The sequence below is a fragment of the Passer montanus genome, unplaced genomic scaffold, assembly GCF_014805655.1.
Source record: "Passer montanus isolate IOZ18808 unplaced genomic scaffold, ASM1480565v1 scaffold23, whole genome shotgun sequence".
In the NCBI taxonomy this organism is placed as follows: Eukaryota; Metazoa; Chordata; class Aves; order Passeriformes; family Passeridae; genus Passer; species Passer montanus.
Genome location: NW_024366926.1, coordinates 10381805 through 10503700, shown reverse-complemented (window position 1 = coordinate 10503700; position 121896 = coordinate 10381805). Strand labels below are relative to the sequence as shown.

General features: G+C 42.6%; 5 protein-coding genes across 18 annotated transcripts; 4 read left to right on the top strand and 1 right to left on the bottom strand.

The window, feature by feature from the left end:
* Positions 1-4300: 4300 nt before the first annotated feature.
* INTS10 (integrator complex subunit 10) lies at positions 4301-25283 on the top strand. Of its 3 annotated transcripts, XM_039710334.1 has the most exons (18): positions 4301-4475; positions 5351-5418; positions 6114-6217; positions 7204-7343; positions 7848-7929; positions 8225-8365; positions 8771-8942; positions 9387-9556; positions 13058-13191; positions 13936-14089; positions 14729-14811; positions 15518-15670; positions 16784-16892; positions 17215-17294; positions 17752-17914; positions 18957-19050; positions 22932-23009; positions 24926-25283. In XM_039710334.1, exons 1-18 carry the CDS (start codon positions 4347-4349, stop codon positions 25080-25082), a joined length of 2211 nt encoding a protein of 736 aa, XP_039566268.1. In that variant the 5' UTR covers positions 4301-4346; the 3' UTR covers positions 25083-25283. The 3 variants fall into 3 exon arrangements, with proteins under 3 accessions (XP_039566268.1, XP_039566270.1, XP_039566269.1); XM_039710335.1 differs by lacking the exon at positions 22932-23009 and having other exon boundaries at positions 4302-4475; positions 24926-25272; XM_039710336.1 differs by lacking the exons at positions 17752-17914; positions 18957-19050; positions 22932-23009 and having other exon boundaries at positions 24926-25272.
* Positions 25284-25372: 89 nt separating this feature from the next.
* HGSNAT (heparan-alpha-glucosaminide N-acetyltransferase) lies at positions 25373-37452 on the bottom strand. The gene is made up of 17 exons (XM_039710337.1): positions 37316-37452; positions 36918-37057; positions 36272-36393; positions 35280-35349; positions 34610-34679; positions 33572-33678; positions 33031-33107; positions 32231-32261; positions 31211-31371; positions 30758-30867; positions 29933-30054; positions 29353-29479; positions 29147-29233; positions 27968-28045; positions 27788-27858; positions 27544-27656; positions 25373-26541 (listed from the first exon to the last, which is right to left on the bottom strand). The coding sequence occupies exons 1-17, from the start codon at positions 37397-37399 to the stop codon at positions 26360-26362; spliced, it is 1752 nt and encodes a 583-aa protein (XP_039566271.1). The 5' UTR covers positions 37400-37452; the 3' UTR covers positions 25373-26359.
* Positions 37453-37706: 254 nt separating this feature from the next.
* POMK (protein O-mannose kinase) lies at positions 37707-45589 on the top strand. Its single transcript, XM_039710338.1, has 2 exons — positions 37707-38030; positions 38520-45589. Exons 1-2 carry the CDS (start codon positions 37743-37745, stop codon positions 39291-39293), a joined length of 1062 nt encoding a protein of 353 aa, XP_039566272.1. The 5' UTR covers positions 37707-37742; the 3' UTR covers positions 39294-45589.
* Positions 45590-47863: 2274 nt separating this feature from the next.
* Positions 47864-62458, top strand: SMIM19 (small integral membrane protein 19). Of its 3 annotated transcripts, none has more exons than XM_039710332.1 (3): positions 47864-48057; positions 48161-48285; positions 60886-62458. In XM_039710332.1, exons 1-3 carry the CDS (start codon positions 47900-47902, stop codon positions 60936-60938), a joined length of 336 nt encoding a protein of 111 aa, XP_039566266.1. In that variant the 5' UTR covers positions 47864-47899; the 3' UTR covers positions 60939-62458. The 3 variants fall into 3 exon arrangements, with proteins under 3 accessions (XP_039566266.1, XP_039566267.1, XP_039566265.1); XM_039710333.1 differs by lacking the exon at positions 60886-62458 and adding an exon at positions 49094-49368; XM_039710331.1 differs by lacking the exon at positions 60886-62458 and adding an exon at positions 49403-50300 and having other exon boundaries at positions 47867-48057.
* On the top strand, positions 50491-107585 carry SLC20A2 (solute carrier family 20 member 2). Of its 10 annotated transcripts, XM_039710326.1 has the most exons (13): positions 68555-69224; positions 69331-69391; positions 70262-70407; positions 74999-75549; positions 80228-80368; positions 81576-81661; positions 83664-83760; positions 85729-85845; positions 86499-86702; positions 88136-88724; positions 99372-99557; positions 100265-100349; positions 105912-107585. In XM_039710326.1, exons 4-13 carry the CDS (start codon positions 75261-75263, stop codon positions 106074-106076), a joined length of 1959 nt encoding a protein of 652 aa, XP_039566260.1. In that variant the 5' UTR covers positions 68555-69224; positions 69331-69391; positions 70262-70407; positions 74999-75260; the 3' UTR covers positions 106077-107585. The 10 variants fall into 10 exon arrangements, 9 of the variants coding, with proteins under 9 accessions (XP_039566256.1, XP_039566261.1, XP_039566262.1 ...); XM_039710322.1 differs by lacking the exons at positions 69331-69391; positions 70262-70407 and adding an exon at positions 50491-51025 and having other exon boundaries at positions 69081-69224; XR_005627569.1 differs by lacking the exons at positions 69331-69391; positions 70262-70407 and adding an exon at positions 100830-100914 and having other exon boundaries at positions 68550-69224; positions 105912-106046.
* The last annotated feature ends 14311 nt before the right edge of the window (positions 107586-121896 follow it).

The window sequence follows — 121896 nt, the reverse complement described above, 5'->3', positions numbered from 1 at the left end:
AGAATTAAAAGTGAGGACAAACATATGCAGCTGGTTAATTTAGAATTTCTCTTCTATTTATATATCTTTCGGAGTTGCCACAGGGACATAATGAGCCTGAATATGTGGGAAGGCAGCAGAAGGAAACGAAGTATATGCAGGAGTTAAATTCTCTCTATTTGTGTTCTTTCTCTACTTAGTGAACTTCTATATGGAAAAATGACTGGTTTAACAGCTTCTCTTGAAATCCTTCCAGGTGAAAATGAATGTCTCTCCTAAAAAGTGTTTCCATAAATGACAGACTAAGTTTCTGAAAAAAGTACCTTCAATTTATAAGTGAAATACAGCATTTTCTAAGCTTTTAGCCCCATAAATTTAATGCAAGGTCCTATTTGTGCACCAAGCAGTGTGCTGCTTTATTGTGTTCTCATAACACCAGACAACTCACTGTGTCCAAAGCCCTAGCTGTAGTGTCACTGGAGTCATATGGGTGTAGATTTGGCCTCACGAGAGTAGAGTGATTAATAATTCTATCTCTGATGTGTGGAGGAAAATTACAATCTGGTTCAGTTCCCCAGATCTAAAAGCTAGGCAGGTATTTTAACACATTCCACAATAATAGTAACTGCTCGTAAAATTACCTAAATGTTTCCCAGTATAAATCCAGACTCCCCACCACTCACCAATGTCAAAATGCAGGCTGAAGGAAACTGGTAATATTTGCTCTTTTCTTGAAATTGATTTTTTGTTTATCTTAGTATAATAAAGGTAGATTAATTTGCATGTTGAGCAAGTGGCTGGAGCAGATGATGTCCTGATGTCCCTTTCAACCTAAACTATTTTGATTCTGTGAAAATGAGGTCAATTATTAAAAGCTGCCTTAGGCTATTACAGAAATTAAGTGGACTGTGGCCAACTTCAGTGTTTTGAAGCCATAATTTGGATTCAACTGTCAACTGCAGTTTCAGAGTCAAAGATCTGCATTATGTCACTTCGGGAGAAGCCAACAGATCTGCTGAAACACAAAACATAAGCATTTGTAATGATATTGCCATCTATGAGGTCATTAATGGATATCACTTTATGGAGAGGGCTGTATTGGTTCCCACACATCCCTTGCTGTTCCACTCCTGGGTTCCCAATCTCCTTTTTTTGTATTCCTTCTTATCTGTCACCCAGTCATCCAATCTCAATTTAGTGTCCTTCAGCTGCAAGAGACAAAGAAGACACTGAGAATTCTGAGTGACTGAAAGCCCAGACAATCCATGTCAGCTGTAGAAATGCCTCTGCACAAAGCAAAGGACACAGAACTGACAAAAAAATCTACAAAATAACAAAACCCTAGTTTTGTTATGCAGGATCCCTAGTTTTTGTGTAGACTCCACCACGCTGCTAGCTCAACACAGACTGTCTTCTCCAATGCCTCACTCAGAAGATGTTAAGAAGATGACCCCTTTCAAATCTTTTCAGTATTATACAAAGCTTTAGCTTCCTTGCTACCCATGCCAGACATCAACTCCTGCTCCCCAGCCTAAGGAGTGGCTATCAATTCAAGCCCTCACCACTCAGCACAGCAGTTATCCCAACCTTTGCACTGCCACATCATAGACCACTTTATCCCATACCTAAAACCCAACCTACATACCCTTAGGGCTTGCTGTAAATTCTCCTGTCCTGTGTAAGTGACAGCAGCCTACGGCAGCAAGCCAGGAAATCCAACACAGAATGAATGCTATCTGCTGGGATTATACTGATCCAGAAATGTGGAAGGTGGAGAATGACATTCAGAGCCTTCTGCTGCTGCCAACCTAACACCTTTCAAACACTCTCCTGGCTCATGAAGACTTGCTTTTGTGGTGCAGAAGGAATTTGAAGCACTACCACCAAGGTCTACAATACAGCCTTTGCACACATCATGTATCTGTCCCTGTGCTGCATCAGCTACACTGCCTGAATTATCTCTGTTACGCACAGGCCTTCCTCCAGAAATGGGACAATCTTCCCAGGGAAAAATCATCCTTCGCCACTGCCTTGAGGTCAGTGCTGCCTCCTTCCTGCTATAGAAGGTCACAAAGCCTCTTCCTGAAAAACAAGGCTCATGTAGGCATTTCAGCTGAGTCCTGTATTCCTGCAGGAAGGAGGCTGAGTGCACTCCCAATTGTCTGGCTAAAACTGTGAGATTCAGCATGTGCTGCACAGTGGAAATCCAAACAGCACAATCTGGGCAAGAACTCAGGAATGCCACTGTAAGTGCAGAGGAAGCTTCAGACCCTGCAGGCGTAGCCCAAGCCCACCACCACCGACACGCTTGGCTCCTGGAATGGGAGAGGAGCACGCAGTGCCATTGGCAACTCAGTAGTTCAAGTTTAGAACAGCAGTGGCTCTAAAGTGTTGACCCGACTAAAAACCAAGTTTATGTTCTAAGTACCTTCAAATACTAGTCCTGTGTCACCTGTTGCAGACACAGTGCCCATATTCTGAAGAACCACAGTGCTCCTCTTCTTCCCATCCACAAATGAAACATCAGTGGTGTTTCCTGCTTGCTCAGTGGAATCGCTTACCCCAGTCCCCTGCAAGTCTGATCCTGCTGCCTGTCTTGTATCTATATGAGGATCACAGAGCAAACAGTTTTACCTCCTAAGTCCAGGGGTCAGGCAGCCTTAATGTAAGTCCTTTATTAGGTTTAAACTCTTTCCAAGCCCCAAGCACCTTTGCCTATGTGCTGTTCAGACTCCTTCTCTTCTGTCAAGTTATGCTGTTTGTACCATACAAAAGTGGATTCTCAACTTTTCCTTGCCTGGAAGGGCTGAGTGGACTGGCAAACACATGAAGCATTAGGAATGCAGAAGCAAGGATTCAACAAATCTTGGCAAGAGACATCAGTACTCAATTTGAAAAAAAAACCCCAAAAAACAAACCAGATTATTTACAGTTTTAAAAGAAAAAAAAATTCCAGTGTCCAGAGGACACACAGGCACACACACAAGGGAAAAAAAATAGAATATAAAAGGGTGTTTCTAATTTATTGAAGTATTCCCCCTTGCCTAGTGGATTAAATACAGCAGCACCTTGCTTTCAGGACACCTTGTGAAACTGGTTCAAAAACTGCCATGTCCCTGTGTAGCTGATGTCTTAGGGGTGATTCTGCACCAGCAATTTTTCAGGGCTCTCCTCACACACCCATTCATTTTCAGAAGTAATTTCTAGTAATCCCCTGCCACCCATTTCACTCTAGCAGCATCCTGATTCTGGCCTCACAAGCAGCATAGGGGGAACCCCAACTAGCCCATCAGCTCTTGCTGAGCAGTTTCTGAAGAGACAGACTGCACAACTTTATTACCATGTTCAGTCCCACAATGCAAAGCTATTAAATTAATATTATTATTATTCTTAATAATAATAATAATAATAATAATAATTATTATTATTATTATTACTATTATTATATCAAATTTGTCTGTATACATCTGCACAGGAATATGGGAAGAGCTCTGGGTAGACCTACACACTGGCCAGTGACTAACATTGCTGCACTTGCAGGGGGCTGCAGGGCTGTGAAGCCTTTTTTAGGAACCTGTGCCATCCTACAGCAGTTTGCAGTGTGATAGCAAGAGCAGGCACCTGTTTTATGAGGGGCTGACTTTCTACTGTGCCTTTGTCACCTCTCTGTGGTGACAAATAGCCACAGTCTCTGTGTGAACGGCCACAGTCACCTCAGCAGGAAAGCAAGGACCTTGCCTTTTACCTGTAAGAGAGGTTCCAAGTCTCTTAAAACTGTTTGCTGAAAGGATTATTGCACTAGCTCTTAGATATGTAATTTATGGATTTGATCAGTGGAAGTCCCCAAGTGCAAAGTCTGTAAGGTCTGCCGCAACAACAGAAAGGAAGGGACCGCTTGAAAGAGGCGAAGAAGAAAGTGACAAGGAAAGAAACAGAGAATTCATGCTAAGTAGCATTAGGTGTTATACTTGTAATCAAGCGTCCTAACATTAAAATCTAATTATGAGAAACAAGACTCTTCCAAGCTGCTGAAAGGTGAATGCACTTCTGTGGTGAAAGGTCCTGCTTTTCCTCCGCATTTGCCTCCGGTGGCCTTAGTAGCGGACTGTAAGAAGTTTAGACAAGCACCAGCCCAGTCAGCAGTGCCCTGGGCTTTCAGAGCGGGCTTGGGCCTGCAGCACCAGCAGCTCCATGACGGCAGCGCTCCGCGGCCGCTCCCATCGGGGCCGCGGCCCGGCCCGGCCCACGGGCGCTCCCCGCCCCGCCCCGCGGCTGCGCCAGGGCGGGCCGAGCCCGGCTCGGGGCGCGCTGCCGCGCATGCGCGCCGCCCGGCGGCCGGGGCGGAGCCAGGCCGCGCCGGGTGCAAGATGTCGGCGCAGGGGGACTGCGAGTTCCTGGTGAAGCGGGCCCGGGAGCTGGTGCCGGGGGACCTGTGGGCGGCCAAGGCCTGGCTCATCACGGCGCGGAGCCTCTACCCTGCCGACTTCAACATACAAGTGAGCGCCGCCGCTGTCGCACACGCTCGGTACCGGGGCCCCGCGCCCCTCCCGCGCGCTGTCGCTGCTGCCCTGGCTGATTGACAGGCGGCTCGGCCAATGGGAGCGGGGGGGCGGGGCCGCCGGGTGCCGCTGTGCCTTCGCGTTAAAAAACAACAGCAAAACCTTTTACTGCTGCTGTTGGTTAAAGTGCCTCTGCTCGTGAGGGCCTCTGTGGCACCTTGGGTGCTTTGCATTGCGTTTGACTGGTTGCAAACCCCGGTCAAAGAACTCATTGAATTCCAAGTTTTCAGTTGGTGTAAAAATTAAGCTGGCGTGTTCGCAGAGCCATGGAATGTTAATGGTTGGTTTAAAGATCGTCTGGTCCAACCCCGCTTCCATGGGCAGGGCCACCTCCCACCGGACTGGGTTGCTCCAAGCTCCATTCCAGCCTGGGCTTGAGCACTTCCAGAGATGGGGCACGCACGGCTTCTCCGGGCAGCCTGTTCCTGTGTCTCACCACTCACGCTAGAGAATTTCGTCATTTTGTATAATCTAAAGCTCCCCTTTTACAGTTTGTACCCATTACAACTTGTCCTAGCACTTCCTGATGAAGAGTCCTTCTCTGACTTCTGTGTTGGCCTCCTTTAGATACTAGAAGGTTGTTAGTGTTAATAACATTAAGTGTATTGTCAAGCAGAATGTTGTGCCTAAATTAATGTGTGGTTAAATAGTCTAAATGCACCTTCTAATTTCTCCAGCAAATATTGCAGTCCTTTAACTTTCTGTTATGCAGACTGCTGTGGCAAATGGAGGGCAGTTTTGTAGAGTGGAGGGACTCTTGTGATTGATAAATGTATTTGGGAAAGCTGATGTTCTGTTCTTGCGTGCTGCAGTATGAGATGTACACTATTGAGAGGAATGCTGAGAGGACAGCGTCTGCAGGCAGGCTGCTCTACGACATGTAAGTAGTCAGAGCTGGAACTCTGCCTTTATCCCAGGTGCTCCATTCATGGAATCAGTTTGGGAAAGAAAGAGATGATTGAGTGCAGCCTGTGATCAAACACCACCTTGTCAACCAGACCGTGGCAGCAGGTGCCACATGCAGTCTTTCCTTGAACACCTCGGGGAGGGTCACTCCACCGCCTCCCTGGGCAGCCCAGTCCAGTTCTGATTACCCTTTCTGTGAAGAAATTCCTCCTAATGTCCAACCTAAACCTCCCTTGGTGCATCATAAGACCATGTCCTCTTGTCCTGTCACTGGTTGCCTGGGAGAAGAGACTGACCCCCACCTGGCTACAGCCTCCTTTCAGGGAGCTGTAGATAGTGATAATGTCACTCTTGAGACTCCTTTTCTCTAGGCTAAACAACCCCAGCTCCCTCAGCTGCTCCTGACAGAACTTGTGTCCAGACCCTTCACCAGCTGCACTGCCCTTCTGTGGGCAGATAAATGTCAGAACTTCCAAAAATGTAAACTCAGAGTTTTTGAAAATCCGTGTGGATAAATTAAGCACAAAAGGTCTAATTAATTAAGAATAAACTGTAAAAAGGAAGGTTTTCTTTTCTGTTTTGCCCAAACACATACTTTTATGGGAAGGTTTTGTCTTGAAGACAGATTTTGAGATCACTGTACATTCCTTGCCTTAAACTTTGTTACAGGTTTGTGAATTTTCCAGACCAACCTGCTGTATGGAGGGAGATCAGTGTTATTACAGCAGCATTAAGGAATGACTCCCAGGACAAGCAGACACAGTTTTTAAGAGGTGAGGATTCTGTCCTGAAGTAATCTAAAGATAAGCCCTCTGATAATTTGTCTAGTTTAACAAGTAAATGTCAGCTTTTCTAACTCTGCCTGTGGACTGCAGGGTTTGTTTTTTTCCCTCAATTCAGTCATACAGACTTCATTTGGTGTGTTAGGCTCAGGAAAACAAAGGGACATGACAAGCTGATTCCCATTGCTTTGTCTCTGATATGGGTAGGCTTACTCTGCCAGAACAAGAAATACATAGAAGAGCAATTGAATATGAAATAAGTGGAATGGGACCTAAAAATCATTGTCCCACAGAGTGCAGAGAACAGTGTATGATTGTAAAAATGGGGTGAATTGTTGTTGATGTGAGGGATATAAAAATGAATGGTGTCCAGAAGGGCTTGGCATTCACTGCTGGCAACCACAGGCAGTTTTGAAAGCAGGATTTACACCTGAGAAACTATAATTTGCTGTTTGAATATGTGCTTCAGAAGCTCTAAGAATATTCCAGTTATGAAAACATTTGATTTGTCATGGGGTGTATTTATTTTTTAGAGTGAATATATAAAACATACAGGGAGAACATGTGAGTTTCTAGTTTCTCACTGGATTTTTAAATTAAAAATCCTTACATTTTAGTAATGAAAGTATTAATTGTAGAAGTAGAATGTAAGTAAAAAACCTAAATTAACAGTTTTGAGAAAGCATCTTGAAATGTCAAATACTGAAGTATTGGGATTTTGAGTATTCCAATTACTAGCAGTCTTACTTGTCAATTCAAGTTCCTTGCACCCAAATAAACACTATTACAGATAAATATTTATTTGGTCTTCTCTGAAAGAAACAGACTTTTTTCAGGTATCTGTGTTAAAAGCAGAAAAAGCATAAGGAAATCCCTTTTTGTTCAGCAAAGCAAGGTGATGTCAATGGTGTTTATGCTTTGTCAGTCATCTTTACAATTCTGACACAATGAGTCAAATGTTTTCTTTTTTTTTTAAGGATTATTTGAGACCCTTCCTGGTCGGGTCCAGTGTGAAATGCTCCTGAAGGCAACAGAACAGTGCTTCAACACATTAGAAAGGGCAGAAATGCTCCTTCTGCTTCTGCGGCGCTTCCCAGAGACCGTGGTGCAACACGGGGTAAGAGGAGAGAGAGGAACTCATAGTAATTATTAAGCATGTTGGCACTTGGTTTTTTGAGGTTCTGTTGAAATGTGTTTTCCTTTGCCTTAATGAGAGGATGGGTCTTTTTATTCATGTTTAATTGTGGCTAATAGTTCAGACTGCTGAATCTTGAGCTTACCACCAGGAAGGGATTGGGCAGGATACAAATGGAAGCAAATAAAACAATAATTTGTTTTTTAAATGAAAGAATATCAGTCATATATTGCTTTCACCTGTCTGTGTATGTCTTTGCTGAAACAGTTTCATGTACAGTTTTTTTTCTTGGTCTTGTTCTGCTATCTTCTGATATTGCTTTTCACCTGCTGTTAAGTGTGGTTAGTTTAACTATATATTTGAAGACTCGCACATGCTGTTGCCATAGAATTGTTACTGAATTACTGTTCAACCCTACTGAACTGCAGTTCAGAAAGTTTCTGAAACCACTGGTCCAGTGTTTGATTGTCACCTCTGCTCACACAGGTAGGCCTTGGAGAAACATTATTAGATGCTGAAAGTATTGAAGAACAAGAATCTCCAGTGAATTGCTTTAGAAAATTATTTGGTAAGAAAATACTAATGCTCTTGTTTTACAACACAACTCTTTAGCATGGCAGTGTTCTGAGGTCAGTAAACTTCTTTCATGATACTATGGTTAGAAAACTGCTGTAGTCAGAAGAGACTCAGGCCATGTTAATCCAGGCTGGCCATATGGTACAGACTGGTCCTGGAGCCATTCATGTAGGTTCTTTCTGGTGTATGGTCATCCCACTGCTGATTGAGAAACCTTACCCAGGAGAAATAGGACAAAAAAACCCACAAACTGAAAGGATTTTTTTTTTGTTTGTTTTCTGTTTTAGTTTGTGATGTTCTTCCCCTGATAATTAACAACCCTGATGTACGACTTCCTGCCAGCTTGTTATATAAGTACCTGAATAAAGCAGCAGAATTTTATATTAATTACATAACTAGATCAACACAGACAGAAAGTCAATATCAAGGTAAGAATATTTTTACAAAATCAAGCTTTCTTAGAATGTGTCTTAGTATCACTGATGTCCATAAATGAAAAATCCATTGTTTTTATGTTAATGTATCCCACAGACAAGGATACCACTAATAGTAGTATTTAGTGTTTCTTAGTTCTTTAATTCCAAAATACCAAGATGGTGCTTCATCTACTTAGTCATGATGCTCGTGATGCTTCAGCATATGCGAGGTGGGACAAAATGTCCAAGATGTCCTTATCTGGCCTATCAGCTCTCTTGTACAGAGGCAGAAATGCCTGCTGCTCCTTGTTAGCCTCCTGTGTAAAGAATGGTTACCCTGAAAGCTCCAGCATAACTTTTACATGTCATCTTCTTGCAAATGAATCAGTTTGTTTCATTTCTTTATGGTTTTCCTAGGTTCACAAGATTCCTCTGATATTATGTCTCCAAGCAAGCGCAGCTCTCAGAAATATGTAATAGATGGTCTCACAGAGAAATCATCCCAGATTACAGATCCTTGGGAGAGGCTGTTTAAAATATTGTCCATAGTGGGAATGAGGTGTGAGTGGCAAATGGATAAGGGAAGAAGGTAAGAAAGCTCTACTTTGCTGGGTATTTCCCCTCATGGAGAATTTGGCTTTTTGATTCTTTGTAAGAACAATTATCATTGTAGAACAATTTTAGCATGAGAATGTTTTTGGTAAGTTCACAGCAGCTTTTCTTTCAAGACTGTACAATGTAAAGCAAAAATGGGACTCTAGAGAGCACTTTCAAATTAGTCTTTAAAATCAACTTTTGATGATGAAAGTCTTGCATAAGCACTATAGTGCTGTGGGGTAACCTTCCCTATGCATTAAAGAGAAGCATGGTAAATGTTTTGTGAAATTTCACTAGCATGTATTGCCAGCCTCCACTGACTTGATGTAGGGGGATATCCTCAGCAGAAACATTGAGATTTTCATATTCATTTTGCATTCTTTAGTTGCTGAGTCTGTGTAACGTCCTGAATTCTTGTTATCCCTCTTCCCCTCAGGAGTTACGGTGACATTCTGCATCGAATGAAAGATCTCTGCAGATACATCAGTAACTTTGATAGTGAAGCCCACATTAAATACAAGAATCAAGTAGTGTATTCCACGATGTTGGTCTTCTTTAAAAATGCTTTTCAGTATGTCAGCAACATCCAGCCATCACTGTTTCAAGGTTAGTTTCTAATGTTTCAGCTTCTGTAATGAGCCCTTTGTGGGTTCATTGCTAATATCTTAAAGATACTTCGTCCTTAGTATTTTGAAACTGTTGTCTCATAAAGCAACATTTACATGTTGTTATGACTTGTTAAAATTCTCCCAAGTCATTAATCTTACCAACAGTAGTTCATAACAAATGAACTAGTAGTGGATCAGATCAAAGATCAGTCTAGCTCAGCATTGTGGTTTCAACCTTGGCCAGCAGCAGCTGATTGTCTAGCAAGGAGAAAAGTAACAGACCAGATGTTATGGGAAACATCCCTAGGGTTGATGCCTACTCTTCCATGAGCATTGTGTTTGTTTCATTTTCTCCTCTGATTTTATTTCTTTGAAGCTGACATTTTCCTGCTTTCCTTCAGTCAAAATAAGTGAAGACATTTTTGCGATGGGAACGCACAAATTTGTAATTAAGCAAATAAAACTGAATAGGAAAAGATTTCCTGACATTCACAAGCTTCCAACTAGTCTTTCTTTATGTAGCTTAAGCACAATCTTTGAGGTGTGTTTTGCACATTACTCCTAATTAGCAATTAATTGGTAAATTAAATGTTTAACATATGTGTGTTACCTGTGCATTTTCCTACCCACTCACATCTGCATTTTGGACATACAAGATTGCTTGGAGCACCTTGAATTGCTTTTTGTTGGGATTGATCAGACTTTTCAGGGGTGGCGCAGAAGCTGAGGGGATTTTTTTAAGCTCCATTTTGTTTTAGAATTTACTGAAATAAACAGCATCACAAAGAGGAAATTTCAGCTCTTAATCATGTGATAGGAAATTCCTTGCAACAATAACAGTTGTCACCATAGGTAATTAGTACTTATTAATACTACAATTATTGATTCATGTTAAAATTACAGTTTTAATTCTGTGTTATGATCGTAAGTTTCATCACATTTTTCTGTATGGAGCAAATGATCATTTGAGTAAGGAAGTAAGGAACAAACGATGGGTTTTAAACAGCTCTACAGTGTGTTGGGTGAGCAGTTGAACAGTGTCAGTAGATACCTAAGCTCAGAGGACAAATGACATGGCAGCTGGTATGCAAACAATATGGAGTCACTTTAACAAATACAGGGGCTAATTAACTAATGAATCAAGTTTTTTGTTCTGTCCAGAAGAAAGAAGGGTTATGGTGGGCAGGAGGATAGTTCAGGTGTGCATGTTGTTTAGTTGCTTGATTCCAAGTTAAAGAAGAAAGGAAGTAAAGCACTAGTGAAAATGTTCCTTTCAAAGTTGTACAATTGAGTATTTCAAAGCTCACATTTTCTGACTGAACCAGCAGAAAAAGAGTGCACAGTGCAGTTCCTTTGGTGCAACTTTTCTGGTACCCTCCGTCATTTTCTGATATCAGGAGCATATTTCCAAGACATTTTTACTCATTTCTGCTTTAGCACTGAAGTCCAGTGGTATTCAGTGCCTTTCATATATTTTCTGTTCCTAGAATTTTTCCTCCTACTCTCTGGAGGTCTTACTGTAGAAATGTAGAATCCTACATATTTTGGAAGCATGGTCACAGGGAAAAACACTGTCTCCTCATCTGTGGGGATTAGATCTGTGACTCTCCTCATGTGTGTGGATTTGCAAGAGGCCTCTCCAGGGAAAACTTTTCAGTGCATTTCTCTTACATAATTTGGATCTGCTTTGCTGGAGACTTGAAAAATGAATGAGGCAATTCACACCTCTCATAATTTTGAGGCTGCCTCCAGGCTTAGCAGGAGTTGCTATTTGGGCTGATGCTTTTGGGGGTTTGTTTATAACACTCTCTGCTAGAAAACAGTTAAAAACTCTGTAAGCTTTGATTCTAGAGCTCAGACAGAAAAACACAATGCTTCTCTTTGTATGCCTGTGTAACTTTCAGTACTGTAAGAGAAGGTCTACAGCCCCAGTCAAATGTGACAGTGGATTTTCTTTTATTTTAGGACTGGAGGTTTTGGAATAAAGACTGCAGTGCACTTCTGGTGCTGGGAGGAGAACACTTTTTTGGGAAGCAAAGAACTTAGCTGTCAATAATTTAAGTCAGTATGAATAAAAGGAAAACCCAATATTTTTCTTCTCAGGTGTTAAAACTAGGCAGCTCTTGAGGTTCTAATGGTGAAAGTCTTCCAGCATCCCAGTTGTGGTACTTCACATTAGTGAGAAACAGATATGAATTTTCCGTGTTATGTCTTAGCTCTATTTTCAGTTTTCACACGTGAGATTCTGACGTAGTGGAATACATGATGGTGCAGGAGAGGTGAATGCAATGTGCTGTATGGTGGTATTTACTGACCTGGTTATTGTGACCTGTATTTCTTAGGTAGAGTAGATTGGCTGTTTCTTCTGACAGGAGCTTCTATTGTAGAGAACTCCTTACACGTCACTTTTGAGTAGATGGGAAAAGCTTAATAGAAGTTTGTTTTATGTCAAGAGATGAAATTAATCATCTACTAAACTCTCAAATTAGTTCTTTACAGTTACAAATGAGACCTTAGCCTCTTATCTTTCTGCAAATAGAAGAAATGCACAAACTGAAAATACTTGTTTGCACTACTGTTATACCTGACAGAGATTTCAGAAAGAGAAAACAGATTAAAGGATTCCTCTTTCCTTTACATTTCTCTTAGACTGAGCTTTGCACATCTATATGCAGCTTGATTGTGCAGAAGGAGAAAATGGTTTTGGAAGGAAAGCTGTCTCACTAGTGATCACATATCAATGTTGTTTGAGAGTAAGAAGTATTGTTCGTATTTTATGTCTAATGAAACTTAAGCACTGGGGTGTGAAATAATAGGTACCAGATCCTGCTGGATGTTCTGTGACAATAGTGAAAGTAGAAATTGTTTTCTGTGTTTCAAAATGAGGCTTTTCTATTTTTTGGGAGTGAAGATGAGCTCTGGCAGTCAACTAAAGGTTTAATTCTGTTTACTAAAATTGTTGGGGGCAGAGCTGATGCTGAATGATCCTTCTGGGGCAATCTTGTCATAAAATACACAAACTTCTTTGTGGGGTTGTTGCCTGTCAGCATATTGCTTTGGTTTCTTATGAGAAATATTTTGAGAATATTGTTGTGCTTTGCCATATTTGTGGCTGCTAACTTCAGAGCCATTTGTGCTTCAGAGTTCATATGTTGAATAATTGTACTTATTTAAAGCAAATAATGCTTGATCAGAGGACACCTGCTGCCTGAGTATATCTTGTGACTGCTCCAGAATAAAGGGATTCAGAAATACTCTGAAGCTACTGATCAGGCTCTGGTGATGTCTGGTAAATGCACTCTGACCTTCACTGTATGGCTCATTGAGAAAACCACAGCTTTACCAGCATAGTTTAAGCAATTTAAGTGACTTAATATAAGACTGTTTTCTGTAGCATTATAGTCATTGCTTGTGAAGGAAAAAAACCAAGCTTGCTGTAGCCATAAGACCTTTCAGATCAGTTTAGGGCAATTGTGAATTAATTTATCTTTACATCCAGGTCCAAATGCTCCAAACCAAACTCCACTGGTTCTTCTCGAGGATGTTCCCAACATCTATGGTGATACAGATATTGATCGTAACAAACACATACACAAAAAAAGGAAACTTGCTGAAGGAAGAGAAAAAACAATGGTAACTTTTGTAGACTTTTTAATTCATAACAAGAATGGCATTGCTACTGGAATTTAGACAACAGTGGTTTTGACAAAGAAGTAAAAGACATATTTTTAGAGCTACTCTGAATTATGTTTATGACCACAATTTTCAAACTTTTTTTTCTAAAGCCAGCAAGAATGAAACTATTTTTGCAGCAATTGCTGCAGATACATGTACTGCTGTGAATGCTTTAACTTGAAGGAGTTCAGCAGAGACACTTAAAAAAGTAGATATAGCAGTCATATATAAGGTAAACTTCTGAAATAATTGGCTTTTCATGATTGGAACTGTCAATGTATCTATTGCTTTAATGGTAGAAAATCACTATTTTATAGAATTTCTCTACTATAAAGAGAATAGAAAGATTTCCTTTGCATTATGCCACTGTAGGCTTAAATTGAGTCATAAAGTGTGAAGTGTGTATGTATGTATTTCAGCAGATAATCTGGCTGAAGCTCAGTGGTGGTGCACCACATTTAACAGGATAAATTTGTTTGGGATACCGCTCATCACGCTGTGCCACTGAGTTCTTGGTATAAAACCAAATGGATCTAACCTTAGAACAAGCTGAGTGAAAAATCACTTAAAGCCACTTGAACTAGGACCATGGCACCTCTATATGTATTTGTTTTCTTGTGTTCAGTGGAACTTCTGTGACTTTAGAGTCCTCTGAAGAAAGTATAAATTAAGAAGTTAATAGTTGTGTTTTATTCTGAGCAGAGCTCAGATGATGAGGATCCTTCTGGGAAGGCAAGAAGTCGCCATATTACAGTAAATAAGGCTGATCTTGCAAACTCCATTGAAGTATTAGAGAGTTTCAAACTGGCACGAGAGAGCTGGGAGCTGCTTTATTCTCTGGAATCACTTGACAAAGGTAAGGTAACTGCATTTAAAAGTGCATTTAGACTTCATTGCTCTGCGTAGAAATCACTTTTTTTATTGTTAAAATGGAATTCCTACCATTATGAATCCTTAAAAAATTGAAATTGCTTTGTGTCCTGAGTACTTCTGACAGAAGTTCCAGAAACTTTATCAGTTGTTGCATTTCTGAATATTTTGTTGCTGTATTGCATTTCATTCTTGATGCATCTTTGCTTATTCACCCCTACTTCTCTTGGAGCAGTTGGTCAGTAGCAGTGCTGATAGTGCTCAGTGAGGATGTGCTGCTTTAGTTCATAATTAAGAACATGTGTTTTTACTGTGTCTCCCTTTCTGATAGTAACTGGTGTGATAATCTTGAAAAAAATGTCTCTCCTAAAAAGCAGGCAAACAGTACCACCTAGCTGCTTTTAGGTTTGTTGGACACTGTGAAGACAAGTGGAATAAAAAATGAGTGTATAGGAAGAGAGCATCCTGTATGTGAAGGATTTCATCCTCTTACTGTTTTGGTGCCATTTTTTTCCATTTTTAAATTCAGCTTTTATATATATATATATAAAATTGATGTTTAACCCAAACCTGTGAAATGTTTCATGTTCTCTTTTGCTTTTTTTTCTCTAATCACTTAACACAGAGTTCACCAGAATTTGTTTGTCATGGAAGACAGAAACCTGGCTTTGGTTAAGAATCTTTCTTACAGACATGATCATCTACCAGGTAAAAAAAATATTGTATAAACTAGGAAAAATACCATCATTGTGTTGCTCTTCCTTTCCAGTAAAATTTACTTCTTTATTGTAAATAGTAACTCTGATTAGCCGGTTTGATTGCTTATAGTGTCTGCTGGTTTTATGCCTTAAAGTATGACTCTTCTGGGGATAGAGCTACACTGTTTGCACCACGAGCTTGGTACCCTGCTTTGGATGTTCCTGTCCCAATAGCTGTTGCTTGAGTCCAGCTAATTTTGGCATGTAGCAAAACATCTATGTTGTCCACAAAAATTAGGCTGACTGTGCTCATTCCAATACCAGCTACAGAAGAAAGCTTGTTCTTCATTTTTCCTTTGTGAGTCTTTTATTTTTGCCTCTACTTTTGCCTAAACAAGAGGTCTTTCAAACTTTTAGTCTAAATAAAGTAATGATTAATTCAAGAATATAATTATTTGATCCAGTTTCAAATATAATTTTGTAAACTGGCTTTTTAAAGCTGAATTTTGTCTTCTGACTGCCATGGTTGACCCACACATGGTCTTGTACACAACGCATTACTGGAGATTATTAGTTTAGATTGAAATTTTGAAGCCTTGTTACTTGGACACACTCCATTTTGAAAGTTTCTTGTAAGAGAATTTTTTCTCTATCTCTCTACCTATTGTATAGAAAAGACCCTAACAGTTTTTTTTTTTTTAATATTCTTTTTAAAGGGGCAGTACAAAAAAGCAATTAGCAGCCTACACCACTTGGCAGCTCTTCAGGGCTCTCATTCTCCTCAGCAAATTACAGGACAAGGATCTTTAGAGAATCAGAGAGCACTAATCCAGTTAGCATCGTGCCACTTTGCCCTTGGAGAATATCGGGTATGTACAGCATTCCACAGCCTGGGCCTTCATCAGCTGGCCCTGTGGTTCCCATTTCTCTTTGCCCTTAGAATTTTCCTGTGAGCCTGCTTTCAGCAGGATATCAAACATAGGCCAGGGTCTACTGAAAGATCTATGCTTTACTGGGAGAACTGTACTTAGTGCCACATTAACTGATTGTCCATTAGCAACTCTATGTATATGTGTATAATCTTTTTCATAGTAAAGATTTGGGAGGTTAGTTATGATTTTTCATGGCTACATGTGTTTGAGTTGTCTGTAAATGTACCCTTAATTTGAATTCCTTAACTTTCCTGAATTAGTTCCTTAAATTGAGGAGGAATTCTTTTAGGTACAGGCTTCATGTGGCAGGCAAAAGAAGAAGTAAAGGAACTTCTGTGATCATCTTAAAAGAGAGTTATTTATTGACTGACAATATAAGAGACACCAGAACAATATTGTCTGGCCTGAGCTCTGAACTTGCTCTAGTTTTGCAATAGATGTTTTGTGATTTTAATATTGCAGGAGTGCATGGTGGTCTGAGGTCACTCAGATCAGCACTGACAATGAAGGCTCTGTCTCTAAGGTTCTAACGTCATCCTAGTACTGCTGGACAAGTGCTTTTGTCCCTTCCACTTTAATACGTTTTCACTGGAAACATGATCATATATTCCCACAGGCTCCTTGCTAGGAAATAGCATTAAAAATTCATTGAATTTCTATCATGCTGTCAGATTGCCATTTTCCTTTCTATTTTTACCATGAACAAAATAAATTTTACAAAACTATTTTAATAATTCATTTAAAAACTTAATCCTTCAAAACAAAATAATTTTTGATTGCAGTTATATTGATCTTACCCTCTTGAAATGAAGAATGCCAATACAATTTTTTCACAGTTAAAATGATGTAAGTAGGGTCTCAGAGGTTGTTTAGTAACAGCTAAATCTTTTTGCTTAGCCAGACTGTACTGTGTATTAAGTCAACTCAAGTTCTAGCAAAGAATTTTGTGATTGTTTTGTCCTTTTGTGGTGTCTGAAATTTTTATCGTTATTAGCATATCTGCATATTTAAGAATCTAAATTTAGCATTATCATGTCCCTTTTTTTACAGCAAACATGCGAAAAAGTGCTTGACCTAATGTGCTGTATTTTACTTCCAATACAAGAAGGAGGTAAAGTACAAGAGGAGCAACCTAAAGTCAAGTCAAAATTCAGGAAAGGTATGGAGTTGCTATTACCCAAAACTCAGTGTCAGCTGAATTTTTGTATTATGAAAAGGGAGGAAGTTTATTTCCTCTTGGTATTGATTGAGGTTTTCTTGCTTGTACCTTTTAAAGTATATTGGTGGCAAAGTCTACCACAGGAAAAGAGAAGTGAAGAAGAAAAATTTAAATGTTTCACTTTACATTTTGAATCAGTCATAATTTACATTCAAAGCTTTCCTCCCTACCTGAGATGTGGTAATTTTGGATTTGTTTTGCTCCATTTCAATTTGTTTCAGCCTGCCTGTTGTGAGACCCCTAAAGAGCTGTTCTGTTGCAGGGTCTGATTTGAAGCTGTGGCCATGTACCAGTAGAGCCATCATGCCTTACTGCCTTCATCTGTTGTTAGCTTGTTTCAAGGTAAGATGGCTCCAAGGTAACTGGAGCTTTCCTGTCCTGAAGGCCTAGTTTATGTATCCTGAAACTGCATGGCCGTGTCCCAGGGCTGTGCCTCAATCCTTCTTACTTAAGGGGGTTAGGGGAGGGTCTCCTTTTGGAGAGGGGAGTGGAGTTTTGATGCAAGAGGTTTTGTTTTCTATTTTTTTCTGTATTTGTTTTAGTTTTGAGCAGAGACGACAGAAGAGATCTCAAAATTTTTGTCTCTGTTCAGACTTCTCTTATAGGTCAGTGGGAGAGGATTTGATACTTTAGCTGGAAATTTCCAACCTACTTTAGAAGTGTATTTCATTCTGCCTTAATATATACTTTTAAAGAACTTCTGTATTTGCACAGATGTAGGTGAGATAAATCCTCTATGTATGTTTTTGAAAGCAACATGTATTTCCTGATTGTCTGAATGTAATTTTTTTCCCTGAAGCTCAGAGCTTTCACAGACAGCAGAGATGATATGGCCCTGGGCCATGTAGTTGTTCTGCTTCAGCATGAGTGGCCGAGGGGTGAGAACTTGTTCCTGAAAGCCATCAACAAAATCTGCCAGCAAGGAAACTTCCAGTATGAGAATTTTTTCAACTATGTCACAAGTATCCTTTCTCTAGCCAAGAATGTCTTTCACATCCTGTGCTGTAGTGTTGAAAAAGCTGTTAGTTTCCACAGCAGCTCTCTCTTTGAAACATATTCTGTATTTATTTTCATACCAAGAAAACCTCTTGTAGTAGGCTCAGTACACAATGGACTGTAAATATGCCTCCTGTGCCCTGGCACTTGAGAGTACCCTTAAGTACACTGCCATGGCATTTCCATTCAGGAAAACAGCAGGAGCTCAGGCTGCTCATGCAAGTGACAGCAATCTCTTCGTTAAGAAATACAGGGCATTATGTACAAGGCTGTTAACAAAAAAGACAAAGTGGTACCTGTGCTGCAGAGCTGAATGATTTTGGCTCTTGTTTGTGAAATGCTTTCTGTGGATAACATGTTTGGGTTGAGTAAGATAATGAGCTATGTCAAAGATCATGCAAAGCATGTTTGATTTATCTATTCAGATATCTGACATAAATTTTGATCATACACACAAATGGACAGTTTCATGTTTAACCAAAGTAGACATCCAGCCATGGGCCTCAGGAAGCAGGGGGGGTCTAACTCCTATCTGAGACAACTAATTAAGCTCTGGTGTGGAAGGAAAGGAAAAAAAAAAACCCACACAAAACAAGCAGCTAAATAAGGGATCAAAACAGAAAACTAAAAAGGGTGATAATGTGCCACTGTGGTGGCACTTGCTTAGGATGCAGCCTCAGTTTGCACTGCTTTCATAACCTGGAATTCAAGAAAAGGAAGTGAAACCCACAGAATGTTGAGAACAACGTTCTTTACCTCTGACTACATATGAAGAAACAAAGAAAGAAAACTAAGGGATATGTTCTTCTATTTGAAAAGCCATTTCTCATCAGTTTGTGGAGGATTAGGAATACATGCTGTGATCTTCTCTATCACTTTTAATAATGAGGTACTTCAATAGCTTTTCAGTTTGACTCTCCTTTCAGCAATGTGGCTTCCGATGTGAGGCATAAGAAAAAATGTTCTCAATCATTGTTTCCCTACTCAAATCTTTAACGTTTTCTTCAGATATTGATATGTTGGAGGAATTTGCTTATTTAAGAACACAGGAAGGAGGGAAAATTCATCTGGAACTGCTGCCAAATCAAGCAATGTTGATCAAGTAAGGATAAAAAAGCATTTACTGTTTTCTTTGGCAAGAAAAAAAAGGGAGTATGTTCTGGTTGTCTTTGCTTTCATGTTATCTTCTGGATAGTTTGTCATGTCTTTGAGCTTAAATTTAATGAGTTCAAACAAGGCCATGAGTTTCTTTTTCTGACTCCTGCTGATCTGTGTATTCTTTTGGGGGGTTCTTCAGCTTTAATTCCTGCTTTTACAGGACTTTATATCTGAGTATGGCATTTGCTTTGGAGTGGTTGATATTAAACTGATTACAGTTGTGCTCTTTCAAGTAGACACTTGCACTTTGCAGGAATTCTTCACATAATTAGGCATGAGTGCAAGGTGTTGTTACTGATTTTGCTGAAGAGTAATGCTGAGCAAAAAGCACTATTTTGCTTTATTTTTGTAAACAAAATTCATGAAAGACCACTGAATGATGAAAAATTTCAGTAAAAATATAAATCAAATTACATTCCATCTACATTCCAGTAATCTTTCTGTTAGAATTAGCAGGTCATCTTATTCTGCTTAGCTTATTACAAGATCCTGAAGTAAATTAATAATTTGGATTAACTTCCTGGGTGTTTTTACTTGTTCAGTTTTGACTCAAAACTATCTGCTGCAGGGTTTTAGTGGCATAATGTTTTGAAGTATCCTGGTTGTTTATGAGAACTAGTAGTATTTTGCTTCCTAAAAGGGGGGACTGCTTAAAGTTTGTTGAAATTCCACTTAGGGTCAGTGTATTCTGGCTATTCACTAACCAGAAATAGGCTGAAGTTTTCAAAATGGGAGCCTAACAGCAGACAATGGGATCCAAATTTTAACTAGTAAATAGATTTTTCAGATATCTAGGTAACCAACACAAAAATGAGATACTAGGTGTAATGAAAGGAAAAGTAGAAATTCAAATGCTTAATTATGTGACGGAGAATTTTCTCTTTTAAGCTCTAGATTTTCAAACTCTTACCCCTGCCATATCTCACTACTTGTAACCAGCTGTATGAAAACAAGCTTCAAGGCATGCTGCACCACATAGGGTGTTAAGTAATAAGCTTTGCCAGCAAGAGGGCTTAGCACTGAAGACTCCATCTGGTAACTTTTACCTGCTGTCTCCATTTCATTGCAGTAGTTCAGCACTGTTTCTCTTGGCTCTGTTTGATTGGTGTGGCCACAGTTACTTTCTGTTCTGACCCCCTCAGTCAGGAAGGAGGTAGGGAGAAGTGTTTCTAGCAGGACAGAACCTCTCTTTGACCTCCTTTTGATCAGTGATGTTTCCTCAATGACGGAAAGGCTTGTAGAAGAGAAGTCCATTTCTTTGTGCTCACTGAGCCAAAACAGTCAAATATCCTATCCAGCTGGAAAAGCTGTGGACAATGTCTTTCCTGTGGCTGTGGAGGGCTGGAAGCACTTCACCAGAGAGCTGATGGAGGGATAGTTGAGGGCCACTGGTCGGAGATGATGTCTGCTCCCCTGGTACCGCAGGTGTTTTTAGCTGGACTGGCTGTGAGGCCCGGGGCTGGTGTCACCCACCAGTGCTGACCTGGTTAGCTCACAGCCTCCCCCAGCTGGGGTTTTTGGTAAAGTGTGCTAGTGTAGCCCTGTTTCCTGGGACAGTGCTTGGTAGGCTCAGCATCTGCAGGCTGCTTACATCTTTCAAAACTATCACCAGTTCTGGTTGGATGAGCTGCTGCACCATCCTCCCATGAATTAGCAGGGACAGCTCAGATGCTGTTCATTCTTGCTCAGAAAGACTCTGAGTTTGACACAACAGGCCAAAGATAAAGCAGTTATTCCTTTGTCTGATCTTTTCTTAGCATAAATGTAGTAATCCTGCATCTTAATGGATGGGAAATGTATTGCATATATTGTAATATAATATGTCTTTTATAAGAACTGCTTTTTTGTTTGATGACTTACAGGGCATTTTCTCCCCAGGTGAATTCCTCATTCTTCTTCCAGTACTTTTTTAAAATTACTTCATACTTCATAGGAAATTATATTCATTTTTCTGAAGTCAATAAAGCAAACTGCATTGTGCTTTTAAAAAAGATGAAGTAAGGTCTTGGTAGTCTGCAGACTTATAATTAGGTTCTGCAAAATATTTCCCACTGCTTGCATCCACTGTGGGAATGAGAAGGTCCATGGTTTTGGTTTTAACTGGTGACACAGCCAGCTCATTCTGTTTGTGGTGTTAACAAGATTTGTTTTATGAGCTTTGAATCCAGCACCATTAAGTGCTTTTGAATTCCCTCTTCTAGAAAAGCCAAGTTTCACAGTTTATCTGATATTCATGTCAGTAGGGGCAGTGTTAGCTGGTGAGGCTAAAGAGGAAAAGAGCAATATGCAGCAAATTGCTGCTTAATATCTTGCTCATCTTTTTGATAAATCTTTCTCTAATTAATCTAATCATAGCCTACATAATGGCATAAAGTTGATCGGAAAGCTGTGTACTTCCTTTTACTCATATTCCCATCACATCTCTCCTTGGGGACAGAGAAGGTTGCTTTGAAGTGAAACAAAGTATCTTGAAAGTGTAATTTTTACTCTGTGCACATGGGTATGCTTAGTTCTAACTGCAGATCTTGCAAACAGTAGTGAAGACACAATTGCACAGAATTCCTTTTGCAAACATCTGCCCCTCTGGGATCAATAACATCTTGCTGGTCCTTTGTATTTTATGTTTCCCATGTCCATTTTTGCAAGTACTGGACTATCTCATGCCAAGAACTCGTGAAAAATTATCTCATTATATGGAATAATTTTTGTGGCTATTTTATTTCAGGTTATTGTAGCTGTATTAGAGTGTTAAATGTCCCATCTTTATTTGACTTCTATAAGCTCTGTATCTATCAATAAACCATAGATGCTAACCCAAATGCCCACCTATGAGATCTGAAGGCAGGCACCTGACTCAGAATTACAGGAATCTAAGTGTGAGTTTTGCTTCTCTGCTCCCTTCATAGCATCTCCAGGGGTGAATGGTGCACTCACTACTCGGGTGCCTATTAAGGTTCAGGTGACATAAGAGACTTAGGTTAAGAATCTAAACCTCCCTCCTATATACCAAGTTCCTCTTTTCTCTTTTCCTTAAGTGGGGTATTGCTCTAGACTGAACCTGTTAGGTTATTATCTTGTTCTAGATAGCACACAGAGATAAAAATTTAATTTCCTAGAGAAGGCAAATTGTCTTTCAGCTGAGACAGCTTTTGGTAGTTAGTTCCTGTGGCCCTGGTCATAAATAGGAGGTTGCTCCGAGCAGGCATTTGTGCTCTGGCATTGTACCATGCTCTAAGAGCTGTTTTTTTATACAGTTAGAATTTGTAAAGGTGGAAAAGTCTGTCTGTGGGCTAATGAAAAGATACTTGGGCAACCTTTAACAAATCCCACCATGTACTCAACCTGGCCGATACCCGCTGTGCATGCACTCGGCTTGGGCTCAGCAGCCAGTCCCTTGGCTCCAAGCTGTGGGCTCTCCCAGTTTGCTGACATGCTCTTGCCAGTACTGGAGGCAAGCTGTGGTATCTGGAGTACTCCTCTGATTAAATCTTTTCTGACATGCTTCCTTGGAAGAGCTGTGACAGTTCATCGTAGTACAACTGTGTATTGGTTTTGCAGCTGCTGCTGTCCTTTCTCCTGGTGTAACTGTCCAAAAATATGTGTGTATATTTAGACCACAGCTGTAGAACAGCCTTGCAATGAAATCTGGGGATATTTGCATGTTTGATGCTGTTAAGAATCCTGCACCCCTTTGGCTGCTCAGTGGTCATACTGCTGTATGAGCTCACCCTAGTTTTCTGTTACTCCTGTTTTGGAGAGTTGTTTTGCACCAGAGGGGAGTTGGTGTGTGGGTGTTTGAATGCTGCTATTTGCTGTTTTTTAAAGGACCTCTAGCCCTCCCATGGGGTTACTGCAGCAGGAATTCATACCTGTGCTACAGCCCAGCATACAGACTGCTGACAGGTACCAAGTGGAAAAACCCTGCTCATAGTGTGCTGTGTTTTGTCAACATGTTTTACTGCCCATGGTTTTCAGCAATTTGTTACTCAATATTTATCTTTTTTTTTATTTTTTTATTTCTTCATTTGTGCCTACATTGCCTGGCAAACCATGTTGTTCTATAATAACATTTATTTTTCTTTTTCCCATAAGTTGCCAGTATCTGTGTCCTTTCAATTTAGTAATCACTATTGAATTTAAACAATAATATAGAAATTCTCAAAAGTTTTACTGATGTTCCATCATATATTAGCAAGAGCATAACCCTTTATTTTCAAGATACTGGTTCCTGGATCCATTTGTAGCAACTTTTCTTCATTTAGGTTGTTCTGAATTCTGTTTTGTATTTTCCAGCTGTAACACAACTCTCATCTTCCAAAGTGCTGCTGGCTTGCTCAGTAGCTGTAGGTTGCATATTCTCCTTTAGGCTGTAACTGACCATAGCACTCAGCTGCCAGCAATGTTTAAGACAATAAAGACTGAAAACAGGACTTATGCCATGGACTCTGAATATATTGGAGTGTTTTCAATGTAGGTTTGCTTCACTTAGCATAGCTCACCGAGGAATTGCCCAGTAGGCTTTGCCTTTTCCATGTGTTGCAAAGGTCTCTACTGTTTTGGCAGAGAAGTCTCTTCTCAAATGCCAGACTTCTTTATTTACGTGAAAGTTGTGTGGTACTGATGGTGAGGGTAATTCTGAAATGTTTCCCTTCCTTGTTCCCAGCATCTCTGGATGGGCACAGATGCCCTCACCCTTTATTTTTTATTTTCTTTCTGTCTTTCAGTAGGCTTGCTGGGTTCAGACCAGCTCTTCCCTTCTTACCGATGACTCAGGACTCATCTCAGCATTAGCATTATGCTTTTCTCTCTAAATTAATTTATGCTGGTTCCTTCAGTAGTGTTAAGGTTCTCATTTCACAGTAGTGTTAAGGTTCTCATTTCAGGGCATGTCTTTTTCTCCCCTTCCCAAGTAGGACTTGCAGGTAGATGTTACAAAGTCTTGATCTTACTTACCCAGTTCTGGACTAGTGCAAGTAAAGTGCTTTGGTGCTGCAGAACATTGTTTTAAGGACAAGATTTAGGTGTTGAGACCAGCATGAGGACAAAGAACTGTTCATAAAAATGGCCTTTAACAGGGCAATATCCTATAAGTTTCCCCAGCCAGCACTGCTTTAGCTTGCTCAGTAGCCGGACCTTTGTTCTGTTTCAAAATAAGTCCTGAACTTGTGGTCAGAACAGATGTAACCCCTTGCCTGGTGTTTAGTATCTTCTGAGCTGGCTTCTACTGCTGCAGCCTGGCTTGACTTGGGTTTTGTGAAGTGCTCACTGGCCTTCACTAATCACAGCATTATCAGTGCCCACAGGGTTATAAAGCTCCTTCCTGCACTTTGATATTGGTAGAAGATGCCCTCTGCTCTTTATGAGGGCACCTGTGCTCCAGAGAAAGCAAGTTCATCTTTTCAGTCTTCTTTCAACCCCAACCACTTGTAGAGGTGATTACGGGGAAGAAGTGGCCTGGGCAGCAAAGGTAGAGAGGAAAAAAAATTCCTTTCCCCAAGCAAGGAGAACTCTCTACTTGCTGGGTTAAGAGAACAGATTTTCCTATTATCCAGAAGATTGACATTATTTCCCCCTTCAGCAGTCATAGTCAAAGCAGTGAGAACATAGATTTTTTTGCAACTTCTTACTGTTGAAAGGCTTGTAACCTACTAAACATGATTTTTAAGAAATAGCATAGCACAGACTCTTTGACTCTCATTAAATAAACTCAGATATGGACCGTAAATATTCCAGTGACACACAGTTCCTTTTAAATGACTGTATTTCACTAGATAACCATGATTTGATTTTGTCTGTCTCTCTCTCCTTCGCGGCTTAAGGCACCACACAGTTACCCGGGGTATAACCAAAGGAGTGAAGGAAGATTTCCGCCTGGCCATGGAGCGCCAGGTCTCGCGCTGCGGGGAAAATCTCATGGTGGTCTTGCATAGGTTCTGCATTAATGAGAAAATACTGCTGCTGCAGACTCTTGCTTGAATGGACTGGATCCTGATGCAGTGTCTTTTATGGAGAGAGGGGAAGGCTCTTTGTATGAACAAAGCAGCATAGCAGTGGAAAATGTCTTGTTCAGAGGGCCAAGAAGTTCCCTGTAAGTTACAGGTTCTGCACTGCTTGATTTCTTATGTGAGTAGATCAAACTTTATAAATAAAACATTGTTTAAGAAGTCTTTGTAATATCCTATTTGTTTTGGGGTTTTTTTTCCATAGCATTATACTAAGGTGTGTGTCATAGTTCTTCCTATCTTTGCACATACACAGAGAACATAGCAAGGTATTTCAGGTTTTTTATTAGCATTAGTGTGGAAATCACAGCATGAGTGAATTTCCTGAATTTCCCAAAACTGTAATGTTACATTGAATTGATCTGTTAGGTTTTCCTTGTCAGCAGAATTCTACCTGTATTGCTGGTTTTCAGATTCAGAGTCCTTAAGTAAATTCATGTAGAAAGAGGATTGTTTTGATTGAAATTTGGTAATATCCAAGTGATTATGCAAAGTCAGTAGGAAATAGCCTTTCTGCACTCCTAGAGTGTAGCACATGAAACCTGGACCTCGTCCATGCAAGAGGTGTGTTACACAAAGGCCCAGAACATGCACAGATGGGCTGCTAAACCTGTAGGAGCAGCCTGCTGGTTAATAAGCCAATAGAAGAGATTTTAGGCTTCAGCAGGATCCTAAACCTAAGGGTTTGGTCGAATAAATGGGAAAAATACAATGAATCATGATCAGCTGAGAGCACCATCAGGCTGTGACACAGAGGTGCCCCCAAGCTTTCCCAGACAGTCACTAGCCAAGTGAAATGAGTGCCAGTAGCCAGAGGGGACAGGCATGCAAGAGGTGCCAAGGATATGTACAAACCCCAGAGCACCTGAGTTAGGGGGTGCTGTGTCACATGCAGGGACTGTTACCACAGGCCCTTCCTGGTAACCCCTTGCAGTCACCACCCCCATCGCTCGCAGGGTGCCTTAGACTGCCCAAGTGTTGGGGTATATGAAAAGAGGGAAATCAGTAAAATATTTACAAAAGATGGAAAGCAGCTGTAATAGACTAGTAAGTTTTTGTTAAATAGGAAAATACTGTCCCATAAGTCACATAAAAGTATTGATGATGACTTCCATGGCACTGTAAACTTGAAGTAGTATCCCTTTTTAGTAATACAGCCTGAGTGGCAATATTTCAGTCTAATCCACCATATTTCAGGCTAATCCACTTGCCTCATCAGAATCTAGGCCTGCTAGACCTTGACCACCTCTATCAGATTTTCCAGAATATCCTTCTCCTGTAAAGTATATATGATATTATGACCCAAAGAGTTGTTGCAATGAGGTTTTGAGTCAGATGCTCTGCATGGGATTGACTATCTTGCATCTTCCACTTAAAAGGGAAGTAGTTTGCAAACACTTGGTGTCCAATGTATACCAGGATTGAGTTCATTCCTGAAAGGAAGCACAGGTTATACCATCTGAAAGAGCAGGTATGGGCTTGCTTCAGAGCAAGCAGGCAGAGGTGTGCCAGGCTTATAAAAGAGAGTGGCACAACAACAGCTAATGTCATTTGCTCCAAAGATGCTACACACTGTTTTCAAACACAGTGTCAGGGTTCTCTCCCCCAAAACATTTATTAAAAGAAATGCAAATAACCTCTGTGCTAAACTGAAAATACAACCACATCAGTATGCTGCAATTATATTAATAAGGAGAATAATAACAGTTACTGTTTTCAGGGTGGACGAGTGCCAACCAATCTGGTCAAATCTGCTGCCTTTCCAAACAAATGCTGACTGCCCATCAAAGCTCTGGGGTTTCTGGTAGGAGGTATGATATCCTGCTGTCACCCTGCCTATTTTCCTACCCAGACAACAGGGACCAAAGCTGCTGAAAGGTCCCCTCTGCTGTGGCTTTGCATTCTCCACTCATGTTTGCTGTGTGCCCCATGTGGTTAAAACCACAGTGGGATATTTGGGAAACATGCTTATCTAAAATCACAGAGACACAACCTACACAGCTGCCCAGGGGATTTAGTCTTCCACATCTTCAGAAGTGGTATTACTCTGTTGACAGGCCTTTGAGTTTCCCATTAGGTTACAAAGTCTCAGCAGTCCCTTCCAAAACCAACTTTGAACAACTGTGGTATTTTGCTTGGTACTAGCAGCTGTTCACTGAGACCTTGACTTGATACCAGACTCAGAACAGTTATTAGGCAATAGCAGCTTTTAGCCCTCATTTAAAGAATTTATTGTCCCTCTCTCCTAAATATCTGGTCTCAAGTGTCCCAGTTCTATGCAAAGGTTCCACTCAACTTAATAATTCTGGAATCCTTCAGGCTACCTCAGTCTAAATCCCTACTTTCTTACAGACAATGGAAGCAAAGAAAACAAAAGGATAGTATCAGTGCAGAAAGAATCATAAGGAATCTGTTTCCTGATGTGTTTTACTGACCTGGGTATAAAAATGGAGCACCTGACCACCATTTCTTGACATCCACAAGGTAATATATCAGCAATAAGAGGATGAAGGCAAAGCAGCTCATGGTTGTCACATATGATATTGACCTACAAACATTTTCAGTAGAAAAATATTTAGAGAACTATGTGATACAGATCTCAATATAGAAAAGGTAAAACATTCTCTGAGCTAAAGTAATTTGACAAAATCACACGAAATGTTCCATCTCTTTGCTTACCATAAGTTCTTGTTTATGGGAATAAACCCTTCTTCTTTAGAACATTTTGTCAAGATAGCAGAAATAACTCCCTGAAATAGAAAGTCAGTAAAGTTTATATGACCACTGCAGCATTTCAGAAATATTTGCATTGCATTAAAATACATGTGTTTGAAAGAGCTACATAAGTATCAGACTTACCAGTACTATGCCCCATATGATGAACCGACTCATAATTTGTTTGGGCTGATCTTTGTAGAACAAAGTAATTTTTCCTGCCTTATTAAAAAATACAAAAAAATAATTAATGCCCATTAGTGTAACCACATTTCAAGAGCCAGATATATTTTCCACCAGCTATATTTTTACTTGTGCTAAGACAGAGACCATAAATGGGATTTCTATCAGCCAAGTGGCTGAAAGGCTCAAAATGAGGACTTTGTAAAGAATGGACACACAAGGAGAAAATATGTAAATGCCACCCAATCAGCAGTAGAGGTGCATCTTTTCTTGCTTTCTTACTATGTTAACTGAGGAAGGGGACAAGTATCTTTATTAAGTCAACTCAACATAAGTTGAGCTCCCTCTCCCTTGGTAAAGAACAACACCAGAGCCAGCCCCAAGATCTTCTCCACAGCATCCCTGTCGTGCCCAGAGCACAAGCTTCTTTTCATACAGCACTAAGCAACATGTCCTGAAAATTCACTCCTCAGTGTCACACTTCTGTTCCAAGCTCTGCCTCATGGATATTCCAAATCAATTTTTACCCCGTGCTACATGTGGTAACATTCCTTTCCCAGCACAAGAGTTCCAGTTTAGTTCACAGCTGCTGCACCATCAGAGAAGCTAGCAGTGCATCAAAACTGCATCAAAACGCGCAGCACTTTAAACAGCTGTGAGCTTTTGGTGTTGGTAACACCAGTGTGAAGGTGAGCACACAGCATCTGTGCAAGATAGCTATCACTGCAGGACAAGCAGAAAATCAGCCAGGGGGAGCAAGTACACCTGCAACTTTTGAAAAACTTACAATGAAGCTGTGAAGTTGGTGTGTCTCAGCCTTATTTTCCAACATACAGAGCCAGCCTACTCCCAGCATAAGCCCAGCCTTGAAACACCAGGTGGCTATTTTGCAAGCTTCTTGTGTCCATCCCTTACAAAAACTGAGAAGAAGTCTCAGTGTATCTAATGCAAGCTACTGCCATGTTAGCTTCCATTCTCTGGCACTCACCTCCGGCTAAGTCATCATGAAAGCACTGCTCTGAAAAAGGTTTTGTTAGAACCAGTCTCTGCCTTAAGTAAAGAAACCCAGTTGCCTCCCCACTTCCAAGTTTCCTTCAAATCTTCCCATTATAGCATGCAGCCAGAAAGAAAACGAGGTACCTGCAGTCCCAGAAATGCCATAACAATGCTATTTATGGTCCCCAGGATCCCTTCAGGATCATATGGCATCGTTGATTGGTAAATCACCTTAGAGAGAAAATAGCTGTTACAGAGCACCCAAGCAACCAAACTCCTTTCTTTTAAATCCCCCTGCACGTATCATTCCCAAGCCACTCCTGACATACTGCAAACCAAAAACTACTTACACCTGAGGAGGGATGCTGATACATATGCTTTTCTCCAAGAAGCAAACGGTCAATGTAACCAGCTGCTCCTCCAGTGCAGTTGGGATACTTTCCGAAGTCCCCAATGCCCCCAGGCCCAAGATAGCCCCTAGGACAGAGGCAGAGAGCACAAAGTGTTGTTACAGTCCAGCTGCACAGCAACTGGCCCACTGACCCAGCACACTGAATGTTTTCCCAGGCTAGAGGCACACGTTGATGGCAATGCAGCAATCAAATATTGCTACACACAGACCTCAGGGAGATTTTAATCCTCTTCTTTAAACAGAAAGGAAGAGTGACATCACCTGTATAACACCTGGTACTTTAGTACCAAAGTAAAGAATGTTTTTTCATATGATGGGATGCTTCTTTTAACACTGCTGGTCTGAAAGCTAAAGTACTTTGAATGTTTTTTCATATGATGGATGCTTCTTTTAACACTGCTGGTCTGAAAGGTCTTCCCTTCATTCTTTCTCTGGGGCTAATAAAATGTACCTTCTACTCAGTAGAAGAGAACCAACCTGATACCCCACATATAAGTTGTCTGAGTGCACAGTCTTACCTGGGACAATCTGGCACTGGTAACAAGAAGGTCAGGCAGAGCCAAATAGTTTCTAATACCAGAATAAAAATCCACTGTGGCCAGTAGGGGAGAATATCCTGCAGAGCGGGGAATCGTCCTTCCTGCATGAGATGGAGGGAGGGGGTGTTAGCTGGCAAGTAAAGACCATGCCCTTGGGGACAACCTGTACTTCCTGGCAGGCAGTCTTGTACCCCAGATACAAGAGGGAGATGTCATTACAAAACTGGGTTCTACCAACAGACCTTTCATTTTCACAAGCAATTCCAGACAGTTACTTGGGGCAGGGGGGAGAAACAAACCGAAACAAAAGCCCTTAATGTTTTTTAACTTGGAAAATGTCAAAAGGAATTTTGATTCATGCGTAGAACAAAAGCCTTTTGGGAAAACAGACCCTAGAAAGGCCAAAACCCAGTATTACTTTCCCCTGCTGTGAAAATCCGTGCCAAAACTAACTGGACAAAATGCAGACTACAGGATTCAGCTGAGAGATGCCTGTCCCTGGGCTTCCTTGGCAGCAGAAAAGTCATCAAAAGTGTCTTGGAGTGCCTGTTTTTAAGCACTATCTGAATGATTGTTGAAATCCTCAAATATAGTAAAGCTAGTTGTGACAAAATGCAGACTGTGACACTGAAGGATGCACAAACCCAACAGGGACCCCTGCCAGGTCACACTGAACTACACATCCAGTAAGATGTTACTTGTTTCCTTGTTGTTTCTCATGTGTTCTTTTTGCCTAAACAAGAGCACAGGCTCTCAAACCCTGCTCCAGTATCAGTTCAGTTGTCATCTCCCCACATAACTCACCCAGGTCCCACTATCAGCTCTTGTAAACAGGAGTTCAAGAGCAGCAACCACCAGGTATGTGAATCCCAGCCTCTGGAGCACCCCTGGAATACGCAGATTATCCCAGGACACTGGAAGACATGCAAGCAATGTGGAAGAGGAGGAGACACAGGCTCTGTTGTAAATACAAAAGTGATCCTTCTTCAGGGAGAGCTGAGATCCACTGCACCTGCAGGTAAAAGGGACACCTCCACTCTGCCATCCCAATTTTCTGTACATCAAAGTCCTGGGAAAGTCACTAAGACAATCAACAGTGGTTGGCACAAGAGTCTAACAGAGAGAATTGCATCAGTGCAGAACTGAACAACACTCCACAAGATACCATCCAGCTGTTGACAAAGTTTTTGCAACAGCCCAGCCAAGGAGGCAGGAACAAGTTACAGAAATGCAAGGAAGAAAGCAAGTTCCACTCACAAGGTCCAAGGCAGTAATTGGGATTCACAACTATGATTCCCAGCAGGATTAGCACAAAACTCCTCCAGATGACTTTTCTAAGCACCTTCCACTTGGAACTTCCCCATCTCAGCATGGAGCCCAGTGCCAATGCTATTGATGTCCCCATGATGAACACAAACCTGGAGAACAGAGCAGATAGGAAATAGAGCTGACAGATGTCTCATAACATGTATAAGTAACAGCAAACACTAAAGCTGGCAGAGCGGCCTGCATTGGTCCAACAGAGATGCAAGCACTGAGTGAAACTGGGTGATTTTATTTCCTCTGAATTTCCAGGCTACTGAGCTTGCACTATGGGACACTTCTACCTTTTTCAGTGGTCAGTTGAGGTAGGGTTGTAATTGCAGTCTGCTCTTTTTCCAGCAATTCATATGCTACCAAAAAATTCCATTACCCAAAATAAAATTAGCATCTTCAGAACAGTCAAACACCAGCTTCAAATCTATGATTCAAATTCAGAACTGACCCACTCCTCTCCTCTAGCTTAGGTTCACAGTCCAAGTCCAGCTCCTTACTCCAACAGAAAGCACAGCTGGTGTAGAGAAGCATGTTAGGGGCAGATGGGGTAATTGTTTCCCCATAAGAAGAACTATTAGCTTAATCCAAAATTTATAGGGCTCCTTTATCTACGGATACAGATACACACCAGTCCAGCTTTGAATCTTGCCAGACTGGCAGCTTTTAACACAGTGGCATGGCATTGAGCTTCTCAGGGATACTGCACTTCCACTGCCAGGGTAGCCCTGGGCCTTGTGTGTGGGAAGAAGGAGGATGTGGGCTCCAAAACCACTTAGCTCTTCTACTGGTTCATAAGGGTTATGTTGTTATTTGTATGGGCAGATTTCTATTAACTGTTTAACACAAATTCATCCCTCCAAATACATTTCCGCATGGAGGTAAGGTGCACACAAAGTTCCACTTGCAATGTTTAATATAAAGAATCACTTGATACAAAAACTATTCTTCAGGAAAACTTACCACGGAAACACCAGATCTGCCACTGTTAATCCTACAAAGAAATGCAAAGGAGCATGTTATTTACCTTGAACCCTCCTCAAATTTAACACTATTACTGCCGATTTTATAGAGGAGTTTCAGGCTGCTAGCAATTATTATGTCTCAAAATCTAAAACATGTTATAAACAAAACCTACAAAGAGCTAATCATCTTGCTTCACTGCATTTGCCACTCTTCAAGAATAGAGTCAGAACTGATTGCTGTGCCTTGGGAAAGATTTCAGGAATGGGATCCTACTATTCTCCACTAGGGCATTACAATGCTTCACTTCATCCCCCTCAGCTTACCAATCAAGGCACTATGCTTTTACAGCACTGAGCAACTGTCTCACTCATATGAATTGCACTGCTAATATCTAGATCTTTTTCCCACTGCTAAATCATCTTCAGTTAATATATGTCGTCTCAGTGTGCAAGAGTTGTTTCGGTAATGTACTCTTTTAAGTGAGAATATTTGTCATCAGCTTGACTGTGGTCATTAAGCAACACAGGAAAGTTAAAGATAGGACCCTGTATCACAAAAGAAATGGTTACACACAGACTGTGATGTGAAACCATCCTGTCACTGCATGGTGAGGAGGACCATACTCTGCTTTGCCCATTTAACCAACAGGCAGATTCCCTGCTGAGGCAAACCAGGCAAACCAGAACAGCATCCAAGCCTTTGGCTGAGTAACAGCTCACTGCAGCAGCTGCAACACCAACCATTTCTAGATACTGCTGCAGTTAAAATGCAGAGCAACTGTCTCAATTGTACTTTACCATTCCAGCTCTCATGTTTGAAGAACCAGTATTTTCCTCCTCCATAGTTAACAAACACCATAATTACAAGAGAGAGCCTAAAATGACAACAAAACCACAAAGTATCACATGTCGATGAAATGCATATTTATGAACACAAAGTTAATGATCACTACTCCCACTAATGCATTTCTAACTCTTGAGATTTGATTTATTTTATTTTCAAAGCAAGATTTCCAAGGTTTCCAGCTTTACCAACCAGTAAGCCATGTTTCAAAAATCATAGGTGGTGGTGAACCAAAGCAAGCCCCTTTGCATTGCATTTCCACACTGAACACATGGCTCTTCTGCACCCTCTGCCACAACTTTGACATTTCCTCAAATTAGATCAATTACAAAGTATTTTGGAAAATCTGAGAATGAAAATCTTCATGAACTTCCAAGTGAAACAGACCACCTTGAACTGTCCATCTGCTACATATTGCCATGCACAGTCAAATCCCCGCTGGAAAAGTCTCATTCCCCTTGGAAGAGCTGCTTTTGAGCACGCTCTTACGCTCACCCTCGGAAGGTGTCGAGGGAGCGCAGGCGCTGCCGAGAGCCCGCGCTCCACGACTGCGGGGCAGGATCACAGTTCATGGACTCTGCTGTGCTCGGCGATCCAAGCTCCTTCAGGAACAAACCAGACACATGAAGACAAAGTCAGCAGCTGCACCAGCTGACTAGGGAACAAAGGATAGTAAACTGCAAACTTTTACACACACTCTGTCTTTATTCTCCCTGTCTTTCTTCTGTCTGCTTCTAACCTCTTCCTGGCTTCACCACATTGCAATAATGCTTGCACATGCTCCAGACTCTACCTCTGACCAGGCAGAAAGAAGAATGCAGTGAAATGAGCCTGTGCTTGAGACTCATCAGAGCTGGGTCCCCCCCAAATCAGCCAAAGACCTGCCAACACTCTGAGTACTGCTTTACAAAAGAGCTGAGCAGATCAAGTTGCTAACTCTCAAACGGGACCCCCCCCTGCCCATCAGCACTTGTCTGACATCACAGAGAGACTGTTTCAAGATTGCAGTAGAGCTCTGCTTCCAAGTATTTTAATTCCAGACAGGTTTGGACCTCTTAGATATGAAGCCCAGACTGTGATGAACTATCTACATTCTACTACAAAATGAGGATCCCACAGAAATGCTGGTTCTAGGGGTGCCAGAGAAATTCTGACTTCTTTTTTTTTGGCTAAAATTCCTGCTGTGCTGGAAGAGCAATGAAGGCTGTGATTTCCCTTACACAGACTATGTTAGAAGGGGACAGTATTTTCACCAACACATTTTTTTCAAGGAATTAAAGAGGGCACGAAGCTGTATGTTCAAAACTTGCAAGAGCTTTACAGGGAATCCACTGCACTTGCATGGAAACCCAGTCTAGCACTCTCCATTGACATAAAATTGTCTATCTGACATCAATACAAGATTTGCTAAGGGGAACACACACAAGGGGAAGATGATTAGTAATAAACAAGTCCCCAGATGTCCAGGTATTGTGTGTTTCTCAGAGATGCAAACACTACAGAATGCAAACTAAAGATACTGTGGTCACTCACGGAGTTAATCATACGATCAGTTGCTCTGGGATTCAGTTTCTTGTAAACCCAGTTTCTGACTGGATCAATTCTGAAAATGAGTAACAGTTAAAGCACAAAACAAAGCCAAAAGTACTTTGTAGTTAATTTCACCTCAATAGCAGCTATTTAGCAGAATAAAACAGAAGTTTTGACAGTTCCTATTTCTGTTTTTACAGCTCACATAGGTAGCACTGAGATTCAGCCAGCTCCTAGGATCTCAGTTTAGTCCAGCTGTGGAAATACACTGACACAAGCTCATGTTTGGGGGTTTTATTCTTGGGTTGCTTACGGGCAAGGACAACTTACAGTAAAGGGTAGAAGGCTGCATTTGTTATGTGCACTTTGTTCCCACTGCCTTGGATTACTGATCCAGAGCTAGACAAGGAACAAGGGACATCAGGGTGCAGCAGGGTGTTTGTGAGCTTACAGTGAACATCAGCTGCTCTGCACGCAAACTACCAAGGCTGCAAGATACCCCTCGAGTGAAATCGCATTACTCTGCATTTCTTGCCACATGTGCCACAATGTGCACATGGCACATGATAACAGGATCTGATCTGCAAGCAGGGCTACAAGTGGGACTCCAAAGTATTACCACACTGAGATGTGTGGTCTTAAACTGGCACATGCAAGGAGGAAGTTCACTTACTTCATTAGAAGGCGCCCAGCAATCAGGAGAGCAAGGATCCCCATGTAAACCAGGAAAGCAAAGAGAATAGCTACATGAAAAGAGAACACAACTCTATAAATGATCTAACAAAACCATTCAGCAACCTGGCCTTGGCCAACTGTGACACAAACACGACACAAAGCCCAACTCACTGATCATCATCCCACATTCTCCATGCAATATACATCCCAGAGAACAATAAAAACCCACAGCAAAACCTCCAAACTACCCAACACAAAAGCAGGTTAGTTTCAAAGTGCAGCTCAGTGACTCCACATTTTGGCATAAAAAAGCAAAATAAAACTGCATTGCATCACAAGACACTAGTGAGAGAAGAGCTGATGTGCTGTGATATGTTCTGAAGAAGGAAGTGGAGATTTAGAAATATCCTCAACATGAAGAAGATAGGGGAAAGGGCAATACACCTAGTTAGCAAGCATGGAGAATTTTTCTTTACAGTTAGGAAACTGGAAGAACTGAAGAATAATATAATAGAAAAGAACAGACATAGACAAGAGTTTGAAAACGTCCTGGATAAGAGATGAACAAAAATCAAGAAAGTCAGGTTCTAAATTAAAAGTGCAACAACAAACAAAAATCCAAACAAACACCGTGTGAGTTGTTCCCTATTTTGTGAAGAGAAGACAGATGGAAGAAGAGGGAGGATTCTGTGTATATAGAAAAACATGCAGGGAAACAGGAAGTAATATTTTCCTCCAGACACATACCCACCGATTATTCTGTACTAATGCCTGCTGCAAAAATGTTGTGGGCAGACAGGATATCATGTGAAGAGGCCTGATCCTGGTCAGGGCCTCAAGACAGGTGTATAAAACATAAAGAGGCAAAGATGTCGAGAAGGAAGAGAAGCAAGCCAATGACAACTCTCCAGCACAGGCTTCTCAGGAAGCTGGTTCTGCTGGGAGACATGTGGGTTGTAGAATGAAAGGGAAAAAGACAGTTCTACATACGGAGGTAGCTGTTGATAGGGCCTTCATTGATGACTAGGTCACAAGAAACAGTTTGGGTGCTTGTACTTAGGGTCTTTACCACAAGGGAATAATTGCCAAACTCTCCAAAATGATACTGAACCCTGCAAATGATAAAGGAAACAAAACTTGGTGAGCCACCCCCAGTACATGCAGGTACCACTGCAGCACTCAGGGGGGGCTGTCAGCCTGAATGCTTTAGGAAAAGCAAGCCAAAAACTTGGACCAACACTGTGTTCTAACACAGAACTTGCCTCTTCCAAACATTACCCTCCCCTAGCCCAGCACCAATTTTTTTACCACACATGCACTGCCATCATTTTTCTTCTTGAACTAGAGACTCCCTGCAAGAGAAAGCAGGTGCTTGCACATGCTGCCTTAATGAACACCGTTTGTGCTCCTGCTTGCACCTAGATCCTGTCAGCACAATTCCAAAGTACACCACTGTTACAGCAGTGGGGGGAAGACTGAGCTCCAGGTCTAAACCATTGGGAGCAAGGAGGCGATGAGCAGTCAGTGAAGAGGCACATGGCTCCAAGGCGAAAAAAACCAAAACCCAGCAACAACCCAAACCAACACAAACAGAGGATAGAGCTATCCATGTACTCCCTGGGGCTGGGCCACCTACTTGCAGAGCTCTCTGTCACCCACAGAGCTGTTGAGCAGCAGGGTGAGTGGATGCTGCGTATCAACCATTACCGACGCCGTGCCTGGTTTGCTCAGGCTCTCGTTGCTTGGTGGGACAAACGCCAGGAGCTGATACAAGCACTGTGGAAGAAGAGGGTGAAGGGAGCTCATTAGTGCCAAAGGAGAGTGAAAGGGGGTTCTGCCTTGCATGGTGGCAAAGACAAGGAAAGATGCCACGGGGCTGGAGCATCTCCTGCTGCGGGAATTCCCTGCGTGCTGCTCGAAGCCGAAGCGAAGCGACCTGACGAAGCCACGGGGAGACGCCGAGCAGCCCCGCCGCTGGCCGGGCTGTCAGAAGCGGAGGCCGGGGGGTGACCCCCGCCCGGCACAGCCCCTCACCTGGTGGCAGGAGCCGGAGCGGGCGGCGAGGTTCAGGCCCGGGGCGGGCAGCTCGTTGCGGACGAGCAGCAGCGCCTGGTCCATCCGCCCCGACCGCCGCCGCTCCGCCGCCGCCGCCGCCGCGCCACGGCCGCGCTTCCCGGTGCTTTCCGGGGTCGGGCGTCCCTGCCCGCGCCGCCCGCGGCTCGGGCCCGCCTGCGCGGAACCGCGGGAGGATGCGCAGCGCGGCGAGCGTCGAGCTTGCGGCCGCCTTTGACACGTCCCGCTGCCACGCGTGGCCTCTCGTCGGAGGCTGCGGGCTCCGGACCGCGGTGCCTGCGGGAAGGCTGGGCAGCCGGCGCTGAAAAAACCGTACAGGCGTTCGTCCACCGGGGAAGAGGGTTCTGCTTAGCCTCCGTCTTTCACGGAGGATGCGGAAGGCACGGCCATGGAAAAGAAACCGCATTTCGTTAGGAGGGAGTTTCTTCCCAGAGAGGTGCCATCCGTCTCGCTGGCGTTACTGCTTGCGGCCGTCCTGCTCCTTAATGCCCTTCTCTACCTGTACCTCAACAAGTTTTCCAGCTCTCTGGGACGAGTCGAAACGGACTCTGGCCTCTGTCCTTTTGGGCATTTCAAATTCGGAGCGGTGAAGAACTGTTCCCCGTGGCTTTCCTGCGAGGCCATAAATAGGGAAGTCAGGAAACTCAAGTGTGTTGGTGAAGGTGCTGTGAAAAAGGTGAGTTTGGATTTTCTTTCTTCTCTCCTCTGGATAAAGAGCTTTCACAGTTTGCTGGCTCATTAATGCCAGCACTGCTGTTATGATTCTCCTCTCAGCAGCTCAGCACTGTAGGCATCCGGGACCATATGGCTACTGATAAGGCGAACACAACAGGTATGAGAGCACAACCTGGGCCAGCTCTCTGACACCAAACGACATCCAGCTACACAAGCAAAATCACAGATTGGTACAATCATGGCAGAGTAAGACTGGCTATTTGGGTGATAGAAAATAACTTAATGTCCATTCCAAAGAAAACTTAGGAAATCGTGATATAACTGTGGCATCGGAAAGGGCTTGCTGTGACAGGTACACTGCTCTACCTAAAGCTGATTCTGCCTGGTGACTGTAGTTTGCAGATGTCACAGGAAGAGGTCAGCAGCAGCTGACAGCCGTTCATCGAAGAAGGCTCTCCACGTGTCTTATGTGTTTCTTGTGTGTTCTCAGGTCTTCCTTTCTGAGTGGAAGGAAAAGAAAGTGGTCCTTTCACAGCTCACCAACTCAGAGCTGAAGGAGGACTTTCTCCATGGACTGAAGATGCTGAAAGCCCTCCAGAGCAAGCATGTTGTCCGGCTGCTTGGCTACTGTGAGCAGCAGTTCACAATCCTCACCGAGTACCATCCTCTTGGTTCACTGAGAGGCCTGAATGAAACTCTCCACCTTCCCAAGTACAAGGGCATGAACACCTGGCATCGCAGGCTGATGCTTGCTATAGACTACGTGAGTGTCATTCGGTACCTGCACAGCAGCCCCCTGGGCACCTTAGTGATGTGTGACTCCAATGACCTGGACAAGGTTCTCTCCCAGTACCTCCTGACAAGTGACTTTCATGTTCTGGTGAATGATTTGGACGCTTTGCCTCTCGTAAACAGGAGTGCTGGCAGGCTGGTGAAGTGTGGTCACAGGGAGCTCCGGGGTGAGTTTGTAGCTCCTGAGCAGCGTTGGCCCTATGGAGAAGATGTGCCATTCGAAGATGACCTCATGCCTCCCTATGATGAGAAAACAGACATTTGGAAAATCCCAGATGTCTCTAATTTTTTCTTGGGCCATGTAGAAGGAAGTGACATTGTACGACTGCATCTGTTTGACATCCATGCAGCGTGTAAGAAGAAGGACCCGGCAGAACGGCCCTCTGCCCAAGAGGTCTTAGACACCTACAGGAAAGTTTTAACTCTGCTTATTCGGGAGGCAGCCATGCCTGGTACTAGAGAAATGTTATAGTGAATCACGAGGCAAACAACATATTGATGTTTTAAGTTGATGTCCTTCCTATTTATGTACTTGCCTGATGGGCAAAATCTCTGTCCCCAAAACTGAGAACAAAAGAACAGCTGAACTTGTACCTCTTGATTAAAAGAAAAAAAATCCCCCCAATCCAAGAGCTGTGCAAGCTTTCCATTGGCATGTTAAATCTACCATTGGAAGACGAGAAGGGAGAGAAAGGAAGTTGTGTGGGTGCAGGGGAAATTTGTTCCTTAAGAAATGATCAATTTTCTTTTGCAACATTTACACAAAAAAAATCTTAAAAAATAGAGAAAAACAGCTAAAAAAATATTGGTCTACCTTAACTTGTTGGTGGAGACTGGAGAGCAGAGACTATGGCATGCCCCCCATAAGCTTTGTGCTGATTGCTATGGCTTTGGCCTATATTGTATCCACAAAGCCCTCACCTACTTTCCCACGTAGTAAAAGCAGTGGTCACTCAGAAAGGAGTACCCCATTTCACTTCAGCTTTTGGTGAGCCCCAGTGCCAGAGCTGCGGGGGCAATCTCTCTCTCCCTGCTGGCTGGGGCACAAGTTGTTTTTGGAGCCAAATGTCCATTGCTCTGTGGGCCCTGTACCCTACACCAGCGAGGGTGTGGCCGCTTTTGGGAAGCAAGAAGATGATGCAGATTCTGAAGAGTCTGCTTACAGACACAGGTTCTTGGTTTTCAAGCCTTTGTCCTGTGGTATTCCCAGATGGGCTCTTTAGAGCCATTCTTTAGAAATGAAGCTGTCGAATGCAAGTCTCTCACGCCTCTGTAATCCACAGAAATACTGAACACTTTGGAAGAGAGCTGAAGCGTGTTCTCTTTTTTTTCATTAACTTAGCCTGGCTTAGTGTCTTTATGATTTGATGGAAAGGAGAATAATAAGGAACTGAAAGAGAATATGACTTCCACAGCAGTGAGCATTAAACACAAGCTTTGGAAAAGAAAATTCCTATATTCAGAGCATACAACTCTATTCGGCCTGAATTCAAAGTCCACTAAGCATAGAGGAAGGCCACTAAAAAGTAGCCATGTTTGGTGTGTTAGGAAAAAGCTTGAGGTAACCTACATGGATGTACCAACAGCTAGAGAGGAAGAACAATGATGCCTTAATCCAGCAATAGGCTGTGTCTGGTGGGACTGGGATCCAGGATGTAGTTCTCTTGGTGAAAAAACAGGAATAATATGAATGAGAAACATGGACTCCACCACTGTCCACCTGAAGACTTTCTGTGCTGTGGACTGTATCTTTGAAAGGCCTAAGAGACAACTTCCATGTTGTGACCTGAGATGTGATTTGTAAGCAGAGAAGTACACTGTCCTTTTTGCTCCTTTTTGAAGAGTTTGGTTCTGTTCTTGTCTGTGCTGCTATTCCTCTTCACATAAACCAGCCATGTTCTGACTGCATTGAGATCAGGAAGTCATTTCATAATGTATAATGTTCAAATCGTGGTATCAGAATTTTATTATAAATGGGAAAAATTTTCTGCAAATTAGTAAATTCATTCCTGATATCATACAATGCCACCAGGAGCACTTTAAAAGCTGCTGATTATACCTTTCCTTTCCCCCTGGGCAGTCTGTTCTCTTAAATTAGACTTTTGCTATTTTTCACTTATCCGTTCCTTCCTTGTAGCTTTCCTACACAGATTGTCAGGAGACAAAGCTCAGAAATCAAGTTCTCCAAAAGACAGCAATGATTGTGGATGCTTTGGGTTTGTGTTGGACTTTGACTCAAAACACCTAAAAGAAGCACGGGGAAGAGAAATGCTCTGTTGCAAATGCATCATCCAGCCCATGAACTCTTGACTTATTATTATTAGGGTGAGAGTTCTACAGTTCCAGTATGGATACAGGATGTGCAGCAGTTGGAAAAGTCTGTTGTTACAGCTCCTTGAAGCCAGGGATAAGGCTTTAAAGGGCCAAGAGTCAAATCTTCTGCATGTTTCCCCTATGATAATTTATTACCTTTTGTTAGCCATCATGTACACTTGAAAGGGAAATCATCATCTGATGGCTGTAAATAACCATTCCATGAAGGGTTTTTAGGAGTGTAGCAAGGACAGACAAGAACCTGACAAGCATCTTGTGCTGGTCTCTCTTGGTTAAGACAAGCTTCTGCTGGGATTCTTGCCCTCTTGTGTACTGTTGCACCTTGCAAACAGCCATATTAATTTCACAGAGTGAAAAAAATGTGGGAAAATTATGGTTCAGAATAATTATTTTGCCATGGAGATGATTCCCTGTTCCTGGATGAAATAGTTACAATTTTTTTTAAGAAAAGGTGTCTCCCTAAACATGCACCTTGAGCAGTGGCTTTTACATGTCTCTTTCCCATTACCTCTCCTTCAGCTTGTGTGTTGTCCAGCATTGTATTTCAGCAGGAATAAATCAGATTTGTTCTGAATACAACATTATGGAGCTGCAATTTCTTTTTTGGGATGTTGTTTCTGTCTGTGAGGAAACACTAGATGGCAGCATGAAGGTCAGTTTAGAGTTAGTTATTAGCAGCTGCCTCTGAAGCCCAGACATAGGCAGAATCTGGCCTTGCAGCCAGTATTTTCCTGGCAAACTTCCCTTAAAGATAAATCCCTTAAAGATCTCATTTTGTTTGTCTTAGTAAGTCTGAAGGAACAAGACAGATATAGGGGCTGACCTATTAACCACACATGCTACTTCCCCTTTAACTTGCTTGTGGTCTTTGTGTACTTTACTGTCCATTTCTATCTCAGCCTGGTGAGACCAAAACCAAGTTTGCGTGTCACCTCCTTCCAGTCTTTCTGTAAAATCAGACACTTGTACCCTATGCATCTTTCTATTCTTCCCTGCTAGCTCCTTCTGCACTCTCAAGATTGCATGAATCCACTCCTTCCCACATTTCCAGCTTCTTTTCCCTTAAAGGGAAAAGGCAAGGCATCACAGAGAGGGGGAAAAAGAGGCAGGACAGCCCTACATGCAGTAGTCTTCTCTCTTTCCAATCCTACTTTCTGGGCATTTCAGTCTTTACCACCAGTCACAGCCTTTGATAAACATTCAGGGACTTTGCTGCCTCAGTACAAGCAGCTCTTTTCTGTCTAGTGGAAAACATCAAAAGATGAAGAGCAGGAAGAGGCCTGTTCACAGCTGGGAGCCCCCATCCAGCTCTAGACCAGTGGCCATGACCTCCCCTGCTAAGACCACGGCCACAGTTCTGCCCTAACCTCAACAACAGCTGCTGGTTCTTATCTCAAGCTCAGATCAAGTGTCCCACATTCCCTGTCCTTTCCCACAAAGGATGCTTCTCTGGGGATGGTCATTGCCATGTTTCTTATTGTATTACTGTTCTTCCATCCCGAAAAGCCAGTCAAAAAAACTGTACAAAGATGCAGGCCACACAAGAAGGACAGCGGGTGATGCTTATCTCCTTCAGAAAACTTCAGAGGAGGTTCCCCAAACCACCCCAGGTCGGCAGATATGATCCCAGCCATTCCAGGGCTTTTGTTTGCCGTCATTATCAAGATGAAGACTCTGGCTCTGGCCCCTTTCCAAGGGTCAGGGCAACCCCTTTGCTGAGGTTAGTGTAGCCACCTTACCCTTCTCTTTTGGGCAATGCCTCCTCTGCCATCCCTGCAGCAGACCCACAGCACATTTCACCCACCCAGCTGCTAGACAAAGAATCAAAGCAGAAGCCCTCTCCCAGACTCAAGAAATAGCACCTGGCTCCCAGTGTGCACTCTGCTGGGACACTGCTGTGTCAGTGGAGTGGAGTGGACACTGCAGTGGAGGAGAGCAGGACATGAGGCATGCTAGCTGAGCCTGCTGACAGTCTGCCTGCAGGTGTCAGGGCCCACTGCTGGTATGGTGCACTCTATCCTTGGCCCACTGCTGTTGCCATAACAAATTCCCAGTGGATTTCCCACTAAAGTTTAGTTTTTACCTGGCAGGTTTGCACCACAGGTTACAGAATGGAAACCACCTCAGAGGTCTCTGTCTCAGAGCAGAGTCCCAGATTCAGTTCAAACCCACTGCTCCTTTCATTCTCTCCTCAGAGCCATCCAAAGAATAGCACTGTCAAAGTTATGCTGTTTTCCTTTCCAAACTGGCTGCTGGCTGCATGCTTCTGGGGGGTCAAGTCAGATGGAGCATTTCCCACTCTGTGCTATGGATTTCAGAATCCATCCTGAAAGCATTCCTATAACACTAAATCCTCTAGGGGTGAGCAGCCTACATGGCAACTCCTTTGTATGTTTGACACTATCAGGTGTAAAAAGTAGTGTATGAATATCTGCACCAGCTGTTGTGTAGGTCTGGGTAAATATGGAGGAAATAAAATGGACACAATGTATTTAATTGAACATTTGTTTGATTTTTTTTTATTTCTTTTTCAAGGATTGGTTGAAAATCTGTGTTACTCTGTATTTAATAGAGTGGTAACTTTTAAATGTATCAGATGTTGAGAACACCGCACAAAGTTTTTGAAATTCTGTCACAAGCTCTAAAATAATATTTTCCTTTCCACATAAACAAAACATCAGATCATTATCTTTGTGAAACAGAGGCAGTGTTGTTTGCCAAATATAATTTGTGAGCTATTTGGCAGAATTTGCAACTGTAAACCAATTCTATCATTATGACTGTAACGTCTTACCAACAGTCAAGAGACCCTGGGAACAAAAAAAAAGTGGTTCTCAAGTTCTTCTAGCGTGATATAATGTGTATATTTGTAGATTCCAACCAAATAAATTATATGCTAGATGGTACTTTTAAAAAAGGAAAAGGATTTTGTGGTTTTATTTTAATTGAGGCACTGTATACTTGAGATGACCACATGATTTCCAATAATTGTCAGTCTCTGTTCAGAAGTCTATAATCCAGTATTTATCAGGATTTAAATGGTGAATATATTTACATTACAATGATATTTGTGTATCAGCATTTTTTGATTCTGTTTAGCTCTGGGTAACTCAAAATGCATTAGAAAATACGTATTTATATATAGACACATACACACACATTCTTTGGCCATAATTTTTAAAAGTCCGAGCTTATTGTTTCAGCATTCACAATCTGGATATGCAGTAACTAGATTTTAAAAATGGATAACATTCAGTACCTCTCAGTCAAATTTCTAGTAGCTGCTGGATGCTAATGACTTTTGGAAAGTGAATTCTTTCCCTGTAGAGCTGGAAGACCCATTTCAGCAATTCTCTTGATAAATCTATGAGACTGAAGTGAGTACTTTTCTCAAGTACACTCTGGATTTCTTTGTGGAATGAACAAAGTCTCCGTAAAAGTTGGGATTTTTAAGTGTTTTTCCCCCTAAAAGCTCATTCTTGGTATGGAGGGAGAGTGGGGTGCCTGTGATGTTGAAAATCTAGCCACTAAGTTTGGGTCTCCATGAACTATGTTTAGCTTATGCCAGTGCCATATATTATTATTACATATTATTAGTTTGGTGCCTACAGGCTTTGGTCATGGGCCTGGATGTTGTAGGTTAGATGCTATAGAGGCACAGCACAAAATGACAGTCCTTTCCCTACATGCAGCTTTTGTACAAGAAAATATAAAACAACTTCTGTCCTCATGCATGAACAGCATGCACAAGTGTTGGTCATCCCATCCTACCTCAACCAAGCCACAAATAAATATGCTACCTAACCTACATGGACAGGTAACACAATTTCTCACACAAAATTGCAACTGCAAGGACTGGCTGTGCTCTGACTGAATTCAAGAGCAGCTTGCATTCCCACTTCTGAATGTCCTCTAGGACCCCAAGATTGAAACAAAAGCCCAGGCTCTAAAAGGAAATTACAGTGTACCAGACAAGCTAACCTGTAGGCCTAAGAGTCAGCCATCTGTTTGGGCCAGTTTCTTCAAGGAAGTCATGCAGAAGACCTGCACCCCCAGAACTCCTAATTCTTGAGTCAAATAGGGGGAAGATCATCTTTTTCCTTGGGTTTGCAAGGCTGTCACACTCAGGGCAGCACCAGCTGCTGTGCTCCTCAGTCTAACCCTGTCCTATCCACTGATTCACATTTATAAATTCAGAGGAAGCAGAAAATCTGTCTCTGCCTGTCTTGTAGGTTGGGGGCAGGTGGATAATCAAAGTCTGAAACCAAGCATTTAATTAAATCAAATGAACAGAGCAATGCTGAGTGAGGCAGTCTGTTTCTGTGTGCTGGAGGCTGCAGAGAAAATGCCAGGACCTGAGCTCATGCTTTGTGGATGCAGGCCATGCAGGGTTTCTCTGCATGGGAGGCTGCAGGCAGAGTCCTGGAGTGTCCCAGTTCCTTCCTGGCTTGTCCAGAGCAAGCTGCAGGGTTAATACAAAAAGTGCCTTTAGTTACAACTTAAATACAGCTTCTCTCCTCCCCATCCAAGGGAGCCTGATCTCAGCTGAGGTCTAGAGACAGTAATGCAGTATAAAGAGCACCAAAGTTACTTACGTTTGTTCTTTCCACTTCTCTTCAAAGATGTGCGATGCTTTCTTGTCAGGCTTGTTAGCAGGAAAGTTCAACATACTAAAAAAGCAAACAAAAAGCCTTAACTTCACAAGAAACTGCTTAAAATCCCTCTGAAACCATGCTTAATTAAATGTCTTTTGTCGTGTTGCATAAGTGACTTTTTTAAAAATCTCTCTTAGTGGTTTCCACAGTTCTGTGCATGGGTGCCATCCCAATTTAATGACCTAGAATTAAGTCTAATTGTTATTCTATCCTCTTTTCCCACACCATGTGGGGCAAGGAACTTTTCTCATGACACCAGTGCCTTAGGTTGTTGGGGTTTTTTTAATACTGTCATTTTCACTCATATTCTTTTATGTCCTGATCTAAGGCCTCTTAAAATGAATCTGTTCCATACCATGGAAAGAGAAAGACTTGGAACATCTCACAGTAAGAACACAGCTCCCCAAAGGACAGAGTTTCCTCAGGCTGATTAGACATCTGCAAAGCAAGTGCCATCCAAATGAGGTGTCTGGACTCCTTGCACTCAGTAAGGGATCAGAGCATTTCCCGGGCACAGGAGGCATGGTTCTGAATGTTTGACACAGGTTAGACAAATCACACCCTGAAAATACTTATGTATTGGGGTGTCTTATAAAGGGTGAAGATGGATAACCATAACACAAGCACATACCCCAAATACATGCTGAGCAGAGGGACACGGACCATATAATTGGTGTCTAAATTGTAACAGTTCTAGTATCTGAAGGAAGCTATGGCAAAAGGAAATATCAGGGACAGAGGGGGACAGAAAGAAGCAGAAGGCCCTAGGGAAAAGCACACCTAATCTCTCATGTAGCTCAAACACTCCACATCAGGCATTAGGGGAAAATTTTGTGTGTCTGTGAGTGTTAGAACAGTCTAGTTTGCCCACATCTCATTAAGCAGTTCAGAAAGCTTTGCAAGTTTCTGAGCTGAAACACTTGTTCTGCCAAAGCATAATCCTAGCATTGTGGTTTTTGGCAACAGCAGCATATGGACCATCAATTAAGCTATGTTATTTCAGCACCTGAATATCCAGAAACTTCAATTTTGGTACCAAAAAAAAAAAAAAAAAAAAAAAAAAAAAAAAAGCACTAAGTCTTTCAGAAAGCGCTCTTCCTATTTTGACAAATTTAAACTGTCACATTTAGTTCCTATGTGAAAAGCGAGACCTCATGACAATTTGAACCTCTTTTTTGTTTTTTTTTTTTTTGACACCACGCACTGCAGAGCTGCATTCCACATAATTTCCACATAATTCCACTGCTGCTGCACAAGCACCAGCCCAGCCCGATGACTCCTCGCCTGCCAGGCTCCTAGAGCTGCTGAATCCACGCTTCTCCTGGCCCCACACCCGGCTGTGCCCTTCCCTTGGACGCTGGCACTGCAAAACCAAAGGATTTGTTGTATCTCCCGTGCCCCTGGGAGAGAAGTGGTCCCCTCTGCATGTCCTCTCCCCAAGGGTCTGATAGCTGGAGATGGGAGATGAAAGAAAATAATAAAAGTGTGGAAAGGCACCCCAGGGCCTCAGGGACAGTCCAGAAAAATTGGATTTGTTACCCAGTGTGCAACAAGCCAGTAATTACACACCTGAAAGAGACATTGCTCATTCTCTACAGCTCCCTGAAAGGAGCTTGTAGCCGGGTGAGGCTCGGCCTCTTCTCCATGGTGACAAGTGACAGGACGTGGTTTTAAGTTGGGCCAGCATAGGGGTTTAGGTTGGACACTAGGAGGAATTTATTCACAGACAGGGTGATTTGACCCTGGGCTGCCCAGGGAGGCGGTGGAGTCCCCCTCCCCGAGGGTTTAAGGAGAGGCTGGATGTGGCACTCGGTGCCACGCTCTGGTTGACGAGGTGGCGCTCGGTCGCAGGCTGCACCCGACGGTCTCAGAGCTCTTTTCCAACCTCACTGATTGTGACTCTGTGATTTATTTCAGAGTCGCACAAGCCCAGGTGCTGCCTGGCAGCAGCACTAATGCTCCCCTGCGCAGTTTATTATCAGCGCTAGTTACGGCTCCCGGCGCCCCTCAGACCCCCCCGCCATGGCGCGCGGCACCGCCCTGACGTCACTTCCCGGGCCGCGGGCCGCCCCTGCCGGCCGCGCTCCCCATGGCGGCGGTGGCGGGGGCCGGCGGCGGCGGCGCCTCGGCGGCGCTGGGCGACGGCGGCGCCATCGACTACTCGGTGCACGAGGCGTGGAACGAGGCCACCAACGTGTACCTGCTGGTGGTGCTGGCCAGCCTCGCCCTGCTCGTCTACGCGCGGCGGTGAGAGGGGGGCGGGGCGGGCGGGGGCTCCCGCGGGGCCCTCACGCCGGGGGGCGAGCGCTCTCACCGGCGTGCCCTCACCGGCGTGCCCCCTCCCCCGCAGGAACAAGAGGAAGATCCTGCGCATCTTCACCCTGCCCCCCGCCGCCGAGACGCCGCCCGAGCCCAACTTCTACGACAGCATGAAGAAGATCCGCCTGCGGCAGCAGCTGGAGATGTACTCCATCGGTAAGTCGGGGGGAACGGGATGGCCCGGGCTGCTGGGGCCGTTCCGAAAGGGGAACGCCCCCGGTGCTGTGGCACCCCGTGAGGAGCGGGGCTCGGCAGCAGCGGGAGGAGGCACGGAGCGAGGGAGCGGCCGTGCAATTATCCTAAAGCAAATGTCAGAATGAACCCCGTGCTACGCGTTGAAAGAGCTAGGAAGGTCTGGATGTTGTGAAAACCCGGACGGATTTGTAAAAGTTGAGAGGACTGTGGTATCACGATAAGACAACCACATAAACTGAAAATAGATTAGAATTTTACTGTACCAACAAGTGTTGCTGCTCCAATCTCAATGCTGAGGGTCAGGATGGAGGCAAGAAAGGGCCCCATGCCCGTGATATTCCAGTGGTCCAATTCAGAGAAACACAGCCTTGCTTCACATCTGCCCTACATGCATGCCTAGAGGAAATTCAGCAAGAAAAACCTTAGTGATCTGAAACCACCTTTTAAATGCAAAGACTTGATGTAAGGATTCTTAGACTAGGCCATTGCATTCTGTAGGAACAAAATTGGATGTTCTTCCTACAGTGGATTGCCTGCTGGCATTTGCTGATGGTGTTTGTACCACTGCACACAACTCTTTGATCTCCCTTTGCCTTGCTAACCAGATTAGTTTTGAAGTCAATGTAATTGTTAGCTTGTGGCTTGTATATTGTGGAGGAGATGAGAAATGTGGACATCAGCCTTGTGCCTGTTGAGCCATTCAGGTCATCGGTAATAAAACTTCTGAAGCCATAACCTTTAATCTTAATTATTTTTATTTTAATAAAAGGACCTGAATGGAATCATAGTTCTCTGCCATTGATTCACTGACATTTTGCTATGACTCTGCTGTTCAGCATTTATAAGGCCATACACTAAAGGTGAAGTTCTACACGGTGACTGAAGCTTCCCCTTGTGTGGCTGAAATTAGTTTCTCTGATGCTTCATCTGTTTCTTGATTGTTGTCATGGTTACATTAATATATATATATAAACATAAATGTGTGCATATATACATGTATGTAATAAATAATATAATAATAGCAGCAATAATAATATAAATTGTATAATCAGTGTTGATTGGTGTTTCTTTCTTTCAGCAAGGAAGTATGAACAGCAGCAGCAGCAGCCACCAAAACAGACTGAAAGCGTACAGCTCTCAGTGGAATGAAGCCCACAGTTCTGTAGGAACTCAGGACATATATCCAGTGCTGATTTTAAGAGTCAATGTGGAGCTATTTTCAGTGCTTTTTAATTGACACATAGCTGAAGGCAAGGGGGAAACGGAGGGGACTGTCCCTAAAAGTTTGTTCTTAGTAGCTTTTCTCTGAGCCCTCGTGAGGTAAAGCGAGTGTCCGCTGGAACATTCAGCATGAAAGTACCCAGCACAGGGCAGACCTGCTCAGAGGAACCTGGGGGTATGGAAGTGCAGTCTTAGCAATATCTGAAATTATTTCTCTCTGCTTGGAAATCAGCTCCTACCTTGTCTGGCAACAGCACTCTGGAGAAAGCGAGGCAGTACCTGTCTGCCTGGAAAGCCTTGTGTTCCTTGATGATGAGTTGTTGAATTTGCTGAATGCAGTCAGTGTGAACGGAGGCACTGTGGCCGTACTGCCTGGTGAAGGTGAAGCTTTGAGAGCCCACAGTGTCACTGGTGGTAGTGCAGAAAATTCTGCTCTCTGTTTATCTGGGAGTTGTGTATGCAATACTGTGAACCTTTCCTGGAGAAACTTTGAGAAGGACACAGTGAGCTGCATGTCTGGAAGACACTTAAAGCCACTACTCTAATGTTAATAGCAAAGGTGGTTAGCTCAGTTTAGCCAAATTGCTGTAAAGAATGGGTCTGTCTGTAAAAATCGGTATAAGCAGATCATAGCTTGTCCAGAAGAGACTTCACAATGCAGTTACTTTTTCTTTCTAGGTAAATCTCAAAATCAGTTAATTGAAAGGATTCTGCAGAAATTACTTTTTAATAAAAGCATCTAATCATGAAAACTATTTGAAGATGTATCATGCTGTAATTCCTAACGTTACACAACTTCAGTTGGCCAAGTGAAGAACCAGCACAGTGCTGGGAGTTTTTGTCCACAGGAGGTTTTCACCTATTCTGCACTGGAATCTATTAATTCTTGGAGCAGTGGTGAGCACCACCACGGTTACATTTGGATGTTAAGAAACTTGGCTTTGAGCACCAAATTTTACTATATTGAAATGATCTGTATTTCAGTGTCTGTAGGGACTGTAAAACGTGACCTAGGCCGAACTCACAGTGGCAGAAGGCTCCGTGGGTTTGCCCCATGGAAAGGCTCCTTTGGGTGAGGGTGGCCCCTGTGACAGCTTCACGCTGTAAGGAACCGCGGAAAACAGCGGGCTCACTCCGCGGGGCCGAGGGCTGGCGGCCACGGGAGCGGCGAGGGCGCGGGGCCCCGGTGCGGCCAGTGCCGGGTCCTTCCCACGTTACCGTGCCCGCGTGCTGACGCCGCTCCGCAGCGCGTCCCCGTCACTCGCGGGGTTTACGAGGCACAGAGATCCACGCCCGGCAGAGCTCCCCGGGCGCGGGGGAACCCCCGCACCGCATCCCCCTCCACCTCCCGGAAACGGCGCCGCTTCCCCTTCGCCCGACCTCACTTCCTCCCGCGCTTCCGTCTCCGGGACGCGCCGGCTCCCGCTGCTGCCGCCGCCGCCGCTGCTGCTGCTCGGAGGCCGGAGGCGCCCGCCGGGCGGTGAGTGGGGCCGCGCCGCCCGAGCCCCGCCGCCCCCCGCGCCCCGTCCGCGCCGAGGGCAGGGGATGGGGCACCTCGCCGGGGGCCGTGGCGAGGCGGGAAGGGGCCGCCCTAGGAGAAAGCACGGTCGGGGCGGGGAGGGGGTGTCCGGGTCCGGCTCCATTCCCGCGGGAGGGCTTGGTGCCGCCGCCGGGCCGGCACGGCCGTCCTCCGCGGGAGCGCTCCGCTCCGTCCTCCGCGGGAGCGCTCCCCGCGTGTCCCGTGCCCGGGTTCGCGCCGCGGGCGCCGCAGCGATGTCCCGGCACGGGGGCTCGTGGCTGTCCGGACAGCTGAGCCCTCCCTCCTTCCCACCGGCCCTGCCCACCCGGGCGGGCGGGCAGGGAAAGGAGCCTTTCCAATGGCGCATCTCCGCCGGCGCCGCTGCCGCCCGGTGCGGCTCCGCTCGCTTCGCTGCAGCAGCGCGGCGGAGAATGAGCCCGCGCCCTGCCGCTCACCCGGCACGCTCACAGTCCGCGCTGCAGACAATCACTTCACGGTTTGCCTCTCAGCTCAGCTGAAAGCACCGTGAAGGGCTTAGAAATCTGGAGCAGCGTGCGGCTTCGTTTGTATTCATGGACCTGGGGCGGTGGCAGGAGCATCTCAAACTTACTTGTCCAGAACAAAAAGCTTGTAAGGAGAAGTAGCAAAAGCAAAAGGTATTCTAGGGCCCGTGCCTTTTGTATGTGCTAGGGTGTTCGAAATATGCTGCTTGAGCCATGAGCGAAGGGGAGGTCGTGGTTTGTTTTCCTGGCAAGTGCAGCCACGGGAGTTCTGTCCCAGTGAAACTGTGCCCTCTTCTGCAGGGGGGTTTATGTTTTCAGCTGTACAGTACAAGCATGTGTTAGGACAGAACGTGGAGTCAGCTTTTGAAATTTTACCTCAAATATCTGCACTGGTTTTTACCTGTTAATTCGTTATTCCAAAGCAAAGGCAGATAGGGTAGAGAGACAATAGATTTTCTTTTTTCATCCGTTTTTAGTAGTCGGGCTTATAGGCATGCACGGGAGCAGATTCTCAAACTCTCATGGAACTTAGTTGATGCAGAACTTTGGATGTGTCGGATGGGGAAAGTTATGACCTAACAAAAATTGGGCCAAAGTTATCTTCAGTTACATTTATTTTTGAGAATGCTGTACAGAGGGAACAGTTTCTAGCTTACCCAATACTGTTTAAAAAGCTATTATGATGTGTAGATTTAGTGGTGTCTGATCAGATGAAGCATGTGATGGAAGGCTTTCTAAGCAGTTAAAACTTTACATCTGTAAGATACTGCAGAAAGTCATTAACAAGTTGCTCTCAATTACAACTCCAAAGTTTTTGAGAATCTGACCACTCTGTTGTTTCCATGTGAGCTGCTGAATGTCAGATCTTTGTAAATGCAGTCTTCAGATGGCATTACAACCATGCCTCTATAATCTTATGTGAAAATTATAATCTTCTGTTAAGTGGTGGAAAAGTCACTTCTCATTGTAACCCAAAATGTAGGTTTTTTACTCAGCACTGCGCAGAAGATCGAAGGTTTTTTGATAGAGCTGTATAAATTCTGTGACAAGGCTCAAGAGGGTCTTAAATATTAAAGCTATGAGTATGTCTGTGTTTAAAGAAGACGTTGTAAACTCTGAGGGCCTTGTAGTGAAGAAGGCTCCCCTGTGCCACGAGCAATTTGACTTTCAGTCCAGTGTTACATGCCCGGATAGTATGAACTGGTATGTGCAAGCCGAGCCCAGATGAGAATGTGTCCTGTAGCAGCTGCCATGATGCCTTATAGCCAGCCACAGGATTTAGGAATTTCAGCAGAGTGATGCTCAAGTGGTCCTAAGCTTGCTCTCAAACTTCCCTTCCAAAACTGCCTGACCTATTGAGAGGACCCACCCACAGAGGAAGCCTCTGCTGTACACTCGCACTGATGATGCTCTGAGAATGGGTAGAAGCTCTGAGAATGGGGAGAAGATCCCAGTGCTTTTGTCTGAGGACACTGCAGGGCAGCTTCTTCAGTGCAATGCACAATTATTAATTGTGAATATTCTAACCAGTGATGAATCTTTCTGTAATTTATGTTTTGCATATATGATTAAGCAGCATTGGCCAAAAGCCTGGTGACAGCACAGGGCTTTGGAATGTTTCCCTGTTGCCTGGGCAGTTTATTCATGTTAGCTTACTTCCGTGAGCTTTAATCGCTCCTTTTAAAGTCCTCCTGAACTCAGGAGTGCCAATGCTATTGAGCAAGCTGAAATTATACACGCTGCAGGAAGAAAGGTGGGGATGTGGCAACTTAACATGTCTTTTGGAGGCATTGAAAAGATTTTGTCCCAGCCCTAATTTCTGGACTAAAGAAATTGAAAATTGTCATTGCGTGCCTTCTTCAATAGGGAAGCAGCACGCTGTTAGAAAATGTGTTATTAAATCCATGATGTCTTTGGCCTGCTATGCCTAAAGAGAAACAGCAATTGGAGGAGGCTTGCTGACAAAGTGGAGCCTTCAGTCATGGTTGCTTATGCTTCAGATCAGTAGTGATCAAAAGGCGTTCCCTTTCCCCTCCAAACCCTTAAACTGTGTTTTAGTCATGGTAAGGAACCTGGGTGTTGTTTATTAACGTAGTCACACAAACAGAAGGCAGCACTCGGTCTTGTCCTTGAGACAGAGGTGCCGCTGAAGAGCAGAAGGTTTCAGTGCCTCAGGCCCTCGAGAACAGAGGTAAGATCCTTCACTTTGCAGCCCCATGTCCGTTGTGGCATAAGAGTTAAGGGCTCTGATCCAGTTTTTCGTAGTCTAACAAGCTCCACCAGAAGCTGGCATTGCCTGGGTGGAGGGGCCTCCCTGCTGGCTGGGGGAGAGATACAGAGGATGACCAGAGGCGCTGACTGCTGCCAGAACAGCCCAGAGCCAGCACAAATGTCTCATGAGAAATCTGACATCAGGGAGTGGAAACCGGTGCTGCTTCTTCTGTAAGAGAAGGCAAGAAGAGGGGAAAAAAAAAAGATACACGTATTGTTAGGAGCAAAAGGCTCATGATTTTTTTAGGCAGAAAAATCCTGCCTTAATTATTTTTTTCCTCAAGTTTCTGATAAAAAAATGGCTGATAAAACTTCGCAATGCTCAGCTGTCTTTGTGAAATCTGTGTTTGCATTGAAAAGTTTAAAAACCTTTTTAAGAATGAAGGTGCTTTGCCTTATTTTTGAAAGGCATGTCTAAGCTTTGGGTGTTACTTTAATAAAAATAATTCCTGATCTTTTTATGGAATATCTAAACTCTGGGCGTTACTTTAACAAAAATAACTTCAAACTCCAAGATTAACAGAGTTGCTAAAAGGAATTAGTTCTCAATATGAAAAACAATAAACTAACTTTGGAATTTCTGAACCAAGCCCTCAAAGGCAATTTGTGGCAAAACTCCAGGAAAAAAAAAATCTCATTTTTATAAAATAGCTGTATATCTTCTTTCTCAATTATATCTAGGCACTGCTTTGAAAAGTGATTCTCTCCTTGCAGATGCTTAGGAATGAGGTGTTTTAAGAGAATTTGGTTTAATTTTAATCTAGCAGTAAAATTAATTAATCTTGAAAAGGGGCTGTTCAAATTTGGTGTTTACTGAAACTGCAGTCCGAGAAAATATTTTACATTTGCATGTCTGAAGAACTTAGATCCCGAGTCTGTGAAGGAGTAGTCCCCTTCAGTTTCTGCCAGGTTGTCAGACTTGCTGGAACTGGTTTTGGACATCCATGATGTATAAAATGCACATGTGGATCTACAGCTGGGAAAGACCATGGTTTTGATAATAGCAACATTTGTCATTTTCGTAATGGAGTAGAACGGGTATTTTGAAAAGACTCAGCCAACAGGAGGGCTGTATTACTTTCCAAAATATCCTCTGGATCATCTTGGAAACATGGTTTGTAATGTGCTCTTGACTGACAACGAAGGGTGCGAGGCGTGAATTCCTGAGCAGGGAAGATGTATGTGGGTTGTGCAATGGAGACTCCATGTGATGTCGTTATTTATGGCGCTTCTCTCAGATGTCTTTCTGGGTCTCAAACAGCTGCTGTGAACTTTACCCAGCACTGAGCACTAGGTATGTTTGAGTGACTATTTTGCTGTTGCTTGGATCATGGTGATAAGCAGTACAGAGCCAGGTTCTGTGACACTGGTTGAAAGAACAAAGCAGAACTTGTATTGGTTGATGAAAACCTTGCAGAGGGGGAAAAAATAAGATTATCATCTTCCATAGCTTTGGTTGGGGGACATCAGGGAGTGGTTGTTGGAGGCAGCCCATTTCTTTCTGCTGTGATCGGGAAGGAAGGGTGGACTGACAGAAGAGGAAGAGTTGCTTTTTCTTTTCAAGGAAAGGTCAGAAGGATAGAGGCAAAGGTGCAGTTTTTTCACTCTTACCTCTTTTCTTCATGACTGTTTTGTTAAATGCAGCAACCATTGTTTGCAAGAACTTTTCCTTGCTTTAGTAAAGAGCTGTGGGTTGTCATGGGTTTTGATATGTGGCAGTGCTGTTGTTAAACAGATCCAAATCTACAGTCAGATAAGGCTCGGAATAATTGATGTTTTTAGCTCAGCTAAATAACTGAGTTCACATGATCTGTAAGTGGCCAGCAGGTTTTTTCTTAGGCAGAGTATGTACTGCTTGTATTGTACATTTATCTAAAGCTAATTTTATCACAACAGATTGAGAATTCTAGCAACGAAAAATACCTGAGTTGGGTCTGTTAAAAACGCCTCCTTACCCAAAGTCTGCTTCTGTGTGTGACCACCAGAAAATACCACTTCTTTTTGACTTCATAGTCAGTAATGACCCCAAAGTGGTGAAAGCATTGCTCTCTGTGCCTCTGAGATTACTTTTGCCACTGCTGATGGGAGAATTGTTCTGTATCATTATTGTCTTCCCTTTCAACCTCAGCACATTCTGGAACGCCAAAGGCAAACCACTTGCTGGCTGATCCGAGGTCCTGGCGGTGCTGGTGTGGCAGTGCTCAGAACCTTGTGGCTTGGACCACTCTTTCAGCATTGCCTAAGAGCTTTGTACATGTACCCAGCTCAGTATATTGTCTTTACACATGTGAGACAGAGGAACAGGAAAGCGTTTATGGCCTCTTGGAAAGAAAGTGTCAAGATCCTTGCTCTGAAAGAGTTTCTAAGCTCTGTAACTATTAAACAACACAGAGAGGTTCTTGAGAAATACGAGAAAGGGCAATTTTACTGCTAGTATGAGACCTGTCACTTTATTGACTAATCAGTCTCTGATACTCAAATAGAGAAAAAAAATTGCATGTGTTTGGATTATTTAATGAGGTAACTGTTGACAAAGTGGGGCCTTTTACCGGTTCTGTTAGTGCTATTTTGATCATTAAAGAACTTCAGTTGTTTCTGAACCAGAAGCTGGAACAGGCTTTTTCTCTCACCCTCTTGCTTGCCTGAAGGTTGTTCCAAAGAGAGATGAAATGGTATAATTTTCATTTTGGTTGAGGCAAAGAAGTATTCTCTTACCATAACTCACCAGTTCCAAGCCCATAATCACAACATTTGTGGTAAAACAATGATGACTGTGTGGTATTTCTCACAAATGCTGTAAAAACTCTGTCATCTCATTGGGAGGCCATCTTCCCATGAGATACCAGCCTTTCTCTCTTTCTTTCCTGAAGACTTTCAGACTGAGAACCTGTGGCCTGGAGTCCAAAGTTTTAGCTCCAAAGGCTTGGAGAAAAAAATGCAGCCCAAGTAATCACAGAAAGCAGGTCTCTGTTTCAGAGAGACAAAAGGATCCAGAACATCAAGTGTGCTTTAAGAGTCTCCCTTTCTTGTCTGCTGCTTGCATATGTATTTTTTTTTTCCCCACTAAGCTTTTGTTGAATGAAGGTGTGGCTTTATACCTTGATGCGTAAGTTGTGTGAGCAGAAACAGCAGAGAGCACTGGAGCTTTAATAAGTACTTGGCAAAATAATCATGATGAATGTGCCATGAGTTCATCCATAAGGAACAAAAGTAGCAACATAGGCTAAAGTTATTGCACCGGGGAACCTGCAGCTCACAAGAACATCAGCCAAGAGCAAAATGGGATTGGCGTTGCATGGTGGACCCTGTTGTTCTTTATTTGGGTATGGAGATGAGAGGGCAGTTCTTTGCTCAGAGAGGTTCATGTACAGCCCTCTGTTCTAATTAATTTATCAGAATCTTGAAGTGGGGGTTCAAAGTGCACAGCTTAGAACAAAACATCTTGCTTATAAGGGTGGTGTCCCTGGAGTGGAAAAAATCATGAAAGTGAGCTTGCAAGATCCAGGAGAAGGTAGGGCCTTCTGAAATCTTGGTGCAACTGCCAAGTTTCCTGCAGATCCCAGAAGTGTAGCTTAAATGTTGCTAGATATCTGATAGAAGTTGCTCAATAGTTTTCTTAAAGATCCTTAGGTTGTGTCCTGTCACAGGGCATAGTGTGGCATGGAAATTTATGGTGCAAGGCAGACTGGAGCTCTTGGAAGGGGAACAGAGGTGGTTAATGGTTATGCTAGTTCCCACAGTGGGAGAACAAAGGGATATTTAAATGACATTAGACATAAATACACCACACAATATTACCGAGAGTAAAAGTTTAGTCGGATTCCAAGCAGACTTGGGCATTTATATGTATAATGACAATGTCCAGAGTTGCTGTAAATAGGATTAAAAATAAATTAAGCACATAAACCTTCATGCTTATTAATGAGCTCAGGAAGGAATTTCCCTTTTGGGGGAATTACATCATTGTTCACTACCTGAGCTGTTCTACCTTCTGAAGCATCTGGTCCTGATCACAGGAGGCAGGATTCTCAAACAAATGTACCAGCAGTCTGACCTGTCGTGCCAATGCTCAGCTTACCCTGCCTGGGTAGGATCTTGTTGAAAGGGTTTGAAAAGCTTGTATTTGTTTTTTGGATTTTCTGAGGCCACCTGTGCTGCAGTGTATGTCTGCTTTTCCAGATTCCCATTGGTGAAACAGGACAGCTGTTGTCCAAGTGCCTTTACTGAATCCTGAGAATTGCCTGTTGACATGTCAGCAGCAGCCCACAAAGAGATGGAAAATGTGATGGGCTCATAAGGTAATGCTGTATTGCTCCATAGATTCAAAGGTAGCTCTCTGAGCACCTGAACTCGTGAAGGTAAGGCTTTCCTGCAGCTGTCTTGGTTTTGGTGGCACTGCAGTACCTTACACATTTTTCCTTCTTTCTCTCTTTCCATTACACAGCAGTGCTGTTAGCATCCCTGATTTTCCCCACGGCACAGTGCTGAGCAGCTTCTCACTGCCTTGTAGTTAGTTCTTGGGTATATTTAATCAAAACATGCTGTCTCCCTGATGTTTGAGAACCAGACCTGTTGCTCAGGGTGCTGCCTTGGTTGCTTACTTTTGCAAGTCTGCTGTAGGAATTAAGCACCTCTGCTTTTGCATGAGATTAGGTTGAAATTTGCCTTATAGTTTATATTTCTGTACATGGAGCAACTGGTGTGGTTGTATAACCATTGTATCTTTGGCAAACAAGGAACACTTTCAGTCTTTCAAGCAAGTTACTGAAGAATATTTTTTTCTCTCAAAGCAATTAGGTGAGTGAAGAGTTACACCAAATAATTGAGGCGTGTGTACTTTTAAAACATGCACTGTTTAATCTTTTAAGATTTTCCCCAAGGTACAAGGGGAAGGCTTCCTTGCCAAAATACTGTAATTGAGTTAACATTCTGGGAGGTTTCTGTGTTTTGTTACTGAGCTACAAAGCTTCAGAACTTCTGTTACTGAGCTTCTGCTGGTGTTGGAAGGAAGGAAGATCAAAGTTAGAAGTACCAGCCTGCCAGTAAATTGTCTCTTCAAAAGAAAACTGAAAATTCCTTGGTTGTTTCAGGTGGCAGCCAGCATCAGATCTTTTTGACAACTATTAACCTTTTCCTGCAGTTCTTTTTCTGCATGCAGCAGTGAGCAGTCTGGATGTCTTGTAGTCTGTATGATGTGTAAGCTGATTGTAGACATCTGATTAATGAGTTAAGATGTCAATAATAGATTGAATTATATGTCCTCAGTTAGTTTCTGCTGCTCAGAGAGAATATGAAGTTATGATGGCTATGGAACAGTAAAATTATGGTTTCTGTTTCTTGTATACAGTGATCATCATGATAAAAGATTAAGAATCACTGTGGTGTAAAATAATTGGATGGTATATATAAAATAATTCTGGATGTCCTGACAGCGGGACATTTGTGGCTGCCTCAGCTTTAGTGCTTTTGAAAGCTTTTAAGCTCTTGAAATCTGTGATAGTTACCTTTCCTGAGTAGGCAGTAGGATGGCTCAGTAGCACAAGCTTTCAGGACTGTTTGCCTTCTGAGCACTTTTGAGGGTAAGGACTTAATCAAGAGTTCAGAATTGCGGGAAGATGTATTTTTCTTAGACATGTAATCCCAGCACAGCACATACATTTCTGTCCAGTTACTTAAAAGATGTTTTTTCTGCAATACCAAGACCACTGTCAGAGGGCTTCTTGCTTTGACTGTCCAAGGCTGTATTATCTTCTTGACTGTGATGTGCAAGAAGCAAAGCCAAAGCGTTGTGCTCTGGTGGGACTCTGTCCCTACAGTTGTCCCTCATTTCTGCTGTAAGAAAGCCAAAATGAGCCCTGTTTCACAGGGTGGAGTTGGGGAAGGACTACGCTGTCTTTGTGATTCATGCATATGGAGCATGCTGCTGTCAACTGTTTTTGCAGAATAAAGAAGGATTTTAGATGGGACATGGAATTCTGAGAAGTTTAGGTGGTAGCTGATAAGATGTAGGGTCTGCTCTGCTTCTGGTACAAAGAGGTTTTGATGCTAATGTTTATTTAAATGTGGCCTTAACCCTAAAAGGGAGAGATAAAATGGCTTTCATGCTTCTGTTTCACTGAGAGCTGACTGGCAGAATGGTTTCAGTGCCTGCTTATCTGCTCTGAAGGCTTCATGGCTGGGGAGGCTGCAGAAACAATTCTCCTGTACCCCCTTATTCAGCATTCAGGCAAAACTGTAAGGCAGGCAGATGGTTTTAGCTGCATCTTTGGACACAAGAGGGTTGTGTCTCCGTTTTGCAGATGAGTCATCCCTTTGCTGTTTTGTTGTTGGACTCTAAACAGTGCTCTTGGCTTTGGGCCTGTGTGACCCCAGGTTTTGGATGGCAGAAACAGATAGGGGAGTGCCCTCCACCCCAATGCCAGATTTTATGACAGGTTGAAAATACCTTAGGCCTTTGTCACCTTGTACTTAAGCTGCTGTAATGCAGAGAAAGCTTTGTCTCTCTTGTACCTGATAAGTGTATAAAAACACAAACTGTGTGCTGTGGAAGTTGTGTATTTTAGGGAGCAATGGGAAAAGTAGAAGAGAGGCTTACTCACATCATTGTTTTTCATCTAACTTGTGGGCTAGAGCTCTACTTGGACAAGTGAGTCCTGGGTAAAGATGACTGGCATTGTTTTCAGTAGCGGGTAAGTCAGCAGATGGGTCAGCAGTTTCTTTTAGTTGAGCTGGCTGCCGCAGACTAGTTCTGCAAGCTTGGCACCCGGTCATATTTTCCACAGTATGTGAGGCTAGCTGGTACAGGATTTTTCCTGCTCATCGTGTCAGGATCAGAGGTGCAGATTGGGAAATTGGTTACCCCATTTTTGGCACACGATGTTTTGCCAAACTAGGTTTGTAAGCTTTGCACTTGTGAAAGGAACTCTGATTTCCTAAAAGGAACTTGAATGAAAGTTGGGATTTTATTAAAGACACAGAGGCATATTATTATTCATCTTTCATTGCTTCATCCCTGTGATGTTTCCTGTTTTGCTTCTTGAGATACAGGTGTCATGATGAGGAGCTTCTCAGAAACAGAAGTGGATGATGAGTGGAGATGAAGAAATCATACATTTAAGAAGTTGGCTCAAGTTTCCGTTACAGGCATGGAAAGTTTCTGAGACCAAGCCATGCGAGAAGAACATGAGTAAAGAAGAGGGAGATGTAGACCCAGACTTTCTAGAAGGGATTGCAGGATTTGAGAGGACGCTGCACAAACGTCACGTAGTTTTCTTGCTTATTCATTTACCTGCACCCCTGAACTGTAATACTTTGTTTGCATGTCTGTTTGGAAGTTGAAAAATCCCCTCACATCTGTGTCTTTAATATAATCGTGGCTTCAAGCTTGTTTTAGGAAGAGCAGAACATCGCTGTAGTTTTTATTTGTGGATGAGATAGCTGCTGCTTTGTACTTTAAATCAATTTGGGGGGTTTTTTTGTTGAAACAAACACTGAATATGGAAAAGCTCAGACCATTACAAAATAGGAAGTTAGGCTTTGCTTACGTTTAATAAACAGCCTTTGCATAGAAAGTATGACGACAGGTGCATAGGTAAAAGAAAAAAAAGTAGTGCTAGCCCTGTAATTTGAGTAACCTTACAATGTATTGTTCTTATGGTGTCCTTAGACAGATGCCAGAATCAAATATCAATCAATTTTATCTTTTCTATCTGACTGTTGGTCAGAAAAATGTTCTAGGTAAGATTTCTTGCCAGAGTTGTGGGGTTATAAGTGCAGATTACTTAGCATTGAATTAGGAGAGAGCTTTTTGGAGAGATAGTTTTTTGAACATCTTGGCTGTGCCGTGAAGTATCTCAAAGGAAATACTGGCCATGCAGTCCAACAACTTAATGATGCTGTGAACAGATTTGATTGTAGTAAGTCTCTGATACAAAGTTATTAAGACTTTGATGTATATGTATTTAAAATTTTAAGAGTATATATGTTTTTCTGTTTGAAAGTATTGCTGGTAGTGGCAGGCAAAGAACATCTTTATTTTTCTTATGAACTCCTATCTGGTGTCTTATCCTTAATAAAAGGCTATGGTTATTTTTGTATACTGACTGAATATTTGGCCTTTAAGAGTATGTAATTAGATAGAAGAGTAAAAGCAGTTGTTAAAGGACTATTTTTTTAATGAAAATAGTTTGAAATCATATAATTTTAGTTTCTTCCGAATAGATGTGATTAGTGTGTTGGAAATAGTTTTACAGTGGATATAAAGGGAACAGTTCAGAGACAGTGGCTGAGAATGTGTCCAGCTATTTTTGTAGTTACATTTTTCCAGTTTTATTTTTTTGGTCTCTTCACTTAGATATTTCCATATAATTGAGGCGCTACATCACAATGGGATACAAAAACTATTTGCACTTTATAATATTTAACTTTTAAAATAGGTTTTATTGTATTATTTGATAAGTAAATTGCAATGACTGTGAGAAAATCCTAGCCTATTTTATTACTTTGATAGAAATTTGAATATGGGATAGTATTGTCTGTATCATATAAGAATGTTTTCTTGGATTTTTAGCTGCTGAAACTGAAATCAATAAACTTTAGCTACTGTTGTTGAATGGAACAAGTAAATCTGCACATTTGTTTTCTTCGTGTTACCTGTACCCCTGTGTTCACCTAGTGTTCCTCCCAGCTTTGCTCCTTTCATGGTGTTTGCCCATGAGGCACACTCAGTGTGGGTTCCTGCATGTTCTTGTGGAAGACTTTATTGATGGAGAACTGTGCATTCGAGTTTGTGCAATTAATCTGTTTTCTGAATAAACCTTAGAGAATCTCAGTCAAAACAGAGTCCCAGGATTAGAGTAGCCAATGGATCAGTTTGGAATTTTAAATAGATTTTTCAGTAATTGATGACAGTGTTTTCAGGTAGATGATGGTCTTCTGCACCCCTGAATTTCACATATGATTAGTCCACCAGCGTATCCCAGATGGAAAGTGCATTCGTGAATAATACAGTCCAGGTTCTGGATTACTTTAGAGGATGGAAAATACTTTTTGCTTAACTGAGAAATTTTTAAAACGGAAAAGGGTTATTTTTCTTGTAAAACCATAGTACTTTGGATTTGAAAGAAACAAACTTGTAATGTAGCCCACATTTATTGTAGTCTATTTAGCTATTAGTATTAAATTAAGTGGTTAGATATCTTCATGTCTGCTGAAGTTTTAAAGAAAAAATCAATTTGTGAAAGATATCTGGTTAAAGGCTTGGAGACAGTGTTGATTGAAATATTAAGCCCATTTTAGGAGAAATGTATTCCACTGTTTCAGAGCAACTCTTTTCCTCACATAATTTTATTAATTTGATTTAATTAAATATCTGCTTAATTCAAAGTGGAGAAACTGATTGATAGTTCAAGAAATGGCATAATTAATTTTCCCCATTTTAATTTATGTGTAGAAGAGATGGAAGAGGAAATTATTTATGTGACTTCTGAAGGTCTTGGTGACAAGAGACCATTTTTTTATTAATTATAGATTCCTTGATTACTCCCTTAAAGGAAAAAATACTTTATATTCTTTTTGCCTGTGTATTCAGTGTTCTTTGTTTATATGATTATCTACTTGCTCATTTGTTTTATGGATAACAGTGGGTAAATTTTCCTTATCGGTATGACAGAGATAGACCTTGATCCCCTCCAGATCTTGCAAGAAATGTGCTCTGCATGTTCTTCCATATTTCAGAGGACTCTTGGCATGGTGTGATTGTCATGCGTGGCTGCCATAGACTTAATTTTATTTATTTTTGGGGGTTATTTTCTCCTTTTCTGCTTAATTTTTTCAGCTAATTCTGGAATTTTCACCCTTCCTTGTGGCTCTTCTCACAGTGCTCGTGTCGAGCAGAGAGGTCTGTGTCAGTGCTGGGCCACTCCCATTGTTGGGTTGGTCATTTTCTGCATGGGAGATGCCTAGTCTAGAGAAGTCCCAGCCTGAGCCATGGTGGCCACAGCAGGATCCTGGCATGACGAGCTCTGGTTCTCACACCAGAAGGCAGGGAACAGGGGAGGGCTCCTCATGGAATCCCCTTTGCCACTCCTGACCTCTCAGCAGCATCCATTCTATCTTTTCTCCTCTGGGGCTTCTGAGATGTGTCACTGCCATCATGGTGGCTTAGCTAGGAATGCCTCATCCTGAGGCACACTAGCCACCGGCCCTGTTTGCTGGTGCCAAGTACTCAAATACATTCTGCTGCCTAATAACTTCCTCTTCCCTGCAGCCTGTGTGTCAAGCAGAGAAATTTAAGTTGTTCAAGCTCTTTGGGAGGTTTGGGCAAGATAACAGTCCACGTGTCCTGTTATCTTGCCCAAACCTTTAGGAAGACTCTTTGTGCTCCACTTGGACATTGGCACTGGACCAGTGGGTTTGCTCCCCAGCCTTCCATGAGAGATAAAGCCCAACTTTTCTCAACCTGCTTCATATGACCACACACCCTTAGTAAGTCCTCTTGAGGTGTTTGCTGAACCAAGAGCGCAGCTGTGGGACACTCTTTGGCATGTTGCATTGACAGTGATTTAGTCTGTAGCCCATGTCACGAGTCTGTTGGGCACTTCTTTGCTTCAGTAGTATTGTCAACCTGCGGTGAAGATACCAGAAGGTTAATGCTGCCTGGTAGGTGGAACTCAGGGTATTTGCTTCACCATCATGCTCCTCATGCCTCTAGCAGCAAAGGCTGCAGGAGACAGACGTGGATATTCCATGGACTCAAGAGCAGAGATCGGCAGGCCTTGGCCTTTGGCGGGGCAACGGGCCTGTTAATTGGCAGATGCCATGCTTTGCATGGTCACCAGGCAGCATAAGCACGATCACCAGCCTCCTGTGAAATGAAGCCAAGGTCACAGCTTTCATTGCTGTTTCTCCCTTTATATCTCTATTACTGCAATGCTCATAGGGGAAAAAAAAAAAAAAACCAGCAAAATTTCCATTGCTAGAGTATACTGGCCTCATCTGCTTCCATTTACCTCCATAACCCTGGTTGACACCTCTGTGAGTTGTCCCTCCTCTGTTTGGTGATACCCCTGGTCCTTTCCTCCTTTTGCCATTCACCTAAATCATTTCAGGAGTGCTTAGTCTTCTGTCCTGTGGGCCACACTGATTTTGGAGGTTGGCAGTGAGAGCCAGCCGGTGTGGTTTGGCATATTGATAGCTACTCACTCACTCCAATTCTGTTTGAAGAGGGGGGGGATTGCTGGACTCAAGGGAGCTCCAGCCATCTCTTCTGGCTCAAACAGAAGGCTCCACAGTGGTTGTTCTCTGAAAACCCAAACTGAAATGGAAATGGCAGGCAATCTGAGGCTGGACGTGTCAGGTTTCCTTTATCTGAAAAATTTGCATTGTTGACTTTTGGCAACCACACTCTGGCTTTTCACCAAGGGCATCTTTACATATGCCTCTGAATTTGCAAAATGCATATTTTTGGATTGCCACAGGAGTGTTTCGTGGGCAGTTTTTATGTTCTGTGTAAGGTTGGTACAGGTCCGGTAATATTTCAGGATAACGCTCCTTGAGTTGTCAGCAGTATCCAGGGCTTTTACATGCTCCATGCTCATTGATTCTTTTGGATATGGGTCTGGGGAGGGGAAGATTAAATTCAGGGTGGCTCTGAACAGCGTCTCACCCTTTTCCTTGGTTTTAGTATGAACATGGGTGTGCCCTAGTCTCTGGTCAGTCAGCTGGAATCATGGGCCATCCAAGTCCAGTTCCCAGCATTAACTGGGGCAGTGCTTGAATCAGTGCTGGCCAAAGCCTTGCTCCTTCAGGGTTGCTTTGCTGCCTTTGAACTCCTCCTGGCCTGACATGGGCTTGTGCTGTGGTAGGGGCTGGAGTCAGCGTGGCTCTCCCAGGCCACACAGCACCAGGAGCCTGTGTCATCCTCTGCGCCAGCCTTGGCCTCCAGCAATTCCACTTGTGGGTTCCTCCCTTTCATTTCCCAGGGCTGGCTCACTCAGTAGACAAGTGTGATCTCAAGCAGAGTCACATGCTGTAGCATGGCAGCTCTCCATGCTTGCCTGTGCAAGCCCAGCTCATTCACCTCGACCACTGGGAGTGGAAGTCCCTTGACTAGGGTGGGATGTGCTCTTTGAGAGCCCACAAGCTTGCTGGAAAAAAAATGTTTGGATGACAGGGTGACAGAGTTCAGAGCCATCAAGAAAGCCCATCCAAGGGGTTTGATACTTTAGAGTAGAAGAGTTGCTCCATCCCTGAATGCTAAATGACTTCTTAATTTTAATGTCTACTGCATTAAACTTTCCAGAGTCCCTGAGATGGTTTTCTTTCAGTGAAATATGGATGCATCTCTTTTGGAGATTATCCTGATAGCTAACAGAATGTTTCAGAACTTGCTATCGAATATGCAAAGGCAGATGTGCTTTTATTGGCTCCTTTTAACTTAAACTGCATTTGCAGCTCTCTGCAGAGCAGATGCTCAGGGTTTTGTTGGTATTCATTGAGCTTAACAGAACTACCAGAGCTCCAAGAAGAGGTGCTGTGTTTGGTAGAGCAGGTTTGGTTAAATCTCTGTTAGTCTGAAGGACCTCAGGGCTGATTTCCAGGTAATGATTGGCCTGTGGTGTCCTTCAAGGCTCCCATGCTGGAGATTTTTAGTACATTTTACAGACATTCAGGTTCCAATTCTTATGGGTTTTTATGTTAGAAAATTATACTCATCCCCCATTATTTTCTACTCAAAATGTATGTGTTTTAAAATGTGAATAATCATTTACATGTGTAGCCTTCCAACCTGAATGGCAAAAAAAGCCAGTTACATTCGACATAAAAGTTACCCTTAGTTGCAAAATTAACTTTATTTCAGTGGTCACTGGGAAATGAGAACCTGGGTGTCTTTCAGAAAATAGCTAATGCAGAAATGCAGAACAAAGGGGATTTAAAATTAAATATTTAAATTGACTTGTACTATTACATTATTTAAGCCTGAATATAAGTCTGCCTAGCATGAGTTTGTTGAATCAAACAAGGATCTATCAATTGTGGATTTAACAAAATAAATTACAATTAAAACCAAATTATGATATCTGATCGAGATTGTAATTTATCATTTCTACAAATATTTGATTTGATGGGAACCAAACTGGTGCTGCCATTTCCAAAAACCAAACCTCGTAATTTATTCTGTGGTCTTACAAATTTTCCTTTGCTTGCTTCTTTAGTGGTGTCCCAAATTATAACTCTTGCTAATGGTCAACCTATCTTGGCTTGAATTTTCCCATGCCTGAAGTCCACAATGCTGATGTAGCAAAACAAAGACTTTGAAGATATTTCCTTTTCTCTGTGCTGTTTATTATATCCTTTGCTTTGCGTGTAGACCGAGCTCTGAAGCTTAGGTCAACAAGAAGCCACCGTTGTGGCCAGGCTGGCTCGTGGGAAGCAGCACTCGAATGGTTCCAGTTTGCAGCTCTCCTGGGTCTGAGATGCTTCCCACAGGTCAGGCTGGCAGCCTCTGGGGTTTGAAATTGAGATAGATACCTCTCAAATGACATGTGCCCTGGGCAGTGTTTTTACCTGCACGCTGGTGGTGGTTGCTCTAGGCTGGGGGAACGGTCCTTAGCTTCTCTAAAGGAGAATTAGGATGGATTTAACGTTTGCTGGGAGCGTTCGGGTTGGAGCCAGACATCAGCTATAAAGAGAACATGGAATAATATTTTGCAATTTTTTTTCTTTTTACTTTATAAAGTTAAACAAGTGTGACAAGAAGTTTCTGTACTTATTTATTTGCTTTCTTAAATTGTTGGAATCCAGATCTATAAATACAAGCTGACTTAATGTTTACAATTATGGTCGCTCTCACTTGAATTGATTGATGCTACTTCTTAGGAAAAAAAAAGTTTAAAAAGGTATTAAGATATATAATCTGCAGGAAAAGATTAACATGCTTGTTTTTAAAACATGTTGCTTTGGTCCATAAGGGAAAACCACTGTGAAAGTCTTAGCCTCTCCGTTTTCTAAAAACTGGAAGCTTGTTGGCTAGCTATTACAGGAGGAAAAGGAAAGACATCACAACCAGACTAAAGAGATATAGATTTCCATAAAGGTAGCAGCTGTATCACAGACTTAATTGTAGTGTGGTATAGACCTTAAATAAAGAATCACCATTTCTTAAAAATAATCATGGCCCAATAGGTATAATTTTTAAAATTTTTTTTGTGGGGGCATTTTAATGTAATTTTTTCATTTCAGATTTCTAGTTGGAGTTTTCCCCTAATTCTTTTTAGAAGGTGATGTAGGCTTGCTAATCCATGTGAGTTTTCTTAAGAAATGTAAAACACTTCTCAGTTTTACCAAATAACACCTGCAGCTATGCAGCTGAATTTAACAAATTCAGAAAACTTTTGACTTCTTGTTAAGAAATATCCTTTATTCAAACTTGAAAAAATAGATCAGGAAAGGATTATGTTTCCAAGTCTGTGTTTACAAATCTGAATTGATTCGTTTTTTCTCAAATGTACCGATTTAATTATATTAAATTGTAATATTATTACACACATTTTAGTGACTCTGAATGGAGTAAAACGTAGCAGATAAATTTATAAACCATAAATGTGTCCAAATAAATTTTTGTCGGTCAGATTTTTGACTGTGACGAAGCAGTTTTGATTTTAATTTCTTTTTGCTGAATATGATAACTTAATTGCATTATATAGTCTTAAATTATTTTCTATGAAGCTTTACTTTTAGGCAAGCATTAGTTTTGCCTTGATTTATGTGCAAAAATGTTTCCCACTTAAAGGAAAGTGGTTGAAGGAATCTGGATTGGGTAATTTAGGCTGAACTGTTGAAAGTTGTTGAAGTTGTTTGCTTAGGCATCGATCCAGTCAAAACTTGTGCACTTCTTTGACTTTCTGCAGTCTGTGTAGCCTGTGGGACCTCTACTGACATGGATAAAGTAGCAAGCGTGCAACATCATTCCCAAATTGGATGCACATACCCTACTGTCACATGCACTTGCATTAAAAGTGCATTTAAGTGTGCTTGCAAATAGAAGATCTGGGACTCCTCAGAGATTACCTGAACTCACCAAAACGCCCAAATGACAGTCAAAAATGAGATTTCCTTTCTTGTCTATGCCTATGCCTGGGGGTGGGGAGGGGGAAGGGAACGTTTTGTTGCTTTTAATACGAGCTTCATTGGATTGGTTTGTCTCTCTGGTGCAGTCGTGACGCAGTGTTGTGTTTTATCAGTGCCCACCCCCAGCAGAATTCTTTGCTTAAGAGGAGGCAGATTTTCACCTACTGAATAAGAATCTGGACTCGCATTGATGCTTCTCAGTGTTGTCTTGTGTGCTCTCCTGTGCCGGAGTGAATTTTATCCCCGGACTGCCTGGTGTAAGTTACAGCCCTCTTTCTACCCTCTGAAAGTTTGCATGTTCAGATGTGACTGTGCTGAATGACAGGATGTCTATTTTAGACTTCAACTTGTATTTCTGATCAGGAGGGAAGGTTGCTAGAAGAACTTAGCTGATTTTTCTCTTGAAACAACTTTTAAATACTGGGTGAGTTTTAAAGACTTCTCTGCATGGTTTTCTTTTATAAAACATGTTTTCTGTAACCATGAACGCTTGTTTTCTCTGACTGGATCTTGAAAATGTCTAGTACTGAGTCATAAAAACTACTTGCCTGTTAGAAAGACTGTTCAGTCACTGAAGGATTAAATTGTCCTTTAGTTAGAGAAAAATATATTTATCAGCAAATGCATGAGAGTTTGTTGATACTTCACTTTTCTTACTTATTTGTAGAATTGCTTAAAGTGACTGCTGTCTGTGTTTTTGGTGAATGTTTTCAGCAACAAAATCTCATGCTAGATATTTTATATCCATTTTTGACCTTTCAGTGGTGGGAACTGGAGGTTGATAGAGACTAGGAAAAGGAAGCATCCTCTGGAAGTTTTGGGAGCTGACAGTGACAGTCTCTCTCTGCAATGTTAAACTGGACAGGAATCCTTGGAAAGCTATCAACTTCAGTCTTGTTTCCATATCAAGTAGTAGCATGTAGTATGCTTAAACACATTGTGAATATCTTAAAATAGGAACTGATTGATAAAAAACCTGCTTCTGCTGATGTGGTAATTGATTTTTTTTTTAATAGTAAGTTCGGAGTGCTTTTTGTGTACTGGAGCATTAAACTTGCATAATGTTTGGCCTTGTGACAAGCCCTGTGCATGTAATTTAGAGCCATATAGGGATGTTCTCAGTCCTGAACCACTTGATTCAATCCCACCTTTCATATCATGAATGTAGCATTAGTAATTTAAAGTAAATAATTTGTGAGCCTTGTGGCCTGAGCATGAACTGGAAATGATAAGGACTATTGATAAGAATGATGTTAGTAGCTCTGGTAATAAACCAGGCTTGGTTTCTATGCAGTGCTGCGTTCAGTACCCGTGGACTGGAATGCCAGATCTGGCCTGAGTTTATACACATAGGTGGGAACCTGACAGATTGGTTTTATGTAAAAAGCAATAGACAGAAGTAGAGAGGATATGGACTAACCTCCCAGGAGCTGCTGTCTGGTAAGCATTTCAGACAGACTTTTCCCCCACTGGTAACTAGAAGTGAACCTGGCTGTCAGTACAAATCCAGTGCTGCTGTCAATCATTAAACATCTACTGTTTTCAACACGGCAGAGGAAAAAAAAAATGTCCTCCCTTGTCTGCCTTGCCATAATGCAAAGTGGAGTAGTCATAAAAATTATTTTGGGAAATGCTACACTGGCTGCCGTCCTTTGATTTTTGTTCATACTTGGGCAACAACAAATCAGTTAAAACTGGGACGTTGCAGAATCTCTGTCCCATCCAGAGGAGAAGAAAATTTTCAGCTGCAGCATGGGGCAATTTCTGAGAGTAGGAGAGCTGCATGCAGCATGGTTTATATATGGTATGAGCTGCATACCTTTCAGTGCTTCACAAGTGCTGTAGGTTCTTCCCTAATTTTCGGTGAAGAGAAGATTAAAGGACATTTATGGGATCTCTGTTTGCTCCTCTATGTCACACAGTTGGATTGCTGGAGGGTAATACACTGATTACTTCCTTAGAATTTGAACTTAGTACTGAGCTTTTATTCCTGCTGTTAGATACTTCTCCATTCTCTTTAGCAGCAATTTGTGTAGCAAAAACAAAAACCCCCAAACCCTGACATCTCTGATTTTAAATTTAGTATTATTTTTTTCACTAAAACTTGTCTAGGCTTAGTAGTGTACCATGAATAGCTTCCAGGAGACCTGTCTTAGTAAATGTCCATATATAAACATGTCCTAAAATGATCTCATGCTTAACACGAGATTCTAACTTTTCCCTGAGGATTCACTTGTCATTGTGCATGAATCAAGGTGCTTTTTTACCTAGGTTTTGTTCTTGTCTCTCCCTTAGGGAAGAAATAGCACTCTGTCTTGACAGAGTTATAAAAAGCTGTTTAGTGAACAACAAAATACAGTCTGAGGAGGGTGTCTGGATCATCTGCCAGTGAGGCAGAGGGACGTTGTTAGCATTTCCAAAAATCAAATTTTTCTCGCTGAGGTGCAAGTTTCTAAGTCCACTTAAAAGGCTTCAACTCAAACCTTGTAAGTATGGTACACTGACTGTGGACCATAAGAAAACTCTGTTAACTTGCCTTAATGCAGAACTAGCTTCTTGCAGCTTGAAATGCCATCTCTGTGCATTTCTCTCCAGCCATCAGAGATGCACTCTCCAGCTTCAGGCCCTGCAGCTCCTGGTCCTAACACAATTCCTCTGCCCTGCTAAAGCCCAGGTGTGTGTTTGCAGCATGGTTGGGTTGGTTCAGGAAGAGTTATCCAAAGCCTAAAAACAGGAAAATATACTTTTCCATCCAGAGTCTGCAGTGTGTGGTAGCACAGCACACCTGACTGCAGAGGAGGTGTCAGTCCCAGAGGTGAATGGGAGGCTCTCCCAGCACCCAGCAGGTCAGGCTGAATTGCATTTGAGTTGCATCAAGGCATGTTGATGAAATATAAGTGAGAACAGGGGAGACACAGGCTGGTGACTTCCAAGTATCACACATGGAGCAGATCACCTGCCATTCCCTCCTGCACGGTGTTTTTTCCAGTTTCTTTTTCATCCCAGTAACAACATGAAATCCCACAGACTCGGGTTCATTAGGTGATGAGGGGCATAGTTCAGCATGTCTGAGCATGCCAAATATATTTTGGGCTCTAGAAAGAAGCATGCTACAAGATTTAGTCTGTATTTAGTCACTGGCCTGCTTTGCAGGATATTTTGCATTTCTGAAAACTTTCTCAGCAGAGATGTGCCTTTTTTTCTTTTTTTTTTAATATAAGCATTTAAAATCTCTTACTATTTTTTAAGGTTGAAAGTAGTAACACCTAGCTATTCACAGGCAGCCTACATGTTAATTTTTAAACATGTGTTTATTCCCATTTTCCTTTTGATTTCCATCTTGTTAAAGACACAGCTTGGCTGCTGCTGTGCTGTTGCTTGTGCCAACACAGTGGACATCAAGTTGAACCTCTCAAGTTTTGGAGGAAGCTTGTTTTGAACCATCACCTTGCATAAAATGACAGGAGGGGTGACTTCTTACTTAAGACATCCTTTTCTCCTGAGGCCATGTATCCTATTTCACAGGGAGGCAGTTTATGTAGCTGCCTCTCTGAGCCCTTTGCCAAAAGCCCTGCTGACAGTCTCCTGGAGACTCTTTGGCCTTCACGGGGCGATTTAGGAGCACACATACACACTCTTGAAGTCTTAATTTCTTTGGGACCATCTGGAGGAGTTCACCCCACCCTCTCCCAAGGAAGCTAATAAAGGCAACCTTGTGACTTAGTGGTTTATTTTGGAAACTGCAAGAACTCGCTGTGGCTGGAGGAGCCAGATTTGGCAAACATTGTCCCATGAATTCTGTTGTGGTGGGGGAATGTCACAATCACCCTGCTCTTTCTCTCAGTCCCAAGAATTGGGTCACCACAATAAATTGGTAGGTTGGTTGATAAGTGGAGAGAAGACAGATCTCTATTGGGAATAAGGGTGTGCTTTTATCCAGCTGGTCCAAAGAAATGGGTCTTGTATAATCACAGTCTGTGGATGCATGCATGGACCTCAGTCAGCTTTGCCCATTTTCAGGAGAAGAAACTGGGGCACTGAGGCTAACTTGGCAAAGGTACTGTGGAAATGCATGCAGGATGAAGAATTTAATCATTAATCTCCAGGATCAAGGAAGGACCCTAGTCCAGTACTTCATCTCCTAGCAAAAATCTGACATGCATAATAGAAATTTTTTAACAAATGCTTTTAGTGGGGTTTTGTCTTCATTCACAGGCAAACAAGTCCCAACTGTAATTGTTTCTTCCAAATATCATTAGCCTTTTCTGTTTCTGTCAAGTCCTTTTTCACTACAATGGGCTGAGTGCTCATGAATTATGAAAAAGCAACAAGTCTTCAAACAGAAAACATGCTTTGGTGCTTCATTTTCTCATGTTATCTCATAGTATAAAAATCCTTATACAAATGTTTTTAGCGATTAAGACCTTCTGAAATGTTATTTTAGAGTGTAAGGCATTCAAGGATTGATGTCTGCTCCATGTCTGGAAAAGACTGGAGCAACAGTTGCTCAGCCAGTTTGGAGCCTGCAGAAAAAAAGAGGGACATCTTTTTTTTTGCTAAATATGTGTCTGTAGGGAAAGCATCAATCCTTGACATCAATTTTAGAGTTTTCTAGGAAACACTTTTGGGTAAATGTTTTATTTTCCTCTTCGTTGTTCTCAAGGATCCAGCACCTCAGGAGTATGCAAAATCTCTTTTAATTTTTTAACTTTGCTATTATTTCAGGGCTTTCAGAGACCTTTCCTCCCTGCCACTGCAGGACCCAAATTGCATTTGGGTCACTGGAAGAAATGAAGCATGATCTTGAAACTGTCCATGTGGGAACATTGTATGAAATTGAAGTGACCGTGGGGAAATAGAGAGTGAGCAGGAGGTGGGCTCAGGGCTTTAATCTGACATCCCCTGCTCTTTAAAAGTGCTTCTTCAAAGAGATGGAGTTGGCTGATGCATATTTGCTGCTAAATGTTCATTTAACCCCTTGCCACAGGAGCACAGGATGTCTTCGTGGTGGCCAATAACAAAGAGAATTGGCCCTTGGAGGAGGCAGGTGGCTTGGGACAATTGCTTCTAGCTTTTGGCCATCTCCCTGTCACTGTGCCCCTTATCACACTGTTCATCATCTTTTGGATGATGAAGGTTTTATTTTTTAAACTCCCTTTCTCTGTGTCCATTTTTTGCTCTTTTATTGGACTAAGAAAGATGTAATTCAAAAGGCAGTCATAAAACCGAAACGTCAAAATAAATATTCAAAGATATCTATGACAATAGTTTGAATATAATAACTGTTAGTAATTGGTAACTATCTATAGGAAAAAGCAGAGAGTTCAATGATTTTTTGTTGCACCTTTTTGATAGACTTCTCTAAAGTAGTAGAGATACATGGAAATATTGAAATGATTGTGCTGTTTCACACAAAGTGTGACTGAAAAGCTCTAAGGAAATTGTATTCTTACTGCATGGGATGTGATAACAACAACTGATGAATATTAATGTTCTTTAGAGTATTTTCAGTGGTATTTTCTAGACAGACATGCATATAGAATAATTTTTCAAAGGAGAATATTCATGGATGCAGCTGATAAAATGTTGAGAGCTCTCCTGAGGTCAGTGGAGCTGGATGTTCTGTATCAGCTGGGAGTCAGGCTGTGTGGTATGGTTTAGGTACGCTGTATATTCATTATATTCACCGGGTGCAAAGAGGAATGCTCCTGCTAGAAGGAGGGCTTATTGCTCTGCTTGGTAAATTCAACACAAACAAAATTCTCAAACTTTCTAAATCCTTTTAAATTGCTCAAAAAGTTTCCTTGGTCAGTGATATTGCAAGAAACATACTGCTTTGGAGGTGACCTAATTTGAATCTTTTCTGAATTGCTTTATGATTAGAGCAGTCACATGCTGAGGTAGGACCCCATTAGTGGGTTTAAATCATCTGTTTACTTCTGAAAACACGCACTGTTATGAGCTCTGCTGAGTATTCCCCCTTTTTTTACATTTTATTTTCTTTATTATTTTTTTTTTTTCTCTGTTGCAGGACAGAACATCGCAGTCCTACCGGTTTGGAAGCAAAATATGGAATGTGTTTCACTGCTGACCGAAGGCAGCCAAATGAACAGTATTTATAGTAGTTCGAAAATCAGCAGTTAGCAGTTTCTTCACATTCTAACACTACCCAGCACTTTCCAGAGAGAACTCATTGTTTACAAGAAATCTGCTTTCCAAATCCGTTGCGGTGCCCTCCAGCCTTGACTATTAACTATTTGCAAAGGGGAAGCTAATCTACAGTTTGGGGAAAGATGGCAATGGATGAGTACCTGTGGATGGTCATTGTGGGTTTTATCATTGCTTTTATTTTAGCTTTTTCGGTCGGTGCGAATGATGTTGCAAATTCTTTCGGAACGGCTGTGGGCTCTGGTGTTGTTACTTTACGCCAGGCTTGCATTTTGGCATCAGTTTTTGAAACCACTGGCTCAGTGTTACTGGGAGCAAAAGTAGGAGAAACGATTCGGAAAGGTATCATTGATGTTAACCTGTACAACAACACTGTCCCACTGCTGATGGCGGGAGAAGTGAGTGCAATGGTCGGTAAGTAACACTTTCCTGTTCCTAGTAATGCTTGTTCTGTGTTTGTCACCCCGTTAATTGTGAGCATTGTTAATTAAATCTTCCCATCTTCTGGACCTGCACATCTGTTTTTCTGTGAGTGCAGGGGCCTGTATTCCTTTTTAAGTCTCCTATGGTTTTTTAAAATGCTTCTAATAATTTACATTTTTCAGTGGTTCGGCCACTTAACTGACAGATGAAAAGAAATGTTTAACACAATGGATCCTATATGTGTATAAGACACTGAAAAAAATTATTTTGGAGATTTTTGTGGTGGTAAATGGAAAATATAAAAGTCTTGCATTTGTGTCTGTACAGCAGATCCTAGAGAATCAGCAGTTTTCAATGAGTGTGTATGAGAAGGAATCCTTTTTTTAAAAGTTTCAGAAAATCCAAATACTTTTGTGTAAACTGATTGCCTGGCTGAGTGACTGCAATTAGTCCTACACTTCACCCTTGCCCACGGCAAAACTAAGGGAGCAGTAAAGATAATCACACACTTAAGGTTTTTTTTTTTAGTTTTTCTGACTCAAACGACAGCAGGTCAGCCCTTAGAGTCTGCCCCCTTGCTTGTGTTTGTAGTTAACTAAATCTCTGTTCAGAACAAACAGCATATTCTGAGGTAAGTAACATTAAGCCGCGGTATTTACCCTTTGTTTATGTGCAAGAGGCTTTGGGAGCTTTTAGCGAGCTCTCTCAAGGAGCAAACCTGCTCTTAAAGGGAGGAAACCCTTTATCTGTGGGAAGGCAGCCCCGGCAAGGGGCCAGCCCTCCCACCTCAGTCTGGCAGCTTGCTGATTTACACAAACATCGCAGCATCCTCTGCTTGAGAGGGATGCGCCACTTAAAGATTTTCTTCCTTAAACCTACTTAAACCTGACCTAAATATTGTTTCCACCTACCCCTTCTAACCTCCTCACACTTTTTACGCAAGACCTGCACAGGAATTAGGTGAGTCTGTGCAGAGATTTACTACATGTGGGGTTTTTTTTCTGTTTCCTTTGGGAAAAGGGAAAATTGAGTGCCTTTAAAAAATATTTATTTTTATGGCTCTAAATGGACGTTGAGTGGCAGTTTCTGGAGTTGTCAGAGGTGGCTTTGTGTGCCTGAGAGTGTGAAGGTAGTTCCCTTGGTTCTTTGGCTGCTCCTGAAGATTCAGGAGGGCCTGAATCTTGGGCCACCTTTCTTTGCCCAAGGGGAAGAGGGGTTGCTTACCAAGAAATCACTGGGACAGCAGCCACTTCTACAGATGGTCCCAGCTTAACTCACCTCAGGTGCTCCTGCATCCCCACCCCACCAGTTCCTCTTTCCTGATACCTTGCAGGGTCAGCTGTAGGTGTTTGGTCTTTCCCTCTGGGTGTAGGGTGGCTTTTTAGCACCGTCCCACTTGCATCTGTTGTCCTTGTGCTTGCTGGGATGGCTCAGTCTCTCCCCAGGGGTGAGCCGGGAGCACTGCACACCGTCTGAATGTGAGTGACCCGCGTGCTCTTGATTCCCTTTGAAGAAAGGGTCCGTTTTCTTTTCTGGATCTATTTCTGGTATCCTGATCCTGGCAGGGCAAAGTTTTAAGTCTGAGATACCCCCTGCAGAGGCAACTGGCCAGAAACTCAAAGAAAACAACTTATTTGCATGCCTATTTACATAAGCCTGTGTGAACTTCATGACCAGTTGCATTCCCTTCTTCCAGTAGGGGCATTAGGAAGAAATTCCACATTATAAGTCTCAGAATTAATCACAAGTTACAAAATGCAGATTTCAGTATTTTTTTTTCTCAAATCCATCTCCAGATTTTCTCTGGATGTATGATATTTTTTCCATGTTTTCTCTTAGCCTTTTTGGATATTTACTTTTCATCTTTCTGTTTTTGCTCTACATTTTCCCCCACCCTCTTCTCTCATGCCTCATGATCATGTTTTTGCAAATGAATTTAGCTTCTGAATTTCAATGAGGCTTAAATGAGTCAACAGTCTGGGAGAGACCAAAAGTCACTGTATCCTCTTTCCAGATGTTGGTGGAAGATCCTTTGATGCTTGCAGTAAACAGCAGATGTAATTTTCAGGTCAACCTTTTCTCCTAAGAGAAAAGGAAGCGGGAAGTAATGGGATTAAAATTTTAATATGTAGCATTTTGTAGTAATTTGGAGCACATTAAAGTGTTGTTTATTAGGCAGATGAGAAGTTAAGGACTGTTGCTCTTGGGGGTAGATTGTAGTACTTGCCCAGCATCAACTAATTGTCAGGTTATTGTCAGGACTTGCCCGTGTGCTGTACTAGGGGTGCTGGTGCGAGCTGAAGTCAGCAGCTGATACGACTGAGGAGATGCCACCAACAGAGGGGACATCCCAGCCAGGATTAGCAGAGCCAAGTACTAATCTAGTCCTGCAGGTGACGTGGTGTTTGGTGCAGGCTCACAGCTGGCACGGGGCACCAGAGCCTGAGGAGGATGGATGAGGTGCCCTCAGCAGCAGAAACACACCATGGCCAAACGCTGGTGCAGGCAGCTCCTGGCCTGGGCAGTCTGCAGGCAGCCCCCTGTCTTCAGGGGATATTAACCCAGGGAAAAGGGTGGGTCATGGTGTCTGCAGGCATGGGGTCTGAATTTGGGACTCTGTGGCCCAGCCTAGTGAGGCTCCAGCTTCCTAAGGTAGTTTTGCGAAGGTAGAAGTTGGGAACTTATATTTTTTGTTAGAGAGGATTTAAAGCTTTGACGTAGCTAGTTAAAGCACTGCAAGTCCAGGAGTAAAGTTCTGCTCTGGCTTCCTTTGTATTTTCTTCTCTCCTTAACACTTCCTTAAACTTCATTAGATTATGCATTGTCCTTCTCAGACCATCCATTGGTCCTTCACCACCTGTTTCTTTCTCTACTGTTTGTTTTCAGTTGAGCAATCTGCTCTAGTGGAACGTGTCCCTGTCCATGGCACGGGGTTTGGCATTAGATGATTTTTAAGGTCCCTTTCAACACAAAGCATTCTGTGATTCTATGAAGTTAAATAAACAAGAAATAGTTCTGTACTCCCTCTATTTCCCCTGACAATAAACCCAGTCCTCACTAGACATTTGCAGTGCAGCTGTGGCTTGGTTGCATTTCCCTTGTTTTTTATACTGAGTATTTTGTAATTACATATCTATAGGTAGCTTATCTTTTTATTTGGCTTCTTTCAGATGTAACCATCTGATTTCTCCTTCTCCTCACTTCCAGTTGCTGGTCTCTAAGTTCATGTCAAAGGTTTCAAAGTGTTTTTATTTTTATTTTAGTCCAGGGGAAAAGAAGCCAAAAAATTAAAGAGCAGGTGTTCCTTGATTGATCTGGAATTTCCACTAGCAAGAGAAGAAGTTGTTTTGGGATAGTATGCCAGGAGAGATCAGTTTTACAAACTGGTTGATTTCCAAATGCAGCCACATATGATACCAGCAAATCACTGTTTGCAGATGGCTCTGTTTCAAGACCTTCAAACCATCTTCTTGTGTTGGAATTGAGGATGGAGGTTGAAACTTTGGGTAGTCTGCCAACATATGTTCAGTGGCCTTGCTTTATCACCCATATCTGCTGCAGATCTGTTAAGAGAGGTGGCATGAGCCAGAAAATTCAGGATCTCTTATGGCAGTCTGATTGCTGCCACTGGTGGTGACTCAATACATGAAGATTTAGTCTTAAGGCCATGAAATATTACAATGAAGAAGAGATCTTTGTAAGATTTCTCTAATATTAGAGGTCCACAGAAAGCTTGTGTCACTCTCAAAACTATTTTGGTTTTCTGAGGCTAGTGCCACTGTAAGAGGAGTAGGGATCTTGTGTCTTTGCAAAGTGAAAAGGAGTCAGAGCAAGGAGCTGCATGCTCGAGAGCTTGGTGGGACCTGTGTCTGATCTAACTCCTGAAAGAGGTGCTTCGGGTGGTTTTTATTCCCCCTGCATTCTTGGCCAGCATCCTTCCTGGATGTCTTGCTAGAATGCCAGATGTTGCATATACTTTATAGACCATTACCCACTGTCCATTAGTTATTTGGGGAGCTTATTTCCTTATGCCAGGGTATTTTTGGCTTCTCCATGACTAACATAAGCCTTTTCAACAGTCTTGAATTTCTCCTTGAATCCTTTTTGAATTTCTCTGTAACAATGAGCTGCAGATGAAGGCAATGAGAGAGTCTGTATTCTTTCCTCAGTCCATTTTTCCTATAGAGGACTGGATGGCTGTGTATCACTGAGATGAAGCATAAAATCTCTGTCCCACAATTTGAACCTTTCTCTGGTAGTATCCAAGTTTAGGAGCATGGGTAGATCACTAGTGAAACAGTGAATGCCTCCTCACGCTGATCACCTGGAGGCTTCCAGGGTCAGCTCTCAAGAGTGAGGTTGTCTAAGCTTGATGTACACTGGGAGCAGTCTGTGTACTAAATACTGAAAGCAGAACTGTCATGGATTGTAGGGAGCTGTTAGTCATAAACAGTCATAAGTAAGATGTAGCATTCAAAGCTGCTATTAAACTGTCTTAGTATCTGCTTTTAGAGACAGAACAGGAACAAAACCCTCTTTAGAAGATCTCTCTTATGCATGAGGAGTGTAGGCAGCACTTGTAAAAGAATGTGGGCACGTGGCAAAGAATTTTCTGTGTTACATTTTTGTTGTTGTTTTTGTTTATACCATATGGTTCATTTGTTTCTAGGTTCTGCTGTTTGGCAGCTAATTGCATCGTTCTTGAAACTCCCAATATCAGGGACCCATTGCATTGTAGGTGCTACAATTGGATTTTCTCTGGTGGCAATTGGCACGCAGGGTGTCCAGTGGATGCAGCTTGTCAAGATTGGTAAGTGCTGTCTCCTTTTATGTGTGAGGGTGTGTGAAATAGTGTGTGCTGCCTGCGAAAAACATTCCCAGAAATCTGGGATAGCACTCCCTTATTAATTTATTTTCCATCCCAGTCTTGTCATTCAGAAAATGCACTGGTGCTGTATTCATTAAGGGCTGCAGTGTGTCTCCAGTGGAGAAAGGGGTAAGACAAAAGTTGTTCTTCCCCAGTAGTAAGCTGGGGACACGTTGTCCCTCAAGAAACATGCTTCAAGGTGACATTCCTCCTCTTCTAATTCTCTCTGAGGCAGCTCATACTGCCCTGTTCTCGCTCTCAACAATGTGAATGCTATCATATGAATGCCCACAGTCATGTTTCTCCACCCACCACCTTCAGGGCATACAGCACGTTTAACTCGCAGCCTCCCATTGCCAAGAACAGTGGCACATCCAAGCAGGGATGTGATGGAGTGTTTTCTTATGGTTTTGGAAGCATTTGGAACTCGAGGTGCAGCCTAAAATCTCTATTAAAAGGATTTTATGCTGAAGGCATGGTAATATATTAGAACTTAAGCAATGCATGTGGTTTTTTAAAATTCTGTCAATAGTAAAAGAGTTTTCAGTGACAGCAGAATCAATCTGTTAACCATGCTGCAAACAATAAATCAGTGTGGATGAGATTTCCAGAGTGCTGCCCTAATCCGGTTTTATTGAAATCAGTGGGAGCTTTGCCACCTACTTCAGTTAAATCATCCTGGACACTTGCAGTGCTGGCCTGCAAAAAATGTACACACATCATACATTACAGTTGATGCTTCTGTGGCATTTTGGAACTCGAGACTGTTACCCTGGGAGCAGCATGTCATCCTGCTAGATGCAGTTGCTTTCCACTTGCTTGCAACATTCATGGTCATGGTGATTAGGAAATTACAGCGCTTTCTTGGTCTACTCTGATTCAAACTACAAGAAACTTTCCTGAGGAGTTTGATTGCTAAACTTGCAAAATTAGCAGGAAATGCTTTGGCTGTTGTTTCTAATGGTGCTTAGCATTACTTTGGCTTTCCTGAGTGTCGGTGGACATCAAGTTGCACCAGTTGTAAGTAAACATACAGAACATTCATTCCAGTTGTACAAGAACCGTTTTGAATTTATTGCTCATTAACAATGTACTTAACTATTATCCAAGAATACTGTTTATTTCAAGTTTAATTCTTTTTTCAACACAGTTGCCTCTTGGTTTATTTCCCCACTGTTATCTGGCTTGATGTCTGGAATCCTATTTGTGCTGATCAGATTCTTCATTTTAAACAAGGTAAAGAAATCTCACTATTGTAATGAGTGCTTAGTATGAAGGTTGGGTTTTTGCCTCCCATTTGAGCGCTGCCATTTCCATAGTTGAAAGTTTATGGCTTCTTTTTGGGCAGGAGATCAGTTATTTTTTTAATAGCCATTTGAGTTATACTTGCTTTTAGCAGTTCTGAAAGCTCACAGTAAGTAATTTGACAAGTATTTGAGGCTTAGAAGGTGCTATGTGATAATTAATACTATATATTCTGTCAGGTCAGAGAATGGTACATTGAGTGTGGTTCTATATTATCACAAGCTTGCTGGCATTGACTTAGCCTCACAATTGCTGATCTGTCTGTAATTTAAACAGAACAGTCCTCCCTTGGAGATACTCTAATTGGTATTTTAAAGTTGTAAAATTTTAAGCCTTGGCTTTCCAGCACATCAGACATTAGAAGATGGGCATGTGCCTATTTTGTAGATTCTCAAGAAACCTGCATCAATGGGTTTTAGTGACCTGAGGCAACATCGGTCCATGAATCTCCAGTGCAAAAAATTACTTGCCTGCCACCCAGCATGTTCTGGAAACCTGAACTGCCTCTTCCATTTCTTTCACACCATTCAACTTGCTAAAATGGGGAGGTGAAGAGCTTGACAGTGACCTAAAATAAGGGGCACTATATTAGCAGTTATACAGGGAACTTAAATAGAAGAGGGATTAATTCTTTTGCTATAAATAGCACCACCTGTAACCTCAGCTTCATCGTTCTTTATTTCTGCTCTAAATAAACGTCAGTGATAAAAGCAGGTGATAGATTTGATCAGATTCAGCTTTGAATAAAAAATAACTCAAGTTGCATGAAAGATAAGGAAAGGTTCCACTATTGTATTTAAAGCCTAGCAACTTAAGAAATTAGCCATCAAAATCACGTGAACTCTGGTATTAAAGCCGTATATGTAAGCATTCAAGAGGCAGAAAAATTCAAGTTAAGGAAATTGCCTCCCAACTGCTGTCTGTGCCATTCACAAAGCAGTAAGATCTGTAGACCTTCTGACATAAGCAGGTAGTGACTTGTGTACAGGCATAAAAAAAGAGCAGTTTTCTAGCTTGTGAGTCTGTGGCTGTTACAGGGCTCCATGCCCTTGTTGGGGATGTCAGTGAATAGCAGCTGGCCCTGCAAATACAGCCCATCTGCATCCTGCTTGGGACCGGGCATAGCCCAGGGTGACCACAGCCTTTTCTCAGCTTCCTTGTATAGCTCATGGCAGCAAGAAATGAAACCACATTAGCCAGCCCTCAGCTTTGCCAGGCTCTTTGCAAACACATGGAGCCCCTTGAAAGGCCAGAGCAGTCCCTCACAAAGGCTTTGTCCGTGCCTCACACGCTGCGTTTCCGCTGCGCCGTTGGCTGAGTCTTTCCTTGTGAGTGTCAAGAGTGCAGTGGGCAGCAGACATTGCCCTGCTAAACATTACCTGCTCACTTTGTGTGTGTCACCTGCTTAATGCAGCCACACACTTGGGATTTCAGGGATTTCTGTTAGCTGCTAGGAAGTGCCAGGCTGTCTTGGTCGAAGAAGAGAGCTTAGGAATATGGTTTTGAGATGGATGCGTTGCACAGCTGCCTGTAGTGCTAGTCCAAAACATCAAAGCCCTCTCCTGCTTGGCAACCTTCAGTCATGCTAAGTGAAAGGGACTCCTCATCTTGGACACAAAATAAATAAGAACACACCTGCAGAAAGAAACCTGCCCCTAGGTCACTCAGCAGCTGACTGGGAAGTAAAATATGAGATCCTGGTTCCTATTGACAGTATCAGGCTCCCCCAGAGTGCTGGTACTTGCCAGGACCAGCATTGTGGTGTCCTGCTTGGGTGTAATTAAGCAGGTCACCATTCTTTCCTCGATGTCCAAAAGCTCCATCTGCCTGGCACTGACTCAGGAACACATGTTTTCCACGTGGAAGTTCATGCTGACATGAATCTGGTGTGAAATGAGCTAATGTTTTCTATTTTTGCATGGTTTCTCTGCAGGAAGACCCTGTGCCCAATGGTCTCCGTGCACTCCCGGTGTTTTATGCTGCTACCATCGCTATTAACGTGTTTTCCATCATGTACACGGGGGCACCAGGTGAGTGAGCTGGGGAGGCACGGGAGGGAAGCTTCCCAGTGTGTGTAGGGATGCTCTGCCAGTGTCACCCAGACACCACAGGGTTGTCTCCTGTGTTAGGAGTTAACAAGGACAGGAGTAAATCACTCACCTCCCCTGATGCTTCTATTTGTGACACCCTCCTGATCATTCTGGTTAGTGGGGAAGAGCACAGCTACAAAAAAAATTCCTCTTTAGAGGAAGGAAAGTTACTGAGAGGCAGCTTTGGCTTTGTAAATCTGAGCACATGTTGGGCTCTCAAAAGTATTCTAGGTTTGTGCATTGGGGAGTGAAGGTTCAGAGCAGGGTGGGAGAGCAGGTGCTGTTTGCTCTCAGTGTAATACCTTCACTCCACTGACATCAGCAGAGTTGCTGTTCTGGCATGTCTGGCTCCAAGACTGTTATTTAAATTTACTTTTTTATTTCCCTTTAATGATAAGATTCCCCATAACTGTTTCTTCATTGAATGCATCTCCTTTCTTTGGTGTTATGTTTTGATTGCAACTCAGTAGAAGGAAATGAATTTGAAGGACTTTATTTATATTTTTGTATATTTGTATATTTTATGTGCACTTACATGTTTGTGTTTATTCTTATATCTGATTTTTTATATTAGTTGAATTTTTATATTGTTGTATTTATGTTTGTATATTTATATTCTCACATATTATGTTTATGTATTTGCATTTATATTTTTATCGTTTACTGAAGTGGTGTATGTTTAAACACACACTTCTAGCAAAAGGGTTCAGAACAAAAATGTTCAGTGATCTCAGCTACTTTGTTGAAGACTCTGGTCATTAATTGTTGTCTTTAGGTTAGATTATTGTCCAAGAACTATGAATGAAGAGGCAATTGAAGAGATACTCATACTCCTGAACATGGTCCTGAATTAAGAAAGCAGGCTTAGAAAGTGACCTTTTTTGAATGGAAATATTTCTCTAAAATCCAACACACCAGATGTACTTGATAAATGCAGTTGGTAGACCCTACTCCATAGTATAACATTACTGGAATTAATAAAAACTTGAGATATTCCCAATTTGAAGGTAACACTACTATTCTTCTTAAGTCTAATTGGCCATGTATCCAAGATGTTTAACAGTAAATCAGCTGTATAACTCACATTTCCTCATTAGTTGTTCTGCAGAAGTAGGTCAGGCACTCTGCAGTGACTCATTAGGCAAAATAAATGAAATAAGAATCTTAATGTTCCCTCTGTTTCAGCTTAGCAGTCTCTAAAGTGTGTGAATAAAAAGGTGGGACTCCATTTTTGATACCGGGGAAATAGATGTTTACTCTCCAAGGCCTCTGTTCTGGCAACTTTTACTCACAAGAGTGAATTAATGATGTAGGTTTCAAGATAGGCAATGTATATATAGATTTGAATGATCAGAGTCCGGGCTCTTTCTTCATTCAGAGTCAGATTGTTTCATTGAACAAGTGCAAGGATCTCTGTTGGGGGAATAATTACAGAAACACGAGTTGTTGATGTCGCTGTGCATTGCAGGACGAAGCCTCAGCTGCATTAAGCTGATATTGCAAGCAAATAAGGGCTTAGAGCAAGCTAAGCATCAGGCTTTATGGAGCAGAGGAAAGGTCAGGTAAACACTTAACCCTAATGGGCAACATGGTTTAATGTGCATTCATTTACAAAAGCACTGCAAACTTGTTTTAGCAGCCCTGATGTGGGGCTTGTACCCTCGGCTCTTTGGGACATAACATCACAATGGGGCAACAGGAAACTGGAGGACTAAACCTGCAAATGTTTGCATGTCAACTATACCTTTAAATACTGCAGTAACTGGTAATGTGTTAAAAGTCATCAGCTCCTTCATGTTGGCTTTGAATACACTGTGCTTTTCTGCAACAGACTGCTCTTCCACTGCCTGAATAATTAAGTCATGTCAATTAATGGTTTGCTTTGGTTTTATTGCTTTGTCTTTACAGTACTGGGACTGATACTGCCAATGTGGGCCATTGCTCTAATATCAATTGGTGTGTCCTTAGTATTTGCTGTCTTAGTCTGGATTTTTGTGTGTCCCTGGATGAAGAGAAAAATAGAAAGTAAGTAGTTATTTGATGAAATGTGAGTGAAATAAAATCATGGAATATTACATTTTAGAGGTGGAAGTGCCCTTGAGTGGTCACCTAATCTTGTCCCCACTCACAGGCAGGGTGTGCCTAAACTATTCCTCATGTATTTGTGTAATTCACTCTGAAAAATCTGCAATGGTAGAAATTCAAAAACTTGTTAGCTAAGCCATTTCAGTGCTAAGTTGTGAAGTCTAGCAGAAACAGCAAAATAAAACCTGGAATATAATCTGATTTCTATTTTATTAAGAAAAAAAATAGAGAAAAAGATAATCATCAGAATGATTATCTTTAAGTGTCTGTTTTAGCTTTGCAGTAAGTTGAGCTGATGACAGCCATAGTTGCTTTGCTACTCTCAAGAAATGCAGAGGAAAGTTTCAGGTTTCATTAACAGATGAACAGCACAGTGTTTTACTTCAGTTACCTACTCTGGTGAATTTTATTGGAAGAAGTTGTAGAATTTTCACACATGAACATAGTAAAGTGTTAGAAATAAATAGTGTGTGTATGAAATGAAGCCTGGTTATTGTAGCCAAGTTAAAGCATGCTGTTGATGCAAACAGTGGAAACTTAAGGAACAAGAGGTATAGGTTGGGTTTAAAATTACAGTGCTATTCTTTCCTTAGGCCGGTTAAAGAAAGATGCTGCACTGTCAAGGATATCAGATGAAAGTCTTGATAAAATTCAGGATGAAGAAACACCAGTCTTTAAAGAGCTTCCTGGTGCCAAAGCATCTGATGAGAGCACGATTCCCCTTACTGGCTCAGTAACAGAAGCTGCTGGGGCATCAGATAATATTGCAAATGGAAACCATCCACGTGTACCCTATGGTAAGGAGCTAAGACAATTTGGACGGGTTGTTCTCTTCCTGCTTCAATGAGGTTTCTTAACTTCTCAAGTAGGTCTCTGCTGTAAATAGTAAATTGGGGTTTGGAATTTCCATCTCTAATCCCTTTTCAGTGCTTGTTTGGAAAGATGCTCATTTACAAGTGACATTTTCTGGAGAGGACGTAAAATCAATTACATTTGGTTTGGCTGTATTTCAGTTTTAGAAACAGCTGAAGAAAAATGAGTTGCCTTTTTGCGTTGCTTTACTTTGTATTCTTAATGGTGTTTCCATCCTATCAAGCAGTGGAAAAACACAGAGCACACAGATTGCTGATGTATGAAGGTTAAATACAGCATAAAGATGATTAGCATACTACAAAAGGAGATGAAAAGATTTGGACTTTAGTTGATAAATGTATGACCATTTGGAGCGTGTCCACTGGAAAAATGTCACACATTGTTTTCTGAACATATATTTGTAAGAAGTAGACTTGTGCATAAATCTCTTCCTGTTCTGCCACATGGTGGGAACACCCCCCTCCCCTTAGCGATCTGCTGACTTTGATATCGCTTTGCTAACATCTACAAAGCCCTGTAATTTGGTTAATAAATGCCCAATATATTCAACTGATTCTTACAAAATCAAATAAGTCATGACATGGAGCCCTTAGAGTGTGTGCTTCTAGTTTAAAAATAGCTAAACCCAGTTCTGAATGTTGCACAGTGAAAATCCAGGAAGTCAGGAAGTGAAAAAGACAGTTTCTTCAGAAATATTACCTGTGATACATTTTGATGTATGTCCTGCAGTGTATGCTAACATTAAATGTATACAGTGGGAGAATACATCATCACATTAATAGAACTAGTACATAGAAAATATCGCAATAGCTAAGGAAATGCTTCTGCAAAACATTAATTTTAAAAAAAAAATTAGTTATTTTTAAAAGCTATGTAAATGTCTCCTAAACAAATGAGTATGAATGAAATGTCTCTTAAACAGATAAGTCCCAGTATGAAAATGCAGTAAACCACATTTCAGAAATCCTAATTATTCCTATTCACTGTAGACAAAAGCTCAGAAAAAGCAGAGCTTGCTTTACAAGGAAGGAATTTAATGGAAATTTATATTTTAAAAGAACCAGAGGATTTAACCATCAAGTATCACATTCAAATATCTGATCCCAAGTGACTTGCTGCAGGTCTTACAGCATGTCTGGGGAGACACAGCCCTGGAGCAAAGCTCTTTTTGCACAGGAGATGAGAGGCTTTATTTTGAAGTGAATTGAATCATGGCTTATTCACTGCACGTAGTGCAAATTGATCTTCTTTGTCCTGTATTCTCAGATGTTGGCCACATTATTGTCTTGTGTTGAAGGAAGGGGGCTTTTGTATTGCATTTTGTGTAAACAGAACCTCTGAATCTGTGCCTTTTCAGGAAGGGCATTTTCAGTGACGCACACCTCGGTGAAATCGCCTGTTTCCAATGGCACCTTCAGCTTCGATGGCCACGTGAGGAGCGATGGCCACGTTTACCACACTGTGCACAAGGACTCAGGTTTATACAAAGACTTGCTCCACAAAATACACCTGGACAGGGCCAACGATGAGAGGCCCACTGCAGAAAACAACTACAAACTCTTACGGCGCAACAACAGCTACACCTGTTACACTGCTGCTATTTGTGGCATGCCCGTGCATTCCTCCTTTAAGGCAGCGGATACATCTACTCCAGAAGACAGTGAGAAGTTGGTGGGAGACACAGTTTCCTACTCCAAGAAGCGAGTCCGCTACGACAGCTACTCCAGCTATTGCAACGCAGTGGCGGAGGCAGAGATTGAGGCGGAGGAAGGTGGCGTGGAAATGAAGCTGGCCTCTGAACTCGCAGATCCTAACCGGCCCCCCGTTGATCCTGTGGAAGAGGATAAGGAGGAGAAAGACACCTCTCAGGTCCATCTACTTTTCCACTTCCTCCAGATCTTAACAGCCTGCTTTGGATCCTTTGCCCATGGAGGCAATGATGTCAGGTAAGAGGATGAGATCTCACAAACCAGCAATTTTACAGCTCAAGTACATGGAGCAAGGTTTGCCAGCTTTGCTGGTTGGAAAGCACATTCATTTCTGCAGGTGGATGATCATCAGGGCTGTGTATCATCAATGTCCTCGGTGCTTTCCAGGAATTGCGCTGCTTAGTCTATGGTTTCTTTTCTTCTCAAGGGTATAATCTTTTTTATTCACTGCTAAATAACTGTGAAGTAATTAGTTTAATTTACCTTTAATTTTGGCAACTGGAGGCATTGAGATTACACCCAACATGCCAGCCACTGTAAAGGCAAACAGGACAATCCCAGCCCTGCAGAATTTGAAGCCTATTTTAACTGCAAAATCAGAAACTTTCAACAGGTGAGAGGTTTTAGACTATTTTTGCTGTTAGATGAATTTCATCTCTTGTCACACAGCACCTCACCATCTCAGTGCCACGTGGCTGAAGAGCAGTTTGGGTGGGTTTGCTGTGCCACTGGGAACACTATGTATTTTTCCTTTAGGATTTGGCTGGGTTGCCTCTTCCCTAGACCTGAAGCAATCCATTTGGTATTTAATAGGCACTTTTTCCAGTATCATGATAAAGTCCCCTGAGAAATTCTCTCAAGTGGCTTGTTGGAGCAGCTATCCTTATTTGGGTTGTGGCTGGGGCTGTACTGAGTCCTCTTCCTGCTGGACCCTCGCTGTGTTAGCCATGCCCTGATGGTGTTGGTGTCAGTGTTTTCAGCAGGACTTTACAGCATTCGTAATTTACGTAGTCCTCCTTAGCCTTCTGGGCAAACCCTGTCCCACTCTACAAGGACAACACTTAATGCTTCTTGCTCTTGTCAGCCTCCTAATTTAACTTGTAACTCATAGTGAAATCACTTACAAACATGTTTCTTTGCTCCCCATCCATCCTGCATCCTGGGAATTCAGAGCAGGGCTTTCTGAAGAGCCTTTTGTACTTCCTTGGTATCCGCAGGGATCTGGCTCTGGGAAGGAATCCAGAGACCCCTCATCCTCTGGATCAGAGGGCAGTGGTGTAGCGTTCTTTCTTCTCAGATGGTCTCTGTTGTGAAAGACCTTTGCTCTGAGCATACTGGCCAAGAGCAAAGACCCATGGGAGTCAATATCGAAGCTCTGCAAGTGGCCAGCAGCGAGTGCTGAAGGGAACACAGGGATAAGGACAAAGACTGCTGATATTTCTTGTAATGTATCCTGGGAATACCAGGGTATTATGCAGAAAGTTCACAGCCTACCTCAGCAGGTGTCACAGCTCCTTTATTCCCTGCAGATGTTGCTTATATTTACTCCTCAAGGACTCACATGTTTATGCATGCATCACTTGCATGTTATGTATGAGGAAAGGGTAGCTGATTTTGTTAGAACTGATCTGTAAGGATGCAGTTAGTTCAGAAATCAGATTTGATGTTGATAGGAGCTGGTCAGGATGAAATACAAAGTTCAGACTCTGTGCTGTATGCGCTGATGCATCTTACAGCCTTATTCCCTTAGAATTTTGCATTTTGACTATCTTGTTACTGTAGCAATATCCTTTCCTGAAAATTCATATGTTATTAGTGTTTTTCAGATCCCTGGTTCTGTTGGTGATCCTATCAAATTTGCCAGGAAATGTGTTTTTATTAAATGCTGTTTATTCCAAAACCTCTTCTTAAGCTGAATTCATGTAATTGCAAAAGTAAAGAACAAGTCAGCTTCATTTTGTCAAAGCTGTTAGAAAAGCAGAGGTGCTCATGTGTCTAGGATTGGATAGGAACAATTGCAATTGTACTGAGTTCCAGCTAAAGAATAAAATTCAAGACCCCTTCATATGCCTAGAATATTTATTAGATAAAATTCTCTGGGAATGCCAATATCTATCCTGTAAATCATACAGCAGAGATGTTTTATCAGTCTTTGTCTAGTGGAGCAGAAGATGTCTGGGCTCTGCCACATGTTGCACGAAGATCTGCAGAGCTTGAAAGGCAGTGCATTGTTTAAAAAATAATGCAGTAGAACCTAGTGAGTAGCACAGCTTTCTGTTCACATTTGTGTTAGAAAGTAAGTCCTGGCAGTCCATCCTCCACTGATAACTGCTATCTTTTCATCTTCCTCCTTTGTACACATTCCTTCGGCTCATTTCAGGTGCTGCTGTCAAGCTGTTTCTCTCATGTTTTTCCTCAGACTTGAATCCTGTTGTTAAAATCCTGCTTTCCCCTGCATTTGGTTTTAAGCTCCTCACTTATGTATTTAGGATAGACCTCCATTGTCCACATCTTTTTCTTTGGACTTGACTGCAACATTTTCTTTCCATATCCTGGAACTTACTCTTGTGCCATGTTTTCTATTTATTTTCCATCAGCCTGTTTGTTGGTATTCCTTGAAGGGACAGGAGCAGATAAGAGGAGCAAAGAGAGAAAAAGAAAAAGTCAATATGAAACTTAAAAACTGCAGGTGATTGCAAGGTAAATGATTGACCTGTTTTGGAGCATATTTAAGCATGGGACATACAGTACAGACAGAACCATGATGCAGCTCAGAAAAACTTAATGGATAAGAAACTTCTTATCCATATAGTTTGGACAGCACTTCGGTAGACAGAAGATCATATGGAAATCTCTTTTGTTTCATTGTCCAGGATTTACCCAGTGACCTGGAAGAATTAAATCAGTATTTTTCCCTCACTGCAGAACTAATTCTTAACTAATTCATGGGGTAGTTAGACCCCAGTTTCTTCTGAGATGATGTTTTTTAGATTCATAACAAAATCAGCCATGTTGGCTGTGGCAGCTGATGTTTGTAGCACTCAGAGCTCATGCTCAGGCTGACATCAGCAAGGATGCTGGCTGGGGCAGCTGTGTGTTAAAAGGAGAAGGGAGTGATGGTAGCTCCTTATTTGGGTGACTGTTTTGTTCAGACCATCCTCTCCTGCCCCTGCCTCCAAGCTTATGTGCACTGTGTCAAGGGTGCTGGAGCCCTTCCAGGGCTGGGACCAGCTGAGCCAGGCTGAGAGCCTTGTGACACCACCATGCACATGGACTGAATGAAATCTAAAGAATTTAAAATCCCAAATAAATGTGTTGGGACAGAACCGCTGAAAAAAATGCTGTTGTTGAAGTTAATTAGCGGCGCCAAGTGAGCAGGTCCCACTGGCTCAGCAGCCGAGCACAAAGGAGTGCGTCAGGTCAGTGCAAGGGCAATGGCAGAATAAAAAGGGCAGGATGGAAAAAAGACCTGGGCCAGGAGCGTGACACAAGAAGAACTGCCAGCTTCTAAATGCTTGTTCAGAGCCAGCTTTCCAGAGAGGCCGGGAGGCTGGGCTTTGTTGGCCAGCAGGGATTATATGCACCTATGGTTGAGTTGGACTGAGCTTATATTTCTGTAGATATAGGCTGATTCAGCAGGAATTGTCATCTGGAGCTTCCGTGCTGCAGCCTCAGCAGTCTACCTGTGTAACAGCAAAATAGCAGAGCAGTTGCTGAAGCTGTAGGGTTTGTGCTGTGTTTTAAAGTCTGGAAGCATGTCTGAATTAACTAGTTCTCAAAAACAAAGGCAGATGGGCAGGCTGTTTTGGACACGGCTAGAAAGGATTGCTAACCCCAAAAAGCTAATATGAAACTTAAAAACTGTAGGTCATTGCAAGGTAAATGATGGACCTGTTTTGGAGCATGAGGTATACAGTACAGACAGAACCATGATGCAGCTCAGAAAAACTTGATTGATCAGAAGTGCCCCATATAGTTTGGAGAGTGTTTTGGTGGGCAGAAGAACATAAGGAGATCTCTCTTGTTTCTTTGTTCAGGATTTACCCAGACACCTGGAAGAGTTAAATCAGTATTTTGCCCTCACTGCAGAACTAATACTTAACTAACTCATGGGGTAGGTTAGACCCCAGTTTCTTCTGAAATGATGCCTTTAGCATCATAATGAAATCAGCCGTCTTTGCTGTAGGAGGTGATGTTTGTAACCATCAGGGCTCCCTGTTCAGCAGGGATGCTGGCTGGGGCAGCTATGTGTTAAAAGGAACAGGGAGTCTGTTTTCTCTGGTGCTCAGCACAGCAGTGGCTGTGGCTGCTCTGCTACTGGGCTGGGAATGAGAAAGCTATGAGCAAAGAGTGTGTTTGCCCCACAGACCTATCCTAGCAAGTGGGGAGATGCTTTTGATGATTGCTCAAGCAGTCTCTGGAGCTTATTATTCCTTGAATTCTTGCAATCAAAGCAGGATGACCCACAGAGAGAAATGCTGTAGATCAGTGTGAGTTTTGCTGATTAAAATATGCTGTTTATGCTGTGAGGAAAGCCTGAGCCTCCTACTCCTACACACCTGTCCATGCATGTGTTCAGTCATTTCTCACACAGATTCCTTCTCCTATATATGAACAGCCTCTTCTGTCCCTTACTACCCTCCTTCTCTGCCTCAGGCCATCACTCCTGCTGTCACAGGAGAATCTGGGGTGTCAGAATGACCTGTGTGCCTTGGCTGGTGTGAGCAGGCAGCTACCTGTGCCCATGGACTCAGGCCATGCAGGAAGGTTGATTTAGTGCCCTGATGCTGGCAGGAGGCGTGATGCTGCAGCTGAGCAGGGTGACCAGGGACCCTGCCACCTCCCGTGTGTGCCTGTGCATGCAGGGTGACCAGGGACCAGGTGACCAGGTGCCACCTGAGCAGGGTGACCAGGGACCCTGCCACCTCCCGTGTGTGCCTGTGCATGCCAAGGGACAGGCAGTGCTGAGGTTTGGCTGGTAGATGCTGTAGGGAGGAGAAACCTGCCTGCAGTCATTTCACAGGATCTCAGTTTTCCTGAGTTCCTGCTGCATAAACTGTTGGAGTGTGTGTCTGCTCTAATTGGATTTCCTGTGGAGGACTTCAGGACTCCCCTTGCGTATTCATGCTTGGATATTAGGAAAAAGGGGTCATTGGAGTTAAGAGTCTGCAGGTAACGTCATATAGATTTATGGCACAAGTTTGAGAAAGAATGCCTCTCATTATCCAAACAATTTCAGAACTATAGTAAAAATAGTTGATTTTAAAAAAATATTTCTGTACATTCTTTCAGTGGTTTTAGGGAAGCTGACGGCTACTAGATAGAGAATTCATTTTTAAGCAAAACAGTTTGAGAAACTAGGAGATCTGTGCTTGCCCAAAATACATGGAGAAGAGCTTTCTCCTCTCACCTTCATACAGATTTCACTGTAGTTTTAGGTCAGAGTGCACAAACAGGAGTAGGATTTATCTTTTCCCCCTCTTCTTAAAGTAAAGGCAAGGGGATTAAAGGAGGGAAGGGCCAGAACTTTGCCAGTATCTCACTGCACACAGAGAGCTTAGTGAGATTCAGCCTCTTGGCTAAATAAGGAGTCTAAAGGAGCTATAGTAAGGCTGGATTACAAAACAGGTATTTCTTATTTCCTCCCTGAGACCTGCAGTCAAGGTCTCTTAGAATATTTAGGAAGCTAATCTGTCTGTTATATTTAGTGAGGGAAGCCTGATTTCTGATTTCTTCCCTTTTTAATAATAGGCCATCCTGTAAGTCCAGCCTGTGCCCCGAGTAGATGTGAATCTTCATTTCTGTCCTTAATTGTGCACATACAGGACATTTTTGCACTGCCAGGCAGGCAAGTCAGAGAAGAGCAGCAAGAAACGGGGTCTCCAGTGGGCACGGGAATCCCTCCCCATCCCTCTGGGAGCAGGGCTCGTGGCTGGGCTTGCCAGGGAACAAGCTGATGCTGGTGGGCACGGACCCAACCCTCCAGGATCCAGGGCAGTGGAGTTTCAGGGCCAGTGTTTGCAGGACACAGAGATGAGCTGCAGGAATAAAAGCATGTCCACCCTGACTCATTAACACACCCAAAGCTTGCACTTCACAGGGCACAGCTCTGACATACTTTTTTGTGCTATAGTAGATGCACTATTTCAAGGCTATCCAGTTATTTGAAGTAGGATAAAACTCTCCTGATAATCTGATATCCTTGGAGATTAGAGCATGTTTTTTTCCTGTTGCTACGTACAGGCGTATCTTTCTTTCACTCTTGCTCAGCTGGGTGATGTCTCAAGGCATAACTGCAGCCTATTTAGAAATATCATCCCACTGATTTTCCCAGTGGAAGGTTTGTTTGTGAAATCCTGGTTTGGGAAATAGTCAAATGGCTGGATATTTTGTAATTATACTTGTAATATTGGACATATTACAGATTACATTATAATACAGATTTCTCAGATGGCTGTTTTCCTTGTCATTCAGCTTTAGTTTGTGATAATGTATGTTTCAAGTTTCTTTCACTCAACTAGAAAAAGTGGCTAAAAAGTAATTTCCTTTTTCAGGTGCCACAGAATCTAAGCATGGTCATCAAGGAGTCTATACATTATCCACAAAGCATATTCAGAGTGTAGTTTTCAAGTACAGTTAGATTTTCTTTTTGAGCAGCTCACTACTCCCCTGAAACAGCAGCAAGGAAATAGCAATGCTGCTGCTTCATAACATGTTACGACAAGTTTGATGGGGTTTGGCCACAGAGCATTCAGCTGATGGCTAAGTGACTGGGAAAAGGCCCCTTGTTTTTTTACTAAAAAAAGTGTTAGTCCTTGTTCCTCCAGAGAAGGTCTTAAACTTGTGACCCAAAGGTACCTAAAAATTTCTGCTTGCATGTGTGTGTGTGTGTGTGCGTATGGGAAACTGTCACTTCTAAGCCTGTCTCGTGATAGCTGGATGTGGGGTGGTTATTTTTGTTGGTAATACTATCTGTCTCACAGGGGAGAGGAGAAGCCAGCTCTATTTATAGTTCAGATTCTCTGTCAAATGCTATCTTTCACAACAGTTTTATAAATGCTGTGTGACAGATTCTAAACTGGCACAAGCAAGCAGAACAAGAGAATTGTGCCAATTCATGTTAGACGAGAGCACCAGCAAAACCATCACGAGGATCAGGCAGCCCTTCAGTGAGCCACCATGGAACACATCTGCCAGTGCAAGTGCTGCTGTGGGTGGCATTAAATCCTGCACTGCCCTTCCAGGGAAGGCAAACCCTGGAGGGGCAGTGCCCCAGCTGCAAAGCCCTGTGCCCTGCGAGTGATCGGGCTGGGGGAGCCCAGCAGAGGTGGGGGAAAGTGGAGAATACACTTTGCAGCAGGCAGACTCAGGAGATGGGCTTCTTATGCCATAACATTTTATAAACTCATCCTAAAATTAACTCCTATTGGTCACTCCCTAGTGCTCAGTGGGAAAGTGTGTATTAGGCATGCAGAATTAAAGTAATACCATAACGGGAGCAGCTTGTTTTCCATTTTAAACCCAATAATAATAAATAATACAGAAAATTCTTTAAAGCACTTCAGTTTCATAGGAACCTGAGGGCAGTTTGACATATAGATGGATGTGGATGGGGGTTCAGAGCCCCTGTCTGACCATCTCAGGCCTTTTTATTCTCTAAACTACCATGAATAAGATGTGGAGCTCCAGCACAAAGGAGAGTTAGTTAAGGTAAGTGGAAACCTGTGTGGGAGAGTAAGAGAAAATAAATTATTGAAAATAGACTTGTGAAATGAGTCTTAGCCAAATGCATGGAAGATTTGAGGTCAGCTCTCCTGCTAGTCATGTATTGAATCAAATGAGCTAAAGCCAGTGGGAAATACTGTGAAAGCCACATCCCAGTCTAGCCAGTATCCTTGTGGTTCATCTGGTTAGTCACTCAGCTGTAGGAGACATCTGTTAAGCAAACTGTCTTATCTAACAATGCCTTCTTTGTTGTTGGGGGTTTTTAATGTGTTGTTTCTCTGTTTTCTTCTCTTACTCTCCTGTTGGGAGTGGCTTTTTGTCTTCTACCTCTGTGCAGAACCAAGATCATATTCTTTGCAGTTCCTGAGTCAGACCCATTTGCTGCAAGCTTTTCGCAGTCTCTTGGTGGGACAGGCCTAGCAGCTTCTTCTAGAGCTGTTTTCCATTGGCATAGGGAGCATTGATACCACAAAACCCTTGGACTGCACCTCCTGAACAAGTCTAGAAGCTGAAGGAGCCCCTTGGAGAGCTGTTATGGTGCTAGATTCAAGCCACTGTTGTTGCTGTTTGTAGCCACTTGCAGATATTCAGGCTGGGAGATGCCACTGTCCCTAAGAGCTGAACATTTAAGTCACATTGATTGTGATGTACTGGGAGAAGAAAAATGTCCCTCTGGTATAGATAACCAGTGATGCAGACACCTACAAAGGAACATGAAGTTAGTTTTTATCTTTTTACCTTTCCAAGCCTATTATCAGCAAATCCAGTTTGGCTTGCTTTTCTTATACAGGAGGTATCAGAAATGCTGCCTCTGTGGGCAGCAGTGTTATCTCTTCTGATCTATTGGACAGAATCAGCCACTCAGATTCTCTGAGGCTGAGCATAAGTCAGCAGTTTTGCCTTGTCTTCCCCTGCCAGAAATAAGAACCTTTTCCTCAAGGATTAAGCTTTGTTGATTCACAGAGGTGTAGCATTTGCAAATAATTAAAACTGTGTTTTGATATGGAAGAGCATAGTTTGCTGCTGCAGTTTTGGAAGCCTTTTCTGCCTTTTCATTTATGTTGGGACTGAGAAATACATATGCATAATGTCTTCAGAACAGTCAGGAATCAGTGCCTGCTCTCACTCCAAATGTAGCTGTTATTTTCAACGGGGAAGGTTTTTTCCATGTCATGCAGCACTACAGAAAGGGATGATCAGTTTTGCCTTTATTCACCTGATCAGTGTATTATTTGCCTTTATCCATCCTTCAGCGTCCATCAGTTTATTCATGTACCTTCGTACATTGAATTACCTTTATTTTCCTGTGTCCAAGAAGGCATTTAAATGTGCAAGTAATTTAATCCACACCTGAAAACACTGGAAAAGCAGTTTCAGGTTGATTTCAAAATATTACAAATGCCTCAGTCAATAATCTCTTCTTCCATGGAAGTAAAATAATTCTTGCATTTATGCCCTAAGGATTTTCACATACAGTCCTTTCAGAATGGAACAAATTGAATGCTTACTTGGGCACAGTATCAGACCAAAATTTTAAAGTGTTTTAGCTAGTGGAAATCACTCTTTTTTAGAGTCTTTACTTCTTCATTGTACTACCATTGTCTTCCAACCTGCTGGATTTTATTATTCATGTTAGCTCACTAATTTATTTTCAGGGTCTTTCTCAAAATCTGTAAGAATTAGTAATTCTCTTTTATAGCAAAGAGCATTTTTAACTATTTTCATATCCCTCGCAACTTGAATGTTGCTGTGTGTGTTTATGAGGGAAAAGCTTTTCCTTATTACTTTGCTTCAGGATGACTTCTCAGGGTACAGAGCCCAGTTTCTCAAGGGTCAGATGCAGGCAGGATGGTCCCGTGCTGCTGAGGTGTGCCAGCTTTGTGCTGCTGGTGACCCTTGTCTTGGCAATCGCCACTCGGCCCCTGGCACCTCATATCTGGTAAAGACAGGATTCAAGGAAATTATTAACTGGCATATACAGTGGCCTGGTTTGCACAACATTTGACATTAAAACTGGCCCTTACTCCATCTGTGTGCTTTGGAGTGGAGCCAGGAACTAAATTTAGCAGGTCCTGGCTCCAGGGTGAGCATGGCTGTCGGTCCTGCCTGCGGTGCTCACTGTGACCTGCTTTCCTATTGGTTTACAAAGAGAGGAGCTTCCCTGACAGTTTTCACATTTTTGGAATGACATAGGTCAGTTTTGTTCTGCTCTTCTGCTGATTATTTAGACATAAATATAGCACTGCTTCACTAATTATGCTTTCTGTGTGGTGAATAAATACTGCTCAGCAAGACAAGCAGCTACTTGGTTTAGTAGAAGAGCTGAAAACAAAAGGGATGTTGACATTCTTATCTGCTTTTTAGTATTTAAACCTTCAAAGTAATTGGATACCGGCTTTCAAGTTTTTCTTCTAGCTAGAAGTTTCTGTCTTAGAAACTTGATGCTTTTTTAGAATAAACAGAGCCAGAAGTCTGACTCCAGACACCAGTATCAGATGACCTGCATTAAGAGTGGGGACCTCAGTGTTGCTGACTGCCAATGTTTTTCCAGATAGTAGCAGCAAAAAGGGCTTATGACAGCTCTGTGTCACCAAAGCTCCTCTCTGATCAGTCCAACTCACTCTACAACACCTTTGAAGATAACTAAGTCACCTTCCCAGCTGCACTCAGATCATATCCTGAATGGTACAGGCTGTCAAACTAGATAATATTTCTATATTCTTGTCTGTGATGGTAATTTTGTTCATTATTTTTCCCTCTTGACAAAAAGAACTAATTTGATACTTGAATTTTAAAGATACAGCTCCTGAATTGGTAAATTTTGAGATAGTTTCAGTGCGGTACTGAAAATACTGATTTTTGTCACAGAACAGGCATAACAAGGTACTACTGACTCTGGCATTTCAGGGAACTGTAAAAGAGAAATTCCTTTCAGGCCCTCCTCTCGTTATCAGCGAAGTAGTGACAACTGAAAAAGCAACACAATAAGAGTCACCTGCTGCACCCTTTTGAAGTGAGAAAGGTAGGGTCTGACTGTAGGGTCAAGTCAGAGTAGTGCTGCGCCCATGATGAAGAAAAATTGTGCAGAAAGTAACAGACTTCTTTCAAAGCAAGTGTCTGCGTTTTTGTGACTGAGGTGACACATTTCTGTTTCTCCAGCAATGCCATCGGTCCCCTCGTCGCACTCTGGCTTATCTACGAGCAAGGTGCTGTAATGCAGGAAGCATCAACTCCCATCTGGCTGCTGTTCTATGGAGGTGTTGGGATCTGTGTGGGCCTCTGGGTCTGGGGAAGAAGAGTTATCCAGACTATGGGTAAAGACCTCACTCCAATCACGCCATCAAGGTAGGTCCACAGGTGTCATTGTGGTTGTGTGAACTTTGTGTGTGAGCCAGTCTGAGAAATTGCTGTTCCAGTATTTTGTTTGTAATGCAGTTTGCTGGATTTGCTGTGCTTTGATTTTAATGATAACCTGGCTTTGACTTCTCCGTCTTTCTAAAAAAAAAAAAAGAAAGAAGCGGAAAAGGAGAAAAAGCATGAGAAAAAGAGAGAAAGGAAAAAGGATAACCCTGTAATACTGGATGTGTTTAAGGCATAGAGGTCTGCATGAACAGACAGCAGAGTCTTCTGCTGATGACCTAATTAGCGTGGTAGAAGGTACATTTGAAAATGGCAAGATTACAGTGGCTTTCCCAGTGTGCTTGAGACCGTTAAACCCATATGTATTCATTACAGTAATTTTTGTCTTTAATGCATACTCGACCTCTGCTGGTGCATAACTGAATTACTAATTAGGCACGATTCACCAGAGCATAGAGTAGCGAAGGTCTCTGACGCAATGAGCCGCGCAGACGGGGTACTGCAGATGACTAGCCCGTGCTGTTCCCATTGTTCAGCCCTTTCTTGTTCTCTTAACTTACTCACATGACCAAAAATCGGTTGGAGATAAAACAGTCAAAAGAAGAAACGGGTAAGACTTTGGCACGCTGCATGGTATCAGTCCGAGCTGATGCAAAGAGTGATTGTGAAGTGTTTTCTTATGCTTCCCGCAGTGGATTCACTATTGAGTTGGCTTCGGCGTTCACAGTTGTGGTAGCTTCCAATGTTGGACTTCCTGTCAGTACTACACACTGCAAGGTATGCCTTTGCCCAGCGACTGCAGTCAAGGCAGTCTGGACTATTCATCTTAAAATTGTGCTGCTCGAGCCAGGGATAATGGCACGGTGAGGGGAAAGCAGCTGCTGACAGAGGATGGTTAGGTAGGGGTGCATCAGCACATCTCAGTAATCAGACTTCCAGAAAATGCGTTGGAGTTGTCACATTAAAGTCACTGGAACTGGCCACAGCATGAACTCTGTAGCTGCTGGTGAAGAAAAATAGCACTTACAAAACCTGACCTCAATTTTAAAGCAAATGATTGCAAGGAAGAGCCTGGTTTCCTCTGACGGTGCCATTTGAACCTGGTCGGGTACCATTTCTCCCTTGTTCAGAGGCTGCGCACCATTCATCATTTATACTTGACTTTCTTGATAAGTGCATGGCATGGGATTTCCTGCATATAACTCTTTTACTACAGGTTTTCCATCTGTCTTTTTTTTTTTTTTTATTTCTTCACAGTGGATTTTGCATTGAAGTAATGTGTGCGCTAACGGTACTTGTAGCCTCAAATGTGGGTATTCCAATAAGCTCCACCCATTGCAAGGTATTGGAGTTTGCAGTGATACTATCAGTAAATCACATCACTAGGACAAACCATAACAAAATCTGGGAGATACCGACTGTTGCAGATTGCCTTCACTGCCTGCAGATCGTGACCGCAAAATAACAGGGCTCACTTTTAAAGGCAGTACAGCCAAGCAAAGTCAGCATTATAACTAATTGCACAAAAGTCTGGACTGTCTTTCACCCCCCTACATGGTTGTATTGAACTAATATAGACATATTAAAATAACATAGATTCATAGTCTGTGTGAACCCAGTTACGTGTATTTTAAACCACCTGTATGAAAAACACTGCTACATCATTAAGCTAATATTTTAATGTCTCTCTTCTTTTAAACCAACTTGTCCTCACTTTTGTGCATTGTAATACAAAATCCGGCCCTTGCAATTAGTCCTTTGAACAAGGTACTTTGATTTTTTGTTTGGTTTTTTTTTTTATTTTTTATAGAAAGAGCACTTTGTAGTATAGATATAGGCTGGGTAATGAGCACAATTTAATTGTGTCATGAAGACATTTATGTAGCTTGTAGACATGAGGGAGCATGTGGACATTTACACTTCTGGAAGAACATAATGGGAATTTGGAATTTTGTTCCCTGGGAAATTCTCAGGACAAATATCCTGTCTTTTTTCCTTTGTTTCTCCATGGACTCTCAAGCTCCTGAACATGCAGAGCTGTTTGTTTCTTTCACCCTCTGGCAGGATCTGGGGAAGCCCCTCCAAAATCATAGACCCCAGAATGGCAGTCCCTCTGTGTCATTGCACACCACCAAGACCAAGTCCTAAAAAAAGACAGTCCTTGTAGGATTCACTGCTGCACCCTGGGGAGCTGTGAGCCCCTGCCTGGGGCTGGGACAGGCAGGTTTCTGGGGATAACTGCTCCGTGGCATGGCAGGCAGGCTGGCAAGAAGCCTGGCAGCCTTGCCTGTGACATTGACCTGCTTTCCAGTAAAACAGTCAGTGAAATCCACACATCCTGCAAAATGGTCAAAGTTGGTTCAATTGGTCTTTTTCTAGTGCAAACCATTTCTTCAGAAAGCCTTCCTCTATTGCAAAATCATTTATTTCTTCTACCCTGGTGCTCTTTGAGAAGCAGCCAAGACTGAGCTGCTCTGAAAGGCCGTTCAGATTTCCTGGCATTGACAGAACTCTGGTTCCTCTGAATCAAGCAGGGAGGGGAAAAATAATAACAATGTTATCCACTTCTAAAAATGCTAGCCTGAAACCACCTCCCTTTAGGCTGACTGGTATATCAAATGCATGATGAAGAATTTGCCAGGGAGAATAATACAGCTTTGATTACCCCAGTTGCGTGCCTGAAACACTTCTAGCCAACTGTTGTAAAAGAGAAAACATACTTTGGTCTCCAAACAAATAGACTGAATTTAAAAAGAAAATGTCTTGGAAGCCAGAAGCTAATGAGAGGGGTATTCATTCACTCAATGCAGCTAAAAGCTTGGTCTTTTCTAACTGCAGAGCAAAATAGTTCTTCTTTAAAAATACTTCCATAAAAGCAGCTAATGTGGTTAGTCTGTGTCTGCTCCCTGTAGCTTGCTGTATCTCATTAGATGGATCATTCTTAATGGGAAGATCCACTTTGAAATAGGATTAGACTGTTCCAGGGATGTCATGTTATTATAACTGACTCTGTTTCAGCAAAATGAGATCCTGAGTTGAAAGATCCTAAGTGAGCAGCACAAGATAAAGCAAACACTTGTAACTGATGTATTCTTGTACCCCTTGCTTTCTTTGAGGGCCAGGGAAGGAATAAAAGAATTGTTAAATATCATTTGATCCATGTGAAAATGCCTGGCTGAAAGTGCTGTCAGCCACTGAATCAAAAATGCCTTCTTAAAAATCAGCAGAAAAATTATTTATCCTTAGAAATCCAAAAGAAAACGGGTTTGAGGTGAGCCTAATCTTGAGCCTCCAGCATCAGGGATTGGCATTCTTTTCCTCAATATTTGCTCCACTGCAAAAGAGCATTTGCTTGAGTGGAAGCCCTACTGTCAGTCAACTGAATGTATATCAGCTGGATAAACTGATGGCAAAGAAGGAGCAGCATGAAACAGATGAGGTGGAGGGAAACCTTTTTGAGGTGAAATAGTAGACTGTAATGAAAAATGGAGACCAAGTATGAAGCTCTGAGCAGCAGTTTTGAGATCTTGTAGCAGATGTGGTTGCAAACTGGAGGTTGGGAGCAGGAATAAAAGCATTTAGCTTCTGGGGAAGGTTCATCAAGCCCTCTCAGATCAGGATCTGCCTTTGGTCCTAAACCAGAGCCTTTGGTCTGAATGAGCTGGTCACTGCCCCATGTGCCTGTCCCACATCTATGGCCAAGCAGCTTTTTCACTCTCAGTGCCTGCTGAGAGCCTGAACTGCACCTTCATCTTTGCTACAGGTCCAAGAGGAGAGGAAAGACCCTTGAAAGCCTCCAAGTCAAGAGGGCTTGGAGTAAAGACCTTATCTTTTGAGCCTCCAAAGGAATCTGTGGGTCTGAATGCAGTAGCCACACTGTGGCTGCACCAGTTCAACCTCCCCTGGGATTTAGCACTGAAAAGCCAGGGTAGTGTGAATGCATACCTTCCCTTTCTGCTGCCCAGGTGGGCAAATGATCATATTGAGTCTTAGTGTGCCTGTTTGTTATCAGATTGGAGATTTAGAAATAAGCATTTCTTAGTTGTAACAGAGTGTGTTCATGTACTGATAAAATTAGAGTGCAGCAGTTAAATGGTTTTCCTCTGCAAAAGTGACTTTGCTGAGGTCATTCTGTCAGCTCCATTTTGCCATTATGATTTTGCGGTTTTGAAAAATATTCTCTGTTGCTATGATTGAATTATTATGTTCTGTGTGTTCTTGTTATACAGCATTGCACAGGAACAAGAGAGCCAAAAGCATTTCTGTAATGCTTTAAGCAGAGCATACTGAAGGCAAACTGCACTGGTTTCAAACCAATCTCGAAGTAGATGCCATCTGAAATTCTACAGAAGGTGTAGTGTGCCTACACCCAAGGATTAGCTACTCTCTTAACCTCTAGTCCATCAAAAATCACTATTAATAAACTAAACTTTAATAATGTTTAAAACAGATTGCCAATGCCATCATTGCTGATACCATTTAAATTTCAGGAAGGACTCGGAGATTAGTGTATGTAGACTCAGTAAGTGCACTTGCCCAGTAACACACACCAAATGAGCCTAACATCTGAGCTGCTGAAAACCCAAATGCTGTTTCCTCAGGTTAATGCTTTGATGTAGTCACAAGTGTGGGGTTCCTCTTCACCTATATACACCTCCTAAATACACTCACTCCTCCTAATTGCAGAACAGCATATTGTTCACTCCAGGAGTATTCAGATGAAATATTATCTAATAGATTTCCATAATGGGTCAAACTTCCAACAGAGACCTTATTGGTCATAGAATATCAAGTTTAGTTTTCCCCTGTTCTGTCACAGGCACCCTAGGGTTACAGGGTCATCCACAAGTAACTCTTCTCCAAAAAGAAATGTTCAGCAGTAGTTAGAAGCTAAACAGGTGTTAGCAAAATATGCAGATTTGATATCCCCATGCTACCTTTCCCTGATTCTCTGTACTCCTGGCATGTATAATTTTCCTGGCTCTGTACAAGGGGAGCAACCCATCTTTTGATCTATAGGCAGGGACTGATACTCCCATTAAAAAAATAAGCAGGGAGGCAGGGATGGCACTTCAGGGAGCACATGCCCAGCTGTGTCTTGGAGTTTCCTTACCTTCAAAATAGGATATTTCTTCCACATTTCTTGCTGCTTTACTGTGCACTTTGAATAGACTTACACTGTTTTTGCTAACAGCATGGAAAGCACTTCCAGGGCAGAAAGAAAATGTAGTCTTTCTGAAATTTTTGTATCATTTTTCATTGAAAATGTTTTTTCAGTCCAATTTGATTTCTTAAACTGATATGCTGGGTTTATATTTGAGCTTATAAACTGAAAATACCTTTGAAGGAAGAAAAAGTTGCAGCTTTGCCCATAACTTGGTGTGTTTTGTCTACAAAACCACTGACCTACCCAGCTGCCTTGTCTTTGCAGTGCAAAGACACTACCAGCAGTGTCTTTGAAGGATATCTTGGTGCTTTATCCATTCCCCACCATTCTCTTAGTGTCTGGACAGTTAGTGTGCCCCGTAATATAGTCTGGTGCCTTTGTCTGCAAGACAGGATTTGAGTTCTGGATGCTTTGCTTGGCTAGCTGGTCTAGAAGAGGTTGTTTCCCCCACAGGGCTCAGACTGAAGGATTTGATGTACTGGGTCTAAGCCCGCGCTGCCTTTCTGTCCCCTGCCACCATCACTGCCACAGGGTGGGCTCAGCTGCTTTTACCTTGCCACTGCCATCCTTAAGTGTTGGAATATGGATGTGGTGGTTTGAGTCAGAGCTGTGTGCTGGGCTGTGAGCTGCACAGAGAGGCTCAGCAGCTGCTGGGTGAACAGGCAGGGCATCCCAAACCAGCAGCAGGACAGGCAGGTGGGACAGGAACCATACTGGCTGTCCTGGCCTGCCCCATGCAGTGCTCTCCAGAGACTTAAAAACAGCTTTCCTGGTGTTTTCCTGATTTAAACTGCAATCAGGCCAGTGGCATTGGACACTTGCTCTCTCCCCTGAGGACTGAGTCAGGTGGAGGGCTGCCTCAGTTGCACGGAAGGCTCATGTAGGCGTTAGCAGGGCAGAGAAAAACTCACCAACATATTTTATTGCCTTTGGCTGACCCCAAGACCAGTGAAAAATAAGACAACATTGAAAAACAAAGGTTTAAGTACCCTGGAAGTGTCACCCTCCTGCCACCACACCAGAACAGCACCATTGTCATCCTCAGGGGCTTCTTTATCTCAGGACATCACTTGGTATCAGCTGACTGGCATTGGTGTGGCCCTGGGCATGTTACAGGTGCTCAGACCTTCCCCTCACACCTTGTCTCTCTCTCTCTTGCCCACGCTCCCAAGGTTGGCTCCGTGGTGGCCGTCGGCTGGATCCGCTCCAAGAAAGCCGTGGACTGGCGCCTGTTCCGCAACATCTTCCTGGCCTGGTTTGTGACTGTGCCGGTGGCCGGCTTGTTCAGCGCCGGCGTGATGGCGCTGCTGATGTACGGGATCCTGCCTTACATTTGAGGAGCTTCCTCTGCTGGGAAAAGGGGAAATGGCCGAGCTACTACCGATGGGAGAAGCGTTCCCGTGAAAGAAGCAGTCAGAGAGGATCCATCTTCCATACCTAACTTCTTATCTACTGTACATAACAATGTGTCATATTGGTGACATGGTGATGTGGTGCCATTTCTTATATATTAAAGAAATATATATGCATATAGTAGGTAACAATACCTAAGTTATATCATCAGTGGGGTGAAAATAATTGCCTAGAACTTAATATTTAGTAAAATTTGTACATAGTGTATCATTTTGGTGGCTATTTTTTAATCTTTTGAAGAAGAGTATGGATTAGGAAATGTTTCTTGTCCATTTGATATAAGAAGAAGCGAGGTACAGGACTGCGTAATACATGACTTTTTTAAAGCTATTAAGATACTGGAACAAAATAAAATGTGCAGAAGTGCTTTTCATAAAATAACTTTGTTCATATCATATTGATTTTCGTGTATCATAGCGTGATGGTTATGGCTGTGTAAATACTTATGAACAGTAACTTTTAAATGGTGCATTTCCCTTATATATTTTGGATACGAAAGTTTAGGAAGTACCAAAGAAGCAGGGGAATAGCTTGCCGATATTATGTTGTTGTCTCCACGTGTGTTGTGTTTCCCCACCTCTGATTCAACGTTGTTTCACCAAGCTCCGGCCAGTGAGGCTGGGATAGTACTGTTCATGTCTTAATGTAACTTTAAAAAGAAAAAGCGCACACAAAAAATTAGTTCTCGTACTTAGTAGGCAGCCCATGGCTCTCCACATTAGCTGATAGTAGACTGACTTCATTTTGTGGGTTGATACTTGAGTATCTCACTGCTCACCTTCTCCCTCTCCCCTTCAAGTCGGAGCTCCCGGTTGCCCTGCTCTCGATTCCTGCGGGAGGATGGACTGACAGCCTGCCTCCCTCCCTCTCTGCATCCAGCCACAAGCACACACTCTCAGGTCCAGGAGCGGGGCCGCGAGCGCACGGCACCCCCCGTGCAGAAGCGAAGGGCAGCAGCGGGCAGGAGAGGGCTCAGCCCTGGATTTGTGCTTGGAGGTAATGGGCACCCATGGGAGTGCTGATCCACGCAGGGGAGTGCTGAGCAGCTGCTGCCTCCCCTCTGGCGTGCTCCATGCCAGCCACAGCCAGGCAGCCTCCTGCTGTGCTGCCTACAGCAAGGAGGGGATGGGAGCCTGGCCCTGTGTGGATGGAGGTTGAATGGTAACCAGCATTAGGGATGAGATTTTTTTCACAGCAGCTCAGGGGAAAATGGCCAGCTACATCCCCTGCATGCCTTTGGAAAGCACAGTTGAGTGAAGGTTACTGATTTCTGCGTGGGAGGCAAAGGGCAAGGGGTGCCCAGAGGAGGTTGGGAATCTATTACTGTTTAAATGCTGCTAAAATTTTGATAAAATGTACTTGGTACTCCATTGTGATTTTTCCATTGGTCATTCATACCAAATTTATAATAAAAATATAAACAGCCCCTGTAACTGCCTCTTGCGTTTTTGGAGTGTTACTCAGCCGTAATGGGAAGGCTCCCCAGGCAGTTAAAGCCTACTCCTTGGCATCTGCCGCCCTTTGTCCTTTGTCTGCTGTGGTCAGTGGGATCAAACCATGCTCTGTGTGGTGCTGACAAAACCTCCCTTTTCTTCCTGCTGTCCTGGCAGCCCCAGTGCCCAGCCTTGCTCTGCCCAGCCTTGGCTCACAGGCGTCTCTCAGTCGAGGTTTGGGAGCTCGTGGGCGGCTTCAGACACATTCCCCGGGCACTCGCTGCCTCCAAGTGCCTCCCTCACTCTGGCTCTCTTTCTGGGGCTCTGGAAGCATCCCTATTGCCATGGCACCGTGGTGCTCACTTTCCAACCCCTCTGAAACCCCTGAGCTGTGGTATAAATAGTGCTGGCAAATGGGTGGGACTGTTGGGCAGCAGCTGAATGACCAGAGCAGTCAGTAAATGCACAGTGACAATTTGGGACCTGTGGAAAAGGGTGGAAGGGCTCACCTTATCTTAGCACTTGCATAAAGAAATGCCTGCCCAGTGGCCCAGCAGCTTCCCACCTTGTTTTATCTACAGAGACAAACCAGAGTTCTCTCACTGCAGCTGCAGCCCTGCCAGACACAGGCAGCATGCAGAGGGCTGTGCCAGCTCTGGGGGTATGTGATAATCCCCCAGCACACACAGCTGGGTGTCTGTCAACACACACATATATAAATAAAACTGCTGTGAGGGAAATGGCTGGCAAGGAAGCATCTCCAAAATATTCCTACCCCAGCTACAATAACCTTCACTGTGAAGGGAGATGGAAAATCCAAAGTGACACACCACAGAGGTGTCCTTTGACACCCAGAAAAATAGAATCTGCTCAACTGGTGAAACAGGGTGCAAATATGGGCACAGTTAAAACACCCTTTGCTCAGGCAGGTTTAGGTTTCTTTTTTTAAAGTTTCAGGACCCTTGGTTTTGTGTTCCTCCTTTTGTGGAGCTTGCTTTAGTGACACTGATGATTGCTTTGATGGAGCATTGACTCCACCTGCTGGTTACCAAAAAGAAGTCTGAACTGGAGTAAGATTTTTATTGCCAATATGTAGTTTTGTGAGCCTCCTTTTTCTAAGCAGTGAAGCAGAGCAGAAATTAATTATACATGACAAAAATGTGGACTGTGCTCTTTCCAGGTGAAAATTGTAAATACAAATATTTAGTTATTTGTAATTTAGTTATTACAAATAACTAAATATAAATAACTAAATCTTACACACTCAGTTTAATTTCCAATATCTTAGGTTCTAGGAGAAAAAGGTATTACTGTTGCACTGAATGAAATTACATATTCATACTGATTGATACAAGAAGACTTTTCTTCTACTTGTCTTGCAAAAGTAACCAGTCACTTGCGTTCTTAAAACTAGGCTTTTTTTTTTAGCATCACTGAACTTCTGCAGTGGTGCTATTTTAGCACTGTATTGATGAGCAAACTCTTTATCCAGTGGTAGCATTGCTCTGAAAGATTTTATAAGCATATCACACCACTTATTCAACTAATTGCAGTTTTCAAAGGGCTACAATTTTTCCAAAGTGAAACAGTATTTTTAACTTGTAGAAATATGCTGTGCTGTTACCAGCTTTCAGGTGCAGAGTTTTTTTTTTTTTGTGTGAGAAGGTGAATGTGAATAACAAAAGCTTGTTTCTTTCCTTAACTGCAACCAGCTTCAAAACAAAGTCAGAGCCTGGAAACCAAGCACAAACAATGTCTGAGTTTCGTGACTTCTTGCATCTGCCCCAGCTGACAATAAACATCCAACTTCAGGAAGATGACTTCTCATCTGATAAGCCCTAAATTCAAGGATGTGACATGTGCTACTGCGGTGCAAATATTTACTGTAGATCATTATTCATTGCTGTGCTTCAGGAAGAGAACAAGGAGTGGCAGGTGTCCAGCTGATGGCCAGTCCTCTCCATCAGCCCCTGATGGACCTTCCCACATGATGGCACAGTGCGTGCCACTGCCTTTGCTGGGAGCAGCTCATGCAGCTCACAGAATTCAAGCTGCTGCTGAAGAGCTTGTTTCTGGTCTCTCATTGTAAGGACAGCTGGGGTTCTCTGCCTCTGAAAGCTGACTTCATTCACTAACTAGGGATATTCCACCAGTCCACATCCTCCCCTGGCACAAAGGGAGAAGATGCTTGTACCTGCAGATCAAGTTGCCAGTGTCAGGGAAAGGCAAGGAGGGTGTAGTACAATATTCTTATGTGAAATGGAAGATGGCTCTGAGTGTAAAGCACTAAAGCATTTTTGGATGATACTAAAACTGCTTTCTGACTGTGAGAGGATTTATCATCTTTTTTTTGCTGGAGGGGAAAAATATAGGAAGGTTAATCTGAAAATGTTACCTTGCTATCTTGATGTACTTTGTAATGGATGATCTTCTCTTGATCTTGCAAGACAATGTTGAGAATCCTTTTAATTCCTTTGAAAAACAGGCACACCTGTGCACACAGGCACGCCCAAAGTTTCTGGTCTGAATAATTTTCTGTATGCCTGATTTTTCCACTCATTCTTGCTTCTCATGGAATCCTGGTGATCTCTGTAATGGAAATTGCATGTGACATGTCTTTCACACTCATGGGCTTATCAAGGTAAAACTGACAATTTCTCTCTTCTCAGTCTCTGACTTTGCATGACAACCTGCAGTAAGTCTTGGCTGCTTTCTGACAGATGACTGCTTCTGTTTCCCGTGAGAACAGAGATGCTTTGTTGCACTGATAAAGTGCCTGTCAGTGCTGGGGTCAAGTGCTGCTCAAAATACACCAAAACCAATGTGGAACTGGCACAAGAAATTGTGAAAAGGAGAAAGAGAACTTGAGGCTAGACCCAAGCACCATGAAGAGCTTGGTCACTTCATGGGGACAATGTCACAAATTCAGTTCTGTGGACAAGCTTTCGATGGTAGACAAAGGTGAATGCACCTGGATTTTTTAGGTCACAGCCATGTGCTGCTTTTGCTGCTTTCCAAAGCTTTAGATATTTTTTTTCTAAGCACTTAGAACAATTTGGATACAGAAATTTGTGACCCGAATCTTTGAGACAGCAGTTCAAGAGCTACATCATGTAAAGGTCAGCTAAAAACCTTTTCATATATTTGGGTTAAAGTTTCTAAGCACTGCAGAAAGACGTTAAAAGGCTTTATCAACTTGCAGGCTGTTCTCTTCCATAAAACACTGTCGTTCCTATCCCACATAATGTTCGTCAAGGCAGTTTCCCTTCCTGTATGAAGGCTGGAGTAAATGCTTTTAGATATCCAGAAGAAAATCTCCTGGATTCACATTATTCATATGTGTTATGGCAAAAACTTCTTACTTGTTTGCTTCATCCTTTCATTTCAGATAGTTTACATCAAATAAAGATATTTCCTTTGTTACTGAAAATTACTTCAGATCCCCTTTGCACAGGAATGTACAGAGACAAAACTTTCTAATTTGGAAGAACCAGTAACAAATATGAGGAGCTTGCAGATGGTGTTGATAAAAAGCACTAGCACCAGGATAAACAGAAAGAATAGGAATAAATGAGGTGGGAAGGGCATACTAACAATACCAAAATAGCCTTCAGAGATCAAGAGGTTGTGGCCGAGACAAATAATGGCAGAAACACAAGCTGCTGCTACAAAACCAGAAGAGGAACATTGCTACAGAGATGCTAATGGCCTTCCTCAAAATTCATCAGCTTAAAGGGCCCTCTGTTAGAGTAGATTCAGCTGGCAATCTGTTGGCTTTAATTTCGTGCCAACATTAGCTCTAGGGCAGAGGTGGCCACTGACTTTTCAGATGGGGGGCATACAGAGATAGTCACAGAGCAAACTGAGCAGTCTTGCTCCTGCCCTCATTATCCTCCAAGCCACCAGGGTGCTTGCTCTTATTCTGCTCAGCCAGTTTCAGAAGCAGTACTCAAGGACTGAATTTCCACTTAATTTAATTGAGAAAATGGCTGTAGGGCTTTTCTGCTATCATTGTTTAGCAGCAATTTTTCCTGAAGCTGTAATTATCACAGGCAATGCAATTCAGTGGGTAATGGAGGAAGTCAGGACAGGAAATGCTTCTGTCCTACCCACAACACTTCTTTGAGAGGCTCTCACTCGGAGATGTTGAAGTTCAGATACAGCTTGTTTACATCTTCCATTAAGGTTCTGCATATAAAGAGCTAATAAATATTTTAGTACATTTTTCACAAAGTCATAAAATCCATCAGACCAGCAAGTTGTTCTACCTGGTCTGTAACCATCTGCAGCATTTGCTGATGTATTGATAACCCTCCAGTGGTACCTGGCAAATGTGATAATTTAGATGGCCTTTAAGGGCCCTTCCAACCTAAAATATTCCATGATAACACTTCTCACTCTTATACGGCCCCCTGGAGTTTGTTTCTTTGATATGGAGTTGGGTCATAATAATATTACTTGGAGGACAGAAAGTAATTTACATTTACAGTTTAGTAATAAATGTGATTGACAAATCTGCTACAAACCTTCTCACAGAGAAAATAGAGGGCAAGGAAAACTTCTCATCCTTGGGAACCAAGTCTCAGTAAGGCAATGACAAATTTCTTATCAAATCAACTGAAAAAACCCTCCCTAATTATCCAGGTACAATATGGGATAAAAAATGCAAAATACAGGGCTTTTGTTGTATAATTGTTTTGTATTATTTTGCATGCCCTGCTTAATTTTACACTTTATTTAGTATTGACTCCAGTGCTGGATGATTAAATCAATTAAACAGGTATGTTCATGATGCAGAAGAAACAAAGTGGAACAACTTTGGGCAGGATGTGCTGGTTGGCTTGTGCTGCCTTCAGCCTGCAGTGTGCTGATGCAAGTGTGCCATCAGGTGGTACAGAAAGAAAGAACCTGACAAAGAACTGGGCGTCCAGCTCAAGCCTATCAAATAGAGGAGACCAAGTGTCCCCTAAAATGCCACCTTTTTGTCCATCAAAAATGAGTGACAACTATTGATGTGCCGCCATAACACTAAGTGGGAAAGAGCTCTAAAAGTGGGCTGGGCTTACTGGGGCTGTAGCTGCAGGGACAAATGTCTGTGGATTCAGCAGGCTTTGAGGCTCTTAGGCTTGTATAAAAGTTTAACCTTTTTAAAGACTTTAATTACCATGGAGAGAGGTGTGTGTCCCACCTGACAGAACCAAGCAGCTCCCTAATCAGCCTTCTGAGGAGCAGCAGCACCTGTTCCTGCAGATGATCCTGATTTAAATGCAACTCAATTCAAGCCAGAAGGGAAACTGCAGCTGTCACTGGGACATGCTGGTAGTGCATGGTTGGTGGAAACCTGTACACATCCATGGGGACACCAGGAGATCCTTCATCCTCGCCCTTGCATCGCTTCCAGCCATGTCAGAGCAGGTGAATTTGGCTCAGAAATGTCAGACTGGGGTCAGGGATGTAAAAGGACACAGCCAGGTTGTGCTGGTTGGTCTGGAGTTTGCTGCTGGTGGAGTTGTGTCAAATAAGGGCCATCAAAGCTGAAGGCAGTGTTGGAAGAGGAAATCCCAATGGCAGAGCAGCAGCAGAATGGACACTGCCTGTCTCTCTTCACTGCCTTAAAAATGATTAAGTTGGCTTAGATGAGGTTTTAATTGAATTTAGCTTTTCCTTTCATCTGTCCTCAGGCAACTAGTAAGGCTTTTCAAAACTGGCTAGGTTTAGGGCTTACAAACAGTAAGTCATGCTTTTTGAGGGGGCTTGAAAAACAAAAGTCCTGTGTTTCACAAATTTGAAACCAGATTCATCTGGGGCAGTTTGAGGTTTTGAAAACTGATATCAAGTACTATGTTTTACTTCTTGAAAAACTGTCCTGAAGTTCTGCATTGTTGGGGCTTGGAAACTGGCTTGTTTGGGCAGTTTTAAATTAGTAAATTGGAGACCAAGTTCTGCACTGTTGAGCTTGGAAGCAGACACCAAGTCATGTGTTTTTTGGGGACTTGGAACGAGACTCCTTTGGCCAACTTGGAGGCCAAAAAATTGAGGTTAATCCTGTGATTTGAGAAATGGGGATGAACTGGTGCAGCTTTGGGGATTGAAAGGAGGTTCATTTGGTCAAATCTGGGGCTTGGAACACAGGAGACCAAGTCCTGTGTTACTGTGCTCAGAAGCACAGACAGATCCCAGTGCTGGGATAGAGCTGCTGAGAGCCTGCTGAGCACAACCTCAAACTGCCAACATCATGGGATGTAGTGATTGTGGGATCAAGAGCTGTTGTGAGTGCTGGTAGTGCCAAGCTTTTGGGTTGGATCCCTGTGTGCGCCACTCACTAAAGGGTTGGACTTCATGATCCTTGTGGGCCCTTCAACCTTGGAATATTCTGTGATTCTGCTTTGGGGTCTGGAACCAGGAGCGTGCTGCTGCTCCCAGGCTGGCAGCAGAGTCCTGCCCCTGCGTGTTTGGGCTCAGCCAAATCCCTGGCTGATCCTGGGGAGGTTTGGGGGCAAAGGCAGCTCCCAAGTCTCCACACAGCCCAGTGCCAGAGCTGTTCCCATGGCTGGAGGAGTGGGGGGCTCCGGGCAGGCCTAAGCAGATGTGAATCCTGGCAGCTGCTGCCTTCCCCAAGGCTTTTGTCACCATCATCATCATCATCATGGTCCCCCTGCCCTGGACCATGTGCTGCTGCACTGGGGAGAGGAAACCATGTGGGAGGAGGGAGCCTGGTGGTAGGAGGGGTAACTGGCCAAAAATATCCCAGAAGGGTATTAAACTAGAGCAGTTGGGTGAGGAGATCAGCTGGACAATTTCCTGGAATGTGGTGCTTCAGGGACTCCCATACACAGCTCTCATTCCCTGCTGGTGTTCAGGTGGTAGTGGTGAATCCCTGTGTGTGTGCCATCCTCTCCTGCAGCATCAGGGTACCACACACACAGGTCACTGCGCAACAGAGCCCTGCCAGAAAGTGTATTTCATTTAAAAAAACCCTGCCCTTATGGAATTTGGGCTGAAACAAATATCTTGTTCTTTATGCCTGGGACTTTTATGAACTATTTAAAATGAGGTAAAGATTTTTCAATGGAACAGGAATTACTCGTGTTTACACCTTTTCCAGTTAGTAAATAGCAAACTCTAAGAATTAAGTGTTCTCTTAGAAATGGCTTGGCAACATGTTTCATTTCAAGATAGCCATAGAAATGCAAATTTGAGCATGTGTTTGATTTTTTGTCCTGCCTGATTCACTTTGAAGACAAAAAGAAAGCCTGCCAGCCATACTCAGTCGTCTTTTGTAGCATTCGCTGGGGGGCAGCAGTGATGGCAGATGTGATTAACGAAGACGATGTCAATTAGTTTCACCTTTATATAAACAAATGGTCCACTTAGGTTAAGCCCTCAAGCTCCTGGAAAGCTTTCTGTGCTATTTCCATCGCAGCACCTGAGATGGTCACACAGCTCAGCGCACGGTGCTGCAGCCACAGTAGTGATGACTTCTAACAACACACTGCTGTGTTTCAACAGGCAGTGAACATCACTTGTTTCTTCAGCCGGTTGTGGCTGACTTTGTTTTACTTCATGTCATACCTGCCAGCACCATTTCTTCATTTATCTCAGTTACATCCCACAGGCTGATATTTGAGGGTGTGTAGCTTTACCTAACAGTGCATCTTGGTTTTTTGAGCAAGAACTGTATCTTTGAATGAGGCTCCCATGTGAAAGATAATGACTTATCCATTAGTGCACTCGAACATTAATACAATTTCTAGGTGTTCCCACTGCACAACCTCAAACTGCCAACATCATGGGATGTAGTGATTGTGGGATCAAGAGCTGTTGTGAGCACTTTCCTGCAGAGATCCTGGCATTCTGCTGGCAGCTGCCCAGGTAGGGAGAGTTCAGGCTGTGCATGTTCAGCAGCTGAGTGGGAATTTTCTAGTGGGATTGTTGGGGAAAATACACACCAGTCGAAAAACATATTTTCTTACTGGAACTGAGACCAATAATTTGTTACTGAGCTGAGTTCAGACTGGTCACTGACCTTTTCCCGCATTCTGAAATGACTGCCTGAAGTGTGGGCCTCCAACAGAAGTGGGAGAGGGAAACCAGCGTGGGGAGAGACTGGACCTCTGCAGGGCCATGCTCAGTTCGTCTCAGCTCCCAAATACAATGACTCTGTACCTCCCCAAGAAAATCACTGTTTTCAGCCCTTTTTTCATTTCTTACAACAGGATTTTGCAGCATTAGATGCATACAAGTTTGCAGGTACTGGAAATGGAAAACAAATAATACCATATGCTGCCTTTGTGGTAGTAAACTCTGCCCCATAGGACATCCCTGATCCTGTGTTGGCATCTGATAATGTATCAGATAAGTTACTGGGATATAAATTTCTTAAATGCCATTTTTTTACTTTGTTTTCTTCAGAAGGTATCTACATGCTTTTAAAGAGAACATACATGTTTTAACCACACCTACCAACAGGCTTGGAGTTCAGGTCTGCACTACTGTGGTATGTTTTCCAGGGAACTTTGCACTTTGAAGAGCACATTGTAGTAATGGAAAACTATTGTATGCAGGTTGAAGCAGCATAAACTTGTGGTCTTGCAATGTCATCCCACATTAGCATAGCTTTGATGTTCCCTTAAATGATGTTCCCTTTTATTTATGCCCTTCTTCTTTTCACCTTTACAAAACGGGAGAAAGTCACCTTCAACAGAGGAAAGGAGAAATTAATCCAAGTTATATGAAAAATTTAACCAGAGTTGTAATCTTTAGGCTACCTCTTTTTTAAAGCTCATTTCAGCTCCATATTTCCCTAAGCCTGTATTTTTTGGCTCACTGGATGAAGAAGTACCTTAAGCAATGCCACTGTGGCACTTGCTCTGTGGATCAGGGCTTTACTGGCTGCGTTTGAGTCACCTTGTCCAGCTGCAGAAGCCGTGCAGTAATCCCAGAGGTGATGGCACTTGTGGTTTTCCGGCTGCCTTGGTTAGCCCACAGTTCTGACCCCCCCTGAAAAGGCTTCCCTGTGCCATGGCTCCTGTGTGGAAAGGCAGGAAGCGCTGTAGCTGTTGAGCAATTTCTGTGACACTGGAAAGGGAAGTGCTGCTCACATCACTGGCCACGAGATTATCAGCTTTTGTGGTCAGGAGTAATTAAATGTCCAAGCCAGGGTGCCGGGGGGGCACATTGCTACAATGTATGGTTTGTTGAGCAAAGCAAATGCAAGCAAGCAGAATTTGGCAATAACTGAATAATAACTGAAGAATTTTGCAATAACTGAAGAACATAACCTCAGGTAGCTCCTTTCTTTCTTCCTCTGCAACCATCTAACACAGACCATTATCAACTGGGTTGCTCAATAGGAAATAATATCACTTCTGCCTCCAACCTGGAGACATCAGATACTTGGAAACAGAACAGTATGAAGCAAATATAATCTGTTATCTCAGCCATGAATCTTTCAGTTAAACCAGGCACAGTCGGAGCAAAGACAAGGTTAGATCATCTCTGTGACCTACACGGCAACGTGCTCACAATCAAAACAGCAAATGAGCACAAAGGCAATCTCTGCAGAGGACTTGAAAGGGGTCCCTTGCACTGATGTTTCTGGAAGAGGGCAAGTGAAATAGCTCAGCTTTTATTTGTAGCTGCACCAGAGAAATGGAAGAAATTTGCTTCAGAGGCAGAGTCTGGTCTTCTACTCTTGCAGAAAAGCATCCCATAGCAACTCTTTTATCCTAACTCTTTATCCTAAAAGCTCTTTCCAGTTCTTGTTGTCACTGGTGTAAATCTTTCAGTCTTACTCAAATGAAGGTTTTGCCTAATATGTGGACTAAAGTTACTATCAGTTTTTACCTAGCTACCCTGCAGCCACCATTACCCTTTCACTTATGCTTTGCCCCACGGCTTCATTTTACATTTACAAACAAGCCAATTAAGATTTTAATGAAAATGTTTGAAAATTTCTGTACTGCATTATATTAAAAATAAGATTAAAAACATATCAATGCTATGACTTGTTACATGTCTAGTAAAAATATGCCCAAGACATCCTAGGATTAGTTTTTTCTGACAGCCACATCTTATTCTTGGCTCCTGTTCATCCAGTGTGCAACTGAAGCTCCAGCTATCCTCTGTCCCTTTCAAGAGATGATTAGGGTGCCTTTTCATGAATTCAGAGCTATATGATCTTGCACATCATACTATTGTAAATTTACTTCTTTTTTATATAACTCCAGGCCATAATGTTGAGGCGTTTTGCATAATCCCTCCTATTGCATTTGTAAGTCTCTTTCATGCCTAATTCTTGTGCTACCATCAGTACTACAAATATGAACAAGGCAGGTGTACAAGACCTCACTGTGAAGAGTTCTCCTGTAAAACTTATTCCAGTCTGACAGCTTTTCTTCATTTCCCTTGTCTCAGTTGAAGTTTGATTACACTTTTCTTCCTCTATTGTATAAATACCTTATTGATTTAGAGGTTGGCTACGTCTGCTGCATCAGCCCTGGCTCTGAAATCAGTTATCCAATGTATATGGCTCTAAGAAATAAATTCACAGGTTTTTCTTTTTGTGTAGTTTTGTACAGAGAGGTAAGTTTTCTGGTATGGAAATAGGCAGCTTCAAGTAAGCAAATTTAGAAAAGTGCAGCAGTTTCCTGCTAACTCTAAAGAGTCTGGGCTTCAGGTGCTCCATTGAACAATTTCACTGTTCAAAAGGCAAAATAGGAAACCCAAGCAAAAGCTACAAATGTGCTAAACTTCCTGGAAAAGCCAAATACAGGAAAAGGCTTAAAACTATTTTTATTTAATGTTTTAAAGGAGAAGGCTCACCTATGAAAGTATCAAGGGCTTAAGAAAAGCTGAGCTTGCTGAAGATCAGCTCAAAAGTAAGCCATGAGGCACATAAATAATTAAATTCTTTTTTTCCTCTCTGCACAAGTTAATGCTACTGCAGAGCTTGGTTCCTGCTTTGCCCTTACCCACAAAGAAGCAGGAAGCCCCACTCAAGAACAGAAATAACATGCTAAAGCAGAAAAATGCTTTTGCATGCTAAGAGCCCAAAAGTATTCAAAAAAAGCTTTGCAGCAGTTAATTTTTGGGGACAATAGTGATTGAACTGATGCAGAGAGGACACTCTAAAGGACTGCTACAAAAGAGTTTCTCAGCACCAGGACACATTTCCAGTTTGGCTCACATGTGTCCAAGCTGTACATTACTGGGAAGAGCTGGAGATCTCTTGAGTGACCAAACACAAATAAAAGCTCAATTTAATTAAACAACCAACAGCTCTTCAGGCAGTCTGAAACTCAGGAGTCAGTGCAGTCCTAGGCAGTTGTTACAGCTGATTCTGTTGTAAGCTGGCACCTAAGTACCTGCTGGCTTCCTGACGTTGATGCCTTTGAGTGCCGCACACCCCTCTTTGTGATCCTGAAGGGAATTTGATAGTTTCTTCCCATCTTCATGTGAGCTTCAGTTTTGTGTCTGAGAGACACTTTTCAAGACCAGCATGTTATGTGACTGATGAAGAAAGAAGTGCAGAACCCCCTGTGGGGCTGGGGACCAGAATGGGAGCCAGGGAAGTGCCAGGCACAGCTCAAGGAAGGAGGTCCCTGCACAGGCACTTAAGATGAAAGATTTACATTTCAAGACATGAGATTCTATCTAAATTAAGGTACTGTGTGCAGTATGTGAAAATGTTTTAAACTGGGTTTTGTAGCATCAGCCTTCTAAATAATACAGTAATTTCATTTATGTGTGTATTATTAGTAGCAGAATAGGAAGAGGACACTTCTGAAAGAAACAAATCAAACATCTAATATTTTTTTTACTGTGATAGCTCCTTATCCATCTGGGAAGGTAACAGATATTACATACCTGTGAACTGTAATGCTAGAATGGTTTTACAAATTTCTGCTGTTAGTAAAGTCATCGAAGCAGGAAGAGATAACAAAGATAACCATCCCAATGTAAGGCACTATTAACTGCAAAATTTTTCCGTGGAATGCTTCAGTGCTTTTTTACAGTAATGATGGCACGGACCCTTGTGCCTGTATACATATTTCATGCAGTAAACTCCATTTCTTTTCCTCACAATAAAGTGCTTTTGAGTTCAGCAAGTAAAAAATGTTGATTCAGCAACACACAGAGGACATCCACACACATTCAGCTGGCATCACACGGAATCTGCTGAAACACAGCCACCACAAGGAAATAGGCTGTGGCACGGCTCTTCAGGCAACTGCTGGGACATATGGAAACCCCAGGATGTCCTGGGAAGTGAAATGAGAAGACTCATATTTAAAGACTCCCTGTGTTTTCATTTTACAAAAGAATAGTTCAAATGTCACTTCTTTGAGAAATAAACTATTCTATGTATTCCTTATAAAAAGCCCCAAAGGAGAAAATGAGAAACATACCCTTAGTTTGTTTTTAAAGCTCAGAGCCTGTTCTATTTTAGTCCATGCAAATATGCACTTGGCAGAGGATTCCACCTAAACCAGCAGTCAGAAATCCAGGCAAATGCTTTACAATCCCAGAGACAGCCCTGAGCTATCCTTGCCCATGCAAGGCAGGACAGCACGTGCCTGCCCTGTTGAAGGTCACTGGAGATGCAGGTGACTCCTGTCACAAACCACCTTATCCCTCACAACATGAAACAGCCCTGATGGATTTCTTCCTGGGGTGCCAAAAAGCCAGGATGCAGGTGTGCTTCAAACCTGCCACGGGATGAGCCTTGCTGGAAACACACCTTGGGCGCCAGGCCGGCACAGAGCAGCCCAAGGATATTTTTCTGGGCAGGGCTGAAATCCCCTGTCAACAGCAGCATCAAACAAGCTTTCAGCTCATTATGAATGACAATGGAGAGAGTAAAAACATCGAGCAAAAATGTCAAGATGGAGAATGTTAGAGCTCAGGAGATAAAAATTAACTCTAATATTCATTGACTATAAACATGGAAAAAACCCAAACACCAGGAATGCAGGAAATAAATCATTAACAGTGATGAAAGTTAAGGGAATAAAAGATTTGACTACTTCCACTGTTTTATGGGAAATTCAAAAAAAACTTTTGCATCTTATCAGATCCCATGACAGTTAAACATCTTATTTCTGGCACATGTCTTCATGACTTTGTGTTACAGGGAAGGTTACTGAAGGTTGAAAACTCCCTTTGAATCCTCACAGTGACTTTTCAGCTTTCTGAAAAAGTTCCCAGGGATGAATTCAAGTCAGAATGGAAGGCACATCTCCCACACCCCAGCACAGCTCCTTGCCCTGCTCTAACTGCTCTTGTCCTCTTACTCTTCTTTAATAATTCATCCAGAACCCCCTCTCTGCAAAATCACTGTGAAGATTCAGAGGGAGTTTTCAGCAGCAGGCCTCAGTAAGCTCAGTCATAAACCTGCTTTTAAATGCTGCTCACCAAAACAAGTAAAAAGAAAAAACACATTTGATACAGGAGCAGAGATGGCTCTGAATTAAATAGATTCTGAGCTTCCCCAGGAGAACTCTGAAGCACTTAGGAAGGAAAAATCAGCCTGCACTACTTCTAAACAGGAAGCAAGTGCCTTGTAAGTGGGAATTGTTAAACTTTTTTTTTTTCTCCTTTAGTGTCTGTATTACACAGGAATTTGGAGGGGAAGAAAAAAGGTGGCAATTAAGAAAGAAGTTTCAGAAAAGGTGGGAGAGGGGTAACATCAAAAAGGATCTGTGCTACCACTCCCAGAACTGAAGTGGAGGACATTAGAATGCACTGAATTAATTTTTTTAGTAACAAAAGAAGAACAGAGCATTAATGGCAGAACAGTTACTCATGAAGACCTCAATTCTGTTTTACAGGATCTTTAGTTCAGTTTCTAAAGTTCTTTGGAAAGCATTGTCATTACCACACATGGCTTAGTCTCCCGGGAAACTGGAGCAAAGCCACCAGTGCACAAGCAAATTAGATTAATCTCAAGTCTTAACTGTACTTTAACCCCCCTGCCCTGCAGCTGGTAAAGCTCAGCTGACAAGACAGGCACGTCTTAACAACAAGGCTCAAAGCACTAAATTGTCCAGCAGTCCCACCACCACTGAGGTACATCCAAAGCAAGCAATACAGGCTCCCCAGAGTGTGTTTGGTTTTCTTTCTTTAGAAAAAAAAAAAAAAAAAAAAGAAAAAAAAAAGAGCTAAGCTAATTCATTCGAACAAGAAAAAAATAGGTATTCTGAAGGAAAGGTAAAAAATACAGCAATTTGCACGTACACATCGAATACCCTGTTACCTAAGAGCCAAGTTAAACTCTACTGCTATCAGAGCTCAGCCAAATACTCTCTTA

What these genes read in the sequence shown, in the direction of transcription:
- POMK (XM_039710338.1), top strand. Translation starts at nt 37,743, where the DNA reads ATGGAAAAGAAACCGCATTTCGTTAGGAGGGAGTTTCTTCCCAGAGAG. An exon ending in GTGAAGGTGCTGTGAAAAAG is followed by an intron (nt 38,031 to 38,519) that starts GTGAGTTTGGAT and finishes GTGTGTTCTCAG; the next exon opens with GTCTTCCTTTCTGAGTGGAA.
- SMIM19 (XM_039710331.1), top strand. Translation starts at nt 47,900, where the DNA reads ATGGCGGCGGTGGCGGGGGCCGGCGGCGGCGGCGCCTCGGCGGCGCTG. An exon ending in CTGCTCGTCTACGCGCGGCG is followed by an intron (nt 48,058 to 48,160) that starts GTGAGAGGGGGG and finishes CCTCCCCCGCAG; the next exon opens with GAACAAGAGGAAGATCCTGC. An exon ending in GCTGGAGATGTACTCCATCG is followed by an intron (nt 48,286 to 49,402) that starts GTAAGTCGGGGG and finishes TCTTTCTTTCAG; the next exon opens with CAAGGAAGTATGAACAGCAG.
- HGSNAT (XM_039710337.1), bottom strand. Translation starts at nt 37,399, where the DNA reads ATGGACCAGGCGCTGCTGCTCGTCCGCAACGAGCTGCCCGCCCCGGGC. An exon ending in CCCTATCAACAGCTACCTCC is followed by an intron (nt 35,350 to 36,271) that starts GTATGTAGAACT and finishes CTTTTCATGTAG; the next exon opens with CTATTCTCTTTGCTTTCCTG. An exon ending in GAGCTGATAGTGGGACCTGG is followed by an intron (nt 30,055 to 30,757) that starts GTGAGTTATGTG and finishes CATCTCATGCAG; the next exon opens with GAAGGACGATTCCCCGCTCT.
- INTS10 (XM_039710334.1), top strand. Translation starts at nt 4,347, where the DNA reads ATGTCGGCGCAGGGGGACTGCGAGTTCCTGGTGAAGCGGGCCCGGGAG. An exon ending in AGACCGTGGTGCAACACGGG is followed by an intron (nt 7,344 to 7,847) that starts GTAAGAGGAGAG and finishes CTGCTCACACAG; the next exon opens with GTAGGCCTTGGAGAAACATT. An exon ending in TTGCCCTTGGAGAATATCGG is followed by an intron (nt 15,671 to 16,783) that starts GTATGTACAGCA and finishes CTTTTTTTACAG; the next exon opens with CAAACATGCGAAAAAGTGCT.
- SLC20A2 (XM_039710327.1), top strand. Translation starts at nt 75,261, where the DNA reads ATGGCAATGGATGAGTACCTGTGGATGGTCATTGTGGGTTTTATCATT. An exon ending in GATTCTTCATTTTAAACAAG is followed by an intron (nt 81,662 to 83,663) that starts GTAAAGAAATCT and finishes GTTTCTCTGCAG; the next exon opens with GAAGACCCTGTGCCCAATGG. An exon ending in TCAGTACTACACACTGCAAG is followed by an intron (nt 100,350 to 105,911) that starts GTATGCCTTTGC and finishes CACGCTCCCAAG; the next exon opens with GTTGGCTCCGTGGTGGCCGT.